The following is a 125,423-nucleotide window of genomic DNA, read 5'->3' on the forward strand; positions in this document are numbered from 1 at the left end:
TTTGTAATCCATCTACAAACCAATCAGAGAAAATTCGTGTGCTTTTAGATTGCGGAAGTCAGTCTTCATTTATTAGTAAATCTCTAAAGGAAAAATTATCTCTAAATTCAAATCATATAGATACTATAAGAGTTATTGGCATAGGTAATAACTGTACAAATAATATTATAGAAACATGTACAACGCAACTAAAATCATTAAACAGTTCTTATCAACTAAATTTATCGTGCTTAGTCTTAGACAAAATAACAAGTGAGATTCCTAAAGCTCCTATAAATATACAAAATATTAACTTACCTGAAAACTTGCCTCTGGCCGATCCTGTATTTCACAAACCTGCCTGTATCGATGTTCTGCTAGGAGCTGATGTCTTTTGGGAAATAATAGGTAATGAAACTCGGTGTATCGGTGAAAGGGGTCCTAAATTGATAAATTCAAAATTTGGCTGGATAATATCTGGTCCCATTCCTTCTAAAAATAAAAAATATAACAAAATATATTGCAATCATGCTTTAACTAAATCATCATACAATGATATAGATGATATCATTCCTAAATTCTGGGAAATCGAAGAGCTTCCTAAAAGGCCAATTCTCAGTAAAAACGAAAAACTATGCGAAAAACATTTCGTATCAAACACGACTCGTCTAAATACAGGTAGATTTTGCGTCAGATTACCTTTACATGACACTCCCGATTGTCTTGGAGATTCCTATAATCTTGCTAAAAGGAGACTACTAAATTTAGAAAGAAGATTTAGACGAAATCCATCTCTAAAAATCGATTACGCAAAATTTATCAATGAGTATACAGAGTTAGGTCATTTATCAAATTTAAATTTTGTAAAATCACTTAATTCATACTATTTATGTCACCATGCAGTCATGAAGGAAAGTAGCGAGTCCACAAAGCTCCGTGTTGTTTTTGACGGTTCTGCTTCCACATCATCAGGATATGCTCTCAACGATATTTTGATGGTGGGTCCAAATATGCAGGATTCTCTCTTCTCCATATTAATTAGAAGCAGACAATATAAATATCTTTTATGTGGCGACATAGAGAAGATGTATCGCCAAGTTGAAGTAAACGAAAATGATCGGGCGCTGCAACTAATATTATGGAGAGGAGATGAGTCTGAACCCATACAAACATTGAGTCTTAATACTGTCACTTACGGGACTGCAAGTGCTAGTTATTTAAGCACTCGATGTATTTGGCAAATCGGTGAGGAGCAGAATGATGAACTTATCAAAACCATTATAAAAAAGGACTTTTATATCGACGATCTCATCACAGGTTGTGACGATGAAGAGCAATTACGCTACATAAAACATTCAGTAACAAAGGCATTAAGTAATGGTTGTTTTAATTTAAGAAAATTTAAAGGCAATTCTAAAGTTATATTTGAAAATAATTCATCTAATTCACAAGATAATTTGACAATTAGTGAATCAACTAGCACCCTCGGGCTTGGCTGGAATCCTTCTAGCGATAGTCTAAATTTTCCACTAAAAAATATACCTAAATGTAACATGGTGACTAAAAGAAATATTTTATCAATTTCATTCCAAATATTTGATCCTCTTGGACTTTTAAGCCCTTGTATCATACAACCAAAAATTATTATGCAAAATTTATGGAAAGAAAAGATTCAGAGAGAGCTGGCAAAAATATTGTGACAATATACAGTATCTCAAAGAATTTCAAGTACCAAGATTAGTTCTATGCAATAATCCAATCGAAATAGAACTACACTCATTTAGTGATGCTTCTCAGGCAGCATACGGTGCATGTATTTACATGCGATCCATAGACGCTAATAATAGGGTATCTGTTAAATTATTATGTTCCAAATCTAAAGTATCACCAATAAAACCAATAACTATGCCACGCTTAGAGCTTTGTGCTGCTCTTTTAGCGGCTAGGCTTAGTGGAACGGTTATAGAATCCCTACGATACAAACCAAATAATGTAATCCACTGGTGTGACTCCAGTATAGTAATTTCTTGGATTAATAGTGATGTTACCAAGTTAAAAACTTTTGTTGCTAATCGCATAAACGAAATTCAGGAAAAAACTGTAGCATCATCGTGGCGTTATGTTCCGACTGATTCCAATCCGGCGGATTTGATATCCAGGGGCGTTGATGCAGGCAGGCTGGTGTCTATGAAGCTGTGGTGGTTTGGTCCGCAATTTTTATCTGAAAATAAAACAAAATGGCCCAAATTAAAAAATAATAAAATAGTTGTAAACTTACCTGAAGTGAAGTCGAATCCTGTAGTTGTTGCTGAACCTGTAATAAAATTTGAAAGATATTCAAAATTAGATAAAATTATAAGAATATTTGCTTATGTTAGACGTTTTATTTATAATACTAAAAATTCTACAAATAAAAAATACGGTAATTTGTCATTAGAAGAATTTAATGAGTCTTTTATATTACTTTGTGCTATGGCTCAAAAACAAACATTCCCTATTGAATATGAATTATTACTAAAAAACAAACAGCTTAGTACTAAATCAAAACTATTACCTTTATCTCCATTTATGGACAAGGATAATGTAATGCGAGTCGGCGGTCGATTGGAAACGTCTGATTATCCGTATGAGAAAAAACATCCCATTCTATTGCATTCAACTCATCATTTAACTAAACTTTATTTCGAAAAAGAACATCTGCAAAATATGCATGCTGGACCACAGCTTCTTTTAGCTACGGTTCGAGAAATCATTTGGCCTATCGGTGGCAGACATTTGGCAAGACGAACAGCTAATAAGTGCGTAGTTTGCAGACGTGCTAGAGGTACTACTCTCCATCCTAAAATGGGCGAGTTACCACTACAAAGGGTAACACCAAATTTTCCCTTTCTGTCGGTCGGTATAGATTTTGCCGGTCCATTTTACATAATTAATCGTAAAGGTCGGGGTAATAAACTTATCAAGTGCTATTTATGCTTGTTTATTTGTTTACGATACAAATGTATCCATTTAGAAGGAGTCAGTGACTTGTCAAAAGATGCATTCCTTATGACACTTCGACGATTTATAGCGCGTCGAGGAAAGCCAGCAGAGATCTTCTGTGACAACGGTCGTAATTTCGTTGCTGCCGCTAAAGAAATAAATAACTTTTTAAAGGACAATAAAGATTCTTTACGTCATTTTGCCAATCAAGAGCAAATTCAATTTAAATTCACACCACCTTATTCTCCTCACTTTGGCGGGCTCTGGGAAGCCGGCGTAAAGAATTCTAAATATTACATAAGACGCGTGATCGGAAATAGTCACCTAACTTTCGAAGAGATTTTAACTTTATTTTCTCAAGTAGAGGCGATTTTGAACAGCCGTCCCCTATATCCTCTGTCGTCCTCTCCCGATGATTTCCTTTGTCTCACTCCAGGGCACTTTCTCATTGGAAGACCGTTGCGTGCACTGCCTTCCCCCAATCTACAAGACTACAAAGAAAACAATTTGCAAAGATACCAAAGAATTGAGAAATTACGTCAGCATTTTTGGAACAGATGGCAGAAAGAATATATATCGGAGCTGCAGCAAAGAACAAAATGGAAGACCAATACTGCAAAATTGAAAATTGGAGACTTAGTCATTATTCAAGAAGATTACTTACCTCCTTTGTGTTGGAAACTGGGACGAGTATTACGTTTATTCCCTGGACCAGACGGCATTTCGCGTGTAGCTGATGTCAAAACTGCAGGAGGATGTCTACGACGCCCTCTAGTTCGATTTTGTCCTCTACCAAATGAAGAGGATTTTAAATATTGAAAGAAGCCTTTCAAGGTGGCGGGAAGATGTTCCGGCACTCCTTCAACACTCTTGAACGCAATCTATTTTAACTGCAAAAAGTTGCTATTTAAATGTGCACAGGCGCATTGGATTTGTTTTCGATGTACCTGCGTTATTTTGTATTCTCTCACTTTTTCTTCGTCTACAAAAATCAATCGGTCTCCTCAAAATTGTTAAAAATAATTATTAAAATTCAATATTAAAAGCAAATTTGGGTTTCATTTGAAACTCCGATGTGTTAGCGAAGACACATACATTATTGTTAAAATTTCACACTTACAGTATAAAAGCATAAGACAATGCAAAATACCGAGTAAGATGGCAAATCCTCATAGTTCTCCGAAATATATAAAGGCAACGTATGAGGAGTGTCAAGGGCCAGAAATGATGACGTATAACGTACTGTCATGCTGTTTCTTTATGTAAACAACGATTGTCTATTGCCATATTATGTTATCTATGCTATTACCATTAGATAGGCGAACAACTTGTTTACCAGTATATAAAAAAATCACGTATATATATATGTGTATAATTACAAGTATATAAAAAAAATCTCCAATGCTGGCATATTCACATTGCTAAATTAATTAATCTTGTAGATAAAATATTATCCATAAAAGTAATTAAAATATATCAGTAATTAATAACTTAAAGATAGAAAATGGTCAACATTATAGAATTATGGAGGGGAGCCGCGATGGTATAGGTCGTTTTAACATTATATAATTCGTTTTAACAGTGTCTCATTAAATTTCGAATCTTTCGATATTCTGCTAACTACAGTGATGATAATGTAGTTAGCATAATTATAACAATATATATATATAAAGTTATAATGAAAATACACTACGAGACACGCATCAGAAAAGATAAAAAAAATGATAGTATAGTTAATTGACCTCAGTCTCTCAATTAATATTTCAACACAAAATAGCAGATAATATGTGTTGAAAATTCATTGAATAATCTAAGCCTAAAACTATTAACGGCAATACAAAAATACATTTGAATAATATAAAGTATAAAAGCAAATTAAATTGAAATTTTATTTCAGACTAACGATTTCAACAGCTTACATAGAAAAATATTTAGTATATGATAATAATGAATAGGTATTTTAGTCTGTAAGCTGTTAAGATTTTTCTGAAAGCATTTTACTATTTTTACATCTCGCTACAGTCGTATCCCATCACAAACGAATTTAAATTTCAAATGACAGAACGTAATGCGATTAGAATGGAAAAATAATTAAAACCAGCCAAAGAATCAACATGGGATATAACTGGAAACGAATTTCGGGTCCAACGGCCCAGTTAGCATTTATAGCGACTTCCTTTATTTATTTTTGCATTTACGATTAATAAATTTAATATTTAACACTTATGAAACAATAACATGAACATATCAGAATCATCATTTTCCACTACTACTACTACCTATAACAGTAGTAAATAATGATTCTGAAAAGTTTCTCTTTATTCATTTAAGACGTCGCCAGTGATTGGCGAATATTTCTTTGTTTTATGTCTATCATTAGTTCAACAACACTTACTATAAAAACATATTCGGCACATCTCTGCATGTATAATCTTATTGATTGTTTTTTACTTAGTATATACTTCTCACACTTTACGTAGTAGTAATAGACTTTATTATTTAGAATATTTAATGAGAAATAGTGTTAAATAAATAGCTAAATACTTCGACTACGGGAATCAAAACTGATATCACAAGATGGTGGGATAAGGTAAAACACGAGTATAAACTGCCAAGATCCTCAAATAACCAATTACCCGTTGGTTTGAACGTTGCTATATCCTTTTATATTTTAGAAAAAGCAAAAAGAAATATTTTTAATATCGCAAACTGTAATATTCCTTTGATTTTGTCAAAGTATATACACTAATAGAAAATTGGCAATATTAAATATTAATATGAAATTCTTTGAGGCAAAAAGGAAATAAAAATATGAATTACATAAAATTATTATACATAAAAACTTCTAATCTTTCAGTAAAATACTCATAGCATATTTATAGTATACAAGGATTAAATATTTTATAGGTACCATTGAACTAATAATATTGTGACATGGAAACAACAAAGGTAATTTAATTATCTAATAATTAAATACAAAGTACTTTACATACTTTTACCAAAATAGCATAAGGATAACATAAGATACATTCATAATATTGTAGAGAAATAAGTTTGATCCACTTATAGTTATTATACGTGCAAAAAATTGTTATTTGTTATGATTACAAAAACACAGCTATACATAACTAGCAGCATGATGCATTAATAGCGTTACTCGCTAATCTCGCTCTTAATCTTATCTACCACTCTCTATTTTATCTTAGACAGATATTTATTAACAATATTATGAATACCAAATATTTAGATACCAAATACCATACATATCGACAATTCTTTGTCTTTCACTAATACTGAAATTATAAAATTCTCTTGGATCATAACTGACAAAGATTGTATAACTATTTGATTTTTTTTTTATAATACCATTTAAACTTTTCGAAAATAATTATTCAAAGGAACATAATCTAAATGGCACTTATATGATAAGCTACAGGAAGTTATTATTAAAATATTCCCTTAACCTTCAAGCCATCTCCAAAGCTATGTTCACATCTATTGATGGGTCAGACAGACACTCTGGGCGCAAACCCATACAAGCGAGTGCAATAGAATCCGACTTATTTTCTGTATATACCAAACAACTCTTAAATGCTACTTCACATTTGATTCACCTAAACCTACGAATACAACTTTTTGCAGTTACAATGATAATAGGGAGGCGTAGTAATTTAACATACAGGTGTGTTCGTATATTTACACGAGCATAAAATGTTTCTAATCTGCACCATGAAACGGAGCAAGCAGTACAAAACCCATGGCAGGCGGTACAAAAACCGAGTCAGATAAGGATTTATGGTGCAATAAAGTGGACCACGTTGCAGCGCATCCGGCCGCGAATCTATTTGTGCACATAAAACGAGCTTAAAACCTAGATTGCCAAGAAAACTTCACACCAGCCGCCATTACTACTACCCTTACTTAGACGGTGTCAAACGATTCGAATACTCTTATATCTAATACATAAAAATATAAATAACCTAGCCAGTTAAACTGTTACGATTTTTATATTACGCTTACATTTCGTAATAAGGTAAGGTATTGTCTAACCGTCGCCTATATATACATGTGTACTTGAAGGGCATCACTGATATCATGTTATCATGAGACGCCCATGATACCACTCATGCATTGTCTTTCTCAATTACTATGATGTCACGACTCCATGTACTGTAATTTCACCACCTTATTCTTCTTTAACCCTTATTAACACTTCAACCGAAACAATGTCTACAAGAAATGCTGCTTGGTGACTGAAATAGGCGAGACAGAGATACCAATACAAACGACTACAGCAATAGAAGCAATTTAATCACGCATTGCTTCATACATAGGAATAAGATATGTTATTACATGATATTAGATATGGAGGTAGGAGCAAGGATACAACGAAAAAATATTCTTATCAAAACGGTTTAATAAGGTTTCAGTATAAAAGCGGCAGGTAATAGTAGTTTGTTATAATAGAGCAAATGCGCCTAAAAATTCTAAAGTAGCATTCTCTTGGCTAATAAATATGTTCTTAATGAGCTTTATAGGGGGGGAATTTTCAATAACTCACACGGAAGGTTGAAAGGTGGATTACAGGAACAACTTCAGCTGTGGCGCAGTAATTCAGAGTTAGTGTCACATTATCGTTAGCATAATCAGGGTAACAGCTGCGGTTGCTACCTACGTTTTTAAGGAAAAACCATCCGAACGAGAATTTAAAGTGCGCCCATAATGCGTTCCTTTTCATTGGCCGAGACTAAGAATTTAGAAATACGACACTCGTAAAAGCCCGGCCATCTTAAAATTCTCTCGCGGAAGATCTGTAGGAACAAAAAGCGACTATCATAATTTTAGTTATTACGCTAATTTCAAGTCGTATGTCACTTCAATCCAGTCGGGAATTTTCATTTCGTTGAAATGAATTCAGAACTATGTCTTGTGACTGCGGTATAACAAAAATATTTCATTTTATCAGCGAGACGAAGCACGGTTGCTTTAAATAGCTTTAATTAACGAAAAAATCAATCCTCTTAACTTTTACATTATCATTCTGGCTTTACCCTTGTCGTTTTGTTTAGGATAGCTTACATGTTTTCCTTTTCTGTCCTAAAACTTTCGCATATTTATATGTGTGTAGCGAAATTGTGCCTATCCTTTATTTTACTCGACAGAGTAAATGAGTTGAAAATTATTTTAAACTTTACTAAAACATATCTGCATACACTGATAAATTGGTATTAATAATAATAATATTATAAAATGAGAACTATAATATGTACTTTCTCATTATCATGTTTACTATATCGATATGCAAGTAAATATCCAAAGCCAAATATGTTTTTTTTGCAATCCTAAAAGTATAATAATACGTAACATGTTACCTTCCTTTACATTTAAAACAATGTTGCCGGATGACTTTTCCTTTGTATGTTGCGACCTGGCTATTACTAAGTGGCAATATAACATTTAAATTGAACCGTATACGTATGGTGCATTATTGATACCTTGACGTACTCGTAACAAGTTTCAACTATCGCCATGATTTTTTATCTTTAGAGCCTTAATAATTTATTTACTTTCGACTTACATATTATAACAGTTTATGCAATGTACATATACAACTACTGTTTATTTTATTTTAAACATATTATTTTTATTGTTATTGTTTTAACATAATAATTTGCCTTGAGTGTCAACTTATTACGATAACAATTTCTTACAGACAAGTTTTTTTATTAGGGATCTAATTATATTAAAGTAAAGCCCTTGCATCGGCTCCATCCAACCAAGAATTGTACAACTAGTTCAGGTAAAATGAGTAAAATAATTGGGTGGAAGAAATTAAGCAAACTCGGGGATAAATGACATAGAATAATAGAGGCTCCCAGTCTCCGCGTCAGCTCATTTAGTTTTTCTATATCCTTATTTTTTCATCTCAGTTAATTCTGTTCACAAATACCATAAAACATTTCCCTTGTACAGTTTTCCCTTTCTGACATTGAATACGAGACTTTATGCTGACTATCCACTGGAAATATAAGGGATTAGCTTTTATTTTCAGTTATCACGCAAGTGTTTGAAGGATCTATTTCGACATATGAAATTGAGGAAATGGATAAGAACATACAAAGTAACATAATATCTAATGGTGCTTGTACATTGAATAGATGCTTCCTATATAGGCTATTTAATCCTATAATTTCATATATGACTTTTTAAGTGCTGTTAAAATAATAATAATTATAAATAAATAAACAATGAGTTTTGTAAAGTGCTAAGTGTATTTTTTATACTTAAAGCAGATGCTTATGCAGATGTTTATTAACATTTTTAATCCAAACCGTACTATTGTATCGAAGTATATAATTATTAAGAAATCTTATACTATAATCATGTGAACGTATTCATAATAGGTAAGACTTTAAAATTGTATATACATTTCTTCTATTTTGTTCACTTAAGTTATAGTTCTACAACAGTTCTCCTTGATATTTTCCTAAGTTGGCGCTGTCCTTCACGTTACTTTGTTTCAGGTAGATCAAAGCAACATTTAAAGCGTCACAATTCGCCTTTGCTTATCTTACCGCACTGTGGAAAGCCAGCCTAACTGTAGACTTGAAACGAAACTGTAAGACGAAACCAAGAGTAATGCTCATTTTAAGGTATAATGGCTAACAGCACTTCGCTCTATGCTATAATGACGGCCATTCCGTTATAAATGAAAACAAGTGGCTGAACCGCGACACTGCCTAATGAGATTAACACCCCCACGTGTGGCCCGCCGCCGAACATATGAGACTGTAATAACGTGCCGCTAGACGACCGCCGAGGTGATTTCTATGTTACGACTTTGCGGTGTTCTGGATTATTCTATATTATGTGTGTATCGCTTTCAGGGATGCCAACGATACGTGAAATCTCGTACTAGCACGGTATTTTTGGTCTTCAACACATGTTACTTATAGGAGAACAATTTCTACTCTGTAAAATTTTGTATGACATTTTATTCGACTGAATTTTTTTAGTAGATCTTTCAAAGCATTATTTTAATCAAATTTTAATTTTTGCAGTATGAGGACATACTATTCCGGGGGCGTCGTACGATCTCACGTGATAATTTTTTGAAGGCTGAAAATCGTTGTTTTATTAGAAAAAATACATGATGTGTATTTGATTTCTAACTGATATAGTACCTATTAGCTGTGCCCACAATTTCGCTGTCATAACATATTAAGTAACTGGTATAGAAATTGTTATACCACACTAACTGCTTCCTTTAATTCCATCTGCTCTTTTTTGATAAAATGCAGACTATATTCGTCCACGTGTTACAGTGTAACTTTATGTCAAATTTCATTAATGGCCTTTCTGTCATATATATTCGTGAAAATGTAACAAACAGACAGATAACAGATACAGTTTCGCATTTATAACATTGGTATGGATTTCAGACGATTGGTGATGTATTATTAATAATAATCTATCAGTACACGACGGTTCAGGTTCAGTGTTACGACGGCCTAGGCTATGTGAATTTGATCAAACACGATTGCACCATCAACACAAATGTTACATTGATCTTCAATTGAATGTGGAAGCATTTACATTTTCGAATTTACATGTACGAATAATTATATCTTATGAACATAAGTTAATTCAGTTATATCATCTATATTCAGTGTTAATTCTGCTCACAGAAACTATAAAATAATTATTTATCTTGTAGTTTCCCTTTTCATACAATCAATACGAGATATTATTCTATCTACTAGAAATATGAGATATCAGGTTATTTTTTAAAAGGGTCTGAGATCCAAGTTTGAAAACAAAAATTGTGGATTTAAAGTTGATTTACAATATATGCTTATAGGGTTTTTTTTTAATTAAATAGATACTTCCGTCGATAGGCTATGTTTTAATGTTAATGTTGGTTGTTGCTAATGTTTTAAATGATAGAATAGAAAAAAAATCGTAGTAGTACTCTCTACATATCAGAAAAAAGAACAATAACGGCTAACTATCCCTCATTTCTATAAACTATGTACCACTATTACAGTTGTATTTGAATAGTATGTAACGGTATATTATATAGTACCATAAATAACAACAATAATTAATAACAATGAGTGAGATTTATGATGAGCAGCAGGTGGCGGAGCCCCAACTAATCGCCATTTGATCACCGTAAGTATCCCGGGTCTGTTTCTAATGAACAATTCCTGTATATGCATTTACATGTGAAATAATAAATGGACGCCAATTTTTGGTGAAAGCATTATAATTATTTTACTATTCTTAGTTAACTACGATGTTACCAAAGTAAACTTTGTACAAAGCCTTAATTTTGGTTAAATAAAACAAAATACATTATAGAAATATTTAGGCTGGCTCACTAAGTTGAATTCAAGTTAAGGCAAGACGGAACACAAAGACCTATGGGAATTTCTGCATAGGCAAGGTAACTCTGTGAACACGAAAACTCTTTCTACATGTTCGAATATATGTAGAAAGAGTTTTTATTTTCATTAAATATTTCTGTTTAAATAAACAATTAAAAACGAGATAACAAAAAGATGATGTAAGGCAATATAAAGAGTAAGATTGGTTATAATGCAATAATAATAATTAAAATTATAAAATAATATTTGTCAAGTCCAACTCACGATTTCCTTTCAAATATGTTTATTAGTTTGTTAACTTGGTAAGAATTCACAGTTTAATAAATAGTAAAAGCAAATCTTTAGGCAAATGACCGTAATCAAAAATAAAAAATGAATGTGTCTTACATATTTTTTTTATTTTTATAAAAAAGATTTAATACAGTTGGTAATGCAAAAATAAATAATTTAATATTATAAATACAATTTTTTTTAATTATAATACTAAAAATGTGAATGTTTACCCAAAACAAAGTCATGCACAATTTAATTTATTTTTCATACTCATAATTTAAGCATAATATGTACTACGATTTAATAGCCAATAGAATTACGAAATTAATAGAATTACGAATTTAATAGAATTACGTAACCTATTATAGTGCCTTTTATTAGAATTCGAACATGTAATTGTGTAATAATTTGCGAAAAACTATTTGCTATCTTAATTATTAAAATTGAAATCAGTATTAGTATCAGAAAAAACATCAACATTAAAATTATATCGGAAAGATATACGAGCTTATTATAAATTTATTGTTATTACAGACCAAACTCATTTGGAAAAGTGATATATTGCTAAAGTTATTGTATGAGATCATATACAGATCTAGTTTGTTATTGTCTTTTGAAACAATAGTTTCAATGTGTACCACAGTTGTAATTTGTTATAGTTTATTGACCAATAATGGGATATATGGGTCATAAATATTATAGTTTAATTAAAGCAGCATTGCGTTATAATTTTATTTTTGCATTTACTCCACCACAACCATCTTATGAAATCCATAAAAAAACCAGATGTGGCCTGCGAGTTTGTTTTTTCTAAGATAAAAGATTCCTTTGATATCTTCGCATCAAACTTTATTTATTATGATCCGTTGAGCCATTAATTTATGGAAAGATAACAAACAGTTAAACAGATAATTATACTTTTCAATGTAAATGATAACAACTCAGGACAATTCAAAGAGCGCCATCTAGTTTCAAAGTAAGCAGAGCTTGTATATATATATACGTAATACATAGAAAACACCAATACAAACAATCATAGTCATAACTACAAATGGTCGTGTCGTGCGATGAATCGAATATGCCACCATCGGAATTAAAACAGTGTATTAGACCGCTGGTCCACCGATAATGAATATTATAAGTTATGCATAAACATACACAACAGATAAATCGCTCTCACTTGTACATTATCTGGTCTAATTTGTAACAAATTGTCAACCCACATAAATTAGGGCGTATCTATTTACGCTATCGAAGCAAATATACTGATACAAAGGCCAAGAGCCGATATCATTACACATAAATTTCACTTATCTGCCACATTCTGTACAATTTGCTTGTGTCCCTTAATGTCTGCTTGGGTCCGTACACCTCTACATCTAGCAATTTATATAAGAGACTTGATTATCCGTTGACAACCCATTTAGAGTGGTTACTTAACCTTAGTAGCGTGATTGATATGTTATTTTTAGGGTTCCATTCCGGAAGAGATGAATGAATCTCACTACTGTGTAACGTATCATTAATCATTTGTCAGAGTTTGGTCACTTCTAATATGTGGAAATAAAATAATAAGTTTAAAACTGTATTTCCTTTTATATAATTTTATATATAAACTTTTCAAATAGACTGATATACTTTCAGATTTATAATATTACTACAGTTACTTCAATTTTCATTACCTATTTTACGAGTTTATTTTTTTATATAAAAGAAAAATAAACTCGTAAAATAGGTAATGAAATGTCGTAGTCATAAAATAACAAATAATAAGACAGACACATTTTCGTAAGTACGATATTGACATGGAATCAATTTGAGCTAACGACAATTTATGCTAACAAAATTTTTTTTAATACTACTACTCGATAATTCAGATACTAATAAATCCATTTCTCAAGGACATTCGTTAACCTAACATATAGAAAGGACCCGACACTGCGAAAACAATGTTGTTTGACAATGGTCTTCTATACGGCGTACATACCCCGATCGGCTAGATCCAATTTTAGATCACGAAAATCCGCTCTCATCCCTACCCATTTTACTAAAACCCTGAAAGTCACACTTAGCGTATTCGTGTCTTAAATGTAATCATACAATAAAAAATGATGACATGATTTGCTTACTTGCTGTCAGTAGGATTATACTGAGATTCAATTTGCTATTCGAAACATATTCGAAAGCATTTAATTTTATATTTATATATAAAGGAGATATTACTTTAAACATTAAAAAAAAATTAAGATTCTATCCAAACTTGTTGAAATACTTATCGGACTGTCAATGCACTTTAATTCAGTGTGAAATAAAATAGACGACATTTATACATAAATATTTAATTATGTACATAACCTAATGCTTAAGTAGTCAAAAATTCATGGACGATAAAAGAAAAACAGAAGTTGTTATTAGTACCCATATTATTATTTTCAGTCAGGTTATCATTTACTCTCAATATAATGTGCTATGCATACGGCGCACTTCGTAGGATGTTTGTTTGACACTATAAGCTCGATTTTCATACAGTCTAGAGATCCCAACAGCATTAGAGTAGGTCGAATAAAAAGTGTAGAGATTAATAAACAAACACTGCTACAATCGCCGCGCCGCCTATTACAAACGAGGTGCAAAACCTTAAACGGCGTATCGTTCAAAATTCTTAAGTGATTTTTTATAAATATTTCTAACTTATTTAAGTTTTGATAATAAAATAATTCAGGGCACTGAATTTTATTTCAAATAAGAATCTAAATCTGTATACTCAAACAATAATAAAAAGTGAATAAACAACTGTCTATGAATTTGGCTGTCCAATATTTCTCACATAATAATTGTAAACACAAACTTTCACTTCCGATATCATTATTCCTTGCAGATTACATTTAGAGCTAAAATATAGCCTATAACAATATTTTCACGCCAAATTTCATTAAGATGCGGTCAACCGTTACCGCTCTGAAAAGATAACAAATAAACAGACAGTTAATGTCTAAATTTATGATATAAGTAAGGATTCTTTTCACATATATTTCTAGTCAAACAGTCGCTTCGTGGAAACATGTATAGATACATATTTTACTACAACATCCTGTTCTCAATTCAACCTTAGTTTTATTTGTTTATTTTTTTGCGTATTCTCATGCGACAGTATTTTCATTTGTTTGTTTTTTTTTAATATTTGCATCAAAACTAAAACAAATTTTAATTAAATATAATATTTCATTATTAGAGTAAGATTAATAAACCTATGTGATGAATTTAAAGTATCATTCAGGCGAACTAATAACATGTACTGTTATAGGTTTTAATCGAAATATTGTTTTTCTTAATATAAAACACGCATGATTAAACTGACATTAATATTTTTGTGGAACAAAATCCTAAATGTTTTATTTGACACAGTTACAGTTCCGTAATTTTACCTTAATATTACAAGACGGATATTTCTTTCATAATCCAGAAAGCCGTGACGGAGCTCGGATGACAGACGTTGAGTGCACAAAAGCCATTTGAACACTGAAACTGTCACATCATGAGATAAAATTTGTAGGTATTCGAAATGGATGAGAGATTATATTAAACTTAAAACAAAAGAAGATCCTTCTATTTAACTATCTTTGTAACTACACACTACAAACACCTATGCTACAATGTTTTTATATCTTCTATCTATCCTAAGACCATCAATTCGCCATATTTGAAATATGTTTTAAAAATTTCAATTCAAAAAAGTAAAGTACCCTTGTTATAATAGAGAAACTGCAAATTTCATTGATTTTAAAGAATGGGTTCATATACCATTGGCCATTATAAAATAGTTCATATTCTTTGCAATAGACCGAAATGTAGTCTCTAACAATTCAACATAAGCTTACTAAGCTTGTGACGGTTCACCTATACCCCCTATATATGTATATATAGGTATTTGATTTTAAAACAATTCGTTTTGAGACTGTATTTCATTAACTAAACATATAATAAATTATTATAAACTAGATTATATGAGAAACAAAATAATTGTATATAGAACCATCATATTATTTAAGGTATAAAATATATTATATAATTTTATGCAAAACAGTACAAAATAAATATTACATAAAATCAATCTTAAGAAGTCGAAATTTGTCACCTCAAAACGATAGCTGTGATTTACGCACACTAACATCATCATCTGCTTCTTCCTTATCCCATTTATTTGGGGTCGGCGTAATATGTTTTTCTCTTCTATTCATCTATGTTCGCAGTCATTCCGTTATTTACTCCCATTCTCACCATATCATCTTTCACACAGCCGTCCATCTCTTTTTCGGTCTTCCTCTACCCTTATAACCATCCACATTCATATGTAACACCGTCCTTAGGATATGATCTTCATTCCTACGCATTACATGCCCATACCACGATAGACGATTACTCTTTAACCTCTCTGACATCGGTGCCACTTTCATACTTCCTCTGATGTATTCATTCTTTATCTTGTCTATCCTCGTCACACCACACATCCATCTCAACATTCGCATTTCAGTTGCATGCAGTCGTCTCTCATCCGTCGCCTTTATGGGCCAGCACTCTGATCCATACAAAATAGCAGGCCGGATCTTGGTCTTGTAAATTTTGCCCTTAAGTTTAAGGGGAACTCGTGAGTCGCACGTCGTCGCCGTAACCTGCTGCCACTTCATCCAACCTGAGTTAATCATGTGCTTTATGCTTCGGTCTAATTCGCCATTGCTTTGGAGGAGTGAACCTAAATACCGGAAATCGGAGCAGATCGGCAATGGAGCTCCATTTAGTGATATGGCTGCAGAGCCACAAAGACCGCCAAAGTCGCAAAACATGTATTCCGTTTTGGAATTACTAATCTTTAAGCCACCACTTTCCAGCTTTTGCTGCCACATCGCCAATCTACTCTGTATCTCAGCTCCCTCCTCACCAACGAGCACAATGTCATCTGCAAATAGCATGCACCAGGGTGCCTCTTCTTGTATCTCCGACGTCAAGGCATCCATTATCAACAAAAAGAGGTACGGGCTTAAAGCCGATCCCTGATGCAAGCCTACAGCCACACTGAACTGAAGGTATTTCCCGCGGCCGACCGAACATACGTACGAGGTTGACTGTACATAGCACGAATCAACTCCACATACTTCACTGGCACTCCTCTATCTTTCAGGGCCCACCACAAAACCGGTCTGGGTACTTTATCGTACGCCTTTTCCAGGTCCACAAACACCATGTGCAAGTTCTTGTGAGCACGTCTGTATTTTTCACACAGCTGGCGCAGTGCAAATATGGCATCTGTGGTACTTCGGCCTGGCATAAATCCAAACTGGTTTTGGGTGATACTAGTCTCATCACGCAATCGCTTCTCTATCACTTTCTCCCATACTTTCATACTGTGAGACATGAGCTTTGTTCCTCGATAATTATTACAATCCTGTACATCACCCTTATTCTTAAAAATGGGCACTAGTGAACTATTGCACCATTCCTTAGGGATCGCCACTTCCTGCAATAATTTATTAAAGAATAAAGCTAACCACTTGCATCCATCTTCTCCTAATAATTTCCAGACTTCTGCTGGTATGCCATCTGGCCCAACAGCTTTCCCATTCTTCATACTTTTCACTGCTTTCCTTACTTCATCCATACCAATCTCATTTACTACACCGATGTTTACCGAGACATCTTTTGTAGGATCATCCCACAGATTCTCTTCATTCATAAGTTTTTCAAAATATACCTTCCAACGTGTTTTTATGTCGTCGTCTTTTAACAAAATTTGGCCTGTATCATCTTTTATACATTTCACATGCTTCATATCATTCGCTCTTTCTTCTCTCATTTTTGTGATCCTGTATAGTTCTTTTTGACCACTGTGGTCATCAAGTGACTTGTATATTTTATCTAATGCCCTTGTTCTGGATATTGCTACTACTTTTTTTGCTTCCTTTTTAAACTTATTATAAATTATCTTTTTCTCTTGTTTCAGACGATCATTCTCTATAGGTACCTTTTGCCAATCTTTAAAAGCATTCTTCTTTTCTTTTAATATCTTTTGCACTTCTTCAGTCCACCACCATGTATCCTTATCTATTATGCCCTTTCCCTTACTTTCTCCAAAGACCTCTTTTCCTACCATTCTAATATAATGTGCTATTTCATCCCAACATTCATTCACTGTTTTTCCTTTCGTATCTTTCATACTAATCATTTTATCTACAACTTCATTCTTGAATCTACTTGCATACTCCTTGTTTTCTATCATTCGCCATTTAGTTGTAGGTGGGGCGCGTTTCTTATTTTTATTTATATGTACTTTAATTTTTAGTTCTATTAATAACAATCTATGTTGTGTGACTAAATCTTCTCCTGGCAGCACTTTACAGTCTTTCACAGTCCATAACTTGTTTCGTCTCGTAAGCAAAAAGTCTATTTGTGTCGCATGGTGACCACTTTTATAGGTGATAAGGTGTTCCTCTTTTTTTTTAAACCAAGTGTTTACTATAGCCAGGTCAAATGCTGAAGCAGTTTCTAATAAAGTTTCGCCATCCTCGTTTCGTATACCAATCGACCTCCCCCCATGAACTCTATCATAGTTTTCATTATGTACGCCTACATGTCCATTAAAATCCCCTCCAACATATACCTCTTCATTTTCTGGAATACCTATCATCAAACCATCAAAATCTCCCCAAAACTTTGCTTTTACGTCTTCATCACTTCCAGTCTGAGGAGCATACACACTAATAATGTTCAGAACCATGCTCTCTACTATCACTTTCACAGCTATTATTCTATCACTTATCCTTTTTATATCTATGACACACTTTTTCAGCTCATTATCCAGCACTATTCCAACCCCATTCCTTTTCCCATCACTTCCTACATAGTAAAATTTATATCCTTCCCCAATCTCTTTAGCTTTCGCTCCTTTCCATTTCGTCTCCTGTATACACGCTACTTTTATTCTTCGCCTATTCAATACCTCCGCTAGCTCTCTTCCTCTTCCAGTCATCGAACCTACATTCCAACTACCACACCTCATACATACTTCTCTTATTTTCTGGACTTGGTTCTTATGTTGCACCCGTCCGTTGTGTTGCAACAACCCTTGTCCATTTCTCGCAGTGGCCGAGTGCTGCCCCTGCGCGTCGCCTCGGGGGTACGCCCTAGTCCGATCATCAATTCGTTCACTCAAATTCATATTACGAGAGAATGGTTTTGGCTTCAGTTTTTCTTTTATGACCGGCTGCCTGCCTGACGTCATCCCTCCTTGGGCTTCTTTAAATGATCTTCCCCGGTAGTCCGGTAGCCTCACCTTACTGTAATCTTCTAGGAAGGCTTATTTGGTTTGAAATCAGAGTTTTCCATCTCCTATTTGAACTACCAACCAAGGTTGACGAGGTCCAACTCCCCGAGCATAAGAGCTTTCTTTATAGTGGCGGCCCTAATTCGCCACTGCCATCTGTCATCATGGAGTTTTGCGCGCTATTTATGGAGGTATACCCTGCCATAGGCTCCCCGGCACCTCTCCGACACACCGCTGCATTGTCCGCGACTGCTTATTGGTTATTCACAGCTAACCTCCATATCTGGGGGCCGTTCGCTATCCGCAACCTGCGACGCGTGTGGTGGCAATGAGCTTTGCCCCTGGAACTCCTCCCTCCAGAACCACACAGATTTACGCACACTAACGTAGACAATTATTAACAAATAGGTACATTGGTAAAAATATGTCTATAAATAGACATCAAAAATGTAACAGGACTCAGTTCTGGAGTGTTCGTCAAAGGGTGCAGGTGATTATGTAATTATTTTATTAGTGATTCCCGCCAATTTCGCGGTAAGTGATTTAATTCTTTTACTTTAAATGCAGTGGTCTAAAATATATTGAGAATATAATATTTAGGATGTGTTTGTTTCAGCTAAATATATATATAATTGTACATATAGGGTTATTAAACCCAGTGCAAGTATGTTATTTGACTTATGGCTATAATCCAAACTTTGTTTGATTGTGAGGCATTGGAGTTATAATAAAAATTGAGAGCCTCGATGAACTCGATGGTTTGGTGGCTTAGTGCACGCTTTGTTTACTGTTGTCGCGGGTTCGGTTCCTCGCACGGCGTATGTATTGATGTGTATGTTTTGTTTCTATGTATGTTATGTATGTGGTTACATAGATAAAGGTATATAGGTATTTATATCAGTTGCCTGACAACCGGGATGCAGCTTTGCTTGCCTTGGGCTGCGTGATGCTATGTGAATCGTCCAGATTTATTATTATTATTAATTGTTAGATATTGGAGTTATAATAAGAATTGAGAGCCTCGATGTTTTGGTGGCTTAACAGTGCACGTTTTGTTTCCTGTTGTCGCGGGTTCGATTCCTCGCATGGCGTATGTATTGATGTGTATGTTTTGTTTCTATGTATGTTATGTATGTGGTTAAATAGATAAAGGTATATAGGTATTTATATCAGTTACCTGACAACCGGGATGCAGCTTTGCTTGCCTTGAGCTAAGTGACGCTATGTGAATCGTCCAGATTTATTATTATTACTAATTGTTAGACATTGGAGTTATAATAAGAATTGAGAGCCTCGATGGTTTAGTGGCTTAGTGCAGGCTTTGTTTCCTGTGTTCGCGGGTTCGATTCCTCGCGCGGTGTATGTATTTGTGTTCGCGAGTATGTATGTTTGTAACAGGTAGGGGTTTCTATGTATGTTATGTATGTGGGTACATAAATAAAAGTATAAAGGTATTTATATCAAATGTCTGACACCCGACACCCGGGACGCGGCTTGCTTGCCGTGGGCTACGTGACGCTGCACAGTGGGAACTCGCCAAGAAAGCCATCTCATAAATACTTTTTCTAAAACTCCGTGGATATGCTTCTATAATACCTCAAATTGTAGCCAAAGAGTTACTCTATCATTATAAATATGATTCAAATCTCTGACTTTTCATACTTCATAGAATAGAGCCTCTAAAGTCAAGGAATGAAAAAAATACAAAATAATTTTGTAACTTAAATTTGTTTGGTATAAGTTTATAGTATCAAAATAATATCAAGTCATATAGTGTGATACCATTTTAGAATGCTTAGAATGTGTACTTTACTATAAAATAAAAATATATTTAGTTTAGTTGAATATTATTTAACTAAAAATCCATATATCTTTATATGTACTATTTTCTTTTCTCAGACTTTCACTTGGAGATTTGACAGTTGCCGAAGCTTGCCGAAGTTCTAAATTTAGTTTTATTTATTAGGAAATATAATGTAATTTGATGGCATAACATTTTTTTTTGCAGTTTCACTGCGTAAAATATTTAAATCGAGTATAATATCATGGTGAGATTTGTTTTTTCTAAGTACGTATATTAAGATTTTTTTCTTTATTTGAGAATCTCTGTCTGAATATTCAAAAAAATAGTTTTTGCTCAATTATTACTATATATTTTATCTTTTGCCTTACTTTTATCAATTATTTCACACAGTATATAGTTCCCATTCCCATACAAACCTATTCTATAGCGCATAATGATAAATATTTTTTATGAAGTAATTTTGCACACGTATATGACCATTATTAAGTATAAAATAGTGTATGTATTTGCATATGAAATATTACAGTTCTTCATAAGCATTTGTCATTACTAAACAATTGTTAATTACTCATCTCACCCCAATGAGTGAATTCTCGTGTACCAGACGCGACTTAAGTGTCTTATTGATTTAAAGTGATACAAATTATGTTGATTCTATCTCAAACTACGAAATAATTTTACCGAATCTTCAGATGCGAATATAGCAAAAATTATTGCAAGTATTCAGAAGTCCTTCATAACTCAGTTTCGTCAACGCTATACGAAATGTGGTCGAAAGAAAGAACAGTTTTTAAATAAAATAGCAATTGATAGGATGGTATTTTCACTGTAAATCTAGAAAAAACTACATGCGAACCTGAACCTTCGACAGAGAAAAGAGGAAGACATTCTAAAACGTACGAAGACAGTTCGGACAAAGAAACGGACAAACAAGGCTTGCTTGATACCTGTGGACTTCATACTGAACTCATATGTACAGGGTTTAAGAGTTTCATCATTGATATTTTTCGAGCATTGCCGGCAGAAAACTAGAATGAATTGAGCAATCTTAATGAATAATCTTATTAATGAACCGGCACATATAACAGCATATACAAAACATTAAGCTCTTAGCATTTTCATAAAATTGGATCTGAACAAGGCACAGTACGAAAATATGAGGAGTTGTTTGATAGCAAAGAATTACTTATTGTTTCCATCATACAGGTTGATTTGTGAAGCTAAAGAATCGTACTATCCGCCAAAATTATGTATAGAAATTACTAACGTTAAAGCAGAAATCAAATGTATGTACCATTTGCAGTGCAAAACCCACAGAGATGAACAATTTAGAAAAAGTACAAAATAAACCTGTCGATGAAACTTCCTATCAATACGAGTATGGCCTTTCAACTTTGCATTCGTGGAACTTATTTTACATTTATCTTACAATCAAAATACAAATCAATAAAAATGGTCTGCCACAACAACAGAAAATAAAGATTTAAAAAAGCAAGAGAAGGCTTATGTACAAAGAAGGTTCAGAGAAGAACTTGGATTAAATATAGATAAACCGAAGCAAGTTAGTGGCAACACTAATGACGGCAATACAGCCACAAGATTTTTCCAAAATTATCATTGTACATCAGAAATTACTAGTATATATGAGGAATTAATAAAACTGTTTTATGTTATGAAATGAAATGTGAACGTGTGATACGTTACTTTTCTGTCTTGCCTTTTGGGCAACTTTCAGAAGATGCTCAAGAGTCACGGAACAAAGACTATAAACAGTTCAGGCTTCATCATGCAAGACAATGTTCGAGGGTAGCCTCTAACAAAGATGTTCTACACGCATTTTTATATACCTCTGACCCATACATAACAAGTTTAAGAAAACCTTCCAATTAAAAATATTTAGTACTTTTTGATGAAGAAAAGGAGCTCTTGAGTGACTTGTAAGCTATCTTTATAAGAATTTTGGTTTTTTACGCTGATACTTTTACTTATTTCTGTATAAACTTCTTAGGACATAAATGTAAGTCTACAAATTCTATATTTCTTGTATTCCTAAATTATTTATAAGTATTAAAAATATTTTTTTACTCACAAAGCATACATTATTTAAAAGTATATATATTTAAGATTGTCAGGAAAAAAAATCATGTACATATCTTTATTAATACAGAAGTTATAGATTTATGAGATGAAAATGAGACAAAGTTCCCACTGTGCGCTGTGTGAATCGTTCAAGTTCGTGTTACTATGCAGATACCACAACGTGTATAATTGTGTTATTGTGTGCATGTTACTATTATATACTATATTATACTATATTTTCTCTAGGTTTTATATGTATTTACTTCCTTTCTATAATTTGTGTAATTTTATTATTTTCTATTATTGTGTTGTGTGCATGTTAGTATTATAAAATTATTTTCTTTACATGTGTTTATTTCCGTTTTCTATAAATCGTGTGTTTTACTATGTGCTTAAATATTATGTAATTGTACACCATACAACGGCTAAAATATATATTTTAGGTAAATTGTGTTTTTAACATTTTACGTAAGTCATAATCTCCAGGAATTCGTGTATAGGATTATATTAATTTGTTGTTTCATAGGCGTCATACGTTTAGACTTTCATACAAGCGTTTAGTACCTACTTCTTGTTAGATGTTAAGTATTTTCATTATGTTAGAATCTTCAACGATTACAGATATTCTTATACTTAATATGAGGATTCAGATAATAACAAACTTACTATAAAGAAATAATAGTAATCTAATGGAGTTATAACAGAACTTTATATATACACTTGTGTATATATTAATAATTGAACTACTTACTTGCCGACGGTAAATATTTTTCTTACTTACTTCATCTATTAATTATTTATTTTAAATATTTTATTACTCACACTGAATAACTAGCTGTGTAGTGTTCCTTTGTTTGTGATAGTAATGTAAGATTGCTATTTCAAATGATGGATATTGCCTGGTTGGTGTTTAGTACCTACCCATACCACGAACATATACATTCCGCAAAAGATGTCGCTTGGGGGGGGGTTCCTGGTTACTGAAGGCTTCACTAGAAGGAGGAAAATACTTGTATCGATGATTGAACTATTGAAGTGACATTTTCCAATAGTTTTTGATGATATATTATGAGTTGATAACTGTGTGGATCTAGGTCCAACACCCTGAACTTTACTATATGTGCGTTGTATGTGTGGTGTATCAATATAGAGATATGTTGCTACCCTGGGTATATGGCGTTACGTAGGTAAAGGTTTAGGACGCATGCCACATTTATTATATAACACAAATTATTACACTGCACAAAAACGTATATAATAGATGAATTAAACTGTACTGAATATTAATTAAATTAACCAGCAGAAGCAGTAGCAATGCGGTTCATTATGACTCCCTTATAGATATATAGATATATCTTGCATTTCATAAATAAAGGAATTGCTAAATTATAATATAGAATTATTTAGATTATTATTATTCTTTTTATTTATTAGATTAGTAATATTAACTGTATATGCACTTAATTTTGTAACCACCTTTATGTTGAATATATTTTACATGAATAGTATAAATTAATAATTAGGGTTGTAAGAGTTACGTTAATATATATATGTAACTGTGAATATTGTAGGCATTGGGGGTGGGGTTTATTAGATGAGATCTGGGAGTTTACCAGAAGTAGTGAAGGTGAGTGTTAATGCATTCTAAAAGGACCCTTTAAACCTACACCCGAGTCACAAGTCTCGGGCATCACTTATGGTTCTCTCCCTGAACCATCAGTGGCCGGTATGAAGGCTGAATTGTCATCATAACTAGTGGGTTTAATAAACATGTACATATAAAAGTATAATTGCTAATTAATCCGGTATCATAATAATACTATATTGTTTTCTTATTTAATAAAACTTCAATGTACTAATACCTAAATAACTACAAATAAGACATGTGATCTTAACATCTCTAGTCATTTCTAACAGTCACCCATTGGGCAACCGGAATCTCATGTGGGCGATGAATTATCAAAATTAATATATAATTTTGAATATATTTAAATACATGACCAACCATATATGTAATAATAATATTACATCTTTATTCTACAATCAATTGTTATGGAACTTCGGTTCTTTATTAATTAATATATTTATTATTATTCTCCTTGTTCCAGTCAATTCAATAAAATAAAAGTTATTTTAAGGTTTTTGGCCTTAATAACAAATACTAATTACTTGAGCGAGAATGCTTAGCTTAATAATATTAGGACACTTAGTCCTGTAATTTATATAAATACATACATATATAAATATAAATACATACACATAATTATATTCATGGGCTTCGGTCCTCAATGAAAATATATTTTATGACTATCCATTTTATGGCTAAACATTTTATCAAATACCAGGCCTTGGCTTTTATATCTAGGACTCCGGTCCTCTATCATATTGACTATCCACCTAGTGGTTGTCCATACATCACAATAATCCAGGTTACAGACCTCTGACACTATTATTTATATTATTTTGATTATTTCACTATGTGACTAATCAAATATTACTGATTACTATATCAGGACATACAGTCCTTCTTATAAACTAAACATTACCTTCTGGTTGATTCTTTATGTGGATCATCCAGACATCTATATTCAGATTTGGGACTTATAGTTCTCGCTTATAATAAATATCTCATCAATATAAAGATTACTTCGCCATGTAAGTAATTCTAATTTACATATAATCAATCATATTAGAGCCTAGCTCTTATTCACAAATATCTAATTCTTAATTCTAGGAGTATTCTTGGTATTAAGTAAATTTATAAACTTTACATGCTACGTTTGTAATATAGCAATTATCAACATTATATATTGGATTGACCAATATTGTGATGTTGATGGCATTGAGCTATCACACTACTTTATTATTATTATTTATCGTACTGCAATTACCGGTGATCTCCAATGTCACATTATAGGGCCGAAAGGATTATCCATTAGTAAGTTCTGGTGTTTGGGTGACCTCCTAGTTTCTATTACGACTCGTACTGTATCTTCAGTCTGATCTCCAATGTCACATTATAGCCGAAGGGTATTCCCCATTAAGTAAGCTCCGTGACCGAGTGATGCTGGGATTTAGTTTCGAGATCGGGCAGTCTCTTTGACAGTCTCTCTATCGCCACATAGAACCGAAGGAGTCAATATCCATAAGTAAGCTTCTGTGTCGTGAGTGATCCTGAATTCAGTCTCGATTTGCCTTTGGCAACTATATTTTTATCTACCTACTTTAAGCATCGCAAGCTTGGTGGAACCACTTGTAATGTTGATTTAATAATATATTTTAATCTTGGTTTGGTGCTGAGAATACTCATCCCATCTCATCTTCAAATGGTGTATATTGCAACCCTACTTTGCATATCCCACCGTATTTATTAAAATCATAATGATTCAATGATTCAATTATTTACCTTATAATTATTATTCATAACATATACTCTATATCATATTTTGTATTAACGAGATATGTATTTGTCTCGCAGTTAGTATCGTGTGATCATCATATCATTTGGCCATACAAATAATAATTTGTGATCGTCTAGTATCGTGGACCCGTTGTGTATGTGTAGTAACTATAGATTCTTTTATTGGTATATGTACTACATCATATACCAATAAAAGAATCTATAGTTATGATTAAAATTAAGTGTCCTCTGCATTCTATGATCTATATTATATAGTTAACTCATATAGTTAGTTTTATTAATTAGAGAGGAGATTTTTCTCTCTTCAGAAAATTATTTTAATAGGTAGGGGGGGGGGATCGTTACAAGCTTATGTTGAATTGTTAGAGCCTATATTTAAGTAATATTTAAGTGTTAGAGCCTATGTTTAAGATATTTTAATTGTATGAAAATATCTATCCATTTCATTGGTTTGTATGACCACATTTGGTTTAATAAAATTCTAATCACTTTATCATTTGTAATTATTAAATTATATTTTTAATATTTCTAATAATTATAATTGTTTTGTAAAAAAAACATTTACACATATTTAACAATATATGTTATTACATCCATACCTATATTCTTTGTTTTTATTATATATGTGATACATATATTTTTTAATTATATTTTCATGATTATAATTATCTCATTAATGCAAGCTACAGATTAAACATAATTATATTTTAAAGTTATTGGAAACATTCTTTAGCTTAAGTCACAAAATTTTAGTTCTCTACTTGGTTAAATCAGTTGAGACATCCATAATAAATCCAATAACCTTTTATAAAATTTAAGAAAAGAACAAGGAAAAAGGAATATCTAAAAGTGAGTGGCTTAAATGGGTGACAAAACTGAAAACTCTTTTAATTTTAATTAAACCGAGTTTCTGCTATAAAATGAAGCACATTACAAAGAACCTTTGTACTTTCGACTCCAAAATATACCTAAATATATCTTTAGACATTATTATTTTTTAATTTCTTGTGCTGAGTTCGCGGTACTTATAAAGTGAAATATAAATCTGTTAGATATAACAATAACTAAGGTACTTTTATTCTACAGAAAGGGTTTAAGTCTAAATCGGAGGGGCGCAAAATGAAACCGCCTTTGTTGTGATAAAATTACTTTTATACCGAAAACGACTGTAAATGTTTGCCATGCATATGAACTCTCTGGGAAACTGAATATTTTGCGTAACAGTGTTGACATAGCCAATATGTTATTATTTTTACATTTTTTATTGTTCTGCTAGCTATATGTATACATGTATATAGGCTTTAAGTTAATATCTTAATTGCACTTCAAAGTTGCTGCTTGCTAATTTAAATTGAAGATGAGGAAAAATTTATCATATAAAATAGAGGTATACACGCAAAAGCGAAATAGGGCCTATATTCTTTGTTTTTATTATATGTATGATACATATATAAACCCGAATATATTTTTAGATAGACACTGTAAAGGGGTTTTTACATGAGTAATTTAATTTCTGCGACCATGCGTAATGTTTATGAATTTTGAAGTCACAACATCAACAACGAAATTCTATACGAAACGGAGCGATATAAAGCAATTTCATAATTATCTACCTCCTTCAAATGATTAATATTATAAATATCACAGATATAAATTATCGGATTTATTATTACAAAATTATTATATATTGTACACAAAAAAGCTTTGTTGATACACGTAGGGTCCGGGTTCTCTGAAGCATGGCTGTCCTCTCAAATAAAGATTGAATTTTTGGTCCTCTTCGGAAAGAAAACCTTATTCGTTATAGGGTGTAGGCACATTCCTCATTTCTATATTTTGATCCACCTTCATTCTTAAACGTATTGTCCTTAAAACGTCGTCCCATAAATATTTTCCTAACTCCTTAGTCATCCAGAGGTAAATATTTTTATGTTTTAGTCATCCCTCTGGGTTTTCTTAACTCTATCGATTAGGAAGATTCTTGTATACGCCTACGTAACAGTAATGTTATCTTATGAACCAAACATATAATTAGAGATGAAAAGAAGATATTATAATATTTATTATAGTATTATTTTCTTCAACTTTTATGCGTCATCGGATCATATGATCAGTATATAACAAATCATTATCACACATTCTAAACAATGTTTATATTATTTATATCCGTATTCTAGAATATAAATAATATAAAAACAAATAAATACAAAACGTTAGAGAAGAAACGTTACACTGACTGAGAAAATGAACAAGAATAAGTGAGCGGACGGGAGTAGACCTTACAAAATCTACTATCGCCGCCGGTCACCAACGACTAGCAATGTTTATCTCCAATAGCGTACTAGAATAATCTTATTTCGTAAATAAAGAGATTGGGAGCTACAGTGATACATTTTCTCTGTAATCCGACATAATAGGGCAAGACAAATTTGTTATAAGCGTGTACCTTACAACGTGTTAGTTAATGAGATTTCTAAGTGGAGGGAATAAACGTAATTACGAATGAAAATATTATGCTATTTTCTGAGAAGTGAAATTGTATTTATAACAAGATGAGTGTTTTTATTACAAAGTTAATTAAGTTTTATGTACCAATTAGTAGCGCCTTTTGATTTTTTTTAGACTGAAGTATGTAAATCATCGTAAATTGTATATTTTTTTATTTCGTTGAAAGTAAACACGGCCCTGTATAATTTTCACGTCGACTTCTGAAAGGAACTATTTGGTTTATTGTTATGTTAATTTTATTTCTAAGTATATTTCATTTTATAGGACATTTCTGTACCTAGAAAGATTATGAGAGAAAACCTACTACTTACTACTAAAAAACGTTACATATTAAATTTAAACGTTACATATTAATTTGTGTGTGATTAATATAATATATAGAACAAACCCTGAGTTCTTAGTCCTTTCAACTTATTACTTACTTGTTCCTTCAAATATACTTAACAACTTACTTTATTTATATATTTTAAAAAATGGAATATTTAGACATGCATACTGAAGTGTGGCACTTTAATTTTTTTTTTTAAATAGAATCATTTTGTTTTGTGTAAATTGTTTTTAGTTCAAAGGGTAAATTAATTAATTGGGGTATTAACAAATACAGTTGCTCGAATATATCTGAACCAGTGACTTCATAATACTCGTAAAAACCAAATCTCTGCCGGTAATTCAAATTTAGTTTATATTCTCTATTTCTATATAATGATGAAAAGGCATACAAACTAGCTCTGGACAGTTCAGTAATACCTAATAAATGATATAATAAAAATTAGGATTCCATTGATGATTTATATATTATAAACTCTTTGAAATAAGATGATGTAATTAAGACGTGAATGACACGTGAAGTAAAATAGTTTTAGCTCTTATTTAGTGCTTTGGAATGTTTGTTTAATGAGATAAATTAATAAGAAAATTTTAATCGTCTACCACTTAATTCTTAATAAATAAATCAATCCTTACTTCATTTCAAAAAGTGGAAACACTTAATTGATGTTCCCGTACCTATACCGTCGAGAGTCTCTTCTGGGGGCCTGAAATTTATTTCGTGATTGATGATGCGGCGATCCGACGCCACGATAACGTCGGAATAAGAGAGACCGGATCGATTTGTTTAATTAAAAATAATGATAGACGATTTCATCAATAACGCCCTCACTTACTTAAGATGAGACTCTATAATCGATTGCTGGAAACGATTTATCAATTTGTAATATTCATCACGTTATTGTGGATTAAGCCCAATGTTCCAATTGCGTAGGTTAGGTAGTTAGTAATATTTAGAATTAAATGCATGAACTAATTGTAATAGGCCTTTACCATCTTAGTCGTATTATTGAGCTCCCGATGGAACTACGAATATGACGTGTAAACTCAAGAAATCTTTACACGATTTCTTTATTATTTCTACCGAAACTCGCTCGGTACTCATCTCGACACACTATTCTGTATCAGCACGTACACGTAAGACATTTTCCGCTTGCTATTTTTGTTATCTGGATTCCAGGCATGGGATATAATTATCCTTCTAACTAAATTTCGATGTAATATGATGACATTGTTCTGTATTTCAATGGTCTCTTCCGCCATTCTTTTGATATGGTGCGGTTCAGTTGATCATATATACCTTTATATGTAGTGTATCCAGGGATTGGGTCCCGATCAGTCCCCATCCGAATAAGTGATTCGCTACATCTCTGATACTATCTTTGTTCTTTACAGATTTTATGTATTCATCAATATTGGCTATTATTTTTTCAACTTGTTTAATAAGTTTTACATATTTCACAACTGCAGTCCACTTTACAAACAGCTTCCAAAGCTAATAACTATTTGCTTGATTTCTGTGTGGAGTAAGAATTGATAATTATGGAGTTCTCATTAGTCTGCTTATATTATTTGTTATGTCTCCTCTAATATATAACAAGAAAGTGTTTTCACATTCTAGTCATTGTCTCAGAACTGCTTTTTGTCGCTATCTAACGTTGTCTACATCATATCCCTTTTTCAGTGGAGTACCACTAGAAGGCCCTCTAAATGTTTTAAAATTTCCCTTTAGAAACAATATCTCTTATAATACTCACATTAATTTATGTATAAAATTTGGCCCTTTTAAATAAAATTTAACAACTGCGACAAATGACAGGGAAATATAATAAAGCACTTATACGAGTAATACAATGAGAATGTCAAGTACATCTGAAAGCTCCATTACAACGTTATTGGCCATTACTGTTCTGATGTTTATGAATTCACAGTCAAGTGATTAACTTCGAGGACATGAATAAGTGTGTATTGTGAGGTGATGCTTCATAACCCGTATATCGACAAGAATAAAGTTTAAATTCGTACAAAAGAATCGACCACGAGTGGAGTTGATCGTACATAAATTATCATTGAACAAGACGCCCCTAAATTTATGAGTTTTTTGTAGTGTGACCACAATTTTATATTTAAGAGATATAGATATAGTATTGCAGGCAGTAGGCGTTTAGAAATAATTGCTAATAAGTACTAATATACCACTAAATAGCTATCTGTCATTCCAAAACACATGTACATATACATCATCATCAACATAATATATTCTGTGACTTGGATATATTAATAAATTATTTTTGAAATATAATTAAAAATCATCCTTGACCTACATAATTAACATGGAAGTAATAAGGAAAATATACCAGTGTCACCTGCTTACTTCTTTTACAGCTTCTACTTAGCAAATTTCCATTATTTTAGGTTGTAGCTGGGTCAGTCGTCCATTAGCGTCCAGCTACTAAGTAAAGTAACGTATACTAAAGTGAACAAAAAAAGAATAATCTCTTTACAAAAACAACCTACTCGGATATAAATATGAATGTTTAATTTTTATTCAATTAACCCCAATTGCAGCTGATTGGATAGTAGTGTTATTATTTTACCACATATTCGGATAAAAAATAAATGAAATTTTTATTATTAAAATAAATAATACTTATAATAAATCCTTATTCATATCACAGAAATAGTCAACGTACACCCTCGTCGCACGGTACGGCGGCGCTCGGTTTCGGTTCTCATAATTCTACAGCAAAATTGGTGACAATTGGCAGCTGCAAATATTATATTGCCGAATTTATTACACTTATTGGATTTGTAAACGACTGATTCATACGACAGCTCATAAATTTTGTATCAGCTGGATTCGTTACTTACCTTTGTCTCAGTATTTCCGTTACAGTTCTTATATTGAAACCCTCTTCCGTAATTTCATTTTCTTAATATATGAATATATTTAATATTGAATAATTTACATATACATCGTAAACGATAACGTAGTCATAGACTGTTCTTTCTGCTCAAATTTATCTATGACGTGAATAAAAACTTTTAATCTACATTCTATTATATCATCATCACCATCATCATTTCAGCCTATGTCTATCCACCATTGGAAAGACATTTCCTATAATATAAAGACATTTCCTAATGATTTTCATCATGTGGGATCTTCCGCATTCCGCGTCATCAATAACCTAAATAATAAAATAAATAATATTCTAACAACCAGTTTTAACTCCTCATTATGACCACTGGTTGTAAACCCTGGAAAGTATTTCATTGTTTTTTATTATATTTTTTTAGGCATTGATGCAAGTTATAAGTAAAACAATATAAAACATATTTCTACAACCCCTGTACATCGCCTAAAAGATACGGCATTAAGATTTAGAATATTAAATAGAGGCATTGAAAGGATACAAAAGCTCACACAAATTGGCCTTGTTGATATTATTATCTCGATATATATTAACATTCGCATAATATTACAAGACCCTTTCTTATTTATTCCGGATTCATTCCCAAACTGTCGTATACAATGATATACTTAGCTAAGTAGATTAAGTAATGAAGCTCCCACATAATCGCCATCGTACCACCATCTTTGCTCGTTATTATTCTTTTATTATACACATAAAGGTTCGGAAAACATCATTAAGATCGTAAGAAAATACGTAAATATAATTATATTACTTACACCCCGCGCATTTATTACTTTCCCTTCTTGCAGAGTCATATAATATTTGGAAATATGTACATGCATTGCGAAGTCATTAATACATTAGTTTCATGAATAAGAGAGATGTGAGAGACCAGCATAAACAAGCAAATAAATATAAATAAGAAATAAATATATTATTATTCTTAATGAATTTAGTTTGACATTGTAATAAGAGTATTGCCCAGCCTAGAGACTGCGTTACCGTGTCTAGCTGTTTCCTGTTGTGCCGCGGGAAAGATCCTATCTTGGACCACCTACTCTCCTGTATTTTTTGCCCATCACCTTGCATTAAGAGGACATAAAATACGCGACAGAATGCTCTAAAATGCACGCAATTTTCTGGGGAAAATAATAAAAAGAATAAAGAAGATTCGAAACATTATAATGTTATATTATGGCTTTTTTAGTTTTATATTATTCAATTCATACTTAAAATAGAACGAATTATTACAAAAATAATATTGGTATAAACTATCTGAACCAGAGACTTTTTTGCAAACCAATTAGAATAAACCAAATACAAAATTGGTAATGAAGGTTACCACAATACTTTAATCAGAACCGCACACACATCGGTTCGGTCGGTCTTTTCCGAGATTGACCTATACAAACGCATACAGAAATAGACAGACAGAGAAAGTTTTAACAATCATTGTTTTGGGGCCCACTTCATTGATAAAGTTCACTAATAATAATTTGGTCATATATCTTTCTATCTATTAAAATTTGGAGATTACTGTTTAAATATTCTCAATAAATAGCTTATAGTTATAGAATTTTTAGTTTATTTATTAGGCATTGTCTAGGCGAGAAGCCATCAGCAGTCATCATTAAAAATATGTTTAAATCTAATTAAAGCCGCAAATAATTTAAAATAATATGACGAAGTTACATATATATTTACAGCAGTTACAAAAACTATACAGTAAATAAACAATTTTCCACATCATAAATCTTGTATAACAACAAGAAAACTGCAAATTTATGCAGATTTCATAGCGTCGCCGCGTGTCTACAACATTTTGAGAGTTCAATGCTGCACGATAAGACGTACTTTATATATTTATGTAAATAACACTACAATATTTTCAATTCTGGGACTTTTCTAGTAGATAACATTTAAAAAGAATATGTGTATCCTGTTGACGATGAGCAGTAAAATAATTCTAAATAAATATGTAAGCGAATATTCAACAGAAATTATATAAAGAAAAGTAAAGACAAAACGTAAAGAATAAAACTAAATTATAGTAACAAAAATAATCTTGTTTAAAGATTAAACTAAATTGAAAATAGTTAATTATAACGCGTGTGTAAAAATTCTAATTAACTTTATTGAATAGCAAGAAAAGACAATCTTTTCACAAATACAGAATTGCCAATAGATTAGAAACGTAAATAAAAGTGGAAACGCCATTTTACAAAATAATCATTATTTTCCGACCAAAGCTTATTTTCTCCATTTGCCCGATAACTTTTTTCACTCAAGGGGCAAAATTTAAATTTATAATCAAAGCTATTGGGCCGTTATGTACTCACAAAATACTTGGGAATTCAGAATTAATCTCCCTAGAGACTTCTTAAAAGTGTTTGAATTGATTTACGTAAACATTTAAATAATTCCAATAAGACTGTATTAATAATAATCCTCATTTTAGTTATCACAAACTTCAACACGAATAACTTTACATCATAGGACAAGCACAATGAAAAGATGACGGTAGTTGTATATTGTAACAACAAAACTTCCAATATTGAATTCCGTTACTCCAACATGAAACCTTTACAAAATCTTTCACTAAAGCATTTTCTAATAAAACCAGTTTAATGCACGTTCATATCCGCCGCACTTCAAATGGTATGGACAGATCATTGGCAGAGCTCCAGCATCTTCCCTTAGCTGTGAATGGCTCACCAAGCAGATCAGACCAGTTCACACAAACAGTGAAAATCTGAAAATCCTCTATTTGCACATCCCAACACTGATCCGAATTATGATTGAACCGAGTCTTGCGGTGAGAAAATTCTAAGGCTTTTGCTATCGAAAACGTGATATCATGTCTTAGTGATATTAGTTATCAAGCCTTTCTGAACTGATGAAATATATGCTTGTTCAATGTTTAATTTGTTCTTAGTCGACATCACAAATATGTATGTAATTAGTTCAAGTGCTAATAGCCGGAATTATCCTTGATCGTGTATTAAAGTGGAGCAGTCCTTGATCTCTAATGTTTTTAATATTTTGAATATAGATAAATACATAAATGTACCGACTTACACATTCTTTTAAAATTAAAACAGAAACACTCTTTCTTTTCTGAACCATTTTCAATATTATCTAACCATCTCAATATATGTATATACGTAATAAATATGTACAATAGCTAACATAGCTATTATATTTTTTACGTATGCTATCTACACATTTTGTTTTGATTTTTGCTTCTAACTATGAACCGTGGTTGAAACATGATCAACAAATAACTGAGCAATATTACTGTAGTGTTGATTTATTGTATGTAATATTACATTATCTATGTTTATAGTAAACCTAAAGGTAAGTACTTAACCAAATTTCAAAATTAAAAAAGTATAAGTTTTATTATAACGGAATCAACCTTATGAGTAATCGTTCTTTGGAAAGTACTACCTAGTTTTTAATATTTTATATATAAAATATTAAAATTTTCCCAAAGGTTCTTTTTCTGAAACATTAAAACATTTCGTTTATGAAATAACTCCTACACCAGTAATAAGACTAGAATGCCTCGTGTACTGTAAGGCTCTTAAATTAAATTCGACATGTGAAGCCGCTACCAAAAAGGAGTAATGACAATAAAAGTAAAATATTAATATAATTCGTACCATCTACGGCGGTCATAATTAGATTTTCACTCTCAGTTAAGGTCGCCTTAGAATACAAAACGACGCAGTACTTAATATTAGATTTTTTAATTTAGTTTCGGACGGAATAATCTGAATTTTATCCTTTGAGGGATCTGAATTTTATCATTTAAATTGGCGGCGCTCGGAGCGGGCGACTCTGCCAAAGGCAGTTGGCGTCAGACGACACGAAATACTTCCAGAAACTTCGATTAACGAGTTCCGAAGATTTAGTGGCGCCGTAATCGCATAAGAATTACATCCTTTAGAAACTTTATGTGCATTTTTAACAATTTACAGTGGAGCCATGCTTCAATTGTTATGCCAAATTGTACCTGAGCGAAGCTAGACCTACAAATCATTTAATATTTGTACTTACTCGCTGAACTGAACAATTTTATTAATTAAATAATTCAAATGGACTTTGATCTGAAATGGTCAAATTGAGTTTAACCGAATTAGCCTAGACTAGGCTAAATCATTCGTTTCGGCAATCACGGTTAAATCGAAACCAAAATCTAATTAAAAGCAATGATATAATTTTTAACATTTGATGCTAAACTTTACAGTTAAAGTTACTTTGATTTAAGATGTTACTCAATCAACACACATATGAACCATACATAAGAGACTAAGCACAACATCCGCCTCGCACAATAGTGGCAAGCCACATGCCTCATGCACAGAAGTCCAACCTAAGACTCCGCGGTTTAACTTAAGCGAGGATCGTTAGTAACAAAGTTATTTGTTGAACCACGTCTGCGGATCGCCGAGTGTCACACGAAGCCACAGCGACGCTATTCCATCACAAACTTCTATCCTCCGCGGCTTGATCTTTCAAATTAGCTCACTCTACTAATTATCATAAAGTTTTAACTGCGACAAACTTTTGGCAACACTATCACGTTTCTGCTGAAATTTCGAGGACTGTTTGAATATTTAGTACAGTTTTTTGGCTGTGGGAGCCTGCATTAATGTTGACGTATCAAATGAAACTGGAAATGAAGATACCATTTGTGTTTTAATTAAAATTGAACGAGTTCTCATGCAAATTTAGTCTATTATTAAAATACTAAAGGAGCGGTATGAAATAAGGAATTCCGTTATGATCACGTACTGTTATTGATCATATTTAGAAAGTTGCCGAAGAAGATTGGCGAAGGTACGAACATTATTATAGATTTTCCTTTATTAAGTTCGGATGTTAATTTATGACTTAACTTTTGTGTGATGACTTTGTTGATTATTTCTGAAATGTAAAATGTCATATACGTTACCATAGTCAAGAACTCCAGCAGGAAGTAATTAACATAACGGAGATCATCTTCATTAATAAATGAACTACAGATTTTACCATGGTGCTTCAAAGCAAGAAATACCAACGACGTATTTTTTCTAAAGAAATTTTGCAATCTATTTTCCTTTATGCAGTCTTTCAGAGTCAACGTGCTTGCATAATTCACTCTCAGCTCTCTTTGTAAATACAATGACAATACCAACAAAATGACTAGGATTAAAAAAAATAAACCTAAAGCTCTTCCGGAGACTGAATTTTTCCTCCCATGCCTTCCGATCAATGCAATTTTTACAATTTGCAAAAGTTCAACTAGTTATAAAAACAATATTCGTCTTGAATATTGGTTTTTATAACTAGTTGAACTTGCGACTTCTTCTATATGTAGACTCCATCCATTGATAATAATCTAACCACAGTAGTACATGACACACTTATGCCATCTATTAATATATCTAATTAATAAAATTCTAGGTGGGTTATAAAAATATTTAGAAAATTGAAACACACGAATGAATGAAAAGACAGTTCTCATTTAACATACCGCTTTACTTTTCGACGATCGCGGGTTCGATTTCGCACATTGTACCAACATTTCTACTCAGAAGTATGCATCTTTGTATCGGTCTGGGTGTGATGTATTTACAAAAAATATATATCTGAGTATTTATATCGGTAGTCTAGTACCCATAACACAAGTTCTGCTTACCTTGGGAATAGATGACGTTGTGGTAATTGTCCAAGGTATTATTATTATTATAACACGCTATAAAAAAAAAGTAGACAAACTGGCGTGTTGTTTGTTTGATAAAAAAAAACTAAAATCACTTCACACCAACCGAGCCGTCCACTTGAGAGGCGACGCTATCGTTTGTCGACGTCTCATTATTATTTCTTCAGCGAAAACTCTAGGTCAAAGTTGGAGAGCCGCAGCCTCATTTTGAAGTTAATTAAACGACTCTCATCGGCGACGTCTTCATTATTACTCCAGACGGCGTCATGAGGTCTGACACAACTGAGTATATCCGTATATTAGATAGGACCACAAATTTAGTAAGTGCTGGTATTAGTAGATCTAGACATCTACTAGATTTTTTAATTTACCAATAAGTTTACGATACGGATACTTATTAGTAAATTACTTTTTTTTTATATAATAATTATATATTTATCATTTTTATGACTGTTTAGTTAGAGGCACTGTCATCGATTGATCGATATTTGGAAACAACATGACAAGAGGCCAGCCTACTGCCGTCACTAGGACTAATTTAGTTTTTTAACGTTGGACTAATTTAATCTATGTTCAGGAAGTTAGTCAGAAATATAATTTATAACATGTTTTTTAATGTTAGTCACATTAGAATATAAGATCTTCGTCGCTTAAGTTAGGTAGTAAGGAAAAGATTTAAATTAAATTTTAATCTCCAATTATGTTAAGTCGTATCTATTTTATAAAATTGATGCTGCATATTAAATTGACTACATATAAGCGCAGATCTAAACGTAAATATCTCTAAAACGCGACAACTTGGCCGAATTCAACTAACAAGATGTGTTACGACTCAATGCCTGCGAGGCATCCGCGCGCAATGCGTTGTACCTTTATAATTTGCTCGCTTCGGAATCCAAATTTGAATAATGTTCTATTCAAAGGTACCCTCAGGCACTGTATATGGAAAATTTGACATCCCCGAGATTCTAGATAGTGTTCAGATAAACTGAAAACTCATGTATGTATCAAACTGAATTTTAAAGAATGAAATGCACGTAAATATCGATATAAAATATTCCATTTGTTAATCTACTATATAATATGTCTCTGTACTTTCGTTCCAATAGGTTCATTAGTTTTGCATGAAAAAGTAACAAACTTTCATCCTTACCGGATTTATAATATTACTAAAACACAGAAAGTAATTTAAAGTCTCTTACGCAGTTTCAAAAATATTTATTAGTCTAAATATAAAATTAATGTTTATAATGCTGTGTGAAAGATAAAATGTACAAAACAAGAGTAAGCTATGACAGCGGATAGGGGATCAGTAGAAAATGACATACTGCGCCGACTCCAAATAATGAGATAAAGACAAGGCAATGATGTATTAATAATATTCCATTAATACGTAGGATGTACACTCCAAAAACTCCAAGTATAGTACTGAAGATTATTTATTTATCTTAGATTACTAGTTTTGACAAGTTAAAAATCCTAGTTACACTGACTACCGTAGAATTAGGAATATAATATTTGATCCTGATATTGAATCAAAATAAATAATACATATTAAAAATAACACTGATTGTCATAATTACATACTGCAATAATAAACGTTATCCGTATTTTATAGTATAAGTTTTCATAATTGTCTTTATCAGCCTTGGTGTTTTCTATGTATATTATGTACCTATGTATTTACAAAAAAAAGGTATTTATATTAGTTGTCTAGTACCCATAACACAAACTGTGCTTAGCATGGGACTAGATGATGCTGTGTGAATTGTCCAGATTATTATTATTATAATTGACTTATTCAGTTAGTAAAATTCGATGTAAACACTGCAAACTGTGTTGCAGTTTGAAAGGACAACAGAGATATTACTAAGAATTGCATCATAACACCTTAGTCATCGATAATGACACATTATATATACTCCGTGCAAGTACTATTTATGTTTACAACCGTCAATTACCACTGTCTATCAGGGAGGCCGCCACTTTGCTATTCCAACCGTATTAAAAATGTGATGCATATCAATTAGATTCGCACTAAATTGTCTGCATTTTGTATTACGACAAAGCAATGCCTGTAATACTAATATAGGTTTAAATATATAATATTACTAACAGCAACTGAGTCATTCTTACTCGTCATCATTTATTAAGCTATTTAGCTGGTTTTTTGTGAAGTCTAAGCTAAATATAATTTTCAAAACAAAACATTTTTGTACTGTTTTTTTAAACGTAGGTAATCAAGAAAACCGAATTGATCAATAACAATGTCAATTAGTTCTTTCATTGAACACGAAATGTGGAATTAGTACCTTGGCGGTGTTTAATTCTAAAAGAGCAAAAAGCACGATGCAAACCAATATCGTTGGGTAGGAATTAGTTTCTAAATTAGACCACAGTAGTTCATATTTAGTTTATTTCTTTTAAATAAAGTTATTTACTTCTGTGTTCTAGTTTCTGTTACAAATATTATTATGAAAATTTATAAAACAACTTATGAAGATGAGAACGAGTTATTTTGATTGTTATTCTTTAGTCAGTTGCAATGATGTTTCCAAGTATGTATAATCGTATATACAATATCGAATATATAAACAGCTGAGAAAATACCTTATTAAATAAATACAACAGTAAAATCATTCAGTAAAACGTAATGATCAATGCTCAATCATGTTGAGCATAATTCATTGATAATATCAATGAATTATGCTCAATGCTCAATCATGCATTACGTTTTACTGAATGATTTTACTGTTGTATTTATGCATTACGTTTTACTGAATGATTTTACTGTTGTAGTTATTTAATAAGGTATTTTCTCAGCTGTTTATATATTCGATATTGTATATACGACCAAACTGTTTAGGCGCTCCTACTCCATGATCAACTTCATTAAGTTGATCATGGAGTAGGAGCGCCTAAACAGTTTGGTCAACCATGTAAAGATTGATATACTGGGAGTCGAACTTACAGTGGATATGCTCACAATGGATGCCTAGCCCGGAATCTAATATTATAAGGCATACATAGGCAGTCACAATCTCAGAAAAACAGCCAAAGTGTTACAGTGTTGTAGATAACAGCTTGATTGCATAAGTTTCAAAAATACACTCTGTAAATAGTAGGTACGTAAAAAGAACAAAAATGCAACTTGCCAATTCTTCATAACTGAAACTGTCAGCTGATAGTACAGTTATTGTAATAAAATTTTACCTCTAGAAGTGGCAAATATATACATAAATGAATGGTTTCTAATTTTAATATCTATCCCTATAAACCAGTTATGGGTATAGTATATACCTACAAATACATCTTAGCCAAGACCTTTCTCGGTGTTGTTTGCGCGACGAATACTAAGTATAAAATTAAAAAGTTAAAAAACAAAAATAAAACAAGAAACTACGTGTTTGTTTACACATCACATATTCACACTTATACCTACTATAAAAAATTAAGATAGTAATAAAACATTCTATCAATTATGGACTGAATAAAACCAGTATAATAGAGCACTATTTTAATGAAATGATTAATAAATAATGAAGTCAGTCTATTTACTGTTGCCGGAGTGTACTACTAATACTTACATTGGTACTATATATAAAAATAGAAGTTACAACAAGTAGAATTAAAAAGGCATATTAATAATAATGCTTATTCTTATACCTCTGTACCAGACGCGACTTGGCTACAGAATATTATTTTACCTGATAATAACATACCGCTGTGACAGTTTTAATATTCTATCCAATTTCCCATTTCAGTTCATAATCTCTTGATAAATTAATTTTCTAAAACACCGCGTTGATCTATAGCCCTAATACAAAACAATTTGTAATAAACTTCATTTAAAGTAAGAGAAACAACCACAGTAAATTAAAAATTATGGTACTGTATTACGGAGAAAACATTAAAAATAACGATCCTTGTGTATATTTTACGCACCTTGCCATTACCCAGAACATTTTATACCCGATTATAGCACAATTAATTTGCATAATGATAATTAAAACTATACAAGATTATATTGTATATATAATTCTCAACACAACTCATGGTCGACAGGTAGATAACGTAGATAGGTGTTCATTGAGCCCTCCATAAATACCTACTTTGCATTTTGTATATTAATATGCACATCAGTGTTAATTAAATATACACTTACTACAGTTATCTCAGAGAGAGTAAAAGTGATGATAAACTTTGTAGTAAGTGCATGTTTCTATAGTAAGCATAACAGTTATGTTCATATAATAAATAACATTGTAATACTTTTGTGTACAGTAAAAACTTTAGATATAATGCAAAGTTCTAAAGAATTAGCGCAACAAACTAATGGAAGATAATATAAAATAATTTATTTATCAAATTAGTACGTTATTCCACGATAAAAATATAGTAAATTATTAAGCATATATATATATATATATATAAATTATGTATAGAATATTAAACCATATATATCAGCAGGGTAACGACAAAATAGCTCAAAATACTCTTTTAAAAGCTTTCTAATGGAAGAAAACTTATTAGAAGCGAGTACACCTACGAAGAAAAAGGGTTTATATATAGGGAAGATAGTATTTAAAAAAAAAGGAGCTAAAATTTAGGACATTATAGTAGACAGAATTTGGAAGCTGGTTAAGCTGCTTACGATAAACGTACTTACGTGATCGAAGTTACGAAAATCAACAAAAAACCAGACATGTATATATTTTTTTTATATTTTCAACAAGCAAAAAAATAGAAAGATTCATTGCATCGAATCATTTAGGATTGAAAAATAGCTAGAGTTTTTGTTCTAATAGTTCGGTACATTAAATCGTTTGGTAGAAGATTAATTCCCAAAGGCAAGAAAAACTACATCTTTCTAAGAGACAAAAATTAAACAATTACTTACATAATTATGTGAATATTTTAAGTAACATGTTTTACGTACATTTATTTTATGTTGTTATGTTATTAAGTTATGACAGCACATGAAAAATAATTAAGAATCGTAGTCCAGAAATATTTTTCAGCCACGTAAAAGAACAATACGAACAAAAAAAAAGTCACAGTCATTAACTGCACTACTGTGAGTGTTCTACTCATATGTTGTTTCTTTTGCTACTGGCTTATTGAAATATAGGTAGGTACTATTTGTAACATGATTTATATCAAATCGTTGTTACGTGTTAAGAATTAGTCGTGTTAGTATTCGGGAATTTAATAATACTGGATAATTCATATAGCATTGATTACACAGCCAACAACACTGGAATGACTCGGAAAACTAATTGGAGATTACATTAACAGTAATAGAAAAATACCTTGACCAATACACAAATTACTTTTAAGTACAAATCTTTTGTATTGGTATGAAATAGAACGCGCGTACATTCAGGATAATAAAGCAGCCTGCTAAACCGCTGGTATTTGATAATTGAATCTATTTATTATTTCTATTGTACTTAGAAGTAGAACATTAATGTTTTCAAGAAATATTCTATCGACAGCGAGCGTCAACATCGTTTACGTCACCCTAATGCCGTTATTGACTTATCCGAGAGCTTAATAGAGTGCGAACATCAAGACAATTTTCCATAACGTACTACGACCGACCACCCGAGGCGTCCTCAAAAATGCCTTGTCATCATTCCGAGCGAGGAATTTCAAAACAAGATAAACTTTCGGAAACTCCCTCCGTTTCCGAAGAGCGTTTTACGAGGGTCCGACAAATCCCCGAAATGGTTCCGCATGGTGCTCAAACCCACCAATTCGTGTCCCCCAACCCGCGTTTCAATTTACCCCTTGTATCGTTTGCGGAAATAAAACCTCGCGTTTTGTTTTTCAGTACGATGGCGTGATAGTTGTTATTTTTATTGTTTAGGCTCTTGGTTTACAGAATTACATCTTATTGCGTTATACTATCTATATTATTACTTGTTTCATGTGATTAACAAAAGCCATTTTATTCTTACATAAAAAACCATTATACTTTTTTAATGTTTCTTACCTCAGAATTGCCTTTTTACGTGAACTTGTTTTGAATTTGTTTTGATGTTTATTTGAAAGTTGGTGCTTTATATAATTTTTATTAAGATCTGAAAAGTAGTTTTTGAGTTATCCTTAATAATACGATTGAAGTCGGTTTTTGCGTGACATGTACACGTATAATTATTTACACTTAAAAGACGAGTTAAAAATATTAATTACAGTTCTAATAGCAGACAATTTGTAGAAAGTACTAATTGTCTCCTATTATTCAGGTATCTATTACTTAATGATGATTTAAAAACAACTAATGAAGGCAAGATAAATTATGAATAATTATGTCTAAGTACTTACAGATTATTTATAGTCACCTAGAAATTTAATATAACTACTAGGTTTGAATCTGATACTATATTTTTTTATTATTATATACGTAAACTGTACTACTATATTATACATGTACAAGAATTTTTTATTACACTTATAATGTGAATAGGCAATTTATCACAAACAAAGACCATTATGTCTTAGTATTTCAATAAACATAAACAATAGGTTTCTATTATTATAGTATGAGTGCCTTAGATAATACCATACGTTCGTTTATGATTTAGTAAGTATACCTACTTACTTATACTGTATAGATATAATTGCTTGTTTCTATTTATTCTTTCCTTTTTCCGCATTTCTCAACCTCAATCCCTATGACCATATACATAAGGCCATAGATTACTAATATAGCATTCATAGAAGAGTTAATACTTCAAATTATATACAAATAGGCTTATTTCTTTGTATATCTAATATCAGTTACATATCTGAAATCCAACATTTAATTATTTTATACTTGTGCCGAAACACTGAATTTACATATATACTGAGTTTTTATATTTACATTAATAGTACTTAAAGAATAAATAATATAGCCAACTTTATTTATTCTTTTATTGTAGACATCTATTAATGTAAATTTATCGTAGTCAATATTATTTATTCTTTAATTTGACTACTATTAAATAAAAGGTATTTCGGCATTGTAAGTCCTCAAGAATTCTCTTATGGAATAAATAAATTTTTAAGTACAATTGAATTAAAAAACATTTATCATATACTAAGATTTTTTTTCGCCCACTTATGCCTGCATTTTTTTTAAATTGCTACCTTTGTCCATTTTCGCTACACGGTTCATTTGAGAACTGCCAAAAACTCAATTAGCACATTTTTTTTTATATTATGGTATAGGAAATGACGTAGAACAGAGAACTACTACTACTAATTGAACAACTACCTTATTTATATTATTTACTTAAATTGTTACACCTAACAATCCTAATAGAAACATCGTATCTTATTATTATATTATTCATCCTACCGATAGATAATCTAGACATTCAATATAAAATTTTAAAAATTACAGCATTTTACCCAATCCTCATCATATACTGATATTAAACCACGATAAAATAGCTACCAAATAGGTACAACACCTATTATTATATTTTTAACTTATATCACTTTAATGTACACAGTATAAAAAGTACAATACATTTCGCGGACTTAACACCATGTGGTATTTTCTACCAGTCACTACAGGTAGTGCTGAGAATAATCGTTGGCGGTACTAATATAATCATAAAAAACAAATGTAGGCATCCAATGAGATATAATAATAGGTATATATGCTACTCATAGTTATAAAGTAAATAAATGCTTTGATTTTATTAGTCTTGGTATTAATATCCATGCAGCAATTTGAAAGTTCTGGAAAAGTCATTTTTATCAAAAGAATCATAAATATGACTATAACTTTAATTTCTTTCTATATAAAGTTAATTGAATGTTGTTTTAAGTATATTTATTAAATGAACAATATGATACGTCCATATGTAATTAACTTATCTATATTGTAATAATCTAATAACGTACTTGTATTCAGTCCAAGTTAAATAAAACAGAACAATATATCATTATATGGTCTGGACAATAACCGCATTATATGTACATAGTAGGTACAAATGCAATTAATGTTGTTTATTTCTATTTTATCAGCATTCTGATAGTAGTACAATGTTTACTGCACGAGAATAATAATTATGTATTTAGGTGCCTATAATTATTCAAAATTTATAAGTAATTGATATCAACAAATAATTGACTCCCTAATATCTAAAACTAAGTACACGTGTACTAGATACGATTTTTAAAAAATACAGTTACGCTCGTATTCTAGTCCTACTGCTCTTCTGTCTCTAAATTCATGTCACAGATGGCTATACCAAACATCTTCTGGACACCAATCATGGAATGATGATCTTACGCTAAAGCTATGTGCTAGCGGAACACTTGTGTATGATGATAGATAGCCGCATTTCTATATTACAATATTATCTGCAATAGAAAAAGTAATTTGCAGGAGTACCTTGGAATCCGTTAGCTGTTTTTAATACAAGCATTTGCTCAGATGCATTATTTTTATTTTACTTTTATATTACTTAGTACTAAGTTGGAACAAAGAAGTATTGTGTACATCATTCTGTGATGTGCATAGTACTATACAAATAGTCTACTACATTTTCATTTCAAGCAGTTTAAAAATTCGAAAACATAAATTCGTCTATTTATGTTATGACAGATAGGTAAGCGAAGAGATCAGTCTCAATAATCATTTTATGATTTACATACATGACTACAAAAATAAAACAAATTTTATTAAATTACAGAAAGGATATATTGTCTAGTAATATATTAAATGATTGAACACATCCGAATGAGTGGAGATTCTGCATTTTGTACTACCAACACCCATGGCCGCTTCAAAATTTTCATCAATTATGAATATGATTTTCTTATATATATTTTACATTTTGTAAAAAACGCCTTTTAAGGCCCTGTAAAAAATAATTAATTATAGATGACTACAAAAAATTATTATTCGATTTTATAAACTGATTCACCTATAGAAAAAAATATTGAGTATCCATAAATAAAAAACAATCTGTATTATCTGTAGAAACTACGTGAAAGTTGGAATAGTTCTCTTATAATATAAAGTTATATTTAATAAAAAAATATAACATAATCATCGAATTTCTGAATATATGTATACTTATATACATCAACATTGTTTACGTCATATCATTATTATTTGTGGTACAGTCTACCTATAAACCTATCAGAATTTATCTTTTAATGTTTGCAGAACTATTGGAAGTTAGTATTTTTATTTCAGCGTATAATAAATATCTAACACCACGTTATCAGATATTATCGGTGATAAATGGAAGAACTAATCCAAATAATATGTACGTTGACAAATCAGCGCCCACACAGCAAAAACGTACAAATTATTTAGGTTATGATTAAGTAATAATTTTCAATACGTACTTTTAAATCCAAACATAGATTTCTTTTCGTCCTCAGTGTAATCAGCGAATTTGTTGATGGCAAAAGTTGCGTGAGGTTGCTTTGCGTTCATCTCATTTATACTATGTAAACTTTTTACGAACGCCTCATAATGGGCTTGCCTGTCTGTTTCATCCTTGTATTGTCTGCTGTGATCCTGCACAAACTTTTCAAATAACAAAGGTGCCTCATTGACATTATAGTATTGCTTCTTAGGAGTATCGTCCGCACTTGCCATGGTGACTACAACAAATAACACGACACAAAACAACTTCATGTTGCGTAGTATTGCTGCTACAGTGAACTCGCTTTGTTTGCAGTCACATTAATAAATATGCATAGTGACTCACAGACTACGCATTAGAAACGTCAGTTTGTTGTAATAAATTGCTGTTTAATAAAATTTTGTCTATAATTTTGTTGGTATGTGACATTTAATTTTAACAATGCATCGTAAAATGTTAAATATTGTTTTGTTTTACTACAATGTTTAATATTAGTGTCCTAGAATATGTATGTCATGGGGATGTCACAACTCCTATAAGTTAGCCATAAATTGTAATAAATAAAGCCTTATATTTACGACAAATAGAACCTACAAATAATATACTAAGGACTATAAACTTTAACAACATGTAACATTCGTAATTGTACTCTAACTTGGCCTGGATCGTAAATACTAATATTAATAGAGAGGCAATGTTGCCAGGATCGTAAACTTTTATCACTTATTTCATTCTTATATACATTGTAATAATGATTTCAAATCGATATATTTATTTACAAACTATACTAATTATTCAAATCAACAATGATCGACGTATATATATTTATACTTTGAAGTTGACATTTATGCTCCATAGTTATCATGCTTTCACACATTGCTTAAATGAGGCATATACCAAGAGATGGCGCTAGTTGAAGCATATTTCCGGATTATGCCCCTGAACTGTCTTTAAGATCGATTTAATTAAGTTATTTAAGTTATTAGCAATAACTTAAAAATATTTATTACAAATAAATAATATAATTTATAAGTACTCTGTCAGCTTTTGTGTACATGTTTAATTATAATTTTTAACCAACTTCAAAAAAGGAGGACATTTGCTTTGTATACTTATTTTATATCGTAATATTTTTAGCAGTTGTAAGTAGGTATAAACGAGTACACATGTTGTAGATATAATAAATATGTTTTATTTTAATTAAAAAATATATACTTTTGTTAATCATCTGTTACGACGAAGTACTTTAACATAAAATGCTGTAAATGAGTACGTTTAGCTGTGCTACAATCCTAAAAAAATATTATTCAGCAATAGAAGTAACGAAACATTTTTTAAAAAAAGATGTTTACATTTTAATAATAGTAGGTATCAGGACAATTCACACAGCTCCATCTAGACCCAAATTAGGCTAGCTAAAGCTTGTGTTATGGGTAATAGATAACTGATACAAAGATATAGTAATATTTACGTAAATATTGTATTCAGAATTTTCGCCTATGTAATCAGTATGTTCATACGTTATTAAAATAATGCAGACGTTTGGCAATAAAATTTTGTTATTGTTTTTAAAGTAAGTATGATCAAAATAACATTTTTGCCGGTTTCGTACGTTTATGTAATGCCGTTTATAAATCGTCGTGAAGTTGCCAAACCTATCACACCTAACTTTTGAAAGTTAATTATAGTCAAGTATTATATAAAATACATTATTGTAATTGTTAAATAATATAATACAATACCACAATATATATATTATATATACAATATATTATATAACGTAATGCGAAAGTGTGTCTATCTAACTTTTTATTACCTTTTCACGACTAAATGGCTTAAATTTGACAAAAAGATAGGCTAATGTAATGTAAGTTGGACTCCATTTTCCGCAATCAGTCTCTACCTAACCGCACCGATGAGAGCATCGGTGCGGTCGTACGTGTAGAGCCGAGACTACTAGAGTAGTCAGCCCTCCAGCACCTCCCAAAAGCACAGAAGTCTCCTGGTGTCTTCACAGGTTTCACGGAGCAAACTCACCATTCCGAGGATTTGTTTTCGTTGTGTGACCACTGCTACGCACTCTACGATGATTGATTTAATGTTGAAGTTATTGACACCTAACCTGTGAAGGGCTCTTGCTGCCTCAGTCAGGGCAACACATTCACATTGGAAAATCGAACTGTGTTTACCCAGCGGTATGTATATGTTCCTACATAGGCTATATTTTATGAAAGACTGTGCAGATAAAGTCACTGTTAATAGCTAGTATTACTTAGGCATGAGCTAATGTTGTAATATCTTGCAACTCCCAAAGGTTATGACTACCCCAACTAAAATACTTTATATTGCTGTTTCTAACTAACGACGGAAACGTCCCCGGTATAGATAACAAACAAAATTTATAAAAGAGATTCCATCGTGATAAATTCTTAGTGAAATTGTCACGATGAGCTAACTATCCTGACCTCATACTCATCTTGTCATCTTCCCCTGCGTAAACCGTTAGCGCAGGCGAGTACACCATTCCATTATCATCTATAAAAAAATACAAGAGATTGCAATAGATTCGTTTTATATAAGTATATATATAGTACATAATATTTGGCATATTGTATTCAATAGTAATTGTAACATACAGAGGCACTCTTTGATTTTTGATTGCAGTATAGATATATAGACTATACATAAAACTGTTTAGTCTTACAGTAATTTACGTAGATTTGAAGAAAATAAAGAGGCATGAAATAAATATAGCTACATTATACATATTTACGTGTTTAATTGTATTATCAAAACGATGATTATTGCCTTGCCCACTTTTGTTTCTTGACGTTCAAAGTAGTGTTTCTTGAGTTGAATAACTGGATGAACATTTTAATTAATTTCTGAAATCAAAAATATATAAATAGGTAGATGTATAATATATAAATTTGTAATTGATGTTTTCTTTTATTACATTTTTATTAATTTTATTTAATTGCATTGAATGCATCAAAATGTGACAACCGAATGAATAAAGACATTATTTCGATTAATTCCAATAACAGTTATGTAGAAACAAGTTATGTACAAATAAAAGTATATGTAGAAATTTACTAACTTAATCCAGTTATTTTTGCCATATCCTCAGCCGTATAATCTGCCAATTTAGTTATATCGAAAACAGCTCTGTTATTCGGATCATCATTACGGATATTTATTTTATTCAAAGATTCAACAAAAGCCAAATAGTGTGTCATCATATCTTCTGGGCTGCTGTAGTGTCTGTTATATTTCTGTACAAAGTTGGTGAACAGCATAGGAGCGTCTCGTAGGTCGTAATGAGGTTTCTGAGCCATTCCATAATTGCCGTCCACCACGCTAGCGGCTAGAACGATCAAAACTAAAAAACTGAGCAACTTCATGGTAACTTTCAATGTACTCACTACTGAAGTGTTTCTTTTCGCAACATTTAGTTATATATATAAAGGTTGGCGACACGGTGAATTAATTTTACTGGCTATGACAAATGAAGAAACTTCAATTTCACTAATTACTCGATAACATGCAAAAAAATAATATATACAATTTGAATAAATATATATGTTGACCAGTTCCATCGCCAATAGAGTAGTCAGAGGTATGTATTATAATACGAAATTAACTCAATCACCTGGAAACGGATACGAAACTTTAATAAAATTTAGCATACGTACATACGTAAAGCAAGCTATTTTATATTTTAGCAGCTGCTTGGCGGATTGGCGTATAAAATAGTTGAGTCTAGGACCCACGTAGATGGGTTTTTACAGTCTAACCCTATCAGGGTTCATTTATATGAAGCAATGTATAGTAAAAGTCGCCGCAGACGTAGCCACGAATAAAAGTTAGTTTTTATTATATACTTCAACCATTGAAAATCACAGAACGAATCATTTTGAGTAAGTACTTTAAGGCACCTTTTTATTTACATACTGTAGGCAGACTTATGCAACCTACATTTGTAGTTTTCCACTATTTACTTACATGGTTTTATTTCTGTTTCAAATCAATAACAACGCATTCATTATTACTTCACGCTAAATACAATACCGCCCAGACCTGTCATGTAGCACTCTACCATTTAACTCATGGCCAATCAATTAGGAGAAAGAGTTGGATTCAGTTAAGTAAGAAAAGGGTAGGTAGGTAGATATATCCTAACAATATAAGTCACTCACCGAATGTTAAAAATATACAGTAAGTAGGTATACATATAGCGCCATCATTAGCGAGTAACATAAGTATTAGAGTTGTCTACGATACATTTATCCATGCTTAGCTCGGGCAGATAACTAGTTTTTATACATTTATGTCATATTTGGTCATCAGGTGGTACTAAATAAAGTACTAACTTTTGAGCGTACCTACTAATTCTGGGATTGGTACCAATAAATAATTAATTAGCATTTAAATTTCATTCTAAATCTATTTGTCTTCTCATCATAACCTTAATGAACAACTTTTATGCCTTTATTTGAAGATAGTTCACTATATTTTATGCCAAATCATAATTAAGAAAGAGATAAAATAAGGATGAGAATTTGTACAGACGAAGATTTATTAGTTTATAAATAATCAAAATTCTTTACTTTTACTTTTACATATTCAAAGAACTAGAACAAGTGTTCTACTTATTTATGTCTATATTAGTGATTCCACTCATACGCTTTCATTTAACCAAATTGGCAGTTCGATCTCAGAAAGATAGGCGAATATTATAAGGGACAATAGCCATTTACGAATACAAATACAAAAGTGAATGTGAAATTTTGCTAACTTTGATTACCTTCATATCGTCGTTAAGACCGAACAGATATGGACAGACAATCCGCAAAATTCCGAGGGTCGGAACGTTCCAACCGTAGACGTAGGTCAGGACAGTTGAGATCATATCACTGGCCATAATTATGGCTATGTTATTCTTACCTAAAATATTAGTTTTACCAAAGTTATATACAACTGTACCAAAAGTATAAACTTTGTAGGTATATATTGGTTTATGAAGTACAAGTTCTATAATAATACCATCTAGTTTTTCTGATATTGTGTTAATCAATAGATACTGACTGATATTATAAAGATGTAAAATTTGTGAGTTTGAATGTGCAAATTAATCTCCGGCACTACTATTCCTATTTTGAAAATTCGTTTTTCGTATTGCATGAACTATTTATCATGAAAGGTTGTAGGTTGTATAACATCACGCTACTATCAATAGAAGCAAAGCGGAATTGAAAAATGTGATACAAATGAAGTTGCGCGGGTTAACTAGTGTAATATTAAGTCGTCACTATTATTAAAAGCCAGCAGTAATTTTACTCACAGGCCTGATTATATTCATAATCAATTTAGGAATTGGGAATGATTTCTGACGTCTGACATTACAACAATGACGTAAAGTAATTAATCTGTCGGTGTTTTATAAGACTATAAGTACACTATTAGTACATATAGGATATTAATAACTTCTCATTGTTACTATTTAACTACACGATAAACACATTTGAGCACAAGGGTTTTTGATGACAGAATTACCGCATATTACCATAAGTTGTTTGCATCATAATTCTTAGTATGAGATACAATTCTGGTAAATAGCATATCTATTATACCTATATATATATATATATGTATATATATATATAATATATCATATATAATATTATCATACTTACCATTCTAGGAACCAACTATTCATCAAGTAGACTATGTATGTTTTTTAATGTCATTGGTTTCTATGGAGATATTATCTTATATCTATTATAATGTATGTAATAATATATTTATTATTGCTCAAACCCTCTACTTATAATATGTTCAAATATTGTGTAATGTCTGCGTATAGACTAATATAATTACCCATACGATGAGCTTTATCATGTTTACGTATGTACTCGTAGGTACCTATACATATTCAGTGATTGTCTATAGGTAATTACTTTGTTTGTTTGTGTTATTATCATTGGTCTCATATAATTAATAGGGTATACTCAAGAAAACGACCAAAGTACTTATTAAATAAACTTAAATAATTTTATTTACAAAGAGCGCATTTCCAAATATTTACTAATATGTTCTGCGGTTAGTACACCGCAGTTTTGTTAAAGCGGCGTATCGTTGAACGCTTGTTGTTCATCAACCGCAGATATACCTGAAACAATAATATTAATTGAAAATCGAATGTTAACAATTCAATCGGAATAGCAGAAATTATTGTCGATGCATATAGCCCACCATGGATATCGGATCTACTAATGTTCACAAATAAATATTTGACGGCCTAATGGTGATACACTTTCATAATCGCACTGGTAAATTCGTACAGCCAATTTCGTATATATATAATTATTGTCACATAGATAATATTTTGAAAAAGGTGTTATATATGAATGTGGATAAGGACCGAGGAACGCCGAAAAAGAGATGGATGAACTGTGTGAAAGACGATATGATTAAGAAATGGAGTAAATAACGAGATGACTGCGAACAGAGATGAATGGAAGAGATCAACATATTACGCCGACCGCAAATAAATGGAATAAGGAAGAAGCTGGTGATAATTAACATCACATGTATAAGTAAGTCGTATATATTCCTACTTATTAGTATAATTCTAAAGTTGGACCCAGGGAAAGGACATGTCAGGTGACTATTTAAAATACCTCTGCCTGCCCCATCCGATATACAAATTATGACGCTATATTACCATTATCATTTTATTTTATTCACATATATTGTAAACTAGCTGTACCCGCGACTTCGTCCGCGTAAAATAGTGACCTTGACCAAATAATGAAAAAAAAAATTAATGACCTAACCCAATAAAAGCCAAATGAAAAAGTTTCATCCTTTTTGCTTCAAAAATGACGACACCTCCATACATAACTCTTTCAACCCCTTATAACTCTTTTTCTAAATATATATTGAATAAATAGGCTAAAAATTAACCTTCAAGCTTCTAGCTTTAAAAATGACAATATTTCCATATAAACATTTAACTCTCCTTTAAATTCATTACAACCCATTTTTCTTTATTTATATTTAATCAACAGCCTCAAAAATAAGTTTCAAGCTTCTGACTTAATAAATGACGAATTTACCTAAAATCTTTCATTCCCTATTTGATTTTACCCTCTTAAGGGGAAAATTTTAAAAACTTTGAAAATTTATTCATATTTAATCACCAACCTAAAATATAAGTTTCTAGCTTCTACCTTTAAAAATGATGATTCTTACGTACAACCTTGCATCTACCATTTCAACCCCCTTACAACCTTTTTTTCGCATCCAAAAGTATCCTATGTGCTTTCTCACGATCTAGACTAATTGTGTACCAAATTTCACTTAAATCTGTTAAGTAGTTTTAGCGTGTAAGTAAGACTGACAGACAGACAGAGTTACTTTCACAGTTATAATATTAGTAAGGAATTTAATAAACTAACTCAAAAAGCCAATAAAAAGGTTTCGGTCATCGTTTTAACGTTAATAATGACGAATTTACATAAAAACTTTCATCCCCTATATTATTTTACCCCTTTAAGGGTAATATTTTTAAAACTTTGTAGGTCTATTTATTTATATTTAATCAACAGCATCAAAAATAAGATTCAAGCCTCTGGCTTCAAAAATGACGAATTTACATAAAAAAAATTATCCCCTAATATATTTAAGCCCCTTAAGGGTAAAATTTTTAAAAACTTTGTATGTCATATTTATTTATATTTAATTAGCAGCCTCAAAAATAAGTTTCAATCTTCTAGCTTCAAAAATGACGATTCTTCCATACAATCTTTCATCCCCAATTTCAACCCCTTACAACCCTATTTTCGTATTAAAAAGTAGCCTATGGCCTTTCTCAGGGTTTAGACTATCTGTGTACCAAATTTTATTTAAATCGGTTCAGTAGTTTTGGCGTGAAAGCGAGACAGACAGACAGACAGACAGATTTACTTTCGCATTTATAATATTAGTAAGGAGTAAGGATTTACAATAGCAATTTTAAAAACACTTTTGCCTACTAAAAGACTTGTTCTGATTGAAGCAATGTAAATCCTATACGATTGTAAATTTCATTTTATTACATACTAGCTGTGTCTGTGTTAATTTCAATAAAAAATGTAGCCTATATTATTCTGATGCATAAGCTAAATTACTGTAAGTGTAAGTTTCATCAAAATCCGTTCAGTAGTTTTTGCGTAAAAAAGTAACAAACATCCATACGCACAAACATTCGCGTTTATAATATTATTGAAATAGATACGTAAAAGATTAAGTATACTAAAATTCCTTCAAAAAAGAAAATCAAAGCAGCTTTAGTTATTTCATTGAATTACACATTACTTTGCGACATTTTCAAGATCAAAACCCTTTTATAATAAGTACAACTATAATTAGTAATGTTTCTTTATGTCTGAGGTTATTTGACCTTGGTGGTCTAGCGGTCTAGCACACCGCTTTACGTCTGATGGTCGCGGGTTCGATTCCTCGCACGGCACAAAATTTGTATTTATGAGTATGATTGTTTGTATCGGTCTGAATGTATCTATGTATAATATGTATGTATTTACGAGAAAAAATTATGTATATGCTTGTATCAGTTATATAGTACCCGTAACACAGGCTTTAGAAAGCTTAACTTGGGACTAGATGGCGCTGTGTGAATTGTCCTGAGATTATTATTATTCTTATTTACTTAATACAAATATATTAGTTACATTTGCATTTTAATATTTATCATGATTGAAAATACATGAACAAGGCATGTCAATATTATCGTAACGTGCCATGTACATATTTCTGACTAATAGAAATGATAACATGGCTGCTAATATTGATAACTGGCAATTGTATGATAACCTAAAATATTAATATTTAATAGAAGTGCTTTTCACAGAGGGGTCTTGGCCTCAATGTGGTGTGGAGCCATTGTAAAACACGTCATGTGGTTCGTAACCGTTTAGTACAATACAATCTAACAACAAGATTACAATAAATTGCATGTATTATTGTAGTATGTTTACTTTGTAAAGAGATTTTCCTTTCCTCTAAGAATTCAACATGGATGATAGGGATAGTGATAACAACAATACGTTCATAAGTGGCTAAATGTTCTATATGAATAAAATATTTGTTTTACTATTTAATATAATATTTACATACGTATAAAGAATCTTTTCTCAGTGGGTACCGAACTAATCTAAATAACTACAAATTTTTCTGCAGCAGTTTTGTAATATAGTTATAATAGTATACAAAAAGAACAAGTTTTCTGTAGGTATATTTATAGTACTTAAATAACCCTGGATAATTAACACAGCGCCACCTAGTCCTACGTTAAGCAGAGCTTCTGTTATGGGTATTAGACAACTGTTATACCAGTTAATAACTTAGATATTTTTTTGTACATACATACATAAAATACTTAGAAAACACCCAGGCCGACAAAAACAATCGTACCTATGAGTACAAATATTTACACCATGCGAGGAATCGAACCCGCAACCATCGGAAGTAAAGCGGCGCGGTGTGCTGAACCGGTAGTATTATGTTAAAATATAAAATACACAATTTCAAAACAGGGGTTTTCCCATAGGAATAACGTGACATTATTTATGTAAGTTAACTTATATCACAAATTTCTAATGGGCAATCTTCAATTAACTAATTATATTACAGTTAAAACTACAGCATTGAACTAATAGTTTAGTTAATAATGTCTGTATAATTGCAGTAACAATAAACAATACAGTATGTTTTTTTTTAATATACAAGTTACTAGTAATTAATTGAAATGTGGCAAACATTCCACGTCAGACACATTATGTAGTGTGATTATTATAAAAAAAAGTTAAAGTATTTTTATTGACAAATTCTAAATTAAAATGTTTAAAAAAGAATTTTTCGCTATATTTATTGTGAGGCATAATGAAGTAATGCAGATATTTAGTTTATTTACTAGAAAAAATACTCACGTAATAGGAACATTCTTAAATCGTTATCACAGTATATGGGCTCATGTAGAACACTATTGAGTTGATCTTTGATACCAGGCCTCGTATTACACCAAATAACCTGTCCTGTTTTCGACCATTCTGTCACTAGCATTTTAATACTCTGCAAACAAAAGCAATAAAGTTTAAAAAAATATTAGATAGTTTTTGCACGCTATTCGACCACGCGACTGGGGCATAGTGTTACCGGAATGAAAACTAGTAAATCTCTTTATATAAATATTACGTGTATATCAAAAACCAAGGTTTTTAGTTATGTTTTCTGTATTCAACTGACTTTAAAATATGTTTGTTATACTATTGTTTTATGAGATAACTAGCTAAACCCGGGCACGCTGCGCTGTAGCTCTGTCAGATAATATTTAATCTGATAAACAGTGTTGGTCCTAAAGTATATAATTATTAAGCCGAAAGCTGGGAGTGAATTCATGAAATGAAATTGTACCGCATTCATTGTACCGAATGCAAATTGAAGATAGAAAATATTTTTTTCACACTAAATCAATGCACATGACCGTGACATAATAAAAACATATGTATGGTTTATAAAAAATGTTTGTTGATGGTGATTTTATATCAATCTATTGAGGTTGTATATTATATACTATTGTACATCTTTTATTATCCCGATAGTTACAGAAAGGATGTTTATGTTTTCTAGGAGAGCGAGCAATGGTGCACAATATTTTAAAAGTATAATCAAATCTACCGAAGACAATGATTGTAGAGTAACTTTTTTAAGTACTGAAACACAATTAGTTAGTCATATTATCTTCAACAAATCCCACGCGTATACCAGTGAGAAGTTAGAGAATGAGCATGTAACACAGAAATTAATTATAATATTCTCAGTATTTACCTAAAGACATTATGTGAATGTATACAATTTTACATATTAAAGATTTTGAATTACAATAGGAATTGTCATATTTAGAAATGTTATAATGATTTCATAATAAATATTAATACCAGACTTCAGTCAGTAGGTAAAAATATTTTTGTATGACAATATAAAGTCTGTATAACAATATTTATTTCAGCATGGTGTATTTGTAAGTAATTATTTACTTTTGAAGATTTTTCCGCATATGAAAGCCCGTCTCAATTAGAATCAAAGCATTTTTATGTGAATCTGTACTGCTATTTGTAAACATTTCTTTTTTTGACAATGCTTCTAAAAAGGAAGAATATTTTGAAAATAGAAAGTATGTATCAACATGAATTCAATTTTGGTTCAGTTCTCAGTCGCTGTGTTAATTTATCTTTAGTCTAGTTTAAATTTTATTGACAGGTTTTTATATTATTATTAATGTCTAAAAATAAGTATTTTGTAAGTATATAAAACATGTGTATAATAATAAACGTAAACTTTGCGGTTTCACATCAACGCTGCATGCGTTTTGACGTTGCGGCTTTATGCTGTCAGAATATTAAATTGTGTTTAAATATTCACTAAAATAATATTGCCTCTGTTTAATGAAATAGCCGAGGGTTATTGTATTTATTTCAATTATTATATTATAAAGTAAATATTTTTAAACACAAAGACTAAAAGTTAAATATATTTTAAGGTTAAAATATGATAATTAGTAAAAGTGTACGTATAAATAATTAAAACCATATTTTTGAGAAATATGAAACATGTAGTCATTTTATGTTTGTCGCTAATCTTATGTTTTATATAGATATACTTAATACGTAATGTATATTGTATTTCCATTTATATTTAATAATAAATTTCCTATAAATAAAATGTATTTTCAGCAGTTATTAATGAAATCAATAGGTAAGTTGAATATATAAATATAAAAAAACGAAATGTTATTCGATTAAATACAAAATATCAAACGTTAAGCATTCAAGGTTTATAGTACCTACTAAAAGATTTTCTTGTAAGTCTGCATAAATCTTTTAAAATTAATATTCGTAAAATGAAGTATTTTTCCTTATTACGTCTTTAGCTTTACCTGTAAAAGGCCGACTTGGTGTGGATCAATTCATAAACCTAATAAACTATTAAGGTTTCCGCTCCTATTTTCTGTACAGTGTGTGTTATTTTGTCAGTTATTTTTTATATAGTTATAAAATATCTTATATCAGATATACATGACCTTTAAGGGATAGTAAACCTCTATTGTAACTATACATGTATCCTTTAAAATATTATTTATGCCTTTTCTTTAGTGTATTTTCTATATGTTATCATAACATTCTTTGACATGAACAGTATCAAAGAAATACATATTGTCATCACTGTTATCCTAAATGATGTAGTCATGGTATGTCAGTTATCGACTACATATTGAACACAACACCTAACATGACATCATTTCAAAAATATGTAATACTTAAATCATCATGGGAGAGAGTGAGGTGAGTGGGAGCGGTCTTCTCTCGGATTAATTTCCGTTGTGTATCGGTGTTTTTTGATACATAAAGCATAAAATATTTTTTTTATTCGAACCAGATTTGAACTCACGATCTTTTAGCTACGATGCTACCACTGATCTACAATGATCTAACATAACGTACTCGTATATATATTGATAAAAAGATGTAATATAAAAACACTATTTCAGTGAAGAAACGTAGATATATCTTGGAAGAGAAAAATTTCAAATGCACATTCACAAGTTTAGTATCGTCATAACTCACCTGCAAAAATGTATAATCCATCCTGTACAAGGCGTCGCAATAAATCACCAGTATATTCGCCGATCTTCCTCTTTCCGCCCCTCCCGTGCCATTCGCCACGAAATTATCCGTATTTCCCACATTGTTACCATTTCCTACATTGTTACCGTTTCCCACGGCTATTGTGCCATTGGCCACAGGATCGCGGGGTATTGTAGCGATATTGTCGTCCGTTACAACGGTTAAACCTTCCAGTCGCGTGTTCGGGATTTTAGTGTTCCTTAATGAAATTAATTGAGAGCGAACTCTTTCCGCGCCAGCAAAATGCAGCCCCCCGACTGGATGTATGGCGTAATGAGGTGGAAGGATACCATCCTATAACATAAAATGTTGATGAGGAGGATAAATTAAGCGTAACAGTTATTACGGCAATGAATGTATAAAGTAAGAGATTAAAAATACACATTGATACCTTAAAAATTACATTGTAAATTACATTATAGTTTACACGTTATTATATCTCTGATTAAAAAAGAAAGCTGCATCGATAAATGTACTATACATACACATTCGGAATGAAGGCGAAACAGTTTATAGTCATAAAAAGTCAACATAACTTGTTCATTAAATACACAGAACAATTTATTATTAATAACTGTAATTATTTGACTTACTTATAGACGTGGTATTTTATCTCCCTATAGTATAGTATTTTGATGCAATGACTAAAATATACCTTATATTTTACGTCTTTGCATCAAAATACTTACTTCTCATTCTTGTTCCGTTTCTATAATGTTAATTTCAATTTAATGACATTAACGGTTTTAAGGTATACATGACACAGATATATAATATGTGAATGAGATATTCTAAAAGTTTCTGTAGATAAAATACATAAACTCACATCAGCGAACTCTATTCGAAGCGGCGGCCGGGAGTGATAATAGAGCAATAATACCACGTCAACGCCCACTCCGCAGATAAGACCAAGTTCTATACCCAGTACTAGGCAGCAGACAAATGTTCCCACTAATGGGATGATGTCCAGTCCTGTGAAAAAAATAAAACTTGGTCTACCCATAAAATTTTGTTATAAGATGATTTTTCACCACGCTGGACTAGACTAGGTTTTATTGGGATTTTTTTTTACATCTTTTATCCTTGGTTTTGTATTACATAGTATTTTAGGGCTTTCTTGAGCAGACAAGAAGGCTTGATATACTTTATTTCTACTTCCCACAAATCATTTAAGCTACTCTACACTTAAAATTGTTTAACAGCATACAAATATATGAATGGGTTATTCAATGTAATAGATTTAATTTAATTTAAATAATTAGTTCCCTTGTAAAACTAGATAGTTATTACGATTCGATTAGATATTATATCTAAAAGTTATTACAATTGACAAGCTAAGTATAAAATTAATTTTGATCATAAAATATGTAATAAAATTCTAAATAGAATATATTAACTGCGAGTACAATAAATTTTCAAAACTATTTAAACTAGCAAAAGGGATAACTCGCCCTGAGTTACTATCTTAATAAAGTTCTAACCATTTTTCTAGCACAAAAATCGAATGTTATATCCTACCATGACTTTCCTAGTCCTTACTTGTATTAACAAAAATAAATATATCTATGTTAATACACAATTAGTTCCCATATGAAACTAAATAGTTATTCCAAATAAGTTCAAAACTTTCTATAGAGTTATCTCCGTTATCGGTCCCGCAGTGATATGAAGCTGTAACGTGTGCAGAGAGCTTAATTTAAAATCCAGTGGGAATAATTAATAGGCCGTCCGCTGGGATAGTGATGAAATTTCTGGATTTGCTTATATAATCTTTGCGGATTATGAGGGGCCCCCTGAGAATACGGGTAGGATTTGCTACTAAATGGTAGTGTTTATTATTCAATTTGTTTTTCCCATTTCCGCATTAATTTGTATCCACCGTCGACAATATGTTTTCCCGTGACTCCATTCGTGTAGAATTAATATTGTGTAATAATAATATGAATATCCAATTTAGAGTTTCATAACTCATAAGCTTATTCGTGTCCACTTATTGTATTTTAACTTTTGTTTTGGTTAATTATAAAGTAGTCCAGGAAAATCAAAAAGAAATTCCTTACCAACGCCATACCAAAAGCAAACTTAATAATGACTTTTATATTAATTATACAGCAATAATAAAAGTAAGAGTGGCCAATATTACTTCAAAAGAAGTTAACGAAACATGATATCTAACTGAGTTACTTTATTATACTGTTTTTTAGTTAAAGTTAATTTGTTAACTTTACAATTACAATAATATTCTAGATACTGCAATCAGTTACAGTTTAATTTATAAAAGTGGTCCACAAATATTGGGATAACTATAAGACCACGCACAACACTAAAACGTACGCTATACTCGTATTACATACGACTGGCCTACTAATTGTCATTTAGAAATCCTGCCATACCCAACCTGCTGAAATTATTTTACAATTATATTACGCGTGATTTTGTAGAATAACACGTACAGCTCTAGTGCGTATAAAGGAAACTCATTAATATTTTATTCTTGCGGTAACTACAGGGTTAGTTCTTATACATATATAGGGTTAGTAGTAAGGGATATACCAAGCCAAAAGCCAGGCAGCCATTATGAAACTTAACCATTTTCATCAAGTAACAAAATAAAAACAATTTTTTTAATTTTGCATACTAAATTGTTCGTGTGACAACGCAGTTTGTATATAGGTTTTGAAAAAACCTTTTTCGATTCTTTTGGGATAGTTATTCAATTTCATAAATACTATTAGTTGTATTTGACTTTATATACACTTTACCACTAATCGTGTATTAAACAGCTTTAATATAAAAGGTTGTAACTAATTTTATATTTAGACTGTACTGCTAAAACAAAGTAATTCTCCAATTCACTTAGATTGTTTAGATTTCTGATGATAAATTTATATATAAAATTTTTCTATGCCGATGAATATAAAAATGTAAACAAATCACACCCACCTTCACCCAATTATATTCCACAACTTCCAAAAAGCACATAAATTCATCTAATATAACGATATTATCGAATTAATTTAATTTGGTTCATTCAAGCGAAGCTGCGTCAGCTTACATTGAATTGTTTCATCTCACTTTATCTTGGCCGTACTCCAAAATTATGAAGTCATATCCAACATTGCAAGAAATGGATATTATAACATTTTATCAAAACACTCGATATTCACACACTTGAGAGTGTCACAATACACAATCACTTAAACGAAAGTAATAATACACTTAATATACTTACTACTAGTAGCCCAAAGTTTCTTGATGATAGCAATATCGACCATGTGCAGTACGGCGCATACAATGACAGCGGCCAGGGCGGCCCGCGGTATAAAGTAAAAGTACGGAGTGAGGAGCGCCAATGTAAGTAGTACTATAATACCTGTTGAAAGATACAATGATGCTATAATTTTCCTAGTCATATCTTAAAACTGCATGAATTAAGATGGAAAATGTATTGTATTCGTTGAAGTTACACAACAAAAGAGAATAAATAGATAAGTTTCTGAATTTATCTTCAACTACCACGATGCTGCCTGCATGAAATATAATTCATATTATAAAATCTATTAAGTGAGATTTCAGTGGTCTAGTGATTTTGAATATCGGCTTACTTCCAATGGTTCGGAATCGATTCTTCGCACTATACAAACATATATTCGTGAGTATATACATATATATATTATGTATGTATTTACTATGCATGAGCTATGTAAATTGACCTGAATAATGGATAAAAGAAAATACTTAATAATAATGACATTGTTATTATTTATAAACAAATCTTTCCTCTTTATAATATTACCTTTTCCCATCACTTTATGTAAAATGTAATAGACAAATTCGGAAGTAGGATATTGAAACATAGACAAAGTATGTGCATACACTCGTACAGTACAAACGCTACCCTAATTCTGTTATGTGATGGTGGATTTAGATATTTAAATTTTAAATCGAGTGCGGAACTTTAGTGCGGTAAACTAGCGATGCAAACTTTTAGATTTATGAACTTGAGCACCAGAGCGGTGCAAACCGCGCCCGCACATGCGAACAATGATTTATAGTACTCTCGTACATTTGTCTTCGCCACTATTTACTGCTCGCGGTCAAGACAAATAGCTTAGGTGATAAAAACCATTATTGTAATCGTTTATTGTCTTATAACATTTACTAACCTGATACATTTAATATAATAGGTGCAATGTATGGAAGCAAATCATGGGTACGTAACAATAAGCGCCGTTGATTTGCAAGTATTATGAAAAACCTGATTTATAATACTTTTAAGTAAGAACTGGTTGCAAAGAAAATCTCCATGTAAAATATATTAAAGGCATACATATATTTAACTAGTCGGACTAAAGTACGATAAAATAAAATATCGATCAATACAATGCTTTTTTCAGTTGTCACATAAAGGCATTTGTTTTATCTGCACATCACTACTTCTTGTCATACAAAATTAGTTTCAAGTAGGTAAACTCCGCAAAACACCTGATTTACAACAATCTGAATATTATTAACTAATAAAATGAAATTAATCACTTCAAGAATCTACTCTACTATTTATTTTTAAATATCAAAGACTATTGTATTCTTTCATAGTCACATTCCATTAAGTTTTGTCTATTGTAACTAAACTACTGTAAATTTAAATTCGATAAAATTTAATACAATCCGTCTGTACAATATAACCGCGACATAAAATAGAAATAAACTTTCCAAATGCGGTACAACAAAGTTTGCCCAAATTAGAGTAAAACTTGACCATCTTTGGAGTCAGCTGTTAAAATTACTTTAATAATTGCTTCTGACGTCATCAAATCAGACAAGACCCGTACAATGATGAAGTGGTCCTAGCGACGACACAACTGAAACTTAATAACGAAATTTCTAACAAATTGTAACAAAGGAAATCTTAAGGAATGCTTCTAGACAAAGTATCTACTCTAACCGATTCAATGTAACCAATTTAAATTGTTATACGAAATATCCTCCAAGACAAGATTTTCAAACAAGGACATTTTAGATTATGAGAATGACGAGGATTAGATTTCTAAGTTCCCATTGCTATTTTCAAAGTAAAGCATAAATTTTCATATTAAACGAAAATTTATTTGAGAATATTAAACAATAATAATTAAAAGAAACTTTTATTGCTAATACAAACAAATTCTAAAGCAATTTAGTTTGTTCTTTGACATTCTTAGAAAAAGAAAATTAAAGACAATGAAAACATAAAAGGTCCAGTCTCGAGAAACGAGGTCCTTCAAAGTACTCGTCTAACTACAAATTAAATAATAGTTTATTTTCAAAACACAAAACAATAAGATTTAGTTTTGCAAAGTTCTAATAGAATATAAATTAATTATGGATACCATAGCTCTATATCATATAATATATAATATGATATCACAGATATAACTTGAGCAGGGTTACCATCCTAGAAACACTTAGCCTCGTCCGCCGTATAAAGAAGTAGTAAAATCTCCATATTGGTTTAATTTGACTCTCGAACCTCATATACCATATTATTTCAAATGATTTTCGTATTTAAAAATCTCTTATAATTAATACATTATTATCTTATCTATGCTAATACTTAAACTTAACTTATATATGGATAAAAATATTCTCGTACCAATGACCAAAATTCATTTTTACAATTGGCATCCCTGAACTTGAAACATAATATATATCTCATATTTACGTTGCAAGGTCGTAACATAATTAATTCTAGTATAAGAAAATTAGACTACAGTATCTAAATAAAAAAAAAACTTTGTCTATAGCCCTATAGACAAAGTTTTTTAGTCGACGTAAGTTATACGATTATATCACATCTACACATTTCGTGTACTAGTTTTTAGTACTTGTTACGAATTCGGAAATAGTTGTGTAATGACTATATGCCTAAGTATTTCCTGATATATAAATGTTTAAAGAGCTGGCAGCTCACAAAGCAAGCTGTTTGGTGGTCAAAATAGATAGCCTAATCTACCTAGACAATTTTTCACAAAATCTCACTGAATATCTTCTTAACTTTTATCACAATTAATTCACAGCTAACTATACATCATAAAAAATAAACAAGAACTTCATTTATTAAACATAATTATGCCATTTACCAAAAAACAAACTGCTTGCTGTTTTAGGCTTACCTACTGGAAATATATCAAATTATTATTAGATTTAAAGTTTACCGAATATATTCTCACAGCGAAGGTCGATTTGGAGGTTTCATTACAGCATTAATTATTTGCAATATATATAAAACTTTCTAAATAATGTAAGTTTCAATTAGTTTTAGGAAATAACCATAATATGTATAATTAATGATCCATAACATTGTAGATAGGGAATTTTAACGTACAGAAGTGGCAACAAATGTCCCATATGAATAAATTATTTTGACTATGACATACAAATCATTTCTGTAGAACTAATATAGTATTATTATATATATATTAATTAGCAGTTTACTAGTACTTCGCGTAGTCCAATCATGAATTTAAAATATAAATCATTTGTTTGGCACTCGGTGCTCGCTTTAAATTCTAAGAATAATAAGCTAAAGCTGGGTATTCTTGGAATTCCCGGAATCCCCGGTAGATTATTCTTACAAGTAAGCTGTCACCAACGGCCAACCTTGTACGTGATAAAAATGTTGAGAGATCCTATTACATCTTTATTGCAGAGACAATCAGCTTGTTTTTCTAAGCTGTGTTTCGATTGAAGGCATATTGATAGAAGTAAAATTACTTGGTAGGTCCTCTAATACATAAGTGGTATCAGGGCGAGCATGATAACGTGATGTGGTCCTATTTATGCATATAGGCGATGGTTGTTACTCACCATAAAGTGTGCTATTCGTACGAAATAAAAAAAAAACTTGATGTACATCGATGACGAGACATAATTGGCATTAGTTTTATTTCTTTACCGGGGGGGTTTGGGCTATTGTGAGGTGCTACGACCCGTAGTACTGCAGGTAGCAGTAGGTACATAGATCTATTGTGCTCGCCATTTTTCAGAGTTTGCTATCTACACGTGTCAGGTACAAGAATTAAAGGATGGTGTCAGTTAATCTCTTAGTTTGCTATTAATAGTAGAAAATAAATATTGGAAGCCCAGGCTTCCAATATTTATTTTCTACTATTATTACCAGTAATAATAGAAATAATTATATGAATTTTAAAAACGATTTCATATATTTCTAATAAATGGTAGCCAAAACAAGAATAATCTCGATCATGCCAGTTTTCAAATAAAAAAACCGCATGTTAAACGATCCATTCTTTTAGAAGGCATGAATAATCTGGGGTTATACAAAAATTAAATAATAAATCAATGTCATACTTGTATATAAGCCCGCCGCAGGAGTCCTAACGCCCGACGCGTCGCTGACAGCGCTGCGAGTGAACGACCCGTTCACTGGAAACGATCGGAAGAAAGCGCCTATGAAGTTACATACTCCAAGTGCAACGATTTCTTGAGTTGCGTCCAACGTGCTGCCCCTTGCTGAAATGTTCTATAAATTTAATGAAAATACTGAGACTTATTTTAGTTAACAGTTCTATGGCATCGTTTTTAGTTTATCCTGGACAATGCACACAGTGTCAAGTCCCAAACTAAGAAGAGCTTGTGTTATGGTCACTAAACAACTTCTCATAATCTCTAAATACATAGAAATCATGTAGACTAATACAAAATTGTTTGCAAGAATCAGAATCGGGAATATGATAGTATGATAAACCGCAAAATGCGTCATTTATTTCTTATTTATAATTTTTTATTATATATGTATATTAATTTAACAATATTTGTATTGTCCCAAGTATTAAGTTATAGTATTAGTTATGTCTACCCATATTTTTTTCTATCTAAGAAGAATCATATTTCTTTCTAAGAAGACGTAGCATATTGCATTATGTTGTATGTATCACTATTAAAATTGTAATTAATGAATTTTTTTAATGCATCTTGTTATATTAGTATTAAACGAGTCAGGGAACCAGTCTTCTGAATTGTTACTTTATAATATAAACAATAATTTCACTATTCATAATATTTGCCTTTAATTGAATAACAATAATTTTTGCAAACGAAAAATCGGTAAGAATGTAAAATGTCGTAGACCTCAGGAGTAGCAACACTGAGATTATTACGGATGTAACATATTTTGTAATACCCGAAGTGCTATTCATACCTATTCGGACGGTTACTCAAGTGGGCTGACAGCTTGTTAGCCAGTTACAAAAATTATCTCTACTACGCTTCACGAAGAAACTTATTCAGTTCATGAATATTCCTCACGTATTTCAGCATGTATTCGACTTAATATATTATTTTTGAGTAATATTATAAATTTCTTAAACATAAAAACTACAAAGTTATAACTCACTAGGAAATCTAAATGTTAAATTCAATAATATTACAATGACAATAAGTATAATAGTTTTATGTAACATAGCCGTATAGATACGTCTCTTACAAAATGGCATCCTAAAGTATGGTAATGGATTGTGATGCTATCCAACGCCTGCATCGCCAGTCGACTGTTACTTAAGCGGGCCCATTTGCAATGTCAATTATGATAATTCGTAAATGCTCGATTTATTTTACATAACGGGAAATCGTTCTCTCCAATACGACTTAATGTGTATTGCGAAGACTTCAAATTGTTTTTCGATTGCTTTCGACAAATTGACAGCAACTGAGATGGTTTGAATTCAAAAATGTCCAACTTTAGAGGTATGAAGAAATTCATAACGTAACGTCTAAGTGTATTATAGAAAATTTAATGCAAACTGCATATAATAGAATGAATAGAACGTGAACAATTTGAGAGCCTTGGGGTCTAGTGATATATTATACGGCATACTCCCAAGAATTCAAACGTGTCCAAAGAAATAAACGTGTGACTAAAAAGTGTCAATTTGTATTTCTGACTGACTATCCGATGAAGAAAACACTGATATCAAACTGAAAATTCATCTTAGTGATGGCGTGAAGGTTCTTTCTCTGCCGCGTATTCTACATGGCGAGTCTATCAATATTCTAAGCGAAATGTGGTCACGTTAGGAGTTTCATTTACCACAACATCGAAGTTTATAATGCCTCTGACAACCCTATATAGTATAATAGTTGTGAAGGTATATATTCACATGTATGTGTTTTTTTATAGAACATTAAAATATCTTACCAAAAGCCTTAGCTATAGCGACGTTAGATATGATGCCCACTATTGGAACAACAAGTAACCCTGAGCCTAAATGGGTAAACATTTCCCCGGCCGTATATGTAGTGTTGCCTACAGTTGTGTGGAAGGGTGGTAGTTGGGGCATTGGTAAACCCGGTGTTATATTGCCTGAAACAAGAAATCATCTATATTTTATATACATGCATATACTCGTAAATATATGCATTTTTTTAAAATAATCCACATATTTTGTATAAAACAATATTAATATAATTAACATAATGGTACTGTACAACCTACTTTGTAGGCAACTACATCCAATATTAGTTTAGTTATATATGAGTATCTCAGTAATGGCTTTATTTCGGTACTGTTGTAACTAAGTTTATAAATTGTAATATTTACGTATATTTGTAACTGTTGTTTTTATAATTTATATAAATAAAAAAAAATGTATAGAACTTACATAAACAAATACCTCTAAGAACTGTTGTGAAAAATCTTACATTGTGTCGTAGAAGCTATGTTATAAGTTTTTATAAAAATGTAAATGTGTTACAGTACTTATAAAATTTAAGTGATGTTTTTATTTTGTACATTTCAGGAAAACAAATTGCAAGTGGCAACAGTACCTGTTAAAATTAATGGCTCGTCTTTATCCTGGTGTACGAAGAAAGCCAACACGGCCGCCAAGACCACAACCACAGCATTCCTGCCTACACCCGCAAACCATAAACATTTCTGAATTATCAGACCTGTCCTCCGACTCTTCTCGTCATTTATACCCTTAATTTTAATATCTTTTATAACCTGTAAATAAAAATAATAATATTTTAACACTGCTACGAAAAATAGAAATTAACCTAAAACCTTGTAAATAGGGTCTTTCATATTAGATGTTACATTTATTATTTACAAGATTTAGAATAAATAATTAGTTATATGTAAATTATTTCATCTCTATTTCATTAAAATTGTAAATAGTCCATCAATATTTAAATAAAATTATCAGAAGTGTATTTCGTACCTATACTGTAGTATAAAATATTATATGTATGATATTTTAAGAATTATTTCTAGTGATTGTTATCGTAGATTTTATTTTTACTATAAAAGGTACGTAAAAGAATGCGAAGATAATTGCAGTATAATCGAATAACAACCTTTTAGTTTTCCGTTTTCCTCTTTTGTACACACGTAGGTACCCCACCTAATTGCATTACAATAAGACCGTGGAGTAGGATAAATAGAAGGAAAATCCATTATTGTACAAAAAAACACGTAAAACACCATCTCTACCTATACATATGCCTAGGCCTATGAAAGCAAAGTCGCGCTTTTCTTCCGTGTGTTTCATCATTTATGTCTCCTAAATGTGTTTGATATGGTTTTCACGTTCATATAACTCTTGAAATGATCAAGAGTTACGTCTAGAAGGTTTATAAATATGTAGGTACATAGTGCATTCAGTAAATTATATTACTCCATCGTATACATTGTATATCTATAAAAAGGTTAGGTTGAAACCCTAGTCATACCTAAATGAGAAATTAATTACATTATAATCATAACAAATTTATTTATTTTAAATTAAATTCCGTTAATATCTAATAATAATCCATAAATTACATCAAACCTATAAATGTTCTCAAGAGTCGGGAAATTATTTCAACCCAAGTTGATTTGATTTAATATCTTCACTGTATAGAACCAACCAAAACCTACAACCAGTTATGGAATATTACAATACCAGCAGATAAATTATTCATGTACAATGTTACCTAAGTCCAATTAGTCTCGTCACCGAATCCTGACTTTGGAACTTGGAAACTACAAGATACCTATAGCACACCTCTATGAGATTTCGATTTAAATATTAGAACTTGTGTGTGCAGACTATACCTATTTCCCATAAGATATACAAATTGAAAAAAAAATATTCAAATAATTATTAGATTCAAAATTGACTACTTTATATTTATTTCTATCACATGATATATATACCTACCTAATTATTATAATCATTATGATGTTGCAGTTATCAAATGATTCCAGTATCTCTTGTGAACATGATATGAGAAGAACTAGAAGCAGCTCAGACTACTTGAGACAAATTCATGCTAAACTAACGTTAACGTACTAACTAAACTAACGGGTAAACTAAGTAGATATTTATACATGGAGTTTATCATGATAAAAATTGTTTTAATAGCGGAAAAAAACTTAAAAAAATGTTCATTCTGAGGTCGTGTCTTATACATTTTAATTATATTAATGCAGTGAGCAAGATATAAACATAAATAAAACATAATGTACACGTCAGTATACTGTACAATATGTAAGTATTGAGACTAACGTCTGTGATGTCTATAACTTCACATTGGTAACAATGAGAGTTATAGACATAATAGAGGTTATATTTAAAATATATAAATACTACTCTTTTAAAATAGCCTTTCCCTATCGCCGTGATACTATCTGTCGCTTATACATATGTATATTAAGATCAATTTAGCCATTTAGTAAACGTAAACTGTAAATGGTAAAAAACAAACAAACGCACTTTAGTGTATATAATATTGGTATGATAGTATGGATTGGCAATATTATCTATATATAATGTATATATATAAGATATCTTTGGCAATATTTATTTACAAAATAAATACTGATGACTCTATGTGCAAATTTATCTCTATAACTTTTTAAGGTGACACGTTTTTATGAGTAATGCAATATCACAAATCACAATAGATTTAGCACCACACGCAAATTATTTTGGCTTGAATACGGCGCGATAAGAGATATATCCATTACATTGGACATTTTTATGTCGTTAGAACACACAAAATAAAAATTCCCTGATGTCATTTTACACAGGTATCTACGCGATTAGAGAGGTCTCTGTATATTTACAGAGTAGATATTTCCTTTACTCATTTAAAAATGAACTATCCTTCTGTAATAATATTAGAAATAGGGAAGTCTGCTTGACTATATGTTAACTTTCAAAACAAAATTGCTGAATGGATTTTATTTTACGTTAAAGTAACAGGTATTGTAGTATACGTACTTAATAAATTATAAATTACTTTGTTACTCTTGAAACTATTGTGTAAATTCTCTACTTAAGTCAAGCACGTAACAATTCCGTAAGCAGTTTTTGTAATCTAAAAATGTACCTACTTGGTAAGATTAACTCCTTGATGAAGTCAGTGAATAATGCATGCTTGATTGTTAATCATGAAAATTTTTGACACACTTGATTTAAACTCAATACCACAACAGCCTAAAAATATCTCATAAAACATAAACTTCAAAAGTTTAAGAAATTACACTTTATACTCACTTTCATTCCTATTAGCACAACACAGCACGCTAAACTTAGTAGTGTGTCTGGTAATCTTGTGTCTTGTATATGCTTGAATACCCCTTTCCAGGTTGACATAAAAGATTCAGCACTGAATCTCAAACCTAACAATCCTTTAATTTGTGAGGATGCTATTGTGATAGCCGCTGCTGATGTGAATCCAGACACTACGGGTAACGACACGAATTCTACTAAAAATCCTGCAATAATACAATGCCACAATCAACAACACAATGATAAGACAACTAAAATATTAGTATATATAAATATTATAATATTAGTAATAGATTAACTAACAATGGAGTATCTCCCTTCTAAGACTCTTAATATAAAGTAGGTACCTTAAAATTCTATAACATCTTAAAAAATCAATATTTGTTATTGAAAAATATAGTCGATTATTTTAAATATATTAAATCCATTTTTTAAGTTCAGAAACAATTCAAACAAAGATAAAGAGATACCGTTGTCCGCAAGAGGACAATAAGACAAGTTCAAAGAACCTTCATCCTTATGTCCATTTGTGAATGCAAAGTGTAAAGACATTAGGTATGTATAACCAACGTCTCTAGTATTAAGTCAAACAATTTAATTATTACCATGAAATGTGTTCAATGAACAGGTTTTTCTTTTATTGTCATGTAAACTAGCGACCAGTTCCTACTTTGCCAGTATTATGTATATATACTACTGGCAAAGTAGGAACTAGTCGCTAGTTCGATGATTATGTAATCATTGAATATATAATGTTTTTTATATAGTGTATAAAACGTCTAATAGTATTTTAAAAGATTTTAAATATTGTAAATAAATTTCATGATTGTTTACGGGATATTAACCCTAATAAAAACGCTCCCGATATTTCGGCTCTGTTACGAACGTTCGTAGTCACAAGTCTACCATCTTCGGCCGGTGGTGGACGTAAACAATTATTACGAGCAGTCAAATAAGTTTATCCGCTTTCTATGTACACCGTCACCACTACTACTGGAAAAACTTCGATAGTCACAACAAAACACACTGTATAAAGGGAACTCTTAAATAATATTATCATGGTAAATATCCCGTGTTTTTTTTATTATATTATATGTACGTTAAAACTCGTATTGAGGAAAAAAGGACCGAGAGTTCCCTAAATAATTGAATAAATAGATTTTTATTTTATTGTGTAATTTATTTTAGTGTCTATTAAGATGTTCTGCTCATTGAATCCCTAAAATATATAGATGCTTTTGAATTTAAGAATTTTTTTCTATTGTATATAGTACTTTGTCTTTAGTATTGTACAATGTAATACAGTTTACAATAAAACAATAAAAGCCAACGACACAACGGCATTTCTAAAGACTATAAAACCAGAGTGGTGCAATTTTCAGTTGCATAGGAGTAGGTATGTTCAATATTTCGAAGTTTCGCAATCAGGTGCTCCATTCTCGTATAGTTATATGGATACTGTTCTTTGTATGACAATTACTTTAATCGAAGAAAGACAAAAATATTCACAGACCATCATTGGTGTTTCAAGCATTTATAGGCTACGGTAGCCGTTTACCATCATATAGATTATTACTTGATTGCCACCATGGTCTAAAATAATGGTCATAGTTCCACCGCAACCAAAACCAACAATCTTAAACCACACCAAAGATTTATAACTAGAGTAGATAAATATAAATTCATACCATAGAGGCTAACCTAACTGCCAGGTCGTGAGATCATGAGATACTCTATTTGGGATGACAGTCACTTATATATTGCTACAGTCTGCGAGCAAGCTTTGCAAACTGTGGACCTGTTTGAAGGTTGAGATTTGGGCGTAAAATTATAAGGTGCAGGTCAAGTTGTAAATCACCACTTTCTATAATGTAACCCCTTTTCTTTTTTTCCAGTTTCAGTTTAAAAAATACAGATGTAACAATTTTGCTTATATCTACCTCCTGAGTACAAGTGTCTACAACATGGCTTTTGGCATATGATTCTCTCAACCGTAAAAGGCAAGATCTGAATATAGATAGAAGACAATTTACCAAGTTGAGCGATGCCAGCAATTAGTTGTACAATACCACCGATGAAGCAAACCAACACCGCAAAGTCTGAATTGGTGCCGTTTGTGTACGTGAACGTCAGTAGAGATAGGAGTGCTGTCGGCCCGATGTTGATCTGAGGGCATGTGCCCATTAGAGCATATACGAAACCTCCCGTCAACGACGCATACAGGCCATACTGAAATAAAGACAAATAGGCATCTATTAGTATCACATTTAAAAGCATGTATTTATTCAAAAACTTTAATAACAAAGCTGGGCTGTATTTATATTATACGTTAGATTATTCACATCGGTAAAGCCGTACTCAGTCGTTTTATGGATACCTCAACATATAAAAATAGAATTATATGTGTCATCATTTCATTAATTTTCGTGTTCTTATCCCACATTTCAGATTGAGTTCAGTTCTGAACTATCTACATATGTATGTACATATATATGTATCGATTCATCCAAAGAAGATTTACAACAATTGTACTGTAATTTAACCTTTGCTTTTATAATTGGTGATAGATGCAAATGTTCGTACTTTACTGTTATTTTTTTTATTCCATAAGAGAAATATTTAATATATTGACTGATTTGAAACACTGCATACAGGAAATGGTCATTAAATTACATCGTTAAATTGATAAACTACCCGTACCAAGTAAATGGAATTTAAAGTAAGCTATTGAGACTGTCAATTAATGATTATAAATAATAAATGTAATTATACAATAAAAAAATATGTTTCGGATAATTCAATGAGAATTTTGTTGTATGTCGATATTTATAGATATTGTCATTTCCGGAAACAAATCCTATGTCTTTCCCTACTTTAGTATATGTATGTCTTCAACAGGCAAAACTATTATTTAAATAATTTTAAATTAGGAAATAGGATATAAGAACATTTATACCACAAGATAAGTGGCGTAATGGCGTAATTGTTCGTCAGCAGAATAGCATAATATTCCTTCGGCCCATCCTACTAAAGTATTTTGACCTGCTTGTTATAACAATGAAGTGAAGTAACGGATGTTATCAATAAACTAAAGTAAAGATGTAGGTACAATAACATGTGCAAGTGCATTACAAAGAGAACAATCGCTTACTTACTTACATTCGATTTAAAAATGTACCTACATAGATACATTAAAAAGATAAGTACTATATTAAATTGTTCGAATAATTAAAGGAATGAGATGTGAAGTTTAACAAAGGAATATAATTAGGTATTAATAATACTTAGTAGTTCTACCTGCTAGTCGAAACGAGAGAAATCAATGTCGACTCCAAGGTCAAGCATATACCAGGTTGAACAGGTATATAAGTAAGCGGACTTGAGTTAATTATCAATGCAAACTTAAAACACCAGCTAATAAAATAAAAAAGGAGCCAGGAGATATTACAATAGGTAGCTTACAATTTTAAATTGATATTACCCACTATGATTTCATACTATACGTTTAAAATGGGTGTACATTTTAAAACTTATGGATCCGTATCCATTTACAGCAATTGCTTTCACTAAAACTCCACTGAAATTGAGCTATTAAAGAGAGTACAGGAAATTTTCGCTGCTGCAAATACCCATTCTCTGCGATATTAATTGGAATGCACATTTCATAAAATTACCTCGACGATGGAGGATCAAAACCTAGCGCTATTATTACAACAACTGAATACCGGAACATCGTTGCAAATATTTGTGTTTCAATAACAAACAACATCCGACTGAATGGAATTGATGCGAAATATCTGAATATAATTTGAATATTCGTTATAACATCAAAATAATTAGTGATCTGTTTTCGATAGCTTTAACAAGTGGATATCACAATGTTTATTCACCCAAAAATGTCTGTTTTCATAGTTTTCACTATGAACGAGTATTATTATATTAATAAATATAAACAGTAATGAAATGTCGAAACATTCTAACTGTCTACCTACCTGCAGTTAGCAAGGTCTAATGTTTTGTCACTTACCAAAACCAAAACTAAGATGTTATATCTAGTAATACCTATGCTAAAAATATTAAGTTTATTTTCGATTACAACTGTGTACCCGAGAAAGTGGGACCAAATTGTATCGCTAATGGGAAAAAATACACTAGAATATACCTACTGTCTTTACGACCAAAAGACAGCAGGTATATCGCTGAACTTCATTACATAAATGGGCAAGATGATATATACTTCTACAAGAATATAAAAAAAATTTGCTAACTAGCAATAACCGCTTGGAATATTATGAAAATCCTTGCGTTTTCTAAAATATGTTATATTACTCGCCAATTCTTATTTAACTGATTAAATTATTTTTGTAGCAATTATAATCCATGAAATTAACACGAAATAAATAATTGGGAATATTACAAATCGATTAATGAGTTTTTTGCTTGTAAACGGAGTTGTAACGAAGTGACATTGATAGCGATACAAAATGAAGTTATATTTTTATATACCTAACTGAAATGTCGACGAATAATATATAATATCAATGTCCGTAGTAAATTAAACTATTACCAATATAAATACCTGTGGTTCGAAGCCAGCTAAGGATGCATAGGCAATAGACTGTGGAATCAGAGTAAGTGCCACAGTGATACCAGCAATTAAGTCACCAACACCGATTTGCAGGTCATAGCTTTTTGACCATTGCACTATGGGAAATACCCTGCTGACAAACCGCCTCGGATCTATTAGCTTCATTTTCCCTGGAAATCGATAATCATTAATTATGCATAATTTTTCGTGGCTTTTTTTATTTATCTTAAACTGGACAAAAATCTTACTCTTAGAATAATTTATTTATAGGTTAAGATATTTTTCACAAAATAAGTTCTTAATATCATGCCAGGGTAAGTAGTAGAAGTTAGTAATTATCGTTCTATGGTAGTTACCTGATTAGACAATTTATTAGTCAATTTATTTCATTAGTTAACGTCGTAGGTATCTACAATAATATTACCAATGTAGGATTATTACAAGCCACTTGCCTAAACATATCTATATTTGTACTCTAATTATATATATTGTACTATTCCCATGTCAACTCTGAAAATGTCTAGTCATATTGCAATATGGAACATTATACACAAAAATATTTTTGTAATAGCTGTTTCTATTAAAATACAAAGAATAAACAATAAATTGGCAATGGATTCATAGAAATTATTGTTTTGAATAGCCCATTTTAGGGAGACTACATAACCTAGATGTTTTAAAATAAAATACTCTTTTAAATAAAATTTTAAATCTATATATACTCTTTAATTAGCTCAGTAATACATGCTCTACATGCGGTGACGAAGTAAGAATGGTGTCTTCCCCAGGGCGTCGTAAGAGTCGACTAGGGGTACACAGAAGACAGTGCGTCACACCGACGCGAGAGAAGGAAATAATAATAAATGTGGGAAACTTTTCAGTTTCATGAATAATATCACAGCTAGATATGCCGCCGGGATCGCAGTAGAATACCCCATCGCCCCGTGACTATGACTATGCGGCACGAGTTTTTAGCCGATACGAGTCTAACAGAATCTGCTTGTCCAATCCCTAAATTCGGATTTTTATGATGGTTTTTCCACAACAAAGGAAAAAGGTATGTAATCTATAACTAACTCCATATAGAGATCTTTTAAACCTTAATCTTGAGGTACCAAACGTAATTTTGTAAACTATGCAAATAGACACACGAATATCACAAAACAAATACGGATATTAAACGGTTTAAATATGACTAAAATTGCCATAAATATTTCAGTATAATGACGTATGCAACCATCAGTATATTCTACATACATATATTCTATAATCATATGTATTAAATACTAAATAATATCTATATAATATAGAAAATAAAAGATACTAATAAGTAGGTGATAGGGATAGATTATCGAATGAGATATTCCAATATTACATTGCACAGTCAAAAGTTAGAATCTCTGTGCTGAAATACAATCCGGTAATTTGATGTCTCTTCAATCAAAATCATATCAAGCGGTTTGAAGCAATTCTGAATCTCTTTGTGGTAGTTAAGCTCAAAGATGAAACGATGTGTTTCTGTACAAAGACTGTTGTTCAGATTGATTTATATGTATATATGAAAATAGAAATTACATCAACTTACAAGTTATAAGTTATATCTGATATGATTTATTAAACCAAATATTTAATTAAATTTATTAAAACAATTACATTTATTGCTATCATTGTTTATCGAAGTTTATTATAGTTTCCATTTATGTAATTACAATAATACTTCATTACTTTTTATATTATTAGATGATAACTAGATGTAATTAAATCTTGTTTAATCATTATTATTCACCCATCAATATTAGAATTGATGACCGAAGCTATTACTAATTTTTATGTATTTGGAATGGCCAACAATTAATTACTCAGTTTTATTCAGTAATTAAGCACGTGATATGTAAACAAAAAATGTCACACATTATTAAATAATACATGTAAAAGGTATTTACCTTTTTATTAAAATCTCTATTCGATGAACTTGCAATACATCAAATAATTAAAACTCGCGGGCACTAGTTATTAAATAATTTGTAATTAAATATTAAAAAATAACTGTTTGGTCTTTTATATCTCAAAATAGGTCAAGTCCCTCCCTCATATATTGTACGAATCAACCACTGCTAGACTACACTCAAGTTATAATAAAAACAACAACTAAAAATTATTTCTTATATCTGTAGCATCATTTATTCTAAATATCATTTGACATTTTGTAAATAAGATAAAAACTGTTTAAACTTGATATCATCTATGAGACAATCATTATCATCATTAATTCTTTGTTGGGAAAAGTAATTTGTAGTAAAGTAATACAGGCTGATAAAAAACTATCCTTTTATTTGCTAATCACGAAATACTTTCTTCATTGTATTGTTTTATACACTGTTAATACAGACTCAATCTTTGTAGGTGTACCAATGCTATAAATTCATTATTGAAAAATAATGTTTAGAAATTCTTAATACTAATAAAGATAATATAATAATACTAGCTATGCCCGCGGATTAACCCGCATGAAATTTATAGCCTGTACATTATTCTGATGTATGAGATAAAATACTGTAATGTTTCATCAAAATCTGTTCAATAGTTTTTGAATGAAAGAGTAATAAACATTCATCCATACTCACAAACTTTCACGTTTATAATATTAAAATAATAAATAACCGCAACACCATATAACAACATAAGCAAAATAAAGACAAAGACATACTAATAACAATATATTATGTAGGTGTAGTGCATAAGTATCCATAGTAAACCAAGCGTGATTGTCATATTGTTTATTTTTTATTGACATGTTGTATTTAGTTATTTAGATTTAGATATTATTCAACGAAGAAAATTTATGCTTGATAATAACATGTACTAGGACATACGAGTATGTTATAAGATTCCATAAAGCACTATACAAAATTTACTGTGTATATTAAATTTGTAGAGACATTATTTTTTTAACAGGAGTTCCAAATTTTACCTAAATGAGCACTAAGAAAATATTCAGTAAGGAACAATTAGCAAACAATAAAAAGATTGTACTATCTCCTGCTGTATATTATTTGATTATTACGTCATTTACATTAAAATCACTGAATTAGTTGTAGGTGATCTCACACCGATAATTCTTTGTTTATAAAGTTTTGTGAAGTATTCATACAAAACAATGTACTAAACAAATAGAGTAATCTATCGTTTATTTTCATAACGTGTTCAGTCATTTAGTTTACTGTAGATTAGTCACTTAATTGATAATATTTATTTTATTCAGTGACTAACTACTATTTGAGACCCCGTTCACGTGGGTTTTAGTGCTTTGCCAAGTAGGTTTCATTTACATGTTTATCATTTGAAGTTGATAAAAATGTCCTCGGATTTGACTTACTTTACTCTACAGTTACCCGTACGCTTTTTAAATAGTACTTGTTGTAGAACCTGTACTTATATTTATCCTTTTGTAGGATCGGACATAATCAGATCGGAAATTACAAGATAATTGCAATTATTTCAAGATAAGTAAACAAGCGAAATTTAACAAGACAAAAGCAAATGCCGGGCTATGTCTATAGCCAAAGGCAAGAAAGTTTTGACTCCAACAGTTCGTTAATACCTATAATGTATCTTCTACTGTTTTATGGGTCAGTAGTACCTTGGGTTTTTTTTATTTATAAAGGGTTTTATTTATTATAAAGCAGTACCTTGGCCCTTTTGATAGATTGCTGAGGCAGAGCTAACCACATATACCTATGTGTGGTTGGTACGCTATGTCCGTTCTTGCAATACATATTATGAAGTCTTTCTTTAAGACACTTCAGCCGTGCAATTGTAACAAACAGCCAGTCAGACACATTTCCGCGTTTATAATTAATAAGGTATACTAAAAGTATACGTATATCACTATAAATATTTTAATTACTTTACAAATAGCACCAGAATTTCTAACATAGAATAATGTATTCTAGATTTTACGAATTTGAACATCAAAATGAAACCCACTCATACAGAACCCTAAAAAGACCATTAACAAGATAAAACCAAAGATGAAAGTAGAATTTAAAGCAGGTAAGCAATAATAATGATCCTCTAATAACCAGGATGGCTAAGCCGGATCACATCGTTTTCCTTTTCAGAGATAGGTAAGTACACTACTTAAAATGTCATGGCCGTCCTTCTTAGTACAGAGCAAGCGTTCCTTTTGTTAGAAATCTTCTACACCACGATATTGTAGGCTCAAATATATTTACTGAGGTAAGTAATATTTTTTTTTATATCACAGTGATGGCAAAAAGGCATACGGCTCTTCTGATAGAAAACCTCAGCATGTAATTCATCTGAGTGTACGCGGGAGGTTACTTGTCTGAAACATCTGTGTGTGAAGTGAGTCTTTCCTATTGGTAGATGATAATGATGATGATCAAAATCTTATTTTACATTCATGGAATGAATGCCTTGCCGCGTCCACTAAAACTAACCATAGTTTGATATTATATAATAAATGTGATAAAAGGAATAACTTATATATATATACATATATATTTGGTTTTCGACCTATTCGGCATTCTGGCGAATATTACGTACTTTTTACCTACATTGAACTAAAAAAAAATTTAACGACTAGGTACTTAAGAACTTAAGAAAATTAATTTTGTATGAGAAGAAACTATGGTGACAATAATAGAACAAAGGAAAAAAGTATTTAAAACATATATAATAAAATATAATAATAATATAAAAAAGTGCGTTATGCACAAACAGACTTAATTTGTTTTAATAAATAATGGAATCCTGTATTTAATACTTTAATTCTATTAGTGAAATAAAAACATTTGAAGGCGAACAATTGCACTCTTCTTAGAATAAGATACACAGATAGATTATACTCCAGATTATTAGCGGCAAATACTTAGTAATGGGAAATAGTGATCCGATTCCTAGCAATATAGTATGTTACGTCGACATCCACGCGGTTTGCTATGGACACCATAGTGGTTAATTCATCTCGATGTCCTAATTGACCTAACTTAATGTTCATTCTATCATCCTCAACTGGTGCCTAGGCAGAGCAATTTACGCAGGCAGTTACTACTTAGTATTATACAAATTATACAATATTTTTTACAAATGACATCGTCACTATTTTAGTAATTTAATTTATTTACGCTGCACATTCGGTAAAAGTAAAAGGTGTTTGTACTCCTTTCTATAACTGAACATGGACGATTCTTCCTTATAAACCACTATAAGAAGCGATCAGATGCAATTATCTCCCTCTGCAAGGTTAATTCTTGATCACGTGAAGAGACAACGTTTATGGTATGTAATCAGCACTCAACAACATATTTATGTACATACATAAATATTGTATAACTTTAAACTTCTTATATATTTTAAATATTCTCAACATATAAAGTGCATACACCTTTTCATTAATGTTTCCTACCATTTATAATCTTATTTGTATTGCTATCGTTTGTTTTGTTTTATCCTTCTATATTTTATTACAACAAGCCAGCCAATATTTGCATAAAAAAGATTTTAATTATTCATAAATATTTGCCTGTAGAATACGTACTTATTACAATATTTGATTGTAATGTTGCAAAATTATTGTGTGTGTGAATAATTACTTTACACAGTTTTTTAGTTATTTTAGTGGCATTTCCAATTTCAGTCAGGCAGTATTTTATATAAAGAAATTTATAGAATTGAACATTATTCACACATGCCTACATAAGTATACAAATATGCGATATTAACCGATTAAATAAATGATTTTTCTGTTTATGTGTTAACATTAACCGGATGGACAAATTTTTTTTTATTTATTTACACACAATTAAATACAAATCACAATTGAAACATCAACCATTAATACTAACTTATATGTACATACATATATATATTTATGTATATACATATCTACATATATTACCACAAACACGTTACTATTTAGTAGCACAAGATACCTGGTTCTACAAACTAGGTACCTTGTGCTACTAAATATGCCCTAATACTTGTTTAAAAAAAGTTTAGAAATTTCATTTTTATCATTTTTTAGTTACATTATCTAGAATCTCATATTTTTTTGTAACATTATGATACTTAATTTCGCATAATATCTGCCTATTAAGGGTCGGTAATTATAGTGTATCAAAGGTTAAATTGTTATTTCAATGCTGCAAGTGGAGTAGTTGACACAATAGGCATAATAATAATAATTTAACATTTGTATATACGTAAATTATGTGGGCAGCCAACTGCGACTTCAGCTACACATCCATAATGATAGGACATCCATAATGATATTCATAGTTCTTGTACCGATCACATTGTCTTGGATTCTACGATTTTTTTTATTTGTAATAAGAATAGCAAGCTAGCATACCTGATGGTAAGCGATGACAAACATTATAGCAATTCCCAATATGCATTAACAACACTACAGACATCCCCTTACCATGTGACATCCGCAATACCACCCATGCGTTGCTAATTCTGAGGACTACGATGCCTCTCAGCCTGTAATTTCACTGCCTGCATCCTACAACCGAAATAAATCTTGCAAACCAAACTTCTTAGAGGCTGAAATATGTGAGACTTTGGTACCCACGCACACGAATTTATATGTGACTATGTCATCACTTGCAACACGTACAGGTTATATAAACTTTCATCTTCAAACTTTGAAATATTGTGAATGAGAAATTCTAGTATGTTCTCCAATCGAATGGATTCGTCGACTAACCTTTTTTTTAAATTTGGTACTTACCATAGTCTTGGATCAATATTGATCAAATGTAGTCACTTTAATTATATTATTTTTACTTACTTAAGTATTCATACCAATCTATCAACTGTCAGCTCTAATCATCTTTATACGTAAGTAAATATACTTAGTACTGAAGAATATATATAGATATACCCGATTATGGGTATATCTACATATATATATTCTTATATACTTAGCTCTTATTATTAGGTATTATTTACAAGTTACTTCGACATAAGTGAAATGTAAAACCTTTGTAAAATACGCTTTATATTTTTTATAAATCCAATATTTTAAAGAAAATTATCGACATAGATTTTGAAAGCAACAATATTGAAGTCGTTCAATATCGACAAAATTGAACAAATATCGTAGATATATACAACACCTAAAAATAAGAATTGATCAATAGATCGATGGAGATAATGATAATAATAATATATTTAATATTTCATCATCAAGATGTCAGTTGTTATGTCCTATTTATAAATCATAAATAAGTATTTATTTGCTTACCTTTCAATTTTATATACGTAAACACGTCATATTTCGAATATAATACTAAGAAGTTTATTGTCAAGAGGAATGCATTTTTGTAGGTATATAGATTTTCATATTAAAAGAAGGCCATAAAACTATTCTTAATGTAAACACGAAATATCACATTTTTCTCTATAAGCGTATATATTCTCTACGCGAATTAATTATTATTATTATAAAATATATTATTTTAGTGATCAAATCGAATGCGGTTTCGCGCGTTTTTATGCGCTGATAACTTTTTAAACTGTGCATGCGACAGCGTCAGCGGTTTATAGTATACTGCCATAAGATAACTAACTCTACACAATCATTTTGCAATCATAATCACTTAATTTTCCTGTCACGGTTTGTGATGTTAAATATCAATCAGATGAGTGAATTATGTAATATCTAAATAAACAAAAAATGCTGTAAAATGGAATTTTCAACTTTGAGAACTACACAAATAAGTAATAAGTCATTGAATAATTACTTTTGCTATAATTATGTATAAGACACATTTGCCTTGGATTTATCAAAATTATAGGTAAGTACTAAGTATAAATTATAATTTGAACTGATATATTTTTGTAAACATATTTGTCCAATTATTACAAACACAATCACAACAACTGACTGACCAGACACAAGGCCACTGTATTCAATGGCATTGAATGCAGTGCAGGTCCTAAATTGCCAATATGATGATTGATATATCTTCTCCCACAAAATATGCCTACAATCCTTACCTATTTGTAATATTTTATAATTATCCTTAAACAGTGTAAACTCTATCGATTGGAAACGTAATTAATGAAACTAGGCACATTGTCAGTTCACATCGATACACATGTAAAAATTAATTGAAAGCCTTTTTATTGAAATTTGATGATATGCCACGACGAGAACTAAAAAACTAAAATAATATTTTTTTTAATACGAGACTTTTTTTTGTTTATGGGCTTGATAAAATTTTATAATCATAAAAGAACTATGAGTTGGCAGAAAACACAAGAGGTACCTACTCGTGCTTAAGCTATTATAAATGCACAAAACAAGGAACTAATTTAAACAACAAAACAATAACTTGGTTAAAAATCCTACATAACTAGGTTACTGCACTGTGCGTTACTTGATTTCCATTCGTCCACCACAGAAAAAACACCGTAACACCATAAACAAATCTAATAATTACTAGCCATGGAATCCAATATCTGTAACAGAAAAGATAAAAATATGAAATTTACCATAACATAAGAACACTGTAATTGTGAATATAATTATTATTGTGCACTGTAAAATATACTGTTTTACACTTGTACCTACTTATATTTTTTATAGCAGTGAACACCATGAATAATAAATTCTGATAACCTTACGTCATGCCTTCCTTTGATACGGGAAATACAATGAAGCCGGTTTATTTTTTAAACCACTTAAAATAAGAAGCAGGTTCTCAGTTCGAATGTATTTTTTGTGTACTTTTTATTCAAATCATCTCATATGTAAATGGGAACCTGTTATTATATATAAACTATAATTGTATTAGGCTCGTACTAAGATCTGTAGAACTCTTAATATAGAGTACGATTCAAAAACGTTTACATAGTGATTAGATGTAAATAAATATACAAATCCCTGTTGCATAGAAGTCTCATAATATAAACTATAATTTAATATGTAATATTATTAAAATAAATATATGAAAATATTAATAACATAATTAACAAGAAAAATATTTTTAAAAACAAAGTCATACTGAACTATGCGGCTACCAATACAACTTGAAATTTATTTACAGAGGCATCACAGAATACAAGAGCTAGCTCGAAATTGGCTTCTATATAATGTATTCCAATAAAACATACCTTATATTAGGTAAGGGTTCTTAAAAGAATTTGGATATAACAGCAACTAAGCACATTGGAGGAAAGATAGATAAAAACTATAAAACCATAGATGTATTTTACAAAAAATATATAACTGAACGTGATGAAATTAATGAGAAATTATTCGATATACTTAATTACAATTATAAAGATAAACAAAAATATCGCCTAAAATAGGTACATAGAATATTGTTCTATTGAGAACCTTCATTCTTTTCATGTTTTTGGAAAACTTGCTGTTTTTGCCAAAGCCTTAAATAGTATAATATCCCTTTGATGAACTCTGTTCTCTCCTATATGACTTAGTTGACTGTAATTTGATTACTGCCAATAATGCACAAACTGAATCTTTGTCTTCGTCAGAAATTAAAGCCAATGTGAACAATTAACCTTCATTAAGATTACACTTAAAATGTATGTCAAAAATATTAAACTAACAATTATTAACATATCGCTTGAATGGAATAAAAAAATAGTTACAAGTAATAAATAAAATTTGGTGTTGTCAGTTCGTTGTAATTTTATATACTGATTAATGTAATGTTTACGAAATGAAAATATACTTGAAGATACCAATTACATTCACCTTTAGCATATTTATATTAACATTATAGAACATTGAACAGAACACGTATAATTATCAAACTATTTGTATGAGTAGATACGATTTTATTTCGTGTTGTGTGAGTGAGCTGTAGAGAACCTGAATTTTTCTATCTTTTATTGTAGAGAGGTACATCACAAGGGAGAACACTAGATACTATTTTTCCGACGAAGACATATGAAGCCACATGAATAATGTATTTAACTATTATACATAAAGCACGATACTCAGTGTTACCCACAGTATAGAGCTGTTATGTTTTTTTATGTAATTAGAATAGCAAACAAGCTGACAACCCACCTGATAAGCTGTAATTGTCGCCTATATATACCGTCCGTGTTACCATTAATGCGTTGCCATTGCAGAGGTGTAAGACATAGTGTATCCTATTCTGTAAATCTACCACCTAATTACATGCTACAACGTAGCTACTGCTTACAAAGCTTAAATATAGGTGAAATTTAGCTCGCAGACGACTTATGACAACCTCTGGTAAAAACTACTGGTCTAACAAATTATTGTTATTACTATTACTGAATATTTAATGTGAATAAAATAACCATGCGAAGCTGAGGCGAGTGGAATAACAATATTATATTAATGTTTAATATCTTACATCACAGTGTTACAATCCACAATATACATGTATAGGGAAGTTAGTTTACCTAACACTACGAACACATTTCGGCAATTATTTAAAAAAATTGAAGACAATAAATATGGCGCTTGAAGGTTACAGAACGACAAAAAAGTCTATTGTTTTTACTATTCGTGGTTTCAACTGAAGCGTAACATATTATGCACTACGTAGTGACATAAGCAACTGGACTTCCCCCGCCATCTAACAATATTTCTAAACGATGATGACTTGTTCAAAGTTGACATGAATTCATTAGTGTAGACGTGTAAAACATAAATGTAAATAAACTGTGACGGAACTAAGCACCATCTAAGCAATTATGTAAAAAGACCCACCCGACTTAAACATCATTGATAATTTTAATGATTAGTTATTTTCAATATTATATAAGTACCTATGGTAGCAGTAACTAGTTTTAAAAATCTTTATTCCTAGAATGATGTATTTTATCACATATAATACTTTCGAAAGACAGTATAAAATGATGAGATTCAAATAGTTTTAGATGATAAGAATGCACCCGCCTGCGCTCATGGTTTACGCTGGCGGGGCATCTGTTGATAGGAAGAGGATAAGATGAGTATGAGGTCAGGTCAGTTAGCCTGTCGTGGTAAATTCACCATGAATTTATTACAATGGTTTCTGGTGCGAACCACGTGGCAACCTGATAGGGTACATTGGTAGCAACAGAGTTATTAGTCCACATTACTAACAATCTCTTTTCCCTAGAGTCAAATATAATAGTTACTTGTGCATGGCAACGAGTAACCACACCTCATATATTTCATACTATATGTATATAACATGACGTATGACTTACTGTTGGCGTAGCGGCATTATAATATGTTTCACAATGAAAATAAATAAAGCACTATTATTTTATATTTTATATTGTATCTATGTTACTTTATTATTACTGTTGTTTCATTTAGGCATTTATTATTAAACACAACAAATGACTGGTATTAATTACAACAAATTACTATTTCTTTTCATATTATTTTATATTTTTTGGCATGATATAGTACGTATAATGTACTCCTAATGAGTTAAAGACAATTAATTATATATTGCTTTAAAAAAAAGTGTTTAGATATCAGGTGTAAAATAAAAGTTGTTAATATCAATTATGAAAACTCACTGCTATAAGAATCTAGAGTATTTTAAAAACAACTGTGTATTTCTGTGTAAAACGTTATTGTTTGTTCTCAAGTAAAAGCTTACCTAAGTTATATCCCCAACTTTCTACTAAAACTTCTAGATAAATTATAGTCACATTTTATATTTGCTGTGCAGGAAATTAAAACTAAGAAATGTGTTGTTACCAATTTATGCGACGCAAATATTAGCTATTAGATACTGCACTCAAACACTTCGATTCGATAAAATGTTATTTACTGATGAAATTAATATAGGTTATTATAGTACATATTTTAAAATAAAATAAATGTAAAACTATGACGATTCTAAGACTTTCATAAATCAGTTGTAATTCTGAAAAATAAAAATAGCAGATTTCGTTTTTTTTCATATATTAAGACTAACGTTTAAAAAATATTGTACACGACAGGGCAAAGCGCGTAATTTTGATCGTTTTCTAGTATCTATTTCTTTCGTAGTCTTGCACTACACCCCATATCTTATATTTGCTAAAAATTTCATAGTAAATAACTAATACTTTGGTATCAAACTATTATATTTAAATAATCATATTTGTAGCAAGATTCCGTTTTTTACTCTTTAATCCACCTGTTTAATATAGTAGTTAATAATATTACCTATAAATATTTATTAGAAGAAGAAGAAGAAGAAAAAATTTATTACAAAAATATTATTGGTTCTGTCATGATTTATTTTTTATAGTTAGATTTATCCGAATAAAGATATATTATATAATATTTACTAAAGATTACAACGGGTAAATAGATATGTATTTGCAGTTTTCTTTTTGTGGACACTGTGCACAAAGAGGTAAAAGTTAAATGAAAGAGAGGTAGAGCGAGCCATTCTCGTATAGAATCCACAATGAGGTGAACAATGGATCATCCGGATATTGCCTGTCAAACGAGCTACCTACACGCGCACTGCTAAACGATACTAGGTCAACGGAGGTAAAACATTCCATAAAAGATGAGGTAAAATGGCTTCTGGGCAAGTTACTTGAGTCCCTTTTAAAAATACTTTCGCCAACTTACAAAAGAAAAAGAAGAATATCATTAAATATTCTTTTTAAACAATCAACTTCATAACAAAGTTCCAAAAATTTAATTTAAAAATTTGTGCCTTTAAATGAATTTGTCAGCAAAAAAAACTTGCAACGTATACTAAGTTAATTATTAACACTTGCTAGGTTTCTTTAAATAAACTTTCCTTAATTATATATTTGATTTGATATCTACAGGTAAGTATCCATAAGGCTTGCGTCTATAAATTTCTCTAATCGGACGTAATAAACTTGCAAAAGTATTACAAATAATAATTAGCTGGGATAGGAAATTTCTAGAAATATTGCACTCCTTTGGATATATTAACTCTACCTCCACTCTGCCATCATTCATTTGTACGAACGCAGGTTAACCATTTCATAATCATCTATTAAAGAAATACGCATATGGCCAACAAGCTTACACTAAATTGGAATAAATACTAAAAATGTGACATAAATACTTATACATGTTTTATAATATAGTATATTATTAATAAAAACAATCATGTAAGCTTTTCTTAATATTGTGTGAAAACCAAACCCGTGGCCATCGACGTATAATGAATTGTAAATTCATCTCTACAAAAGCAATTATTGTCAATATTATTCATCTTTGACGACCTCGGTGGTTTAGCGGTCAAGCACACCGCTTTACGACCGATGGTCGCGGGTTCGATTCCTCGCACTGCACAAACATTTGTATACATGAGTATGATTGTTTGTATCGGTCTGGGTGTTTTCTATGTATAATATGTATTTACAAAAAAAAAAAATATCTATGTATATGTATCAGTTATCTAGTACCCATAATACAAGCTCTAGCTTAACTTGGGTCTAGATTGTGCTGTGTGAATTGTCCTGAGATTATTATTATTATTATTATTATTATCTTGTACCTATTGAAGTCGCTCATTAGCGATGAACAGGAAATCGTTTTTTATTAAAAAAATATATATTCCTTAGTAATTTTCATGTTTACGTAACATTCATACCAGAATTTACTTACATTTATTATTTATGAATCTGTACATGATATAAAAGGTCGACAAAAAATTATCCGCAAAAGCTTATAGGGACAATTCTTGGGGAAAGGGTCATATGAAACGCGTGAAGAATTCACAATGAACCTTATAGTTAGGTAGTACATCATCCGCCGAAGATAATGTTTGGCACAAATAAGTTCACGTAACGGGTGACCGACAATCGAAGCTGACAACATTATTGGGAACCAATATTTTGATATCATCTGTAGAAACACACAAAGTTGAGAGTGTCTGTCTCACAACGCATAATCTACAGCTACTACAGCAGTTCTACTTGAAGAATTATTGTAGTGTTCGATTTATCGAGGAATGCTCTAGGCTTATATAACTCAGCTTACGTTACAATGAATAAGAACGTAACAGAAATTATTTATATAGTATACAAATAACTGAAATATTATTTGATCAGCGGGTTGTTGAAAATCGCAGGTTATTATTCTTATATCTATTATATTGAAAATAATTTATACAACAAATATAACAGCGAGATAAATGTAATTGGAGAAGCTTGATATTCAGCGATAATTGGATGGCTATATCTGTTATATTTATAGCTTCAATTTTAGAAGATACTATAATAATACAAATTTCGAATACTGACTTATAATTTTTACGTAACTGAATAATATTAATATTCCCAGATTGTAGGCCGAAATCCTAAAAATGTTTAATTCTTTCGTACTGGATCTTTACCGTGATTGGTGAGTAGATATATAGATCAAATACACACACGTATATGTGTGTATTTATCAATCAATTATTTAACTTCATCATATTTAATTTGATTAATTTCAATCATTTAACTTCGGATGGTATTTAGTTCCTTCCTTGTTTCTATTTCAACAGTGTAATAAATTAGGTACAGATAAATAGGGACTCATAATACCAATAATACAGAGGCAGAGGTAGACTGTAGGTAGACAGTACGTAATTCAATTAAATACTCAAATAGAAATAGTGTTGTTCGAGTATATATCTATATCATGCAATTACGTAGTTTAGTTTGAAAATTTGATATATCCATTTTTTTCTTAATATAGCATACACACTTTCACCTTGGTACCTACATCTAGTAGTACCCTTTACGACTAATCCTATATATCATATATAAATATAGGATTTTTTAAAATCCATACAGAATATATTAATACATATATATCTTATTTGTATACGATAATAAGACAGAGTATACATACCTGATTGGTATGTATATCATGTACCTGTTTTATATCTACTTACTGGAAATAATACCGTAACAATATTGTAGTTCGACACATAGGTACCTCCTTCTTGTTCTTTATACACGTGATTTCTATAGATATTTCTACGAATTGTATAAATAATATATACCTATATATAAAATTGTTTTATTTACATACCAAGAGTATTATGCCCAACCACCAAATAAAGAAACAAATTAAACTAGATGCCTAAAAGGAAAATGAAATTCTTGTTTATATCGAGGTTATCAAACGGTTCATCTTTTCGTTGTATTTCCATTTGACTATATTTACTCGTAATACCAATATCTATGCACAAAAAAGTATCAAAAAGTGCAACATTCACACTTTCTTCAGCCACCAAACAGTTTACTTTGTAGGCTGTTTAGTAGGAGGAAATGAAATTACAGGATATGTTCTTAGTCCTCTAGAACTAGAGTAATAATACTGTGATGGGTTTTCATGATATTGTGATGTCCATAGTGATCTCCATATATATGGGCCGGCGCACAGTGGGAACTTTGACTCATTTTCATCTCATAAATCTATAACTTCTGTATTAATAAAGATATGTACATGATTTTTTTTCCTGATAATCTTAAATATATATACTTTTAAATAATGTATGCTTTGGGAGGAAAAAAATTTTTTTAATAGTTACAAATAATATAGGAATACAAGAAATATAGAATTTGTAGACTTACATTTATGTCCTAAGAAGTTTATACAGAAATAAGTAAAAGTATCAGCGTAAAAAACCAAAATTCTTATAAAGATGGCTTACAAGTCACTCAAGAGGTCCTTTGATTCATCAAAAAGTACTAAATATTTTTAATTGGAAGGTTTTCTTAAACTTGTTATGTATGGGTCAGAGGTGTATAAAAATGCGTGTAGAACATCTGTGTTAGAGGCTACCCTCGAACATTGTCTTGCATGATGAAGTCTGAACTGTTTATAGTCTTTGTTCCGTAACTCTTTAGCATCTTCTGAAAGTTGCCCGAGAGGCAAGACAGAAAAATGATGTATCACACGTTCACATTTCATTTCATAACATAAAACAGTTTTATTAATTCCTCATATATACTAGTAATTTCTGATGTACAATGATAATTTTGGAAAAATCTTGTGGCTGTATTGCCGTCATTAGTGTTGCCACTTGCTTCGGTTTATCTATATTTAATCCAAGTTCTTCTCTGAACCTACTTTGTACATAAGCCTTCTTTTGCTTTTTTAAATCTTTATTTTCTGTTGTTGTGGCAGACCATTTTTATTGATTTGTATTTTGATTGTAATATAAATGTAAAATAAGTTCCACGAATGCAAAGTTGAAAGGCCATATTGATAGGAAGTTTCATCGACAGGTTTATTTTGTACTTTTTCTAAATTGTTCATCTCTGTGGGGTTTGCACTGCAAGTGGTACATACATTTGATTGCTGCTTTAACGTTAGTAATTTCTATACATAATTTTCGCGGATAGCACGATTCTTTAGCTACACGGATCAACCTGTATGATGGAAACAATAAGTAATTCTTTGCTATCAAACAACTCCTCATATTTTCGTACTGTGCCTTGTTCAGATCCAATTTTATGAAAATGCTAAGAGCTTAATGTTTTGAATATGCTGTTATATGTGCCGGTTCATTAATAAGATTACTTATTAAGATTGCTCATTTCATTCTAGTTTTCTGCCGGCAATGCTCGTAAAATATCAATGAAACCCTTAAACCCTGTACATATGAGTTCAGTATGAAGTCCACAGGTATCAAACAATCCTTTGTTTTTCCGTTTCTTTGTCCGAACTGTCTTCGTACGTTTTAGAAGGTATTCCTCTTTTCTCTGTCGAAGTAGGAGGTTCAGGTTCGCATGTAGTTTTTTCTAGATTTACAGTGAAAATACCATCCTATCAATTGCTATTTTATTTAAAAACTGTTCTTTCTTTTGACCACATTTTGTATAGCGTTGACGAAACTGAGTTATGAAGGACTTCTGAATACTTGCGATAATTTTTGCTATATTCGCATCTGGAGATTCGGTAAAATTATTTCGTATATAGTTTGAGATAGAATCAACATTATTTGTATCACTTTAAATCAATAAGAGACCTATGTCGCGTCTGGTACACGAGAATTCACTCATTGGAGTAATTAACAATTGTTTAGTAATTACAAATACTTATGAAGAACTGTAATATTTCATATGCAAATACATACACTATTTTATACTTAATAATGAACATATACGTGTGCAAAATTACTTCATAAAATATATTTATCATTATGCGGTATAGAATAGGTCTGTATGGGAATGGGAACTATATACTGTGTGAAATAGTTGATAAAAGTAAGGCAAAAGATAAAATATATAGTAATAATTGAGCAAAAAGTATTTTTTTGAGTATTCAGACAGAGAATCTCAAATAAAGAAGAAAATCTTAATATACGTACTTAGAAAAAAAAATCTCACCATGATATTATACTCGATTTAAATATTTTACGCAGTCAAACTGCAAAAAAAAAATTTATGCCATCAAATTACATTATATTTCCTAATAAATAAAACCAAATTTAGAACTTCGGCAAGCTTCGGCAACTATCAAATCTCCAAGTGAAAGTCTGAGAAAAGAAAATAGTACATATAACGATATATGGATTTTTAGTTAAATAATATTCGACTAAACTAAATATATTTTTATTTTATAGTAAAGTACATATTCTAAGCATTCTAAAATGGTATCACACTATATGACTTGATATTGTTTTGATACTATACACTTATACTAAACAAATCTAAGTTACAAAATTATTTTTGCATTATTTTCATTCCTTGACTTTTGAGGCCTTATTCTATGAAGTATGAATAGTCAGAGATTTGAATAATATTTATAATGATAGAGTAAATCTTTGGCTACAATTTGAGGTATTATACATGCACATCCACGGAGTTTTAGAAAAAGTATTTATGAGATGGCTTTCTTAGGCGAGTTCCCACTGTGCGGCGCCAATATATATGAAGGTAAACCGGCGTTCACCACCATCTTATAGCCTTCCTCGAAAAATATATCTATCCAACACTAAAATAATTTTTAGACTACTACCTAAAAAATAATTTTTAAAATGAAATAAAAATATTTTTTAGGTTACTACCTAAACATTATTTTAGTGTTTAGTAATTCCTAACATTAGCGAAACTCTTCAGCATTACAAATATATATAATAGGTACTAGTATAAATCAAAGACTGTGTTCGTCTGACTCTTTTGCACCACTTACTTCTATACACAGGGATAACATATAGCATATAACGAATCGTTTTCCAGGAATTTCTTCCAAGATACCTATTATATATGACGACTTCATATGTATATATACTGTATGCATATATGCAGATAAACGGTCTCTGTCACATACACTGTTCACTCCCGCGAAGCTAAGGCGGAGTCGCTGGTATAAATTTAAATAAACCAATGCCTATATACCTATCTACAAAAATAACAAAGGCTAGGTACCTAAAGTAGTAATTCTCGCTTGTCAAATAATGTTCAATTCAAGGCTGTGAAGCGAAATCTAGTTATGCAATTAGATAATGACAAAAAAGGCAGACAAAAGCAAATCAATCGCGAGCGTTACAATGGAGAATAAACAATAGTAAATGTAACAATAGACAGTGACGGACTGTAGCTGAAGGCTCTCCATACCTTCGCTCTATTTGATAATTAAATAATTCCACAAAATTAGCCCCTCATATACATTTTTCATAAATCATCGGAGAATTTATATAGTACTAGCTACTCGCCCCGGCTTCGCACCTTCCATCACTCTTCCTCTTGCATCACTCTATCTATTAAAAAAATCGCTTCAAAATCCGTTGCGTAGTTTTAAAGATTTAAAGATATATAGGGACAGCGGCCGCGACTTTGTTTTATACTATGTAATGATGATGATACCTATAAGACATACAAACATAATAAATCTAGATATGTGTATTTCTAGATCCGTAAAGATTATATAAGAATAATACTATTACCTAGTTATTCTTTTTAATAGATAAATTAGACTTTATGGATGGATTGGCCGTAAAGGTTTTCTTAGTCGGCAATTAAATGATAATAATAAGTGTATTTCTTTCCAGGTTTCTCTTAAGGGAGTTTACAATAATAAAAAATAGTGACAACAAATTGTAATTTTTACTGTAAATTTTTCTATCTGTTTTATAATTCAATATTAGTAAATAAAAATACAATAATAATTAAATAATGTTTTAATCAGATAACCAACCAATTAATTATAAACATATATATCTTAAATATTAATAACAGCCATGCGTAGTCTTACTAAAATGTATATTAAATAAGGCACTACATTTTCTTCTTAGTTACAAAAACGGTCCCCATCCTATGTACATTTGACAGAGGTTATGAATGCTGGTAGCTTCTACGATCAAATGCTCCACTTGGCCTTCCGGAGATAGCGACAGTGACAATTGTTTATTTTTTGTTTTTACCTGTAACATAAGAAATTATGACAGGCATTTTATTACAAAATATCTGTTACTCCCAACTATGGTAGAGATAATTTTTTTTTATTTAAATACTCTAAAATAATAGTAGCCTAAGTAGATTACGTAGCTATTCAAAGATTCAACGCTGCCAGTATTTTGGGTACGCTGCCTCGATGTACCTCGTTGGACTGATTATTTTTTTGTGAATGTTTATTACTATTCCTATAAATTAAAAAAAAAGTTAACGGTTAAGTAGCCTCAGTTACTCCTTATAACATTAGGTAACTGCGTGTGAAGGACCCGTAAAAATCAGCGCAGCCTATTTTTTATGTAAGTACTGTATATATTTTCATTAGCATCCTGTTAAAAGTTGTAATTTAAAATTACAAACAGACGCGTAAATTTTATTTAAGTATGTAAAATTACAAATAAGTAAAAATACTAATTATATTAATGATATTTCCATACTTATTATAGGAATATAATTGGTATGGAAATAATTTGAAAGTAAACGCAATTGGAAATCGATAGGGTTTACTCCAGGATCATCGAAAACTGTTCATAATTGGCTAAGTTTAAAACTTTCATCAACCAGGCACGTTTGTCTTTTAAGTACTCGTTCATTTAATAATAATGTTATTAGAGATAGAGAGATTAAGCAATAACGAGCAATTAAAATGCTTCCAATAGAAATTTTGTTGTTATATTTAATCCCTATTATGCCCATAAATATCTATTTACTGAATAATTAGATTACGCATTAATTTATTATTGATTAACTAGAAACTCAGTATCGGGAGTTTATTAACATCACTGTTTATAGTTTTAAATTACACATACATTTGTAAATTTCTAGATGAGTCACTTGATTTCCTAAACAATACATATATAGGTCGAATTGCAGGATAGTAGTATGGTGTGGATTCTCCGCAGCCAGGTGGAGTGACGACATACGTATGGTTGCGGGTAATAAATGGAAGAGAAGGGCTAAGACCGTGCCCAGTGACGTGTATTGGGATAAGCCTATGTGCAGCAGTGGACTGCAGTGAGCTGATGATGATAACTATAGTGTGTAAATTACTGTATATCCTTTAAAAAAACAGTTAAACAGAAACAATCGTCCCTTATTAGTAATATTTATAACTACGTAGATTTAAACAACATAAAACAAACAACAAAATTGTCTGTGAATACAGTTATGCAAATAAAGAATGATATATGCTCCCTCTTAGAACATTTACACTGAACAAACATTTGAGTAAGCGTAAACGGCGATATACTCTTTTACATTTAGAACCGAGTCCTCTTGCGTTTTCGAGTAACTTATGCTTATTTTCCTTCGAAAAGCTCTGTTTAATTACCTAATTCTGAAGATTAGGGGATTCCTTAATGAAACACGTACATATGTAAGAATCTAGATAAATTACAGATTATCTTTTATATATATCGCTTACCATGCCGTTGAGCCTCTGCCGTATGTGTAGCAAATGCAACAACGCTTGTTCATTGGTTCGCTCGGCATCGGCAGGACGAGCCCGGCCCCACGACACCAGCGGGTCGTATACGAACGGACCGATTACAGACATTAGGGCTGCTGTCTGTGCGCGTAAGGCACGCATAACGGCTTCACAGCTTTTCCTATGTTAATAATAAGAAATTCTTTACTATAATAGAACATTGTTTACTATTAATTCATTTTTACGTACGTGATATGCAAAGTAATGTAGAATAAACATAAATTAATTGTACTCGTATTGTAATGTGTAATCCGGAATATCATAATATAGAAGACTAGCTGACCCGCGCAACTTCGTCTGCATTTAATTTCCCCACCTTTTGCAATATTTTTCATTGCAACTCCGCTCCTATTAGTCGTAGCGTAATGCTATATAGCTTTAGCCTTCATTGATATCAAATTAAACAAACAAACTCTTCAGCTTCATAATATTAGTTGTATAAGTTATTTAAACACAAACATACACCAATATATATATATACATTGTTTAAATAGATTACTTTAATATCAGAGCTTACATTAATATCAGAGTTAGAGTAAAAAGTCGTCTGCGTTAGCAGATTACTTTGTTTTTCAGTTGTGGGGTGCAGATTAGGCAGTGAAATTATATGATAAGAGGTATCACATCGTAGTCCTCTGATACAGCTATGCAAGCGTGGTATAGCAGATATATGATAACTTGATGTCTGTAATGCTGTTCATGTATATGTATAAGCTACAGTTACCGCTTACCATCAGGTGGGCCGTTAACTTTTTTGCCATTTCAATTCAATAAAAAAAATATAATACATTTTTTGACGATACTTTGACAAGACAAAATTCCTACAAATTTGTAAAACATATACTTTAAACTATTGAAGAATAAGAGAAATTGTAGGACACAATAAGAATTAAATCGTTCAAAATTCACTTACCTAAACATTCCTTCATGTTTCAGCGGCCCCATTGCCGCCTCCATATTATGAGTAAGCCTGAACGGAACCCTTTCCGGCCACTCAAACGCTTCGCCCTTGTTGAAGAGGCAGTTGAAATCCACGTGGACTGTGTCACCATTCGTGGAATCGAACGATATGTTCTCACCGTGTCGATCACCTAGTCCTAGGAAATGAACGAAGTATATTCCAATAACACGAACTATTCACATGGGTATTTCTAAACCATAACAATTGTATGTATATCAAATGGGCATTTCCAGCAATGTACTTGTAAAGTGTTTACTTCTAAATAATTCCCACCAAAACAAGAAATAAAGCGACCTTTGTTCTTTGAACTAAAAATCACTTGTTTAAAATGAAGTCACACAGAATATTATAAACTAATTTTACTCATATTAAAAGCTTTTTATTATCTTATTACATCTATATACCTATGTTATGTATTTATCAACCACGAAATGTAATAATCATTAAAGTAATACCATACCTAAAATATATCCGACCATAGACATAACAGCTGTTGTTCTTATATAGGCCGACCTAGCTTGGTACCTGAAAATAATAATATAAATAATTCGACACGTATTATACAGAATTATATAGTCCTAAAATATCCTTGTTATTACCTTTACTAAGTAACGGATGGAAATATCTAAATATACATTTCATATCCAGATTAATATGAACAGTCACAAGCTGCTTATAGTAATGATTCGCTTGATGTGGTTATTTTATCTACCTTGTTTATATTTCACATAAAAAATCTTTAATACCTCCATATTTACCTACTCACTTCATAATTAGCATGGTCACTATGAACACAAGTTTGTTATAACAGTGCTAAAATTATGGGAAATATTAGATACGCGTAAAGTTATTTCAACTTATTATTTTTCTTAGAAGCGGTATTGGTTGTATATGATTTCGAAATAGCAGGAAGTTATTGATTATCTATAATTATATGATATAACGTTACTAATTTCGCTTTAGGTCAACAAATGAAGTATAAGATGAGGTTTAGGTAAAATAAGATAGGTATAAATATTTCTTACATAATTAAATAACACGAAATCTAATTATATTGACAAGTATATAAAAGGCTCTGAAAGAACAACACAAAATTTAATGATTTTTATGGTTTCTGGGTATCATCTGCTAGAAAATAATAATTTTACACAATCGGTCAGAGGTCACAAATGATATTAACAATAAGGTATATTATTATAAATGAAATTTTGTAATAAAAATGCCTAATATAAATTTTCTACATACAAAGAACACATGTTTACGGTCCATGAACATTATTTACACTACAATTGTAAGCAAGGTCGGATTCACCATTAGGTTAAGTAGACAACCGGCTAGGGACCCATAGGCAATAAAAAAAAAGCAAATAATTGGAAAAAAATATAGCCTTAATGATAATAAGACTTCCTCCAATAAAGAATGCGTATATATAATTTATCAATTGTAAATAGCAATATAATATTGCTCTTACGATTCCACTGATTATCCTTAACTGATAGCTTTAGAGTATTTGATAGTAGGTATACGACAATATGTGACGTGCATGTCTGTGGGACAATACGATTTCGGTTTATTGTATTTATAAACAACCTAGTGCGAATAAGAAAAGGAAATAATATTTCACTATGACAAGTAACGATCTATGATTACGTAGTTAACTTGTAAATTTTTATGTCACAATTTTGTAATATATTCTTCATAAAATAAAAAATGTATGAGCTTAATAATAATTTTATTTATTTATATAACTTCAATGCACAAAATACCAAGGTAAAAGTATACATCAACCTAGATGACTTACACAACTCCCATCTATTTCTAAACTAATATGCTGTATTATGGACGCTATACAACGAGTAAATATATAATAAATACAGTGGTTTTATGAATAGATACATAATATTAAAAGATATGGAAAGGCATGTGTTTTAAATTTTGCTGTTTTCGAAACGAAAATGTCTATTAGAGTTCTAGAAGAGAATAATTTAAAGAATAAGCCTAAGTCAAGTTAAACGAGAACCGTATGAGGAAAACGAATCCTAACCTCGAAGCGACCTCGTTTTAAGCGTAGATGACCTTTTAAAAATTTAAGAGAATCAATAAATGCATTAAACATCAAAACTCGAACTCTTTAACTCAAAAGTGGCAGATAAATAAAACCGAATATCATAGATTATTTTTGTCGTTATGAAATTAGAAATAAAGTAAATGACAAAGGTGATACTTCTGTTGTTGTAGATCAACATTGGCTATGACAACAGCGTGAGGTCAGAATGTTAGACAGTAAGCTTATTTGGGCATTCGTTTATATACTAGAGATAGACTTCGGGCAAAGTCATCTACGTACGTAACTCTGTCTCACCTACTATATTTCAACTGGGAAGTAGCCTGCTCTAAGTAAGTTGTGTTTGAATTTGATTTGGTGAAGTATGATAGTAAAATCACAGCATATGAATGTATAATAACTTAGTCTTCCAGAATACTGTTCACCTAGCCTCACCACTTACCTAAAATGTAAGATTTTTTACTATTACAATTATATAAAAAAGTAATTACCATCCATATGGATCGGCGAACACCCGCCTGAACCACTCTTGAAAGACAGGGGGATGTCTCGGAAGCAACTGTTCTTCGTATATGCGCCTTTTCTTCTCAACGGGATCTTTGTTTGAGCACATTAATTCTTTTAACTCTCGATTACTTGTATGAATTCCTACGAACATGAACCACATTAATTTTGTGTTTGCTATTTATTTTCATAGCAATTTTATCACAAAAAACTTTATTGTTAATTTCTTTAGAAATGTAGTTGTTTTAATGTATTCTACGATATCGATTGTCTTGTTTTTCTGTCAATAGGTGACGCTTGTCACTTTTTATCAAATATATAAATATTTAGGCTCTTTTGTGAAAATTTACCTTTTTGTTTATATATATGCATTAATATAGGCCTTAGTCCCACTAAATTCGGTACCCATTCAATTAAGCCACATTCTTCATTTAACGGTAACACACTGTACGTCCTTATATACAAACGACGACGGCGCGTCTCGGGCGCATCCTGTAGGAACCTGTTCACTACGCCATTGAACTCCATGAGCCTGTAGTCTTTACGAAGGTCGTCACGAGGTTTCAACATTATTATATATGATTTGCCATCTGAACCTGTTTAAGACAAAACGGGAAATGAGAAGAAATTCTCATGTCGTTACTATTTTTTAGAATTATACGAAAAAGGTGGATGTAGTGTTTTTATTCAGTTGCATTTTTTATGACTTGACCTGTCTTCAGATATTCTGAAAAGATTCCCATTATTATTTTACAAATTATATATTTTGTTGCCATGTTTAAGTTTAATACTAATTTTATCAGTTTCGTCAAAATTTTTTTAAAGAACAGAATTCTAAATTATTTCGTAAATGCAGACTATACCTAAACAATGTAACTGCAGTAGACGCAAAAAAAATAGACGGACATCAATTCACATTTAGTTATGTACCTATATTTTTTATGTGTAATGTTTTGAGCTCACATTTAACACTGTCTCAATGGACTTCTTGTAGAATGAAGACCATAAAAATTAACAATGAATTATCTTGTTTGACACATACTCGTACGTTAAGTTAAAAAGCTAACCACAAACAAAAGAAAATGCACGCATATTACGTATTGTATGCCACTTTTTACTCTGTGTACGTATTTGTGCCTTCAATCACAGCCAAGCAATTTTGTCTTGTAGAGAAGGCACAAATAATATATTGAATGCAGAGCAGTTTGTATAATAATATACTATACTATCTATATAACATCCTATGTAATATAGAATAACATCCTTACTGCAACTATTCATGGTATACATAGCTACATATATAACTGTCCGATAGAAAAAATTCATTCAATTTATTTAGTAAACAAGAGTTTTTCGGGAATTTAAATAATGACGTAATATCCATCATATTTTACTAGAGGTGGACTGCAAAATATTGTACGAAGACAATATTTTGCAGAGTACCTCAGTCTAATCCATTTCGGCCGACGAGCTTGATTTTAATGCTGTGTTTCAGTTCTATGGTGCAATTAAGCAACGAATTTATAGAATTAGAGGCTTGATATCTTATTCTGGAATGACAATGTTCCTCTTAGAAACCATCAAAGTTAATTCTTGGAAAAATCGCCTTAATGAACTAACTAAACTAACATATTATACTATCTGGCCTAATGTCATTTGATGATGTCCCGTCAGCATATACAGATAACACAGGTGACTGCACCTGTCCATTATCACATTTCCATTTTAGTTAAATATGTATCATAAATGACCTCCGTCATCTTCTTAATTTTATTTTCAGTAACATGGAGAAAGGACGGGAATTCAACATGTAATACTACACACTCTTTTTCGATGTTTTCTACTAATAAAATATTATTACAATCATGTCACTAACCTCTTAAAGTCACTTTCCTAGGTTTTTGTAGAGAAGGCAATATACTGATATGTTCCTCGATACCGGCTATGTACACTGGCGGTTCTACTGGTATATTGAAGTCGATGCGTTCTTGCCTCGCGTCTTTTGAAGGAAGCACTATTTTGCAGAACTCTTGAAAAGGCATCATTATGTGGCTGAAGCTGTCGCTGGCAAGCAATCGAGGCAGAGTACGGACCAGGGCAGATACTGTTGTGGACTGTTTAGTAAAATAAAAAATTAATTTCCTAACATATAAACGGTAAAATGAGTTTATCTTTAGCTCGTTACATGATATTAACTCAGGATACCGTCATCCTTCACATCAACATTCATCCAACACTCACAAACTTCCACGTTTATAATATTAGTTAAATAAGTAGTTACTGTAAACTATAAATGATATATAATTTATACTTCTAGAAACTATAAATTAATACTTACCGATCCACTACCAGCGATGGGCTTATTACACAACTCTATCAATTTCTCAGCGAGTTGCGTGAAATCGCTGACCAGTTTCAGCATATGGGGTTCCTTAAGGCGAGGCTCTGCGAATACATCAGCGCATCGCTTTATACGCTGCGGGTACGCCGACTTTATCACACACATCATCATCCATAGCGTGTGTTGAGGATACGCTAGTATTAATTTCACTATAATAGCCTTCAACTGAAGGTATACCTGTATAAAAGTATGAGTTGACTGAATTTATTTGAAATCCTCGCCAGTTTAGTAGAGTTCGACTTCTACATAGTATTCATGGGCATGACTGTTTGTCTTGTTTTTTATTATATTCATCTGTATTATAATTTAAAAAGATAAGGTCTGTATTGTTTTATTATAGTATTCATAATACCTGCAGTATTCTTGCTAGACAGGACTATGTAATATATCTAGATATATTACATAGTCCTGTCTAGGTTATTTACTCTATACCATAATTTCTTATTCAATTTTGTAATTATAACTATATTCGTAAAATGTCTCTAAATCATAATATCAAAGAATATATATACTTATTTTTTGTTCCTTAGGTATTATTGTGGTACTAAATTTATATCAAAACATATTTTTATTCTAAAAAAATACAAATAGGAAAAGTACTGTACTCTGTCCTTTGGATATCTTATACAATATTCTATAACTACAGCAAAAGTTGGTAAACTTAGTAACTACATTAAAACTTCACTAAAGTTATGAAACTTAGTTGCTACTAAATGGGCTGAATAAACTATGTGAAGGCGACGAAAAGCGGCGGTAATCTTTTACTACACATTATTTTTCATTACAGTGTTTTCGTACAAGATAAAACACTTTAATTTTTTTAGAAATAATAATCCTAACTTTGTAGAGAGTAAAATATTCGTAACACACTACTTTTACAGGATTATCGATAGATTTATGAAATATTAGTCATATCGTGCTTGTGAGTTGCGGTATGTTTAGTTCATAAAATATATAATTTTAGTAGTGTTTTATTTTTCCCTAAACTCTGGGATCAGAAAATATCTATGTATTTTTTTAATAACGCGTGTATCGGATTATACCATTTATCAAACTTATCGTTACAGTGTGTGTAACGAATATTTGGCAGGAACTCTGAAGAGATGATGAGGAAGTCGAAGTAATTGTCACGAAAAACAAAAACATATTCATTAAATTTTCATGTATATGTGTAGTTATAAAATATTATTAGTACATGAGTAATACTAAGTTCTACATGCGTATAAAAAGGAGATAAAATTATCTATACCTCTTTAACAGGATGACAAATTCTTGATACAATCTGTGAGAACGCAGTCAAATATAAGTAAATAGGCAATCTTTCCGAATAAGTTTTTATAATTTCTGTCATTTGTGCCAATACTGTATGGGCGCTGATATCTACCGATGTCACTTCCATGTCCAACCTAATAATAAAATAATAATTTTGATAACTATTCCTTCAGTCATAACCAGTAATATGTAAACTTTTTGTGAACCTTGTTTTGTTAACTTGTTTGTGAACCTTGTCATAATAATAATTAATTATAGTATGTAAAAACGTTTTAAACTTACAATAAACTCATTGTAACAAGGTAGTAAAAGTAGGTTGGTCTTTGCATACTTATAACTGAACAGTAATGTTATATTGTTTAAATCCTACCTTACACATAATTATAGAAAATAATTAATAATTAAGCGATTACGATATAGGTTAACACAGAATAGAACATACAAAAGAATTTATAATAGAACGGTATTCTAATTACATAAATACATAATCAAAAATTCACTGACCATATAGATAACATCCTCGGCATACTCTGGTACAGGTACTTGTGTCCATACTGCAATGCTTTTCCGTAGCTGTTGAGCGCGTACAATTTCCGCGTCCACATTATATTAGGATTCGATGTGTTTTCTCCGTTACTTACTTTCTCATAGTAAGAACCGAGGCACACCTGCATATTAATACATTAAATTATTTTTTTCTATTTAATATAGAGATACAATAAAGTTTTTATCATTTTAAGAATCCGTTCTCGTCCAATTACTGTAACCATTGTGACATAGCTTGTATACTGACCGAAAGACAAACACAATCAGACACATCATAAAATTAAAAATCAAACTACCACCTATAGACAAGTATTGGTAGGTTACATAAGTTCTTGTGCATTTTATCTCTATATGAGCAAGACGCCAGACATACTATTTCGTTCTCCATCACAATTCGTAAATGGTAGGAAAATAAAAAAAAAATTGAATAGCATACCATTTATGTAATAATCTAATGTTAAAGACATTACCAAGCTCTTTTCCCACTGCTTGAAAACTTCAACTGATTCCTTATAGTAGCCGATATTGACATCAACGTCCACATTGGTAGTCTCATCATTGTATTTGGCTATCAAAAGTTTCGCCTTGGCACATGTCTTTCTGTAATAGGTGATTAATATAAATCTAAAGCTAATATTGATTAGATCTACACGGGCAGAATCATCATCGGTTCTTCAGAGACCTTTCAATTTACTGTTACTATTGTGAAAAATGCAGTCATATCGCTGAATATACTATACTATATGTGTTTGGAACACATACGTCGACTATCTCAAGAATTTGTTTTTAGTTTTTGGACTATTATAATGCTGTTAGCTGCAGTTGGCCTTTACAATTTCACCGAACGATAGGAGACGAGTGTAGACAGTACGGGTGGACATTTTTAGTGAATTATGATGGAATAACAAATTCGCCTGTGGACGCTGGACATAGTGAAGGTTGAAAGATCAGAAAAGGAGAGAAAAGTTAAGCAATTGTGAATCGCCAGGAGAGCGCATCCTGGCGAATCACAACTACTTCAATTTTTTTGAGAGTAGGCGGTTGAGCGCCAATTATACTACGACAATTGTGATGTTTTCTGTCTACTTCAACTTACCTCTGTTCGTTATTAAGTTGTTCCAAAATAGGATAGGCATCATCAAGTCCTCTACGAAGAGTGGTGAAAGCGTGTTCGTGTTGTCCACGCGCCCAATACATCTTCGCCTTTTCTATGAACAATTCTTCCGGTTGATACTCCTCCGCGTTCAGTATATACATGTACGACTGAGAATAAATACGGTAGTAAATCACATGAATAGAAAATCTCTGCTTATATGTTCAATGTAAATGTGATTGGTTTTTATTCCTACAAATGTATAGCGTATATTATAACAGATTTGTATCAAAATACATCTCTTTAAAATATATAAATTATGATGATGATGTTATTCGTGCCGATTTTGGCCACTGCGACTGCCTATAACTCCGGTTTTGCCGTTGATGTGCTTATGTGGCTTATGCAGCCAATATATAAATAATTACCTGTTGAAATATGCTAGCTTTGCGAGCGTGTTTGGCACTCTCCAACCAAAGATTTCCTATACAAGCTTTCAGTCTGTTTGCAGTCATTGGATGAGTTGGTTCCAATAATTCCTAAAAATAAAACGTACTCTTTTATTTATATACAGAACATTAGCCATATTCGGTAAATCGCGTCAAAATAAGCACGGGTACATGTTTCATCCTATCGGGCAGATATGTTTATTTCGATATGGACCTCTCCATATAAATGCTAGGCATTGTATAGCATTTATTATGTAACAAATATATCAAAAATCTATTAATATATAAACACATATATTATGCCATTAAATTATAAAATGTAAGAGATATAAATAAAACGCAATTTATGTACTTGCCTGTGTTTGCTGCAACAATATTCTCCGCAGTCGTAATAATGGCTCAATTGTACGTACGTCAGATTGAACGACCGAGAGTCTTCGGCGCCATTCGTCTAACAACTGATTTATTATATCCGTTCCTAGTCTTTCACCGTCTTTTACGTTTTTAAGCCTACAAAATATTAAAAAGTATTGGTTTCCGATGCTAACTTCTGAATTTAAAATCGAGAGACTCAATTAGGATTGTATCTTCAGGAAGTTGCAATAATTACCACTATAAGCAAATTATTTACAGGTGTGTACGTATTTATTCATTGGATACAATTTAATTAAAACTCATCTATAGCGAGTTACTAAAAATAGACTACATTTTAATGCATTAGTTGCAAATAATAAACCTCTTCCAAACAGTGTGACCAATTCTTGTGAAATTTTGTTGAGATATTGAGGTCTAAAAATAGAGCAACTATTTCTCATACCCCTAAGTGATAAAGGGTACACTTAGAGGTTCCTCAAATATATTTTCTACTTAAAAATATGTTTACTTGTTTTTTTTAATATAAATAAATATAACACATACTTTCTCAATACTTCTTCCATATGACAGGCCTCCGTGACTATATGTAGCCCGAGTACAGCCTGGTACCCGCCCCGCAGTGCTCCCTCAATTTGCAACAACAGCCTGTTCCGAGTTTCCCTACATGATGTCATGAACAGGTCGTGCTCTTGAGCTCGAAACGATAGCAATATACGACCCATTAACAAACCCCAATTCTCTCTGGATGCGGGCTGCAATAATTGAAAAATGGACATTAACAATAACCTATCAATAACACTGAAGAACTAGAATTTTATTATAACTTATGTGAGCTGAATGGACTCAGCCAACACCTTCATTCTTTATTTCATCAAATGTCTCTAACATCATCCATTCCTTAAATTATATGTACAAATCAATCAGTTCAACAAACGAACAAACAATAGATGCTAAATCTAAATGTTATATAATAAACTATATCTATCTATAATAAACTGGATTATTTGTGGTTTACTGTAATGAAAGTAAAATAATTGAATTGTACAAAAACAGTAGTGATATTTTTGGGAATTATTAATCAAGAAGCTTTGCATTCCTTTTAATTGACTTTTCTTTACTTTTATTTTATTGCCTGATTTTATACTCGTTCATCTATAAAGAGTATACATATTCATATGGCATTTGATACCCCCCTCATATAATAATATAGAGTATTAATAAAACTTACTACAGGTTTCTTAGCTAATTCCTCGAGTTGTTCAAACCGCCCCAAACGCCAAAGAGGTTCAGCTGCGAGCTCCATACAATCTTCAGATTCATGTTCACTGAGCAGCCGGTATGCCGTGAATGGTTGATCCAAACCCAAGTAACAGTCTATCATACCCTGTATTAACAAAAAACATATTCATATGATACTATAATAAGTAGTTATTGATAGTGTGAGATATTTTTGATATCATGAATTTCTAGGGTCACAAAGTACTTTTAAGACTAGCCTATAATTTTATAAATATTTTTTTATAATAATAATAATTATAACCCTTGACAATTCACATAGCTGTAACTAAACCTAAGCTAAGCAGAGCTTGTGTTATGTATACTAGGCAACTGATATAAATACTGAGACACTTTTTTTATAAATACATACATAATTTTTACATATAGATAATATAAAGACAGATACAAACAGTCATACTCATGAATACAAATGTTTGCACTGAGCAAGGAATCGAACCCGTGACCATTGGAAGTGAAGCGGTGTGATAAACCGCTTGACCACCTACGCCGTAAAATAACCAAACAATATATTGTACCCAAATCATACCTGTAAACTATGTATATCCAATTGGCCTTCTTGTGCCAGTCGTTCATAACAAAGGGCAGCATCCTGCAGCCGCCCAGTGACTACTTGTGCAAGTATCAATTCCTTCAGTGACGGCTCCGATCGCTGTATTGATAAAATACCTAAAAAAATTGTTTAATTAAGGGGCCGTAAAAATTCGGATCAGCGTAAGGCAAATGGATTTCATTTTTATCACACATTAAAAAAGGTTATAATGTTTAACATTACGCTACTAACGTGACAAGCCAAGCAAAAAGGAAAATCTGGACATATATAATACCAGCAACAGAGTCAGGTTCATCTAGAAGTGCATATATCTCGGCCAATAGAGGTAACTGTTCCTGCATTTTATTAATTCTCTCGTCCATATATAATTCAAGATACTGCAATGCACGCTCGAGCTCGCCGCACATGAAGTTCCCACGAGCTATTGCCAACTTGTCAAATTTCTCCAAAAATGAAGCTATCGCTCTGAAACATTTATAATATTTACATGGCAGGTCAATACAAAATTTTTCAGTTTATATAATACTGCTACTATAATTTGTAGATTACCCGCGCAACTTTGTCTGCATCACACTTAATTGACATTTATCATTATACTTAGCCCAATTTATATAATATCCTTTTAAATTATAGCCTATGTGTTATTCTAATGTACAAGCTATATTACTGTAGTTTCGTTAAAATCCGTTCAGTGTTTTTGCGTGAAAGAGTAACAAAATCCATTCATCTATACTCACAAAGTTTCGTGTTTATAATATTAGTAAGATTATATAATAGTATTTGTTTTAAAGACTTAAAAAATAAAAGGAGATACAACAAATGTTAGATCATAATTGTAATTTTTCGCTATAAGACGTCACATAACAATTGCAAACTAGCTAATTGATTACTATTATTTGTTGATAATTATTATAATATTTTAGAAGAATGGATAACGTAAGACATTAATAACATATTTTTTGCTTATAGAAACATACTTGTAATTCTCGTTCTCAAGAGGTCTTTGCTTTGAGTAACACCATTCCAATAACCATCTGTTCAAAAAATCCAAGAGTGTGTAGATAGTTTTACTGCATTTACTCTGTAATATAATGGTAAAGTTATAATAAATATATCAGAATAAAATATATCAAAATATAGAATTTTGATATATTTTATTATATAAACAGCAAGACCCAAAACTCAACGATAAACCAGAAGCAGTTACATAACAAGAAATATTTTTTCGTGAAATTCCTAAAATCTAAACATTTTATTATATGCAATATTCAGTTATAAGGATTAAAATAATTAAAAAATTGCTACTAATTGCAATACTACAATAATACTGACATATGGTACTATTAATGTTTTAAAAAGCCAATAGAACTAACCTGGTTACCCTCTTCAGCTTGTACTGATATCACATTTGGCGTCATTCTTATATGACGTAGTACTTTATATTTACATCTCTCGGTTATCAATTGTACATTTTCGAAATTCTCCAAACCTATAAAAGGAGTATTATTCTCATAAAATCTTTAGTTTACAGATAAAAATATATAAATGAAAAAAGTGTTTCAATACTATTTTATATTTTTTATCTAGGAGTTACTTTCCATTGGTTTCATTCCACTATATATAATAATATATTCAAATGACATATATAATGTATTCACGTGATGTTTTATTATTTTAGCTTCGTTATACACTAAATTGAAACATTTCTCTTTATCACATAAAAAGCGTTACAATATTTTGAATTAATCATTAGAGATAAAAGATCTTATTGGCTTTAAGCATTACATACCAATTACAGCTAATATCTCTTCTTGTATGTACTTGTTGTTTGTCTTTGACATAATAGCGTGTAATAATGCGTACGGCAGAAACAGGAAGAGTGTTCGGACATCACGGCGCATACTCGGGTGGACTGTACGCAATAGTTCGCGTACATTCTCCGACTCTATCAGAGGGATCAATTGGCCAGTCCAACTGTAAAATATTACGAAAAAACAAAAATAATTAATTAAAATAATCTCAGACGGAAAGCTTATAATAAACTGCACTATGTGCATTTTTGAATAGATTTTTTTTTATAATATATTACAGAATGATAATGATTTATGTCGCCTCAGAAAAATCTTACAGTAATAAGAGTACCTATTTGCAGTCCAAAATACTAACAAATTTATCTTCTTAAATAGTCAATATTTTTATTTCTTTCAATATTACTGTAAAGCTTTCAATGGTACTGGGCCGTACTATAACTTTATTAAATGAATATGTTAAAACTTACTTATGAGCCCATTCCAGAAATGTAGTTGCATATATTGAACCAAAAAGTGGGTGAGCCTTCTTTGGCTGTGATGGATATGCTAATGTGTACCTGAAAAAGAATATAAATAAAATTTATATATGTATCTTAACTATGAATTGTAAGAAACCCAATTTTAATTTTTTTGTGCCAAGACATGTCTTTGTCATAATCAATTATTACCTGGAACTCAGTAAAGGAAACATAATTTGATGCATGTTTTCTGGAAAACTGTCCCATACTTCCCTTTTGCTGCCAGTAGGCGAAATATCATATATCTTTAATATCTCTTGAATAGTTAAAGCATAACAATCCATATTCTGAAAAACAAAGTTTCATATTACGCAATTACCGATTTAGTATAAAGCAAAAACCTTCAAAAAGTGATGTATAAGACTCACGAAATATATATAATTTTGCAAATATTCTTTGAAATAACAATATTGTGATTCTTAATTTAAATACCTATTATTACGTATTTTGCCTCAGAATAAGCTCAAAGTATATTCTAAAGTTTTTATAGACTAATAATCTTGTTGTATTACCATAGTATCCTTCTCATACTGGAATGCTCTCGTGAGTTCCATTAACGCTGTAGCAGCGAAGCAGTTGTCGCCTATAGAAAACGCAAATGGTGAACGATCGGGTTGCACATACTGGCGCGGCAGGTGGCCCGCTTCTATCGCACCAAGTTGCCCGAGACAGGCGCCGCTTACCGTACTAACATTTGCGTCGCTGTCTTTACAACCTATAATTTAAATAAAATTTTAACAAGATTAGTGTGACAGTGAAATCGTGTGTAATCCATAATTCGATGGAATTAAATAATTTAAAAAATGTTTCAAAGTTAAATTATGTTATATTTAATGATAATATATAACTCTTAAATTTTTACTATCAAAAATGTAATCCAATCCAATCCAATTTCATTTCAATTTTAATCATCTTATCAGATTTTTTTTTTAATTTTACCAAATTTCATAGCACAAATTTGAAATTTTTGAGACAAATATTTTAGTTAATTACAAATTTGCTATTTCACATCTGAGTTACATCTTGTATTAATCCTTAGAATGTGTAAAAATTATGAGTTCATAAATCCCTATTACTTAGTACTTTATAAATAATGTATTACCTAAAAGCAATGAGTCTATAAGTTCAACTATAACGGAATCAATAGTTTTGCCTCCAAATATAGCCTTGTGTATTTCAGTCCTATTGCTCTTTAACAGATTGTCCAAATTAGAGAAGGCATATGCTTTAATGCTTGGTATATCTTGATTCAAATGCTGTAAATACCATTTTATTTTATCTAAAAATCCTTCAGGCTGTGTCCTTCTCACATGCCTTTTGATAACTATTTTCACTTTCTCAGATATTTTGCTATCTTCTAAAAAGAACAGATCCGATATATGTGAACTCAACAAGTTCTCATTATTTAGAATGAGATATTGGAAAATTTTATTAATCTCTTGAGGGGCATAATCAAACTGTTGCATCAATGATACTGCAAAATTTGATAACAGAGGTCCAAGAGACATGCTATCAATATTGTGAATAAAGGCCCCCCATGCTTCTGCCAAAATTTTTGGAAATTCTTTAGCTAAGGGTAAAGCAGATCTAAGTGTAGCCAGAACTTTAAACCTCAATGGTGTTAAATACTTCACTCCCATTAGGTTTAGAATATCAGGAAAACTTTTTAATGCCTTCCTTTTGACTGATAACGCCACTTTAGCGTTCACTAACTTATGATCAAAGTATGCTAGAACACCAAGAAACTTTGGGTTCAAAAAGTCGGCTATTTGCGCTGTACTCATAGTTGTATTGATGTTGGGTGTCGACACATCAGGATCATGACATGCTAGGTATCTACAAGCATTCAGAACTTTCTCCGGGTCGCAACAATATTGCAACAGAAATTCCGTCAGGATTACTCTGAAATGTTTTTTGATCAAATTCAAAATAGAAGTCTTTGTCAATCTTTCGATGACGTCAAAACATCTCTTTGAAACTTCAGTGTTTTCATACAAATACACGTAGACATATATATGAGGAAATCTTTCAATTAGGAAATCTGAGACAGAGCATTGCACTAAAGACGCGATTTCTTCTATCATAGAGGGCACTTCCTTTATTGTCACTGAATAAGGTATGAGGTACGGTAGGAAATGATGTACGTCTTTTGATATGAAATCTCTATACCCGACAAAGCCAAATGCCCTAACAACTTTTAATAATGAAATTGCAAACTCTTTTCCATTATACAAGCTACATTCCACAAAGAGCCTGCAGTAATCCTTCTTATACCTATGATACACTTGGTTGGGGGTATATCCTTGAAATTCAGAAATTTCTCGTAAATATACAACAGCTTTAGCACCGAGAGAACACTGTGGATACATTATAAAATAGACCAAGAGTTTGGTCGCTGGTAACAGTACATTCTCATTATGATATTTCCCAAATGTTTTTATAAGATTTATAGTATGAGTCCGTTGATTATAATCATTATTTTCTAAACAGGTTTGTGTTAACTCCACAAGCAATTTAACACACACACCAAGTACTGTCTGTTTCTGTGCCTTCCACTCCTCATCTGTATCTATCTGCAAATATATATGAACACATCACTGACAACTATAAACGTTAGAACCCTATCAACTGACTGCCATTCAATCTTTAAACATACTATTTCGGCGAAAAGAGAACGAAGAAAAGTATATTCACTTCGATTTATTCAAGTTATATACATATTACGTACATATATATGTATATACTACACTAGCCAGGATCCTTGTCCTCGAATGTATTAATGTTGTTCAAAGCGGGCAAATTTCTAGTTTCTTTATATTATAACCATGAGTGTAGCCATATACGGGTTCAGGGTGGGGCAGCAGACTAAAATATTATGTAATTAGCAAACTATATCCACCGTCTTACGCCCAATTAATTTTCTCATACAGAATAGTTACACCCTACAGCATCCTGTACCTGTATATTATTTTTTGTGTCGCCTCTCCAGTATAAACTTTCTTACGATATTAATAATTTGTATAGTAGTTAGTACTTAGGTAATTTTTTCTCTTTAAGTTTGGTTAAGTACCTTATAGGTCAGAGCATGGATAGCGAAATCCGGATATCATAGTGAATTAAGATAATGCCTCTCACTACTATACTGGAAAGTAACAGATTTCTTTAATCTAAAATTCAAGATAAAGTAATCGTGAGATATTAATCTAGGTATAAAATTAATCTGTAATGAAGTTATAATAAGTACATACCATGATACCATCTATATATGGAGTAAATATCTTTAATATATTTTCACAATTGTCTGCCACCAGTATATCTTTTGAAACTCCATAATTGAATACATAGTAGTGGTTGCACAGTCTTCCTAAAAGATTCCAATATTCCTTATGGTCTGTACTAGTTATTTGTTTTAAATTTAAAAATTTGGAAAATAGATTCTTGAGACCATTTAATACAGTTACATTTCCAGTGTTGTTCTGAGTATTTTCTATGGGAACTTTAATATATTCAGTCATACTTTTCTTCTGCTCAATATGACATCTTGAGCATAGTATACAAATATCTATAGCATCATTTTTAAATAATGAATGTCCCTTGTCATTCTTTGAAGTGCTTATCGCAACGTCTATAGTTCCTAAAGACATACATCCAATAGCTGGTAAAACTTGCAATACTTTACTTTGCAGTATTGTGTCTTTACTTAAAAAGGCTGGCATTAAAACTTCACTAAGTAATTTGCTGACTGAAACTGCTTGATTTAATAACAGAAGTGGACATATGGGGATTATCTGTAAAATGTAAAATAGTAAGTAGTAGTAGTAATGTTTAATGTATATATACATATATAACAAGTACTGTATATATAAAATTATTAATTACTTATTCGCTAAAAACTATAAAAAGAAATATGTTTGCAAAGACGATAAATATAACTACCCTCTCCTCATTGAGGATATATACCTGTCTATTGATACAGGCTAATAAAGCATAAACTGTTTATTATATGATAATTGTTAATAAAAATAATTAATTTGATTATAAATTAATTAATTAAATTAAGTAATAGAATTTTTAGAAAACCCATTATTTTGAAGTTAATTTTAATCATAAGAGATATAGATGTAAGGGACATAAGATTCTTATGAGAATTTAAGATCATTAGAACTAAACATTAAGAAATTAAAAACTTACCACACTATATGCACTGGTCGTCTTATTTTTCAACAACTCATTTGCCAAAAATGTAATTATTATAGTCCAGTTTTCACTTGGCTTTGTTTTTAAAAAGATTCTGGTAATCATTGTGTATGTAAGTATTAATATCTTTAATTGCTGAGAATATGTAAGTACACTATGTTCAGTAAATTGAAGTGAATCTTTTAAGCACAAACATTGTAATAAGGTATTACTTTCTGTTAAATGTAGACTCCCAAAAACAATTACTACTGTGCTATGCAGAATATCCATAATAGTTTTTGTGCAACTAATGTTTGCAGTAAACTCTTGTTTATTCAGTTCTATGATTTTTAATATTGTTCCCCAAAGAGAAAGAACAGTTGTTTTGTCCAGTAGTAAGGGTCTTGATATAATACTAATCTGTGTAATGCATTCAGTCTGCAATATGACATTTTGCAAAATATTTAGAACACTGCTACATCTTTTTAAATGATATTCACATATTATAAAGTGTGTGCTGTTATCTTCACAGCTTTTCAAAGACTTTACTATTGATAAAACTTGATTGTACCACCAGTTTTCCATACTATTCAATTTATCAGGTTCCTTGTTTTGGATATATGCTAATATATGTTTACAGTAATAATCAGAGAACATGTCAATTTCTGAAGCATCCCTATTCTCAATATTCATTATATTTTTAGGCAAATCTAATTTCATACTTAAGTACATACACTGCAGTCTTACATCCTTGTTGAAAATTTTATTGTTATTCATTCTAAGAATCCCTGTGCATATATTTAATAAATTTTCGTCTTGACCCCTTTCCATATTTTTTATAGTAAATTTTATAAATTGTAATAGAAATGTATTAAATTTATTTAAATATACCAAATCAATTTCACTTTTTTCATAGTAAACATTTATAGACTTTATAAGAGACTCAACTGATTCCAGAATATCATTATAGATTTTGGGGAAAACGGATTGAAACTTATTAAGTGATACTTCATCATACATTTTAAATAAGTTGATAAAAAAATTAAGTGAAACCAATTTTATGTCAACATTATAATTTTCAAGCATATATAGTACTTCATTGAATACTATTTGATATTCCTTTTTCGTTACATCAATGTGCAAAGAGTTTGCAGGCATGCTTTCTGAAAGTAATTCCAATAATAATTCAATCAATGTTTGACATGTTGCCAGGTTATTCACTTTTACAAATATTGGCTCCAAATTCAACTGAGTGCTGGGTATATCAATCTGGGTAGGTTTAAAATTTTCAAGCACTAATTCTGTTTGTTCATTATGATTTGTATAATCCTTGTAATAATTTATTAATTTTGACAGTATATCAAAATACTCAGAGTGTATTTCATTAAAAAAGCTGGCACCATTTCCACATAATATATGGAGAATCTTCAACTGGGCATCTTTACTAGATATATATATCCTAAAATACAGATTTTGTATTAATACATTACATATAAGTTATAACAATAACTTTAAAACAAGAAAGACCAACTATTATAAATAATTTCAATATATTCATGACAGATTCCATTTTTCTTTCAATTCAAATCTTATAAAACAAATATCCTACCTGTCCAATTCATTCACAGACCAAATATAAAACAATCTCCCAAGTAACCATGTATTGAATGCATTATAGTAACAATCCGGATACTTTGAAGACCCAGGCCTCGGCACGAGAACTTCTGAAAAATCTCTGAAAAATATTATTATGATTTACTAGAAACTAAAACAACATTTATAAAGTATGTTTGCTATCAGAATATAAATATGGTTATAACACTTCAACTTTTTTCTGTTTTGAAAATTTATCTATTTATTTATTTTATTAATTATTAACTTGTATTAAATTAAGAAAATAAGCCTTGTAAACAAAAATAATCATAGCTTCCAAATAGCAGAAGATATAATAAATTAAAAAGTAAACCTAAATTGGTACAAAATCATTACTGTAAACAAAGAAAGTAATTTATCACATGAAATTGTAAATATTAGTTATTATAATTAGTTAATACACATTAGTTAACATAAGTTTTTCATAGTTTTAATAATATACAATGTTGCTGATCTTTTTTGTTTTTATTATACATTTTGAAGTTATATTTCATTTCTTTATAGTTATTATTAATGTAATGCCATTTTTGGTACTATGTTTCTTCTCTTGATGGAATACTGGTCTGGCTTACCAAGGAATGGGCTCACCAAACCGTTAAACCATTAGTCACATACATAATGTAATATATATAAAAATCTCATGTCGCAGTGTTATAAAGCATGGAACACCTTCACTAGTTTTGCTTTTATCACGCATTTAACTGAAATATATACTTACCCTGACAACTTTAAAATAGAGGTCAACAATCTTTCTAATCCATCAGCAGCTAGTTCTAAATTATTGAACAAAACCATCGTCGGTGCATTAAACATTTGCCACACAGTAACAGGCCCATCATGGTTTTGGTCGTCCATTATTAAGTTAGTTAACTCTGCAGGGATGTATAAAAATTTGTTTTTATCACATTAAATAAATATTTAAACATAAGAATTGTTATTCTTCTTCGTCTTATCAAATAATTAAAAACTATATAAGACCCGCGCAAAGTTACTAGGATAAAAACACAGATTAAAAACACGCATGTTTAAGCTGTACTGCTGTGACCACAGGACACCAATATCCTAACGGACTGTGACTGTCAAACAGAGTACGTTTTAATCACAGATTTGTACTAGAGTCTCCTATAATACTACTCCAAGATGGCGCCAATATGTTATGATGTATAAAATCAAAGTATCCCAATGTGTACGTACAATAGAATACATTAACTAAATATAGTTCAATTAACTGTATATTAATATGTTTAAATTTGTTTAGATAAAAATTGCTTATTTCACATTCATACTTCTTGAGACAGATGAACAGACATCGAATAGGGTAGACAGACTGACAGACTACAGCATTCATCAACAGCACATTTTCTTGAACAGTCGTATAAAAATGTGCACATTTCGCTGAGACTTAGAAAATCTTGAACTAGAACGTTTATAAATTAAAAGCGCTATAAAAAAATTAAAATCTAGCAGAATACAAAATTCAGTCTAGAATTACCTGTAGGTCTACCACGAAGTGCAATTCCGAAATTTCGGATCGATATTTCGTGTGATTCGTACCATGAAAAACGTTCATTCCGAAATCGTGCCCGAAAACGGAGAATATCGTTTCGATCGTCCCAAATCGTACCATGAAGTATCCGTTCGTACGTGATTATGACGTTTTGACAGCACGTTTATCGTGATTTAAAGTGCGAAGTAGACGAAACCTAAATAGTTAACTTTTTACTTTCGTAAGTATGGATTTTACGTATATAAGTGCTGTAATATATAAAAAAGTGATTAATTAATAATTCAGTTAATGTGTTACAGTGAATAATGTGATAAAAGTTAAACTAATTAGTGTTTTTAAATATTATTGTGTTCAATGTAACCTACAACTTAGCATTACTTTATTTTGATTTAGTTTCATTATGCCAAGATTGGCTGGAATTTTAGAAGCCCTCAATGAAGAAGAAATTGAAAGACGCAGGTTTAAAAGAAAAATGCGTACTAGGTACCTCCAAAGATCCATTCCCGACTTCGAGTTTGTATCTAAATACAGACTCAGTCGGGAAGTCTTCGAGAATCTTTGTCAGTATGTGGTACGATTATTACCCCTGCCTAAAAATAGTCGAGCAATCGATCCAATAACCAAAGTAAGAACTTATGTACATTTTGTAGATGAAAAAATTTAGTATTTACCTATTATTTAGTATTCCCATATCTATTTTTTTTCAGATTCTCACTGCATTAAATTTTTATGCCAGTGGTAGCTACCAGGGTGCAGTCGGACAAAATTTAGACACCACTATGGCTCAGCAGTCTGTCTCAAACTGCATCAGGGATGTAACAGATGCCCTAAATACTAAGGAAATTTATAAGATTTCCTCAGTCCAGGGAAGACAGGAACATATTGAAGAGAAAGTAAGTTTATGTATATTAAATATGATTAAGATTTAACTTTATAGAATTTTATGCTCTTTGTCGATTTATAATACATATACTATTAATTTAGTTCAGTCAACTATTTGTAGCTGTAAATTTATAAATGATATTGTTGTTAATTTCAGAAATCAGCATAAGTTAATTGATGATTAAATAATCAGTAGTTTATATTTCTTTTTCAGTTTTGCTACACAGTATGGTATCCCTGGTGTTATAGGATGTATCGACAGCACCCATGTAGCTATAATTCGGCCAACAGTCAATGAAGAGAGATTTTTCAATAGAAAACATTACCACTCTTTAAATGTTCAAGTTGTAAGTACAGTATTTTATGTAAAATTTGCATAGTGTATAAATAATTCTCAAGTTATTCATATTTGTCACTATCTGCAAATATCTTTATAATGTTTGTCCTATTTTTTAGATTGCTGACAGTAATTTGAATATTGACGCCTCTTATGGTGGTGCCACTCATGATGCATTCATTTGGGAGCATAACGAGATCAAAGATCATTTGGAGAGTCTTCAAGGAGAAACAACTTATTTGCTGGGTAAATAAATCGTAATTGTTAACTTTGTAGTTGTACTACATATAAAATTGGTGAACAAACAAGAATACAATGTTTTGTCATTCCTTTTCATTATTAGGATGTCATAAAAGATGATTATAGATTGTATTTCAGTATTTTTTATGTTAAATATTATTAGCTGATATTATATTGAATAGTCTATAAGCTATCAAGTGCATTTATCAAATTCCAAGTCTCACAGTTAAGTATGTTTTCTTTTCTTTCAGGTATATAAAGATTAGAAGAGAGCCATACGTTCTATTTATGGTATGGGTTCGAGATAGTCATTATATCAAGGCTTTAAAGAATCAAATATCCTCACCGTTGCCTCACAGTACATTTATGAAATATTATGTATACAAGGAAAAACTTAGATAGTTTCAAGAAACTTAAAGACTGTACAAGTAGAAACTTATGCAATAAAAATATACTAATTTTACCTAAATGCTGTTAAAATTGATATTAAACAAATGTTATGTAAAAAAGCCTATTATAGGATAGATGAATTCATAGATGACAGCAATATAATAAGTTTATTTGAATAAATGATTTTCTATTCTATTCTATTAGAAGTTAAGGCATTACTTATTTACAAAATTAAAAACTTTTTACAATAAAATATTTTTATTTTATAATCACATATATGTAGGTATATATATATATAGATAAAAGTAAAATCAAAATTGTATATTAAACATTTTTTAAAATAACACTAATTATAAATGATTAAACATTCATTCAGAAAAATGTTGTATAAGTATATGCAAACTAAGTAGTGTAGTTCAAGGCGCATTAAATTAATGACCAGTAAAAAACTGTAGTTTAGTACTTTGTGTCTTTGTTAATACTTATATAAAGCTAAGTAACATTTTTATACTCATTATTTAACAAATCAACAAACTAACATAATTCAACAAATCAACAATGATATATATAAAGCTAAGTAACTTTTTTATACTCATTATTTAACAAATCAACAAACTAACAGAATTCAACAAATCAACAATGATATACCTAAAGCTAACTAACTTTTTTATACTCATTATTTAACAAATCAACAAACTAACGTAATTCACAAATCAACAATGATATATCTAAAGCTAACTAACTTTTTTATACTCATTATTTAACAAATCAACAAACTAACAGAATTCAACAAATCAACAATGATATACCTAAAGTAATTCAACAAATCAACAATGATATATCTAAAGCTAACTAACTTTTTTATACTCATTATTTAACAAATCAACAAACTAACGTAATTCAACAAATCAACAATGATATATCTAAAGCTAAGTAACTTTTTTTATACTCATTATTTAACAAATCAACAAACTAACACAAATCAACATTAATCATGTCAAATTAAAAAAAAAAAACAAAATTATTCATTCATATTCAGTCGTCTTAATTCTATTTGTAGACCCTCCAATCCATCCCTTAATACATTTAATTCCTGGAGTGATTGGCGAATCAGCCCTGACTCTACCACCCGTCGATCCTCCGCTGCGATTCGCCGCTCCTCCATTTCGAACAAACGCCTGCGTACACTGCGAGGTCCAATGGCGTCTGCTCGACGGCGTCGTCGCTCTGGACGTGTAGTAGCCGTTGAAGTTCTAAAAAAGTTTTTTTTAAAATAATTATTATCATTATTGTTTTCGGTATGCATGATTGGTACTAATAACAGACTTGATGTCTAGGAATATACTAGTGATTAGGACTATAAGCCCCCATTACTAATAATCTTAATATTTACAGAAATATTTTCATATAACAATAATTTATTATGATATAAATTTTTTAATCAATAATAAGGTATAAGTAAGTGTTATTTATTAGTACTGTCTTATCTTTACTTCTTAGTTAACATTGAAAAACTGTGTATATATAAAAAGGTACCAACTCTGTCTCAACTCATATTTCTGCTATGAAGCAGCTGTTCTTGCATAGCTGTATTTCAGTTTGAAAGGTGGGAAAAGGCTATTTAGGTACCTTATATACAGAAATAAAAGGAATGGTAATGCATGAGGAATACTATGGAAGTCACCATGTATTTTGATGACATCCATTATGTTATATATGTCTAGAGATAACAGTTAGCACTATTTTAGTAATGGTTTTACAACATACCTCTGGAAATGCAGGAACATGTGCATCCGACTGAGGTTCTCCAAAGCCCTCTCCCATGGTATGGTATGGTATGGTATGTTAGACTCCATTCTCCGCAATTAGCCTCACATTCGGGCCGTTGTGCGTGTAGAGCCAGACTACTAACGTAGCCAGCCAAGCTCCTCCCAAAAGCGCAGAAGACTCCTGGTGTCTTCGCAGGCTTCACGGAGCGACCTCACCGTTCCGAGGATTTGTTTTCGTTGTTCGGCCACTGCCGTGCACTCCAGGATTACGTGAGCCGCCGTTTCTTCAGCTTCAAAGCAGCCCCGACAGAGGGGGCTGTCTGTAGCATCAATTTTGTATAAGTGTTTGTTTAAGGAACAGTGGCCCGTTATTGTCCCTATCATTATTTTGAGGTTTTGTCTATCTAGATTAAGTAGACGTGTTGTTAACCGATGGTTCGTTTTTGGAATTGCCACTTTAGATTGTTTGCAATCAGTGGTTAGGTTCCATCTGTGGTTTTGTATTTCGGTGGATCTCTGGCGAATCCAGGTGCGAAATTGCGAGAATGGTATTGGCATGAGCGGGAGGGGGCCTGCAACCACCATGCCGGATCCTACTCTCGCTAGTTCGTCCGCGGCGTCATTGCCATATGATCCGCTGTGCCCCTTTATCCACTGGATAATTACTCCGTTATGCGTTGCAATTTTTTCCAGGGCGATGTGGCACTCGATTATTAGTTTGTTGTTGGATTTTCTGTTCTGTAGTGCTTTAAGCACGGCTGCACTGTCCGATATGAATTTAATGTTGAAATTGTTGACCCCTAACCTGTATACAGCTTTTGCTGCCTCGGTCAGGGCAACACATTCGCACTGAAAGATCGAACTGTGTTTGCCGAGCGGTATAGATATGTTCATGTTGAGGTCAAGGGAATGTGCCCCAGCTCCTGAACCGTTCTGTGTCTTGGAGCCATCTGTGTAGATGCGTAGTTCATTTACTGCAGATTGGTCCCTTTCCTCCTCCTTCAATTGTATTTGGTATTTCCTGTTAAACGAGTGGTATGCTTGAGTTCTGTCACACGGAGCGGCAATCAAAGGTTCATATTCGATTGCTTGGTTCAGGATGGTTGTGTGAGAACTGTAATGGTTTTTGCCCCATAGACCAAGATGGTATAATCTTGTGGCAGCTATAGCTGCTTCTTGCTGTATGTATAGGTCAAGGGGTGTAATGTTAAGGGCTATTTCCATTGCCATTGTTGGGGTTGTTTTCATACATCCAGTAACTGAGGAGCATGCAAGTCTTTGGAAAGATCTTAGTTTGTTGACTGTGGTCGTAAGTTTCGACCTTGTCCACCAAACCAAGGCCCCATACACTAGCATTGGTCTTATTACTGATGTGTATAGCCAGAGAGTTATTTTCGGGGAGACACCCCATTTATTACCAAGCATTTTCCTGCATTGATAGAATGCAATTGTGCTTTTGTTAATTTTGTGATCAAGATGTTTATTCCAGAGAAGTTTTGTCTAGTATGACTCCCAAGTACTTGACCTCCTCCTTAAGTTTAAGCTCTGTATTAAAGAGTTTCGGTAAATTGAAAGTACCTGGAGCTCTTTTGTTGGTGAACATGATGAGTTCTGTTTTAGAAGGATTCACGGAGAGTTCATGGTTTTCGCACCATCTCTCTATTGTTCTGAAGGCTTCTCTCATGCGATCGCATAAGGTTCCCTCAAAATTTCCTGATATAAGTACGGCAATGTCGTCTGCGTAACCTACCGTGTAGAGGTCGTTGTCGTTGAGCTCCTCAATGAGTTCATTAACAACTAAGTTCCACAGGAGTGGCGACAGGACCCCTCCTTGTGGACATCCTCTACTTACGATCCCACGTGTGGTAGTGTTTACGGTGAACTGGATTGCACGGTTTTTCAGCATGTTGTTTATCCATTCTATGAGAGTTGTTGGTACTCCATGTATGGTAAGAGCGCGACTGATACTGGTAAAGTTCGTTTTATCAAAGGCCCCTTCGATGTCTATGAAGGCACCTAGGGTAGGCTGCTTTGAGTTTAGCGAGTTACCAATGCGACTTACGACGCTGTGGAGTGCTGATTCCGTTGATTTGCCTTCACTGTAGGCGTGTTGGTTGGTGTGCAGTGGTTTGTTTATACATATCAGGTCTCTGATCTCTTTGTCGCAAAGCCTCTCCATTGTTTTTAGTAAAAACGATGTGAGACTAATTGGTCGAAAGGACTTGGCCTGTGTGTAGTCACCTCTGCCAGGTTTCGGAATGAAAATTACTTTCACTTCACGCCATTTCAAAGGTATGTATCGGTGAGCTAGGCATGCCCGGAAAAGTTGAACCAAGTGTTCAGCTATTATGTCACCGCTCCATTTCAGGAGAGCCGGAAAAATACCGTCTAGTCCTGCAGCTTTGAAAGGTAGAAATGTGTTGATTGCCCATGTGAGTCTTTCTCTGTTTATTACTCTGCTTGCTATCTCCCAGTCCGAGCTGCTGGTTGTCCTACTTTCCTGGGAATTCCATGAGTGGTCATTGTCCGCAAGGAATCCTGGGAAGTGAGTTGACAGTAGTAGTTCGCAGGTTTCTGTGTCATTTGTTGTGTAGCTATTATCCGATTTTTTAAGACAGCCTATTGTGTGTTCTTTCTCTTTGGAAAGGCAGGCCTTCACTTTGACTGCTTGGTTGTTATTGTCTATGTTGGTACAGAATCGCCTCCAACACTCTTGTCGTCTGTGGCGAATTAGTTTTTTATATTG

The 125,423-nt window shown here is 31.3% G+C and overlaps 5 protein-coding genes and 1 pseudogene across 7 annotated transcripts in view; 3 read left to right on the plus strand and 3 right to left on the minus strand.

Annotated features, from left to right (window-relative positions):
* The window catches only part of LOC131842634 (uncharacterized), a 3,096-nt gene extending 1,417 nt beyond the window's left edge, over positions 1 to 1,679 (plus strand). The window contains exon 2 of the mRNA XM_059191207.1: positions 1 to 1,679. This exon is cut by the window's left edge and continues 188 nt beyond it. Coding sequence (XP_059047190.1) covers positions 1 to 1,679 — 1,679 coding nt within the window.
* A 772-nt stretch (positions 1,680 to 2,451) lies between these two features.
* Positions 2,452 to 3,780, plus strand: LOC131842635 (uncharacterized). The gene has a single exon (XM_059191208.1). It carries the CDS (start codon positions 2,452 to 2,454, stop codon positions 3,778 to 3,780), a length of 1,329 nt encoding a protein of 442 aa, XP_059047191.1.
* A 42,606-nt stretch (positions 3,781 to 46,386) lies between these two features.
* LOC131842588 (cysteine proteinase B-like) lies at positions 46,387 to 47,753 on the minus strand. Its single transcript, XM_059191166.1, has 2 exons — positions 47,067 to 47,753; positions 46,387 to 46,570 (listed from the first exon to the last, which is right to left on the minus strand). Exons 1-2 carry the CDS (start codon positions 47,359 to 47,361, stop codon positions 46,563 to 46,565), a joined length of 303 nt encoding a protein of 100 aa, XP_059047149.1. The 5' UTR covers positions 47,362 to 47,753; the 3' UTR covers positions 46,387 to 46,562.
* Positions 47,754 to 53,118: 5,365 nt separating this feature from the next.
* LOC131842576 (sodium-independent sulfate anion transporter-like) lies at positions 53,119 to 84,540 on the minus strand. Of its 3 annotated transcripts, none has more exons than XM_059191153.1 (12): positions 84,257 to 84,540; positions 76,972 to 77,150; positions 74,426 to 74,621; positions 72,378 to 72,598; positions 69,661 to 69,838; positions 69,032 to 69,196; positions 67,186 to 67,347; positions 63,068 to 63,208; positions 60,662 to 60,807; positions 59,776 to 60,129; positions 57,082 to 57,223; positions 53,119 to 53,261 (listed from the first exon to the last, which is right to left on the minus strand). In XM_059191153.1, the coding sequence occupies exons 2-12, from the start codon at positions 77,143 to 77,145 to the stop codon at positions 53,212 to 53,214; spliced, it is 1,929 nt and encodes a 642-aa protein (XP_059047136.1). In that variant the 5' UTR covers positions 77,146 to 77,150; positions 84,257 to 84,540; the 3' UTR covers positions 53,119 to 53,211. The 3 variants fall into 3 exon arrangements, with proteins under 3 accessions (XP_059047136.1, XP_059047135.1, XP_059047137.1); XM_059191152.1 differs by lacking the exon at positions 84,257 to 84,540 and adding an exon at positions 83,429 to 83,453; XM_059191154.1 differs by lacking the exon at positions 76,972 to 77,150 and having other exon boundaries at positions 84,257 to 84,539.
* An 11,567-nt stretch (positions 84,541 to 96,107) lies between these two features.
* On the minus strand, positions 96,108 to 118,464 carry LOC131842495 (serine/threonine-protein kinase ATR-like). The gene is made up of 29 exons (XM_059191033.1): positions 118,271 to 118,464; positions 117,509 to 117,634; positions 115,915 to 117,358; positions 114,972 to 115,511; positions 112,826 to 114,296; positions 112,236 to 112,438; positions 111,874 to 112,010; positions 111,673 to 111,762; positions 111,184 to 111,368; positions 110,768 to 110,883; positions 110,372 to 110,475; positions 109,669 to 109,859; positions 109,371 to 109,510; positions 108,774 to 108,929; positions 108,089 to 108,297; positions 107,527 to 107,680; positions 107,150 to 107,260; positions 106,725 to 106,891; positions 106,099 to 106,228; positions 105,587 to 105,750; positions 105,060 to 105,216; positions 103,748 to 103,987; positions 103,286 to 103,523; positions 101,760 to 102,005; positions 101,397 to 101,553; positions 99,301 to 99,365; positions 98,793 to 98,976; positions 97,817 to 98,000; positions 96,108 to 96,365 (listed from the first exon to the last, which is right to left on the minus strand). Exons 1-29 carry the CDS (start codon positions 118,405 to 118,407, stop codon positions 96,237 to 96,239), a joined length of 7,575 nt encoding a protein of 2,524 aa, XP_059047016.1. The 5' UTR covers positions 118,408 to 118,464; the 3' UTR covers positions 96,108 to 96,236.
* Positions 118,465 to 119,424: 960 nt separating this feature from the next.
* LOC131842593 (putative nuclease HARBI1) lies at positions 119,425 to 121,544 on the plus strand (annotated as a pseudogene).
* Positions 121,545 to 125,423: the final 3,879 nt, after the last annotated feature.

Source organism: Achroia grisella, unplaced genomic scaffold (assembly GCF_030625045.1).
Source record: "Achroia grisella isolate CSIRO2021 unplaced genomic scaffold, CSIRO_AGI_Agris_v1 utg241, whole genome shotgun sequence".
NCBI lineage: Eukaryota > Metazoa > Arthropoda > Insecta > Lepidoptera > Pyralidae > Achroia > Achroia grisella.

Coding starts and splice junctions, on each gene's coding strand:
- LOC131842576 (XM_059191152.1), bottom strand. Junction 67,348..69,031: donor CGCTATAGCTAAGGCTTTTG/GTAAGATATTTT, acceptor AGAACATTTCAG/CAAGGGGCAGCACGTTGGAC. Junction 63,209..67,185: donor TGCGGCGGGCTTATATACAA/GTATGACATTGA, acceptor ATCTTTCAACAG/GTATTATAGTACTACTTACA.
- LOC131842588 (XM_059191166.1), bottom strand. CDS start 47,361: ATGAAGTTGTTTTGTGTCGTGTTATTTGTTGTAGTCACCATGGCAAGT.
- LOC131842635 (XM_059191208.1), top strand. CDS start 2,452: ATGGCTCAAAAACAAACATTCCCTATTGAATATGAATTATTACTAAAA.
- LOC131842495 (XM_059191033.1), bottom strand. CDS start 118,407: ATGGACGACCAAAACCATGATGGGCCTGTTACTGTGTGGCAAATGTTT. Junction 108,930..109,370: donor TGGATATACATAGTTTACAG/GTATGATTTGGG, acceptor TTGTTAATACAG/GGTATGATAGACTGTTACTT. Junction 101,554..101,759: donor GCATATATATAAACAAAAAG/GTAAATTTTCAC, acceptor TCATGTTCGTAG/GAATTCATACAAGTAATCGA.